This window comes from Populus nigra, chromosome 5 (assembly GCF_951802175.1).
Source record: "Populus nigra chromosome 5, ddPopNigr1.1, whole genome shotgun sequence".
Lineage (NCBI taxonomy): Eukaryota > Viridiplantae > Streptophyta > Magnoliopsida > Malpighiales > Salicaceae > Populus > Populus nigra.
The window spans coordinates 16,653,762-16,766,091 of NC_084856.1; the positions used below are offsets into that span (position 1 = coordinate 16,653,762).

The 112,330-nt window shown below is 33.7% G+C and overlaps 11 protein-coding genes, 1 long non-coding RNA gene and 1 other non-coding gene across 20 annotated transcripts; 7 read left to right on the top strand and 6 right to left on the bottom strand.

Annotated features, from left to right (window-relative positions):
• The first annotated feature begins 1,326 nt into the window (after positions 1 to 1,326).
• LOC133693546 (RING-H2 finger protein ATL8-like) lies at positions 1,327 to 2,353 on the top strand. The gene has a single exon (XM_062114778.1). It carries the CDS (start codon positions 1,595 to 1,597, stop codon positions 2,195 to 2,197), a length of 603 nt encoding a protein of 200 aa, XP_061970762.1. The 5' UTR covers positions 1,327 to 1,594; the 3' UTR covers positions 2,198 to 2,353.
• A 5,033-nt stretch (positions 2,354 to 7,386) lies between these two features.
• On the bottom strand, positions 7,387 to 12,135 carry LOC133694088 (monosaccharide-sensing protein 2-like). 5 transcript variants are annotated; one of them, XM_062115516.1, is made up of 7 exons: positions 11,997 to 12,131; positions 11,764 to 11,885; positions 10,788 to 10,994; positions 9,833 to 10,399; positions 8,838 to 9,736; positions 8,307 to 8,494; positions 7,387 to 8,195 (listed from the first exon to the last, which is right to left on the bottom strand). In XM_062115516.1, the coding sequence occupies exons 3-7, from the start codon at positions 10,864 to 10,866 to the stop codon at positions 7,769 to 7,771; spliced, it is 2,160 nt and encodes a 719-aa protein (XP_061971500.1). In that variant the 5' UTR covers positions 10,867 to 10,994; positions 11,764 to 11,885; positions 11,997 to 12,131; the 3' UTR covers positions 7,387 to 7,768. The 5 variants fall into 5 exon arrangements, with proteins under 5 accessions (XP_061971500.1, XP_061971499.1, XP_061971498.1 ...); XM_062115515.1 differs by lacking the exon at positions 11,764 to 11,885 and having other exon boundaries at positions 11,997 to 12,135; XM_062115514.1 differs by lacking the exons at positions 11,764 to 11,885; positions 11,997 to 12,131 and adding an exon at positions 11,233 to 11,395.
• Positions 12,136 to 15,837: 3,702 nt separating this feature from the next.
• LOC133694097 (mitochondrial phosphate carrier protein 1, mitochondrial-like) lies at positions 15,838 to 18,890 on the top strand. Its single transcript, XM_062115532.1, has 6 exons — positions 15,838 to 16,235; positions 16,443 to 16,792; positions 16,886 to 16,929; positions 17,152 to 17,366; positions 17,455 to 17,579; positions 18,620 to 18,890. Exons 1-6 carry the CDS (start codon positions 16,083 to 16,085, stop codon positions 18,687 to 18,689), a joined length of 957 nt encoding a protein of 318 aa, XP_061971516.1. The 5' UTR covers positions 15,838 to 16,082; the 3' UTR covers positions 18,690 to 18,890.
• A 932-nt stretch (positions 18,891 to 19,822) lies between these two features.
• Positions 19,823 to 21,674, bottom strand: LOC133695232 (eukaryotic translation initiation factor 6-2-like). The gene is made up of 7 exons (XM_062117125.1): positions 21,501 to 21,674; positions 21,264 to 21,360; positions 21,043 to 21,128; positions 20,904 to 20,948; positions 20,688 to 20,818; positions 20,363 to 20,473; positions 19,823 to 20,261 (listed from the first exon to the last, which is right to left on the bottom strand). The coding sequence occupies exons 1-7, from the start codon at positions 21,508 to 21,510 to the stop codon at positions 20,004 to 20,006; spliced, it is 738 nt and encodes a 245-aa protein (XP_061973109.1). The 5' UTR covers positions 21,511 to 21,674; the 3' UTR covers positions 19,823 to 20,003.
• A 2,947-nt stretch (positions 21,675 to 24,621) lies between these two features.
• LOC133695424 (uncharacterized) lies at positions 24,622 to 25,984 on the bottom strand. The gene is made up of 2 exons (XR_009842435.1): positions 25,310 to 25,984; positions 24,622 to 25,179 (listed from the first exon to the last, which is right to left on the bottom strand). It is a non-coding gene; the product is annotated as an uncharacterized LOC133695424 (long non-coding RNA).
• A 2,974-nt stretch (positions 25,985 to 28,958) lies between these two features.
• On the bottom strand, positions 28,959 to 32,066 carry LOC133695098 (plant intracellular Ras-group-related LRR protein 4-like). Of its 2 annotated transcripts, none has more exons than XM_062116904.1 (4): positions 31,043 to 32,065; positions 29,888 to 30,801; positions 29,599 to 29,790; positions 28,959 to 29,298 (listed from the first exon to the last, which is right to left on the bottom strand). In XM_062116904.1, exons 1-3 carry the CDS (start codon positions 31,710 to 31,712, stop codon positions 29,644 to 29,646), a joined length of 1,731 nt encoding a protein of 576 aa, XP_061972888.1. In that variant the 5' UTR covers positions 31,713 to 32,065; the 3' UTR covers positions 28,959 to 29,298; positions 29,599 to 29,643. The 2 variants fall into 2 exon arrangements, with proteins under 2 accessions (XP_061972888.1, XP_061972889.1); XM_062116905.1 differs by lacking the exon at positions 28,959 to 29,298 and adding an exon at positions 29,315 to 29,514 and having other exon boundaries at positions 31,043 to 32,066.
• A 10,605-nt stretch (positions 32,067 to 42,671) lies between these two features.
• Positions 42,672 to 49,175, top strand: LOC133694738 (uncharacterized). 2 transcript variants are annotated; one of them, XM_062116420.1, is made up of 16 exons: positions 42,672 to 42,870; positions 42,980 to 43,133; positions 44,118 to 44,201; positions 44,359 to 44,430; positions 44,514 to 44,585; positions 44,670 to 44,927; positions 45,176 to 45,283; positions 45,364 to 45,480; positions 46,261 to 46,383; positions 46,463 to 46,531; positions 46,782 to 46,888; positions 47,143 to 47,226; positions 47,377 to 47,464; positions 48,045 to 48,164; positions 48,278 to 48,462; positions 48,689 to 49,175. In XM_062116420.1, exons 2-16 carry the CDS (start codon positions 42,999 to 43,001, stop codon positions 48,978 to 48,980), a joined length of 1,914 nt encoding a protein of 637 aa, XP_061972404.1. In that variant the 5' UTR covers positions 42,672 to 42,870; positions 42,980 to 42,998; the 3' UTR covers positions 48,981 to 49,175. The 2 variants fall into 2 exon arrangements, with proteins under 2 accessions (XP_061972404.1, XP_061972405.1); XM_062116421.1 differs by lacking the exon at positions 42,672 to 42,870 and adding an exon at positions 43,773 to 43,942 and having other exon boundaries at positions 42,992 to 43,133.
• A 3,685-nt stretch (positions 49,176 to 52,860) lies between these two features.
• LOC133694181 (protein CHUP1, chloroplastic) lies at positions 52,861 to 54,760 on the top strand. The gene is made up of 3 exons (XM_062115644.1): positions 52,861 to 52,994; positions 53,074 to 53,945; positions 54,138 to 54,760. Exons 2-3 carry the CDS (start codon positions 53,085 to 53,087, stop codon positions 54,621 to 54,623), a joined length of 1,347 nt encoding a protein of 448 aa, XP_061971628.1. The 5' UTR covers positions 52,861 to 52,994; positions 53,074 to 53,084; the 3' UTR covers positions 54,624 to 54,760.
• A 1,666-nt stretch (positions 54,761 to 56,426) lies between these two features.
• Positions 56,427 to 58,465, top strand: LOC133693173 (uncharacterized). Its single transcript, XM_062114337.1, has one exon. It carries the CDS (start codon positions 56,730 to 56,732, stop codon positions 58,143 to 58,145), a length of 1,416 nt encoding a protein of 471 aa, XP_061970321.1. The 5' UTR covers positions 56,427 to 56,729; the 3' UTR covers positions 58,146 to 58,465.
• Positions 58,466 to 58,890: 425 nt separating this feature from the next.
• Positions 58,891 to 58,968, top strand: LOC133695496 (small nucleolar RNA Z122). The gene has a single exon (XR_009842449.1). It is a non-coding gene; the product is annotated as a small nucleolar RNA Z122 (small nucleolar RNA).
• A 20,670-nt stretch (positions 58,969 to 79,638) lies between these two features.
• On the top strand, positions 79,639 to 84,111 carry LOC133694024 (NAC domain-containing protein 21/22-like). Its single transcript, XM_062115441.1, has 3 exons — positions 79,639 to 80,252; positions 82,333 to 82,607; positions 83,382 to 84,111. The coding sequence occupies exons 1-3, from the start codon at positions 80,084 to 80,086 to the stop codon at positions 83,853 to 83,855; spliced, it is 918 nt and encodes a 305-aa protein (XP_061971425.1). The 5' UTR covers positions 79,639 to 80,083; the 3' UTR covers positions 83,856 to 84,111.
• A 602-nt stretch (positions 84,112 to 84,713) lies between these two features.
• LOC133694741 (elongation factor 2-like) lies at positions 84,714 to 88,776 on the bottom strand. 2 transcript variants are annotated; one of them, XM_062116423.1, is made up of 3 exons: positions 88,674 to 88,776; positions 88,253 to 88,385; positions 84,714 to 87,418 (listed from the first exon to the last, which is right to left on the bottom strand). In XM_062116423.1, the coding sequence occupies exons 2-3, from the start codon at positions 88,341 to 88,343 to the stop codon at positions 84,978 to 84,980; spliced, it is 2,532 nt and encodes an 843-aa protein (XP_061972407.1). In that variant the 5' UTR covers positions 88,344 to 88,385; positions 88,674 to 88,776; the 3' UTR covers positions 84,714 to 84,977. The 2 variants fall into 2 exon arrangements, with proteins under 2 accessions (XP_061972407.1, XP_061972408.1); XM_062116424.1 differs by having other exon boundaries at positions 88,554 to 88,683.
• A 3,996-nt stretch (positions 88,777 to 92,772) lies between these two features.
• Positions 92,773 to 95,495, bottom strand: LOC133693262 (transcription factor JUNGBRUNNEN 1-like). The gene is made up of 3 exons (XM_062114445.1): positions 95,218 to 95,495; positions 93,928 to 94,238; positions 92,773 to 93,282 (listed from the first exon to the last, which is right to left on the bottom strand). The coding sequence occupies exons 1-3, from the start codon at positions 95,441 to 95,443 to the stop codon at positions 92,893 to 92,895; spliced, it is 927 nt and encodes a 308-aa protein (XP_061970429.1). The 5' UTR covers positions 95,444 to 95,495; the 3' UTR covers positions 92,773 to 92,892.
• Between the last annotated feature and the right edge of the window lie 16,835 nt (positions 95,496 to 112,330).

A 112,330-nucleotide genomic window follows, 5' to 3' on the forward strand; every position in this document is an offset into this window, starting at 1 on the left:
TCCAAAAACAAAAATGAAAAAAATGATATATCTTAGTGCAACTGCCAGCACCAACTTAATGAGACAAATACAGTTAATGCTTGCCGCAATTTGTTTAGCCGGAATAAGTACGTGTGTGTGCCTCCGTCAGACAGTCAGTCCATTAGGAGTGATCATCCCCGACAAGGTTGCTGTTAAGCATAATTTTTTATTTAAAAATAAATTAAAATAATATATATATATATATATATATATATATATATATATATATATATATTATTTTTTCGTATCAGTATATTAAAAAAACGATTTAAAAATATAAAAAACAATTAATTTAAAATAAAAAAATCAATTTATTTAAAAGCTGCCAAATACCTTCAACTTAAACTAATTAAACAAGGATATATGGATTTCCTCTCAAGAGTAAATTGGCTGACAGATAAATTTGCTTTTTGGGATTAATGAGAATTCCTTCCCCAAAGTAATGTGAATGCAGAATTGCATTAGTAATCTTTAGGACTTTTCCCCCCCTTTTCTTTGAATAAGGATCATATGATTCACCGACAGCCTGTTAATGTGTTATAATTTCGATTAAATTATACCTTTTAACTTAAAATAGTAGAAGTCGGGGGTGTTTGGAGTGGCGTTTCAACTGGAATTTTTTAAAATAATTATTTTTTTTATGCATTTTAAATTATTTTGATGTTAAAAATGGATTTTAAAAAATTATTTTAATATATTTTCAAGAAAAAAAAACTTAAAAAAACAACTGTTATTATTATTTCAAATATCCAAAAGAAAAAAAAAGAAGAATAACAAAAAAAAAGGAACTTTTTACTCCTCAAACTTCATAATATATGAATTATCCTCTAATATTTCACTAAAAGCTTAAATGAGATTTTATTTTTGTGTTACAATCTATTTTTTTAAATAATTTTTTTAATATTAAATTAATATTTTAGATAATTTTGATGCGTTAAAGTTAAAAATATAAAAAATATTTTTAATTAAAAAATACTTTAAAAAATACTCTGCACTACAATAATAAACAAATACTACATTTAAACAAAAGATGAAATGAAAAATTTGAGATGTATCAATTCAATTCGAATTAAAGTTAGACCGAATAAGAAAGGATTTACACTCGAAATGGTCCAAATAATATTCCAACAATTAAAACAAAAAATAAAAGAAAATCTTTATAACTTAAATTATTATTATTATTATTATTATAAGGGTACCAAAACTCCAAAAGATATTATTGTCTCAACCAATTGACTATAATTGAAAATCAAACAAATTGGTCCCACCAAGAAATTGCCGGGTATCTTATCCATAATAATAATAATAAAAATAAAAATAATAGAGTAAGGAGGACCTGCCCCCTCCTTCCACTGGCACTGTAATTGCTCCCATCCCCCTTTCATTACATCCCCATGGGAACTGAAACTGCCTACCAATCTTTGAATCTCTGGAAAACCCCAACCCACCCCTCTCTTTGTTTATAAAAACAAGAACCTCCTCCAAGAATTCAATTCTTGGTATCTCCATTTACTTCATCAACATTCCAACAACTCAACATCCCGATCCTTGCTCTGCTCCACAGCAATCATTCATGCCTCGCTTTACCAGAATACTCAACACCAAGGCGGCTGAGCCACCAGCGGCGGTGAACCTGGAGTCCGACTTTGTCGTTATATTAGCAGCTCTTTTATGTGCATTGATATGTGTGGTGGGCCTCATAGCGGCGGCTCGCTGTGCCTGGCTCCGCCGTCTCACCGGTGGCGCCTCCAGTGGGCCACCTCCTCAGGCCAAAGCTAACAAGGGTGTGAAGAAGAAGAACCTCCAGCTTCTCCCCAGGTTCACTTACTCTGCTGGAGGTGGGGGCGCCACCACCAGTTTTGGAACAACAGAGTGTGCAATTTGCTTAGGTGAGTTTGTTGAAGGAGATGAAGTGAGGGTTTTGCCTCAGTGTGGACATGGATTCCATGTTGGATGCATTGACAAATGGCTCGGATCTCATTCCTCTTGTCCCTCTTGCCGTCAGATTTTGGTGGTGGCTAGGTGTCAGAAATGTGGTCAGTTTCCTGCTTCCACCTCCTCCTCCTCTTGTGGTGGTGGAAATGCCACTGAGGTTGAGTTGAGCACTAGAGAAGATGGCAATGCCAATAATGGTAATATAAATCGTGCCAGTGATGCAGGCGCTTTCTTGCCTTGACAAACAGAGAGAACAGCTTTGGGTTGTACTGTGAAGCTGCTTAGCATAACCAAATTACAGATCGTAAGCTGTGTCTGTGTGTGTGTGTTTATATCAGCGAATTTTAATGTGCTATATCATTTAGTACATTTTTGAATTTGAAGGCTAATTTATCTCTCTCCATGTCTCCATTTTGAGCATTGATATATAATGGGCTATGAAGTTTCCAGTTTGAACCTTCGGGCCAGTTGTTGCACAACAGGATTAAGCTCTCTTACCAGGTTAGATCTTAAGCATGGCTGGTTTTCGCACAATGAGATTAAATTATTTCAGGATTAGGTTCTGAGCATTGTCATCCGTACCTGAGCTGATGAGACACCGCTTTGATTCAAGTGTTATTATTGGACTAAACACTCGTTAGTTTTATAATCTGTCATTAGCTCTTTAATCACCCTTTTGATTGTCTTTGCGGCTGGATCTATCTAAACTTCCACTGGCAATGAAGGAGAGGCACTTTAAGTCAATTTTTTCACACTTCAGCTTTTGAAGATTCATTTTCTATCAAGAAAACTTCCAAGGGGTCATTGACATTTGATACCCACCTTCCACTTTTGCTTAAATTATAGCATAAATCAAGGTTCGAGCTCGTGCAATCATCCAGCATCTACATATTCCTTTTTGAATAATGTTCTCTTTGCGTTCTAATTTCTATACCTTGTAGTACTGCAATTTCTTTATAAATTATTTCCCTCTCGATCCATTACCTGTTTGCCATCTATTTCGAATTCCAGTTTCTTCAACTCCCAACTCGTTTTCTCTGCGTATGGCATCACATCACAAAAATAGTGAATTGGCACGCAAGAGAAATCAGGAGAAGAGAGAGAGCATAAAGTAGATGCCTTAGCCCTTATCTTATGCGTTTTATCCAATCTAATGAATCCAAGGTTGGAAAGTGGTGATATTCCAAAAGAGGCTCGAGAAGGGTGACTGTTCTTTATCCTACAGAAAGCACACCATCTACCACAAATCCGAGGTTATCCTTGTAGGAAAAAAGATTGTAAATATCTCATACATCAGGGTTGAAAGGGATAAGGGATGTCTTTTTTTCCCTCCCAGGCATAATTGCAAAGCACTAAAGGGACAAGCAACAACCGCCTAGACAATGAAGCGAACATGGAAGGATACAGAGAACTCACTTGCTTATGCCACCAGCCTTCCACATCTGTATAGTTTCCGCTTTATGGCTCGATTTAGAACGTGTATAGAATTGCCATAAATAATGTTTTTTAAAGTAATTTCTGTTTGTAAATATATTAAAATAATTTTTAAAATTTTTTTTTTATACTAGCACATAAAGATGATAAAAAAAAACATAAAAATTAATTTGAAGCTAATTTTTTTTAAAGTACAATTGAATCACAATGCAAAATAAAACCTTAGTAACAACATAAACTTCTCTTAACTTTCCCTAAAATCCAGATAAGAAAATGTCATCTCTTCATGCAACTTCTCACTCGCGTGCGTTCCTTATTGAGTGCAAATAAGCTTCTGACTTTTCAACGTCTCAACACAGATTCCAGCCTAACATGGGTATGGTATTCAAATGAAATTGAAGGCGTAGAAGTGAACTTGTTCCATGGTCAAAAAGTTGAGTCTCAATCAACAAAATAAAGGGTTCTATTCCTAGAATAACAAGACTTCTTGAACTTGCATCTTCTACAAAACAAACATGGAGAGATCATCTAACATTCAACATCTAATCCAAGGTTGTCAATTCTATTCTGATTAGTGTTTTGTTCTTTCTTATTTTAGTTCTAGAGCATTTCAATGTTTCATTATGGATCTTGTGTTTTGTGTGTGTGACATACACATACAATTCAAAATACTAATTCAACATACATAATTCTAATTCAAATCTAAAAATAAATTAACTTCAAATTGTACAATACAAATATAATGTGAAACATCTAAACATAATTTTTAATTTTAAAACATTTCTAAATAGTCAAAACTATAAAGAACTTTAACTTAAAGTAATTCAACATTAGCAAAATGCCAAAATATTGAGAGAGTAAAAGGTTTAACACAAAAGAAGTATAAATCAAACATTATCTCCATCATTAACATATAAATAAGGATCTTCATCTTGTGGTGGTATGGAAAATCATCAACTAGACATTCCAGCAGATGGTCATTTCCACTCAGTTCATCACACAATCAAAATGGATATGTTTATCATCTAAAGTCAAAATAGACAAAGGTGCTTTAATAGTCTCCTAACTTAAATCCTCGCCATCAAGAAGGTTAGGTTATCCACAAATTCACTCATTCAATAATTCAATGTTATCAAGGCTAATGAAATTTAAAACATCTTTTATTTTGCTCAAATTCCTACAAGAAAATAACATGAATATAACTATATATATTACTGATAAAGTCAATTTTTTTTAAATAATACCAATGCTAATGAAAATAGTAATGATCATGTTTAATCTTATTTATACGAATCAGTGACCATCCCCAAAGCATCCATTAAAAGGCACCAATTATGCATATTATAAGGTCTGAAACTACAAGGATTCAAGAGGGATTGATTGGACTGATTCTGGATATTTGGGCTAACAAGTTGGAAATTTGTTAGACTATACCTTTATGTACTGTTTGGATCATATCTGGAGCTACAAGTGAAATTTTTCTATAATTCTAGTTGAGTTGGAAACTAAACATCTCAAGCTTTCTATGCATATATGGCAGTCCCAGTAATTCATTCAAATAAGAGATAACGACATGTTTGAAGTTAGGTCAAAAGTTGTTGTATAAGTTTTTGCTATTTGTTTCCTTATGATTTGTGAACTTCTTTTTAGCAAGAATTCTTTTTCTATAAGAACAATATAGGTGGAGACAGTTGGAATTATTTTAGTAAAGGTTTCCATGTTAGCAACTTGTATTTTCTTTTGTTTTGTAGATTTCCTTATTGACAAGGTATATGTATCATTTAAGAACATTAAAAGCGGTTTTGGACTTATATTCTTCAATGCACAATTTTACTCTGCAAAGTATATTTTTCGATCCAACCATTGGATCAAGCTAAAAAAATTTCCGATAGTTTTAAAGGCTTGTTTTTATATAGAGTTAAAATTTCATAACAATCAAACATTAAGAAGGATTTATGATAAGGTCTAAAAGCTACTATGTGAGAGTTGTATTAGTATTTTAATTGATTTAGGATTTTTTTTCTATTTTATTTAGAACTCTTTTATTTTTTTTCAACATTATTTAGGGTGTTTTTACTTATTATAAATAGAGTTATTTATCTTGTATTTAGTTTTTTTTTTTATAGAATTTGATTTCAAAATAATTTATTGTGTAATTATGAGATGATTCTCTTAATTTAGTTCTTGATTGAGCTACTATGACTTATCAAAAAACAAACCAAGTTTCGTGGTATCTTTTATACTTCTCATTTGCGTCTCTTTATAGGCATTGTGTGGGGCCTTAGTTTCTATAGTTTTTGTGCCTCAATACAGGTAATCATTATATCAAACTCAATCACAAGCCTGAATGTAGCTTTCTTAGGAAAAAAAAAAGATTCGACTATAGGTTTTTTGATCTTTATATCCATGAGGTTCACATCAAATGGTATTAGAGTGAGGCTTTAAATCATGTTATATTCCTTTTATCTTTAAGTTTTTCACGTAGTTTATTGTTACCGAGTTCTTTATCTTCTCTAAAAACTAGTTGCAACATCAAGTTAAAAAAAGAAAGAAAGTATTTGTGATCTTGATTAAATAAAGTTTTATAAAAGAAAGAATAAAGAAAAATCACAAGAAAAATAAATTTTTAGGGTTTGTTGCAAATCTTGATTTAAGAAACATAGAATTCAACCACTTTTGATTTAAATCTAAAAACAATATTAATTGTTGGGGTTTCTTGGAGATAAATCTTGATTTGGGATATTTTAAGGTTATTTGATTGGTCTTTCTTGAATTTGTTTTTTTTTAAAATAGGTAGTTTTTGCGTATTTGTTTTTAGTTTTCGCCACCATATATAATGCTTTTGTTATTTTTAGTAGTTTAAATCTTATACCATTAGTTTCTTAATTTTCATAATATTGTTTTTTATGTCTTCGTATCATTTATATTTTGTATGAATTCATATTGATATTTGCGATTTCATATTCCTAGTTTTGTATTGATAGTTTTCAATCTTTATTGTTTACTAAGTCTTTATATTATTTGATTACGCCATTAAGATATTAATCTTTATTTTTTTTGTGAACTACTTCTTTAAATAACTGAAATCTTGAGAATTAAGTGGTAAAAGGCGAAGGTAAGTATATTAGAGTGAGAATTCAAAAATTTACATGAAACATGAGAGAAGTGAGATCTATTGAGCGTAAACACGTGATGGAGTGTGCGTATTGCTCTAACTTAATTTTCAACTCTTGACGATGTCAACTAAGAGTGGATCACCATCACTAAAGATAGGAATAATCCCAAATCAGGTTATTTGACCATGCAATAATAATTGGAGTTAATTCACCTCAGTGGGATGACTGGTTTGAAAACTTAAGTGGCTAGTCTTTAAAATGGGTCAGACTGTAGAGGTTTGGAAGGAAGAAGGTCTATGAGATGAGTTAATTTACCTTTAGAAGAACCTGCAGCAAAAAATACAGATAAAAAGACCAAGAATTTTGATGATAACTATGTTGGTAAGTTTCAACCATATAGAAACCAAAGTCCCGGGATAATTCAGTCACTTGAGCAATTCAACTATAGAAGAGCAGACATGGAGAATAGATTTTAGGATGGTTTTGATAGAGATTTGGGTTTACATTTGGATATTATTAAGATGAAGATTCCAACTTTCAAGGCGGAAAACTATCTAAAAGCTTATTTGGAGTGAGAAAAAAAGTGAAATTGATTTTTTATTATCGCCATTACTTTTGAATAAAAAAAGTAAAACTTGTTATTGAGTTTACTAACTATACTATTATTTGGTGGGATCGACTTGTATTGGAAAAAATAAATAATAGAAAGAGACCCATGAATACTTGGGATGAAATGAAAACAATCATGAGAAATTTTTTTTTTTCTAATTATTATTATAAGAAACTATATCAAATATTATAGAGTTTGTGTCAAGATCTAGGAGGTGTGATGGATTATCACAAGAAAATAAAGATTGTTATAATTATAGCTAATACCATGGATGATAAAGAAGCTACAATGCTAAGGTTATCATTGAATAGAAAGATTCTAATGGCATAAATTGTGAAGACACCAGCAAGTGCGAAAACCAACCTCAGCAAGTGATTTACGCAAATGTGAACCAAAATTGTTCTTTTTGCTGCAGTGCCTATGATAGAAATTTGATTGACTCTCCTCTCCTAAAACACTTTCTGTGCCAACGATTTATCTCTGCTAGACTGCCATACTAGCCACTGCGGATACAACATCAGCAAGTGTCCAACATTAAAAATGACAAAAAAAGAAAGAGGGGTAGGACATTGACAGGTCCAAAAAAAAATAGGGAATCATTCCAGTAGAACTATAACAACAGTGAAATTTGATCTCTAGTAGGATGCTCAGGTCAATCATTCTTGGAACCCACAGCAAAGAACTCGGTGATGACTTCAAGGGGCATGCCCTTTGTCTCAGGAACCTTCAAGAAAACAAAAATCCATGACACCGCGCATCCAATGGCATAGATTGTGAAGACACCAGAAAGGCCAAAGAAGTTTAGCATAACAGGAAGCGAGTACGTGATCGTGATGTTTCCAATCCAATATGTCAGAGAACATATTGTGATGCAAATGCCACGAACACGAGTCGGGAAAATTTCAGCACAGAGGATGTTTGGAATCACTCCGAAGCCCATGACGAAACAACTCAAATAGATCATAACACTGCCAGTAGAGATCACTGCTTTCAAAGACGTGTCCATGTTGACAATACTGCCAAGGACAAAAGCAACTAGCGATGCTACCAAGATAGGAATGGTGTACAGCAAAATAGACCTGAAGGAAGCAAAAGAGTCTGTTGGCAGAAGCGGCTCTCAGCTAGAAATATAAAGAACTCATAGTTTCTAAATGAACAAAACCAAAAATTCTTAACTAGAAGGAACTGACCTTCTGCCAGAGACATCCATTAGTCTCATGGCAAGAAATATGCAAGGAAGCATCAAGAATGTAGTGAGAATACTCATCAAGTAAGATGCAGAAGCTGAACTCAAGCCCAGACTTGATAGAAGAACTACCACCCCTGCTTGCTCAAGAATCTGGGGTGTGTAGTAGAGAACACCATTTATGCCAGCAACCTGTAGAAACAAGAAGATTACACATGAGGCATAAATAGGAAAAAAGATGGAATATTTAATAATCTACGTTTAATATTATAATCTATGATTGATAAAACAAGAATTAGTTCGTTGATGAACAACAAAATGTTATGCATCAGAGCAGGTGAAGGATTATTGTTGAATTGCGTTCTTCAGCCAAATGATAAAACCAAATAAAACCGATGTTTTCTCTCCAACAAAGCAGTCAGCTAGGAGAGTTATGAAATTCAAAGATTCGGTTGTTGAAATCCAGAAAGAGCAGAATTTGCTACAAGGAACAATCGCATATAAATAACTCGTGTTGCAAAATGTCCTGATATACCTGCTGGAGTATTTGAAGCCCTACTCCAACAATCAATGCACGCTTAACTCCTGGTTCAAAAAGGTCACCGCAGCTTGGACCTTTAGCAGCAATTTCTGATGGGTGAATAGCTGCTAGACCTTCTGATGCTTGACCCAGTATGTCCTTAGAACAAACAGCAGGTTGGCTAACCAGAGCAGCAGCTTGTACAAACTCATCTTCAGGAATGTCAATTCCAGCAGAGGAAGTAACTGAATGCTTCTGAGAACCAATCGTACCTTCCTGGTGCAAATATATCCTCTGAAGCCCTCCTTCCTTACTACCATCTTTACCTATCTTCTCAGACCATTTATATGCCAGCTGCCATCCGCCACCAATACCCATCGCACCTTCTTCCCCAGAATTTACGAGGCTGCTATTGCGCCAATGACTGATGCCCTTTTCCATGCTAGAATGTTGGTGTGATAGTAACGGGCTTCGCAAATTGTCATCAGAATCAGCTCTAGAAGCTTCTGGGTAAGAGTCCTCGCCATCCTTGTCGCCCTCTTCGTCCCACTGTTCATTTCTACCTTGATTTTCTCCAACACTCACCATGCTTGCAGTGTTTGGAAAAAGCAAGCTGCTTGTGCTTCCCGTTGTAGGCATGTTCTCATGGACACTTCCAAATAGAGTGACAAGTGGATCCATCAAAGGCACGGTTTGGTTTACCAAACTGCCGTTACGGGACAACATCCCTAAACTACTGAATCCAGCGGTGACGGGTTTGGCAATCCACGAGACACCTTCCTCGGGCCCATATAATGTAACATGTTCTTTCGCATCAGTTTCACCAGTGATCTCATTGGCTGGGCCAATAATGTACTCTTCTATTGTTGTTTCGGTCCCAACACCAAGACCTTCAAGTAGCAAAGCCAGCTCACCTGCAGATCATAGGAGCTTTAGATTTGCCACCAAAAATCTCAACCACATGGAAGAAATAGAAGAGTTCCACTGAGAATGCAAGCTTATAAACAAACCTGAAACGTCTTCCCTACCACGAAGTCTCTGCAAAACCTGTTTAGCTTCGATCATCTTTCCTTTACTCACAAGCCACCTTGGAGATTCAGGCAAGAAAAAAAGCGTCAATGCTAGATAAATGACAGCGGGGATTGACAGAGTCCCAAGCATCAGCCGCCAGCTTGGTGAATCCATCATTGACATGAAAAACACCATGCAATATGACAAAAACATTCCTCCTGAACCCATAAACTGTGGAAGTGTATTTAATTGCCCCCTCATCTCAGATGGAGCCGTTTCAGATATATATAAAGGAACAAGAGTGACAGCAAGACCAACTCCAAAACCATCAAGTAGTCTCGCCAAAAGTAGGACATAAACATTGGGAGCCCATAGTATAATTATGCTGCTTAGAAAATAAAGAATTGACGACATTATCAGCATCGGACGTCTTCCGAAGATATCTGATACTGTTCCAGAAAATGTTGTGATAGTAGTGCCACCGATAATTGACATGGCTACAATCAGCCCTTCTACTGCTGGTTGAGACTGCAAATTTAACTCCTCCTTGATGTAAGGAATGGATCCTGAAAACAGAAGGCCACAATATTTAGTTCCACAACGCAAATTGATACGAAGCCATGTTTTTTTTCCCTTCTTCCGAATCTTATATATAGACTTTACTTTCATTACTGTAAATCGAAAGCCTTTTGATGCACCTAAAGTTGAGATTTCCATTAACTCTATGGACTCAAAACTTCTATGTCCTTTAATATCTTCATATTCTCAGCAACCAAAGAAAGAGTTGAGGATAAGAAAAACCAAAAAATACCAGCTTGCTCATGAATCAAGAATCATGACAGCATGGAATGCAAACGACCAGAATGCAACTTTGACAATAAATAATGAAATGAACAAAAAAGATATTTGATTTCTATATTATATGAAAATAATTGTATACTGGCATGTAAATACCTGCAATGGTTGAATTATCCCATCCTTGTAACAGATTCCCCACCGTAGCAGCAAGTGCTACAAGAACAGCTCCCCTCATCTTTACAACCAATGAACAACCCTCCTTTCCCTGGAATAGAGTTTATATCAGAGGAGAAGGGATTGCTGTCAAGCTTTTCAGATCAAACACTTATATGGGCTGTCTCAAAAGTATAGGATTCACCAAGCCTGCATAAAAAAATGTCAAGAAATTAATACCAATACCAACTATATATATGTTGTGAAAAAAATCACTGCCAAATCGAAGACAAGAACTCACGATCCATTTGACGGCATTGAATCTATACTAATGCATGCTCATGAAAATAAGTTATGAAGCAATTAAATCTTGGGTTTGGTTTGCACATTTAGTAATTTTCCAAAAACATTGAATCTTTCTCTATAACTTTGGAGAGAGAGAAGGTACCTGCCAAGAATGTCCAAAAGACATGGTTGAAAAAATGTCTATGATCATATATTACCAGTTCAAAATCCAAACACAAAAAGAAACCAAACAGACAATGACATTAGGCCACGTCAGCATGTTAATGTTAGTAGAATAACTAATTTTTCATATCCAGGTTCTTCCTTTTTTAAGCAATTCAAATGATAGACATTGTCTGCTTAATTTAAGATGTTGTGTGGCACAAGGAATACAAATCATAGCTTCTTATTTCCCAAGTGGGAGACAGACAATCACCCTCTATTAATCTTAACCTATTTTCCACCTTCCCTCCTAGCAATCCTATTCATCACCAGTGAATTGTCTAAACAACACCAACCATTTAACGATTAGTGTCTGAAATTTATTGGTTAAGTCCACCGTCAATACTCTACAAATTAATTCGAAATGAATAGCCTTATTACTCTGAAATAGAAAGGAAAAAAAAAAAAACAAAGAAAGAAAGTCCCGATGATATGTCAATGAATTGGATAAATCACTTGTATAATCACATACTGCTAGCGAACATCCCCATCGATGAAATTAATTTTGCCACCTGCCAAAATGGATTGATACACTTCCATCTAAACTTCCCTTCACCATAAATATGCAATCCAACACGCAGTAATCAACAACCACTAACAAACACAAAAAGAAAACAACATAAACACAGAGCATCAGAGTTCAGAATTGAGGCCAGTCGAGCGGAATATTTCATAAATTCACTACTGTCAGCTTGGATGACATACCTTTAATTGAACGGAATGATGGACTTGAGTCTTCATATTTGCAAGTATCTATGAAATAACACGTAATGATTAAAAAAAGAAAAGAAAAAGAAAAGCATGATCAGTACTCCTACTTTGTTTTATTCTTCTGTTTTGAAAGGTGAATTTAAGTTAATGTTAGTGTTTCTACCGCATGTTTTGTCCCTTAATTGTCGCTTTGCATTCCTAAACAATGGCAAGGTTTCCATGTACATGACTATTTGAATGACAAGACACAATACCAAAATCAAATGATGTTGTCTACTGTGGCATCCTCGGTGAAGGTGTAGTGGCATGCACGTTCGTTTTTCTACAAAGCCTCATTGTTGAAAGCCCAAGATGGAAAGCAGCATGCCCAAGATCTAAGCTTAGGCATGTGTTCATCGAATTTGGGTCTCTTTGCTCGGTTGATTGATGTTCTTTTTACTCTTAGTTTGTTTTTCTTTCTTTCTCTTTTTTTTACCTAAAAGGTATTCTCAAGTTAATTTTTATACAATAGGTTCTTTTTTCCCCCCTTATCTTTAAGAATTTTGAAAGAAATACTAACAAATAATATTTTCAATCAATCTTGATATGATTGTGATTTTGCTTTTTGTATTATATTTATTTTCGATTTGAATTTAATAAAAAGTAGAAGAAGAAAATTTATGTGAATGTTATGATTTGATTATAAATAGTTTATTAAAAACCTAAAAAAAATATTTATTGTTGATATATGAAGAATAATAGATTATGCATGGGCACTAAAAAATATGTTACGCTACCTTTTTCAATTATTAGCTAATTGGCAAGAAATGATCTTGCAATAATAAATATATAATATGATAAATAACTCAATCAATTAGTATCATTGGATTGTTTAAAAAATATAAAAAAAGAGGATGAACGTTTAAGTTAGCTTTGGTTGTGAAAATCTTAAATAACAGTTAACGTGGCTCATCGGAATGTGTGTAGTTTTTTGGGTTGTGAGGGTTATATTTAGATAATTTTTTTTTAATTAGACAAGAAATTAAAACATAACAAGTTTGGTGATGCATATAAAGAAAATGCTTTTTATGTGGGTTGGCAACTCAAACAAGGAACAATCCATCACGGGACCAATCCTACATAATTTCCTAAAAATTCCACCTAAATGCAAATTAAGACTTCTAAGAAAAATTAGAATAGCACCATGTTATTTTGTGTTTATGCACGAACTATTAAAATAACATCTGCTTTTCTTAGCCATTATTTTCTCTCATTAACCTATTTTTTCAAAGGGAGTCTACCAATCTTGCTAATAGCTATCTCCCACCAACCTATCTCCTCAAGGGGCACCAGTCTTTCATGTCAATCACCTTTGAGTGTCAGCTTTCTCATCAATGACACAATAAGAAACAATAACAACTCATCTTTTTAGGTTACCCACAAGGAAAAAAAATTATTCTCTATCATTGCTTCACTCTTCATGAGGTAAGCTCACATGATCGAGATGTATAAATAAACAAACAAATTCATTTGCAAGTTTAATCAAGAAAAACAATAATACATATAGTTCATATACTCTTCATCATCCTTTTATTTCTTGTACATTTTTTTCCCTTTTATATTTGCTAACTTAAGCATCAAAGGGTCTCATATTCTAGTATGAAACTTGGTTTTTAGGAGAGTGTGGAACAACCAAGTTCAGTCACATTTAAACTCGTTAACTAGTGGCCAAGTCTAGTCACCCTGTCGGCCCATCAACCAGTGGCCAAGTCCAGTCATCCTAGTTAGCCCATCAAGCAAATGCATAAAGACCTATACCCAATTCAAAAAAAAGAAAAAATTGACTTCATTAATAGCATTGTCCGTGGAAACCCGAACAAAAACTAGTTTATTCTCATCTCACATCAAAAGTTCTTTTCATTGCTGATCACTTAGAAAATCCAAGGCACAAACGAATAATTGACCTCCTCACCATAATTACTCTAGCTTTTTCAGATCTTGAACAACTTTCTCGTCAAATGAAAGTGTTCACTAAAGTCATTCTAGCTACACAACAACAGGTTTGCACTTTTTCTTGACACTTGACACAATATCTAGCTTCACTACATGTATTGGTAACAGGGTCCAATCCTCACTTTTGAAGTACAAGGGTTGGATCCGGGAGGATGGTAAATGATAAATTAAGCTTTAGCTCGTCTTATTTGTTCATGTTCAAAATGAGCTCGAAAGCCACTACTCACACTCAATGAGCTTATGTGGTGAATTTTTGAATTTTGAATTCTTTTGAAAAAACATTTAAAATGTCGAAAATGACGCAAATAATCAAAAATATATTTTTTGGATTTTTGTTATTTTTCTTTTCTATTTTTGGATTTTGTGAAAAAGTTTTGAAAAAATAGGGTATAAAATAGGGTTATAGTAGTTATTTTGCTTTTGTGTGTGATGTTGAGCAACCATGGCTGGAAAAGAGCCCAACAATCCTTGGTGTTTATTTTGCTTTATTGTGTGTTGCAAAACAACCATGGTTGGAAGAAGTTATAGATTGTGCTTATATAAGAGGGGATGAAAAGGTTTCCCAATAGATAAAGACATCTAGAAAATAATGTGTTGTTTTTTCTACATCAATTATTGTCATCTGAAATCCTGGTGGTGAGACTTATGATGTGGCGGCCCACACAAAGGTATTGTATTAGGTATTTATGATGGGATGACCCATATAACTATATTATGTTAGGGGTCTATGGTGAGGTAGTCTGTATAAAGGTGTTACCCTCGATGAGGTGGCTCTTGCTCAAAATGATGTTCTTGATAAAAGATAATTTTTAACTGAAGCCTAAAGTTGATGATGAGTTCCTTTCAATCTAGAGAGATTGATGTAGGAGAATATTTACAAAAAAAAGATATTTTTCATAGTAATTTTTATCTATTTCTATTTTTATTTTTCTATTCTTTATTATGATACTTTTCTAGTTTTTTTTCATAATTGGATATAATTGTTTCTAGTTTATTTTTCTATTCAGTATAATTAGGGTTTTCTAGTTTTTTTTTTTATATATATATATAAAGGATTGTAATAGTTTTTTTGGCAAGTGGAAACATGAAGAAATAAAATTAAGTATTTTGATAATGTTCTTATATATATGGTGTTATTGGTCTTTTAAGGTTTTGACTTGTAACAAACCCTTTATCACTACTTTTGTCTGTATCAAGAGAATAAAATATAAAAAATTCTATTTTATCTTTAATATGCATTAATATCAAATTTACACCGATAAAAAAATATTTATATATTATTTTTTTACTTTAATTTGTAATCAATGTTGGAATTAATAATAATATAATAATTTTAGTTATAAAACATAGACCAGCCTAACAGACCAACTTGGAACCTAATTGGCTTAAGGACTTGACCAATTCATGAGAAAATATTGACCTGATCTGACCTAACCCAATCAAAAAATTAAATTGACTCGTGACTCGATGTAAACTCTAGAGCAAACATCCATTGAATTTTAAATAAAAAATTAGTCAAAATAATGTTATTTTGATCTTCTAAAAAAATAATTGATTTAAATCAACTTGAGTTGACAATCTAAATTTTTGCTCTAGGTTGTATTTTAAAATTATAATAATAATTATTTTTAGTCTTTTTATTTTTAATTGAATAATATTAAAATTAAAATTTTTTTACATTGATATTTTAAAAATAAAAAAAATATTATCTTCATAAATATGTTTTTATATCTCTATTTTAGAAATAAAAAAAATTTACTCCAAAATTATAAAAATAAATTCTTTAATAAACATGTATTTAGTGTTTTTGTACGGAGAGTATGAAACACTACCTTAGATTAAAAAAGAAAAAGAAAAAAGAAAAAAAAGAAGCAACTAACACATCATAAATTAGGCAAGACATAAACCCTTGTAAATTCTTGCAGAGTTGCTGTCAGATTCTCCATGAGATTAACAACATCTGTCCTGTAAAATCCGATACAACTTTCAGACAGCAATTTTGATTCTGTGACAGAGAAATGATAATAGGTTTTTGTTTTTGAATGTCTTAACAATTAAAGACAAGTAAAGAACAAGAGAGCTGCTGACATGGTTATGGAGAAAGATCAAAGGAGACTGAAAGCACAAGACTGCAGAGCAGAAACAGGATACTACGCTCTTTGTGCTGTTAGTGGAATGTTAAGTGCTGGAACCACCCATCTTGCAATTACGCCTCTTGATGTCTTAAAAGTAAACATGCAGGTGAATATCTTGCTTAGTTCTGTTGTGGAATCTATTATTTGTGTTTTTTTATAGAAGGTTGGATTTTTATCATAGAATGATGTTCTTCGGTGATCCCCATCAAGTGAATAAGATGTATTTAGGCCTTTTGTTTATTACTTAATTTAATTGTCTTTTGGAGGGCATCGAACAAATAATATTCATGTTTTTGTTAATTTTGATTTGTAGGTGAACCCCGTCAAGTATTATAGCATATACTCATGTTTTACTACTTTATTGAGAGAGCAAGGGCCTTCTGCTTTTTGGAGAGGGTGGGCAGGGAAGTTCTTTGGTTATGGTGCTCAAGGTGGTTGTCGATTTGGTTTATATGAATATTTCAAGACCCTTTACTCCAATGTGTTGGTTGATTGCAACAGGAGTTTTATTTTCTTTATGAGCAGTGCCTCTGCTGAAGTTTTTGCCAATTTGGCTCTCTGCCCTTTCGAAGCTGTTAAAGTTAGAGTTCAAGCACAGCCCCATTTTGCTAAAGGATTGGCTGATGGGTTTCCAAAGGTTTATAGAACAGAAGGTTTTCTTGGGTAAGGAATTCATAACCTATGCCTTCATTCTTTTGGGTCCTTTTGGTGTCATTATGTGTGTGCTTCAAGGTTAATTTTTTTTCTCTATTGCAGTTTTTACAGAGGGCTTGTTCCGCTATGGGGTCGAAACCTTCCATGTAATTGCACAAGCCTTAAACTTCAATTACTCTAAATTACAGTTCAACTAAATGTTCATCACACCATTTACTGCATCCAACTTTAAGTGTTCCCTTTTATGTATATTATCTCTTTCAAGATCACTTGAATTTGAAATATGAAGGACCCGATAGTCTGAAATATGTGACCTTGATAGTTTCTCAATGCATGAGTACTGACACTTGTGACAACTTTTTCCACAGTCTCTATGGTTATGTTCTCAACATTTGAGCATTCCGTAGACTTTCTTTACTGTAATGTTATTAAAAGAAGGAAAGAGGATTGCTCGAAAGCTCAACAGCTTGGGGTGACATGTTTAGCTGGATACACTGCTGGCTCTGTTGGTAGCTTTATTTCTAATCCAGCTGATAACATTGTTGCTTCTCTTTATAGCAAAAAGGCTGATAGCCTCATTCTGGTATTATCCGCTATTCAAATTGTGTTTTAGGATACTTCTCTTTACTGTTAAAGAACATGACCTAGACAACTTTCTTTCACATAAGCAGGCTGTGAGGAAAATTGGGTTTTCCAACTTATTTACAAGAAGCCTTCCTATAAGGATAATGCTTGTTGGACCTGTTGTGACTCTGCAATGGCTATTCTATGACACCATCAAAGTTTTAAGTGGACTGTAAGTGCACTTTTCCTGACCCTTTTCCTTTATTAAGAAATTATTGCTGTTTGTAAGTTTGTATTGACAATCAATTATAAATAACCTTCACAATAAAATAGCCAGGCTACAATTTGTCAAAGGCGAAAGGAACTTCTCTAGAAGGATAACTTCAGAATAAATGAACCTCACAGAGCAACCTTCTAATCTGGTTTAATGACCCTAATCTGATATATGAAATACCATTTGAGCCACCAAAATCTCATAGTGATCCACATTCTTTAATAGAATAAAATTGAGTTTGGAAAAACAATAGTCATGTTCTCGAAGGAAAAATGCCAAAGTTGAGAAGGGATGTAGAGTTTGACCCTTAAATGAATGAAATCATATGTTGTGTTCATTCATAGTCTCCAGGCTCTGAGTAATTAGATCCTTGAGACTGTTTACGAAATCCAAGTGTCCAACAATTTGCATTTTGTTGCTTCTGTACACTATGCACAGTGATAGCACATATCTGGATAGGTTTCTGGTCTAGGGTATCCTAGATATGACTTATTAGAGGAATGCTTATGGTATCAAACACTGCTGAGGCTTGGACTTGTGTTTTGCCAGGATAAGGTGTGTGCACAGATTGACCTAACAATGACGTATAACATGTGATCTCATGTGCTCTCTGTCTTTTACTTGAGGTGTCTATTTTCTCTTGAATCTATCTCCTATACATGAGCTGATGGCCTCTTCATTATAGATTGTTGGTCATTTAGGTACCCCCAAATCAACTCTCCAAGATGCGACAGCTAATCTGCAGATTTTTCATTTAGATAAGCACTCACACACTGTCATGCATTAGATAAATAGAGTATAAAAGTTTTTGGCTAAATGCACCTCGGGGTTGATGATACCAGAGTTAGAATTGTATTCCAATTCAAGTTGAAATCCAGTTGCTACCTAATCAGCCAAGTTGCTGAGACCATGTTTGGAAGCAAGCATGAAGAGTATGATATTATTCGAACTTTCTTTGTTTCTGGCCATTATTTGAATTTTGAACTGAAATCTTCCAGGCCTACCAGCGGAGAAGTTAGGACTGACGTAAAAGTAGATGGAGCAGATAAGGCTTATGAAGTGGGATGATGCAACTACCATATGTCTATTTAACTACAGTCTATAGATAGTTTCCCCATTCAAACAAACAGAGAAGCACCGAATCTGTTTTACCTTTGTGGTTGAACTCAAAACTTTTGGATGGCAGCATTTTGAAGACCTGCCATCGAATTTTTGGCTGCAGAAAATTATTTAATAATATAGCTTGAGCAACTGCATTTTTTGTTCTAAGGTTTTGCAAGCTTTAATTCAACTTCTGCTGGCAACCTAGCATCATAAAGTTACAATCTATAATGTATGCCAGTCCTGCCATTGTTTGTAGAAAGTTGACTGTATTTCTGCCATTGTATGCCGATACTGTGTTTCTTTTTGTCTAGTGACAGTATCTGCAAGAAAATGAAATAAATAGAAGAGCTTTGTGTTTCTATGTTTGGAGCCCTTGGAAGGGCTTTATTCAACCTAGCACCAGGTCTCTTTGTTTTTAGGCATCAAACATTGTTACAGTAGCTTCTTGATTTCTGATGAGTACTTTGGACCGAGTCCTTAATTCTATCTAGGCGATCTGTCTTTTTAAACTAGGTTTGTACCCGCATCGATGAATTTCACATCTTTGTCAGAAAATAAAGGAGAAATCAGGATGAATATCAAGGTGAAAAAAAAAAAAAAAAAACATCGGGCCAGTAGCCCACAAGGTTTGGCAGCCCAACTGCATGCATTTTTAGGCAAAGGAAACAACATATTTGAGTAAATGGAAATTCCATCAATCGAAATTTTTCTGCTGCTGTTGAAAAATAAATGCTATGTAGCTAATTTAACGCAACATGAAGAGCCAAAATTCTCATGCATCAACTAGCTAGACCAACTCAGAATCAGGCATCTTCCAAAATTAAATCATTGATCAGCTAAAATTGCCAGTCCTCAACTAATAAAACTACCATTCCAAAAGCTAGTGATACGCATGCTTCAGATCTGACCACAACCTTGCTACAGCATATAGCATACAAGGCAAAAATCTCAAATGGTCGGCATTCAGTTGGAAAACAAATTAATAGAGTTGAGGCATGTATCTTAGCAATCAAGCAATATTGATGATACAAAACCAGCAACAGCAAGCCAACTTTCAGTGTCCATTTTTTGTTCTCCATAGTTATGATGAACTCTAATGAAATAACAGAGCTTCTCCTTGTTTCATTAGTGAAAAATAGTATTTCAAACAATATCTTTCATAATAAAACATGTGATGTCGAGCATCAACATACTTTCAATAAGGACTATCAAGCGATTCAACCTTTTAGGGCAAGATAGCACCATTAATATTTTTGACAGTAGGCCCACATTAATGGCTCATACATAGCTGTCAATCAATGAGTTTCTCATCTCATTCACTATAGCATTTGGCTGAGCTTCCCTCAACTTGAAAACACTCTCAATGACAGAAAGTTCAGTAGCAGTAGTGTCTGACCCACAAAATGCAGTCCAGTCATTCACTGTCAGGCCTGCAGCTATCACTTCACTGCCACGGTTTATTGTTCCAGCCACTAAAGGCACCTGAAGGAGGGTTGAAAGTTCATCCAAGTCTTCAATGGATGTGTGGGGATGGACCTGCAAGACAAATTGATCGATTCAGAACATGATAAGCATACTTGGATATTTCACATCTAGTTGCCTGAATAAGCATCAGCCAAGTATATTAAACAGCTTACCAAGCCACCTTTGTTGGAGAAAGCACAGTAGCTGCCCACAAGAACATTACCAGCAATTGTCTGCCTAAAAACTTCTACTCCAAGAACATCGGCAATCATTTCCTCTGTTCCCTGATCAAAACAGTCAAGAAAAAGCATATCAACATCTAGAAAGTACTTGTAATTACAGAAAAATTACAAGAAGCTGAGAGCATGAACAAACCTCTAAAAGCATGCAATAATATATATAGAGTAGTCATATCAAATCAATAGTCAACAAGTATATAGTATCAAAAACACATAAATAGGGAATAAAGAATGAATTCAAAGGAAGAGCTCAAAATACCTTGTCAAGATCAGTGTGTGTTAGAGCAACATGGTCATTGCAAGCTACACAATTTCCCAAGGCAGATAATCTCTCATCAACTCTCTGAACCACAACTTGATCAGGTAGACTGTTTCTCAAGTGTTGAAGTTCTAAAACAACAATGATTTGTTAAACCATCAATTCGGCATCTTATACAACTACCCCAAACACCATTTTCACAACTGTATTCCTCACCTTGATCAGTAGTAGTATGCGGCACAAGGAGTCCATTTTTGTTTCCTACCATTAAAACCAAAACCAATAACACAAGTCATAATTTCTTTGTAACACATCATAAGGCTGCAAAATAACAAAGAAAATAAAAGGCCTTTACCTGCACAAAGTCTACCGATGATTCTAGTGCCTCCAATGGAAGTTTTAACAACAGGAATAGCGTCTGCTAACTCAGCTTCAAATGTGCTGCACACAACACAATATATAATAGAATCACATTACCAATCATAAAAACAAAGTCATTTTACTTATATTCTTTCCTTTAACCATCTTTAATCACCTAAATGCACATATATAAGAAAACCGTTTAAAAGAAATTACCTATAAAAGCTCTCAGAACCTCCAATGGCAACCAAACAATAAGCATTGGTGAGCTTTGAAAAGACACCAACTTCACATGAATTCTCAAACATGAGCCCTAACACACATCAAGAAATCACACGAAACACATGAATAAATAATCAATTCATTAAAACATTAAAGAAGAATTGATCAGGGTTCAAATATTAAAAGCTAAAAGGCATGAACTCTTTTGAGAAAATTAAGAGAGGAACTTACTTGTTGCCATGATTGCAATAAACTTGATATTGTTGTAGCTTTTTTTTTTTCAGTTGTAGAGAGGAAGACGAGGAAGAGGCTACTTGGTTAGAGAGAAATAAAAATATATCGTTAATTCGCTAAGAGAGAATTTTTGACATTTAGGGTTTTTATACTGAGTGTTTACTGTTCATCTTAATTTTAAGGTCGGTTTGAGTTATCTGTACTTCGGGGGTTTTTTTTTTTTTAGTTTAGAATTGTTCCAAAATAATTTTTGTTTGAAAATATATTAAGATAGTATTTTTTAAATTTATTTATAATATATTATATTAAAAAATTTAAAATTATAAAAAATAAAAATTCAAAATAAAAAATAAAAAATTTTAAAAATATTTTTTAAACACCAAGACTCCCGCAGGTCAACCCAATAAAATTTATATTCTTGGTGTGCAAGGGTCCAATGTTCCACCCAAGTCCCGTTCTGTTGTTTTTCTTGCCCAGGCAGGCTCCCTGGTCCTGGTGGGTTTATTTGACTTGTATTCTTGGTGCCCAAGTATCAAATCTTCCAACCAAGTACCTCCCTATCTTCTTCTTCTTCTTCTTCATTTTTTCAAAGCTGAAAGAGAGATTCAAGTCTCGCAATAAGCAAAGCAAACATCCATGAGCAATTTAGATGAAGAGTATATCATAAGTTTGTTCCATGTTTTTATTATTTTTAGTTAGGAAAGAGTGCGCACGGGCTGTGTTTTTTTTTTAAATTTAAATATTCATATTGTATTCATTAGGATACAGGTATATAATATATCGTATTGGATTTAGGATAAGTTTTAGATTGAGTTTCACAATATTCATACCTTATTCATTACCTATGAAATAAGATAACTATTAAAAAAAACTCACTCATTTAGAGCAGTATCCGTCTAGTTTGGATTAAATTATCATCCATTATTTTTAGTATTATTTATACTGAGTGAAATTGGAGAATTTAACTAGAAATAAAAAATATTTTTTTAAAAAAATAAATATCAAAAGAAATATCAGAAAAGAACTGAGCTAAATAAAATAATAGTTATTAAACTCGATATTTAATCCTGGCTGGGTTTCAGAAAAAGTTAACCCGGAGTTGACCTGATTTGACCTAGTCAACCTAGAGAGTCAACTCGCTACCCATTCGATTTGGTTAATACTCGATTTGATTTTTTAAAAAAATCAAACTGATTTTTTTTTAATTTTTTTTAAATCTTGAATGTCTTGGTTCTAGGTCAACCCGGGTTTATCTACTCAACTTGTAACCTAAATTGAGTTTAATAACTTTGAAAAAAAATATGAAAATACATATATTCAATAATGAGTTTTTTAATAGTAAATGTATTGACTGATTATTATTTTTCTAAAACACTGCATAAAAAATATTTTATCGACATTGGGATCGCTCCCTATTTGAATATAATTAGGTATTTGAGATTGAATTTCAACCTGTTTTTTTTTTCAAAATTATTTTGCTTTAAATTAATTCTTTTAATGTTTTTGGATTGATTTGATATGATGATATCAAAAATAAATAAATAAATATTATTTTAATATATTTCTAAGTAAAAAATACTTTAAACCATTATCGTATTCTCAAACACCTTTAAAACTAAAAATTAGAATTGCAATGGCCCATTGATGAAGTCTTGACTTAGAGCTTTTTCATTTTGAGAGCTAAAGGCCCAACAAGTTTCTTCCAACCCGATCTGAAGAGTGTGTTATCATCCTTTCCCATATTTGATGCCAATTATTGAGGAGATTTTGAGCATTGGACTATCCAATAAAAAGAAATTCCTTTTTATCCTCTTAATTGTTTTTCATTCCAAGTACGAGCAGGATTTAATTCAAATCGCTTGATACTTGAAGATGATTTAAGTAGTTAAATTAATTGAAGTCGCAAAATCAACAAAACTACTCAATGACAAGTTGTGCTATCAACTTGTTGCATCTCTATTTCCTAGGATTTTACACTAGACTAAATTTGTTGTCTGCATTCCTTTACGAGTATAAATTTGAGGTGTAACAAACAGGCTTGTGATCTTTTTTGTTTTAAACAAATGATGTAAATCCATAAGATTCATTTGATCAAAACCTGGTAAGAAGAAAAAACCATAAGTCGATAATAGTCGAACTCCATTTATTATGAAAAAAATCTAAGTTAAAAATAGACAAGTCATGGAGAACTCATTCACAATGTAAATAAGCTTGGGCAACAATTCAACCTGAAAAACTTTGACTTGATTGCTTGTCTGGATCAAAATTTAAATAAAACATGAGGGAGTTGCTATGATATGTAAACCAATTGATTGGAAAAGTCCAAGACCAACTTGGACAACTAGAAAAAAATATGGGTTGGTCTAAAAAAAATAATATTTTTCTATTGATTTAATATTGAAACGGCGACATATTAGATTACATATGGTTAATCAGGGTGAATATCAAATGTTCTACCTGAATAATGGATATGACCATAAGGAACTAACTTGGTCGGTTAGCTATCCCTTTCCTTTCCCTTTCCTTTTCCCTTTCCCTTTTCTATCATTGCTTAGGTGGGATGAAATTTAGGCTCTAATTAAAAAGTTATTATTGAATTAGAGATTTAATTAAATGAAAGTTGGACTCTAATTAAAGAGTTATTAGGGAGTTAGAGATTAGATTGAATGGGTTAAATGAGATTCAGAGCTTAATTGAAGAGCTATTATCAAATTAGGGATCAAAGTGAAAAAAAAAGATCGGCACATGCACTAGCTTATGAATAGGAGTCGCCGGCTTCAAGTGAAGCGTGTGGTCCCTTGCCACCCCTAAAGGTGATCTTCTTTGGTGTCCCTAGTAGCATCTCGACATTTTTATCCTTTCTAGGTGATGCATGTAGGGTATTTTTCCGCGATGTGGGGTCAATTATTTTACACCCTTTCTTTTTTCTCTCTTCTCCCTTGGGTTCTGCAATTTGATTTGTTTCTTCTTGCTTTATAGCTTTACACTTTTCTTTTATCAATTGTAGTCCCTCTTGTTCAGATTTCTTTGAAAATGAAAAATTCAACCAATTTTCCGCACAATTGAGCGCAAACTCAATGATTTGATGTTTTCTGACTATTTGAGAAGGGCACAACAATTGAGGAAATTAAAATGCCAAGGCCAATCATGAAACAAATCAATACAAAAGGATAAAAAAAAGTAACATGAAAAAAAATTGCACTGGGTGAATCCAGGCAGGCTACGTACAAGGACTTCCAATTACCCAACCGGAGAGGGAGTCGTCTCGAGGAGATTCGGCTTGCCTCGATATCTCATACTTTTGAAATGGTAGTATGGTCCCTTAACTTTTGTGATGTTTGAGTTGGTCCCTACCAGTTACCATTAAACTACCAACCATTCCACTTGTGAAAAAAAAAATCATTTGAATTCAAAGCCTTAGAATTAAAACTCGAAGTTTAAACTACAGGTGTTTCTTCTTAGGAATCATGTGCCACTATTTCATGCCACAGAGGTAGTAGTCTCTGGAACAGGAACCGCGCGACAAGCTAGGCCATAATTTCAAATGCAAGATTAGCACCATCATTCTACGTTGATCGCAGTCACATTAGTACGTGATCGACAAAGTAATCCATCTTTGCAAATGTTGTTGAATGGTGCCCAGACAAATAAAAAGGTGTTTGATCAAGGGATCGATCTGGGAAGAAAAAAGAACATAATGCAATATAAACTTAGAGATGCCAAAGTATAATAATATGCTAATCATACAAGACGAGAAAGGGAGTGTGCATCTGGATTACAAAGCCAAGCTGTTAGCTTGTCCATACCTAAAAGCAAAAGATCGAGTCCTATAATACTCAACCTCCTCCTGCTGCCACTTTCCATCATCGAAGTTCTTTGTATAACTGCACATATCATAGTTCAAAAACACATGCCTTTCGTTGCTGCTTCTGTTTTTTGCATTCAAGATCCTGCAAACCTTCCTCTTTAGCTTCACAACACAAGCCAAGACCGCCCTCCTCCCCATTCCCACCACTAACTTTATCTTTCTTCTCGTAAATCTTCTAGCCACCCTTTCAATGGGTTCCCATGCCCTCATTGTCACGCCGGCATGTTCCATACTCCTCTCTTCCCTGTAATGATCTACATCATTGGAAGACAACAACCTGCTGCAAGGAGAGTCTGTTATTACCATCTAACTTCCTCGCTTCTTTGATAAATGTCTCTACATGCCTTGTTTGTTAATGGAGGTACATTTATATTGACTAGGCGATTTGATTGTTTTTTGTTCAGAAGTCAGAATCAAGGACATGAACATTGTATTTAATTTTGTTGCAGCGTGAGAATGGCTGTTGCCTTAATACTATATACATGTAATTAGGGGAGATAGATTTGGCCACTTTGACCTAGCAAAGAGGCACCACTCGTGAAGAATCCAATGCTTTTCTTTTTAATCGTTGAGATTATTCTATAACCAAGCTTTCATGTATTTCGACTGGATCATTTCACATGAACTTGGTATATTATACAAATTTTCTTTTCAGCTGGTCTTCTATTATATTTAAATCTCAGATAATAACATTAACATGTATATATATCCACTTGGCAACCAAACCATCATTTCAAGCGTTGGAGAATATCCAATGTTTAGGGTCTTAAAAATTTGCTAATATATGGACCGTGGAGATCCCCCCTTTCAAGAACAATCTTTACGCCAGCCACTTTTCATTTTAAAAAATATTTATATTAATCAAAAGACCAAATGATCTCTATCAACTTTTTTATTATTTAAAAAAAAACAGTTTGAAAATATGAAAAATGCCTTTGAATATAAGTTTAATATTTTTTGCTTTTAAAAATAACATAATCTTTATATTATGTTTTTAAAACATATAAAGACTGAATTGTCTATGTTCATTTTTTTAAAAAAAAATATTTTTTAAAGTAATATAGTCATTATATATTTAAAAAATAAAAAGAATGAATTATTCTCGATAAATCACATACTAACTAATTGATCTAAGAAAAAAATCATTTTACTCCTAATAACAAATTGATTGATTTTTGTGTTGAAAGAGTAAAATAATAATTATACTATTGCAATGAAAAATAATTCATGTAGTATATGCATAATGAATTCACCGTGGCTTTCAGTTTTTTTATTAATTTAATTTTAATATTTTAATGGCCATGGCCGGGTCGTTGAATAGAGAGGTGGTTGCATTCCGAGATGCTATTGTCACTATCAGTTCTGGTTATAGAAACATCTGCATTGGCCCACGAAACTACCACCATTATTCATTTATGATCTATGCTCTCTACAAACCATGCTCTGCCCTTGTAGCATGTGAGCCACCGCATATTTGTCAACGAGGCCATAGTTGTAAGTTGTACCACTCTAATCCCTGTAATAAAAAAAAGTTTAAGAAGATCCTTGATTTGGAAAATTATTTTCATAAAACATAAATTTATAAAAATATCTAACAATTTCATGAAAAACTTATTAAGAAGTAGTTTAGTAGTATGTGGGATTATTTGGAGCATGTTGTTTATGTTTTTGAGGGTGTATGGTAATGGTTGTTTTTTACTCGTAAATATATTAAAATACTTGGAGTATTCTTTTTATGCTTTTGAGGGGGTGTGGTAGTGATTGCTTTTCAAAATGTTTTTTATTCAGAAATACATTAAAATAATATTTTTTTTATTTAAAAAAATTATTTTTGATATCAACATATCAAAATAATTTAAAAACACCCAAAAAATAATTTAAAGTAAAAAAAATAAAAAAATAAAATTTTTTAAAAAAATACTTTTAAAAAGTAAAAACTAACAAACGGGAATGACTGGCCAACTTTCAACACATCCAGTGATTGGAAGGAGCTGTGTTCAATTAATTGAGGATGTTACAATGCACCAACCAGATCTAACCTGATTTCTATTTTGGATCGTCCTGGATTTTAGCATTATCTTCTGGCTTTTTCTATCCCTATAGCTTTATATCATGAATGGCCAAATTAATAATCAATCATATTGTTTGTCCTTGTATGCATTCTGGGTGAGGCCTCCGAGTTTTTTTTTTATGCCTACAGCTGCTGGCTTCCCTTTTCTCCCTAAAAAGCTTCTTGTTTAAAGGAGAGGTCACTTCAATATAATAATAAGATTCCGTCACTACTTAGTGTGTATAATCCACCATCTTTTGTCTATGATTATGTACTGATGCATGTATGGCATTGCACAAGGCAAAATTAAGCAGCTAACAACAATTTCAAGCTGAGTGCAAATCTATATTAGTGAGAGCTGAATTCATATCGGGAACATCAAATTTTACATTAAGATCTTCATGTCACCACTTTGGTCAAGTTGTCAAGATTCAGGGGCTGTGTGGTATCAGAGGCTTGGATTCTGTACCAGTTTTCATAGCAATAGATTATTTACAGTTGGAAACAACAAAGTACTTGACAGATAACACACAGGATGGATTTCAAATCCAAGCTTGCCAGCTCTAATCTAGACTGCTCATGTTAAGTTGTAAAAGGCCCGGGAAATTATCAACTTCTTTGCCACAAAATCCTGCGATGCCTCCCAACTAACTGAACCTATCAGGCCACTGATGTTCCCCTTCCGAAGTGGGGATAGATAGGTGTCTCCCTCACAGATCACAGGTCATGAAAAGTGGTTTTCGAATGCACTCTCTTGGAGAATACACCTTCAACCCCTTTGATGAGCTGTAAAGGAGACAAACAGGGTAAAGATATGCTCAATTGGCTCACGGTATTCATGGGCATGGAGCTCAATAAGATGGTATTGTTAGCTCTGATTCTGGCATAATAGCCAGAGGTAATAATTAACTGCCGTTCATTGTTTTCTTCTCTTTCAGTGTTTTCACCATCTGTTGGTCGTTATTTCGAATGAATCCAAGTACAACTATAATATGACAAATACCAAGCAAGATAATGATTAACTAATGGCTAAAATGAACTTCAAACAATGTCGTTTCTGTGAAATTGATATGTAAATATGTATCCGTTGTAAGCATGCTAAAAATAAAGATGCGCATCTTCCAACTTGTTAATTTAATCAGTCATCATTCAACAATTAATTTCTAGATAATCGGAAACATGAGAGGCAGTGTACGTAAGCTCTTTTGTCTACGATCTTCTGTAAAGAGTCTAGCAAATACAAATAAACAACTATATCGAAGTAGACTGCCGTTGAAGAAACACATGCATGTGCGGCTAGGTCAACTACATATTAAGTAAAACAAAATCAAGGGAGCTAACAATAAGCAACTTATTGCGTGCATGATTTCGTTTGCACTCAAGAAATTACGGCATAGCATTAATTAATCAACTATACTCCCAGTAAGAAATCATCAGGCACGTGAAAAAATGGTCATATAGCTATAAAAATGTTGGTTTATTAAATGTTTGGCAAGAACGGCAGATGTTAATGTTTACTAGAAATGCAACAAAAGCATTAGACAAAAGAAATTTTAAATTCTATTGAATCTAAAATAGAGAAACATATTCTATTACATGTGGTAGAGGTAAGGTTAAACTTCTTCGTAGAATTAAGAATACACAGCATAGTATTTTCCTCGCCCTCCTATCTGCCGGCTGAATTGTACACCTCATTACGGTTCAAGGACAACAGATACAGATGGAATAAAATGAAAAGAGCCAACTATAAAAACAAAACAATAATGAAAATCTCCAATTTGATGATCAAGAGTGAGAACCGTTTTATGAACTGAGTCCCCTGTTTGATGTGTGGATTTGTTGCACTGCCATTTCTGCTTTCCAAACTGCTAAAACCTCTGCAAGATGAGAAACAAAACCTTGAATCAGTCATGCTGTAAGCATGCCACTTAATTAAAATCTGCAGCTTTATAAGTGCCACCATCAATTCAAAATGAAACAACAAAGGCACAATCTGCAGCGTGAATTTATCAAAATCTGCCTTAGAAGAAGTAACTCTTCATTTTTATTGCATGCCAACCCCCTCCTCTTTGAAGTTTAAGCGAGCACACGCACTGGCAGTGATCAGAAAAGGTCTCAGCCATGGTTTCAGTCCACTGATAGAAGTACATGATGCTGAAGATGATTCAAAAACTTACCCGACATAAAGATCGTGTTGTTTTTCATGTTACAATTGTTTTGATTCAGGCTTTCACATAGTCTAGGCCATTGCGCTTCCTTTTGTTAGACTTTGAAAAGAAGCAAATTTGAGCCCAACTCTTTTTCTGCTTTACAGGTTGTACTTTGACATCCCGCTTTTCAACAAGTTCAACCATGTATTGAACAGCAGCCTGAGAAAACAAAGAAGCAAAAAGAAGTAAGCGAATTAAGCCTTACAATAGAGATCAGATCCTACGTAAACATCAAATGCAAGAGAATATAAATTACCTGAGCACCCTTTTCAGCTATATGTCTTGGTGGTACTTCCAAAGGATTTTCTTCTGCACGTAAGATACGTAGTCGTGTTAGCATCCTAAAAGAGTCTGGAAGGGCGTGTATCTGGTTATTGCTAATATCCAGCTCTTCAAGATTCTCAAGGTTCCCAATAGACCTTGGTAAGGATTGCATATCAGCAAAATTATTTCCTATATTCATCTTGACAAGCGAGGTAGCAAAACACAAGCTCTCAGGCACTGACTCAAGCTCGTTGAAACTTACATCGAGCTCCTTCAAGCTTAATAGAGATGACATTGTTGTAGGCAACTGTTTGATGTTATTGTACCGAACAGATAGAACCTCCAAAGTCTCTATCTTTCCAACAGCTTCGGGGAGTGCCTTGAGCCTGTTATAGTCTGCACGAAGCTCCTTTAGTGAGGAACACTTTCCGATAGTATGTGGGATTTCTTCAATATCATTTGTCTCCACATTTAATTTCTTCAGACTAACAAGTGATCCTATTGTATCAGGGAGTGAAGAGAGCCTATTTGAGCTCAGATCAAGATCCTGAAGTCGTGCCAATCTGCCAAATGTGGCAGGCAGAAAGGATAACTGGTTACCCCTCACATCCAGAGCAACCAAACTAAGAAGATCCCCAATAGATCCTGGGAGTTCGCCAATTCTATTGGAATGCAAATCCAACTTCGTCAATGATGAAAGACCTCCAATAGTTTCTGGCAACGCCACAATCCTGTTCTCAGACAAGTCCAGTGTAACCAAACTCGATAGCTTGCCTATCGAATCCGGTAGCCAATCAACTTGATCCATCAACTTATTTTGTAGATTAAGCTCTTGAGTTCCTTTTTTCGAAGACACTTCAATCAAACTCGCAAGCTTAATTAGACTCAACTTCTCCCCATCTTGACCTACACAATTCACAAAACAAAACCAACCTCAACATCACAAACACTATACACTTGGAAATTATCAAAAAAACTAAAAAAATGCCCATAATTTATCAAAATCGTATAAATTCATTCAGCAACACAAAGCATAACTACCATTAAAAATTACAGGTAACACGTTATCATTGAGATAAATCTGGGAGATTAAGACAAGCAAAACCCGTTAAAGAAGTAACACAAAAAACAAGGAATTGAAGCTTACTTGAACTGATTGAACTAGCTTTTAAAGTAGAATCCACAATCTGCGGCGTAGAAGAAATACCAATCCCATCAGAATATAACGAAGATTTCGCCTTCTTCACATAACTATCATCTCTGGTAAACAATTCAGCACTCCTCGTCGGCTCTTTCTCTGCATAATACAATCCGGACGTGGTAGCCATAGATGATCTATCAATCGAAGAAGAACCCGCCGCAGCAGCAGCAGCAGCGCTCCCCTTAAACGAACTACTGCCCCCATTAGCATAATTGGAAGAAGAACCAAACCCAGAAACAGAAGTAGGAGAAGAAGAAGTAGAAGGAGGAGGCCAAGAGAGGCATTTGGAAGCTCTTTGAATGAATTCATCGAACAGGTTATGAACATTTTCAAGATCAAGCAATTTTACAGCCTCCAACTTTTGTTCTTTGGTTTGAAAAAAGCTCAACTGTTTTTGCATTTCTTGCAGGATCATGAACAACTCTTGAGGAACATCTGGGGTCTTTGTCTGCTTCGAAATCGCTTCCATTCTCGCTTGCTCTTCCTTCTCGACATTCCGAATCAATGTCTTTGCTGCTTCTACTTCCTCGATCCCTGGTCTTGTCGGTAAAGATCTATGAATCCTCATAATTTCCTCCACCGCCTGATCAACAGATTTCACATTCGTTATTTCCATGGTTGCTGTCTCAAGCCAAAAGGATAAAAAAAATTTGATGTATTTCAAGAAATTGGAGGGGAAAGAATGGAGGATTTTGGAGGGAAGGAGAAGGGTAGTATAGGTAATTCGAAGAAGGTGGAGCTTTTTAGCGTCGTGTTGTTAGAAATCCAGCTATTTCCTTCCATGCTCTGCGTGTTCTCTGCTGGTATTTCTGGGCGGATTCTGTGGTTTTTATTAATATTTGTTGGGATATTTAAAAATTATTAACAAGATTTTATTTATTGATTGATTGAATATGGATGATAATGTGATAGAAATTGATTAATGAGTAGAGAGTTTGATCGGTTATCAAAGAGGATAATTGATCTGCTGCTGCTAATTGTTTGTTAGTTGCCTTTTTTATTTGTCTTATTCCACTTTTCTTTATTTGTTTTCCATTTTTGCCCCTCGGTTCATCATCATGTTGTCTGTCCAAAATGAGGCGTCGTGTGGGAAAGCTGCCAAACTGTGTTTTATAAAATTTTAATTTTTTTTATATATTTTTAGATAATTTTAATATATTAATATTAAAAAATAAATTTTAAAAAATTTATCATTTTAATATATTTTTAAATAAAAAATATTTTTTTAAAAAAAACAACAACTATCACCGACCAACCGCTTAATTAGTTATGTACTGTATTTTCCTCCTCGGTGGTATAAAGACAAGGTGCTGCAAAAAAAGAGCTCCCCATGACAAGGGCAGGATGGATGTTAGGGACGAAAAACTGTAAAGGGGAGGGCAGAAGGGTAAATAGGCGGGGGCGTCATTTTCTAAAAACAGTTGGGGTATGCCAAAAACAATTAAAAAAAAAAGAGGCAAAAATAGTGAAGGGGAAGAGAACTGACAGCAGGGAGGAAGAAGAAGCAGCTGTGGGGGTGGAGTGAATGCAGTGTCCACTTGTCCGCCAAGTAATTGTGGACACGTGTGCTGTTCTTGAATTATTATAAAGTTAAGAAAAAAAAAAAAGGAAAAAGTGTCTCTCTCTGTCATTAATTTCACTATACAACTGTTACCAGCTGGCATAGCTCCAAAGCAAAGCTACTCAAGCCATGAACGTGTTTTTTTTCTTTGGTCTTCACTTTTCTATAATCTTTCTTACTTTCTTTTTCAGATTTCAGTAATTTTATGAAATGAAACGACAACATCAAGTAATTGACATGAGTGTAATGGAGCCAAGTATCTTAATTAATCTTTAAAATTTTGTCGAATGAGTAATTTTGTTGAATGAGTAAAGGAAATCTATATCATCTATCTATTATTCTCTTAACCGATGTGGGATAATGATCTCTTCAGAGCTCCTAGACGAGAGGTTTGGGTAGAGCACATGACTCGTTCCTACAAACGGCACCAACAAAAGAGGTGTGTCCATATCCACAGCATGAGAGGCCCACCAATAGATATTGTCTCACATGGTTTCCAGTGGGTTTTGTTCCTTAAAAGACGTCTCGTAATGAGAAAGGTGTCCTTGGTGCCATGTAAGAGATCAAGGCCCTCGTCTCTTAACCGATGTGGGATAATGGCCTCATTAGAGCCCCTCAGACGAGGGGCTTGGGTAGAGCACATGACTCGTTCCCATAGATGGCGCCAACTAATGAGATGTGTCCATATCTGCAGCATGGTAGGCCCACCATGAGATATTGTCCTACATGGCTTCCAGTGAATTTTGTTCCTTAAAAGGCGCCTCGCAATAAGAGAGATACTATCTTTCGTGTCATATAAGCAATCAGGACTCTCGTCTCCTAACCGATGTGGGATAATGGCCTCATTAGAGCCCCCCAGACGAGGGGCTTGGATAGAGCACATAATTCGTTCTCACATACGGTGTCAATTGATGAGGTGTGTCCATATCTACAGCATAATAGGCCCACCACAAGGTATTGTCTCACATGACTTCCAGTGAGTTTTGTTTCTTAAAAGGCATCTCGTAATGAGAGAGGTACTGTCTTTATTGTCATATAAACAACCAGGGCTCTCGTCTCCTAACCGATGTGAGATAATGGTCTCATCACTTAGTAAACTTTATGATTTCTTCAATGAATCAATATGTACTAGTATAGATATTATTTGTTTATGAGCCAGTTCAAACTTCATGATTTACAGACCATTTATATACGTACTCCAATCTTACCTATAAAAAATAAGAATTATATATCAGTGCAGAGCTGATTTAAGCTGAGAGCTATATACATTATTCTTCAAGACTACTATTTAATAAAAAAGTCTCGAGAATATCCATTATGTTTTATAAAATGAATATTACTCTTAACAAAATATCCTAAATACAAAATAAAAATTATTCAAGACATCACTTATCGGACATATATAAAAAATATAAATATATATTTCTTTAATATTTTAAAATACTTTATTTATAGTTTTCTTCAAGACCCCATTCACTGTAAATCGATTTTATACCAGTGAACCTCAAAATAAATTGTTTTTTTTTCGGGTTTAATAATAAATATACTTTCTGTTTCGGGTCAGTACTCTTGAATCGGATGGTTAGAGAATCAAATTTCAAAAATAATCACTCAAGCTTGAATCAACACATTTATGGCAGCATTTGTTTCTGGGCAACTTCCCTTCTTGTATTTGTATCCAAGATAATGATATAGCATGAGCAAACATGCATGTGCATTGCATCAACTACGCAACTTAAACAAGTAATTACCTATTTATCACCCTTTTTTTATAATTTGTGAAACCTAGTGATAGATAAATTATGAGACAGACAGCCTCACGTTCTATGCTTCGTACCTGTCTGTGTGAAGTCTTACAGCTTTTATGATGAGAGTCTTTTCAGATTGATGTTGATGAGGACTGCTGCATCATATGATTCTTGAGTATGCTTCCTCTTACGATGTCGCCATGCAACTTTGTTTTCTTAAAAAATCAATCTTGTTCTTATCCTTTTTCATATCACCCTACCTAATTATTCTCAAGTGCCTAGATGATTTTATATCCAGAGAACTGTAAAACTTCTGAAGTTATTTCTCACTGCAGAAAGCAATGTTATTAGCTCGAGTTCTGAATTCCGATGGGCGGGATATAGCTTATCTCTCACCAATCCTCCTCCTCCTGTTGATCTAACCTTCATTTCTATTTTTATTTTGCAGATATGTAAGTTGTAATGGAGAGATTTTTCATTAATTTTTAGTTTTGATATCAATATACTGCCTTTAATTGGATGCCAAAACTGAGGATTTCGGATAAAATAGTATCTGAAATTTAACAAGACTGATGCTGCATTAACAAGGCACGAAAATAATATGGTTTAACAGGATGAGAAAATGAGGCATAATGCTATACTGATATATATATATATATATATATATATATATATATATATAGCGTTTGGTGAATTCCCTTAAATAATAATTAAAAAAAAAATTAAGATCCATAGATTATGGAAATATTAATTGTGAGCTTGCCATATTCAAATTTGATAAACGATATAGTTATATATGAATACGTGATAAAATATTTGCTTAAACGATTTTTTTTTTTAATGTGTAAATGATTTGATTAAGAATTTAACCTTAGCATAGAAAATCTAAACCGAGAAAATCTTTCCAATTTTGTTTTTGTTTTTTAAATGTTAATATAAATTAATTGGAGAAACTGTAACATGGGCCACGTTAATTCCACCCGAAGATGTTGGAGGACTTGCTATTTTAATATATATTTTTAATAAATAAAAGGTTTAAACTTGAGGCTTCTTATCATAAGAAAAAAAAATAATGCATACTAAACAATAAAATTTCGACACTTGATATTCAAGTTAGGAGATTTAAAAAAAAAAAAACTAAAAGAAAAGGGAGTTTTACTGTACCCTTACTTACCAAATGAAAATATTATTCATTATAATAGTGATTTTTTCTCCATTTTTTAGCTTCTTTCTTTTTATATATAATTAATGATTTTTTTAATTTAAATTTCATCATTTAATATTAAATTTTTTTAAAGATTGGACTTCATAATTTTTTTATAAGATTATTCTCGTCTTATGACCCGGACTGCAAGTTTAACGGGTTAACTTTATTGAATCGAGTTTTTTCTTTTCATTTTCTAATTGATTTTTTTTAAAAAAATTATCCTTCAACATTGGATTTATTGAGAATTAGCCTTTATGATTTTTTTTGTTTTCTTTTTATGAGGCTACCCCCATCTTATAACTCAAACCACGAGTTTCACAAATTCACTCAGGTTGACTTGAGTCAATTTTGTTTTGTCTTTTTTCAATTTCATCTTTCAAATATTGATTGATTGGAAATTGAACTTCATAATTTATTTTAATTTTCTTTCTTTTGGGTTATCTTGGTCTCATGATCCGGGATGCGAGGTTGACAAGTTAACTTGAGTCATTTTTTATTATTTTTTTTCAATTTCATCCTTCAACATTGATTTTATTGGAAATTGGGCTTTATAACTTGTTTTTTATTTACTTTTCATGGGGTTATCATAGTCTCATAATGTGATATGCAGATTGACAGGTTAATCCAGATTGACCCGAATCGACTCAATATGTTATTGTCTCAATATTTATAAAAAAAATATCATCTTCAATATTTATTTTGAGTTAAACTATGTTTTTATGGGTCATCTAGATTGACTTTAGACCTTCTAAGTTGACTAACTCACATCGGATCAATCCCACATTAGCAATGCCTAGATTTTTTTTATGATAAAAATATTTTGATTTGATCTACTACATAGTGCGAGCCAATGAATACTATTCAATGGAATAATTTTTTGACAAATTTACCCCTGACTAAAAAACCACCAGGCTAGGATTTGGGAGCAAGATAATCTTTTTATCATGATTCAATGTTATTTTTAAATTATTTGGAGGTAAATTAGTCTTTTAATTATTTAGAACAATTAAATTACTTCAATACCACAAGAACAAGAAAAGGATAGCTTAAGCCTAGGGGCTTTTATGTTTTTTTTTAATTAAAGTTAAATTGCTTAATTATTCCTGGGTTCAAAATTAACAAAATTATCATCTAAGAGTGTTTAGGTCTTTTCAACATGGTTCTTATATTAGAACAACAAAATTACTTAAATACCATGGGAACAAAAAACGGATGACTTAAGCCTAGAGGCTTTTATGTTTTTTTATTTATTAAAGTTAAATTACTTAATTACCCCTAGGTTTAAAACTAACAAAACTATCCTTTAGTGTTGTTCAGGTCTCTTCAACATGGTTTTTATGCATTTTGAGAGGCTCATGCGGTGCTATTCGGTCACCAAACAATGCCATTTTCTAGTAACGTTTGAAATGCCTTGACACCCCCTCTGTGATGGGTCAGTGTGCGTGTCAAACTTACCTTCGGTTTGACGCAAACGACCATTCAATTTTTTTCCTTTTCTTTCTTCTATCCATTGCGAATTTCATGCCAGCCTCTTCAATTTCCCCCCTTGATAACATTTGATCCTTATCTTTTTTATTACTATTTTTTTATTTTGAATAATCTATAAAATTAGAATTCTTTTTTTAATTTCACCCTTTTTTCTTTTTTTATCTTTCAAATTTGGTTTTCATTCTTTTGATTGATATTTTTTTGGAATCATTTTTAATTTATTTTTTTACAATTTCATCCTCCTTAGGTTTTTGTTCTCATCAATTTTAATCCTCGTTTTTTTTATTATTTTTTTTAATACTGTGATAAATTTATTAAATTGATTGTTTTCACAATTTAATCCTTAAATATTAAGTTAATTAAGAGTTAAGCTTCTTGATTGAATCTAGATCTAGAATTTCACGGGTTTCAAGTTTTAAATATTAAACCAAGTTCAGGATGTTCTCACTAGCTAGTTTTCTTGGTTTTTGTTTTCCTTTATTTAATCTTTTTTTTTTTGTTTTTCATTCTTTAGGCACATTTATTCAATTGGAGACTAAATTATGTTCTTTTTATTTATTTGCTTTATGTATAATTTCTTGTTGATCTTGAAAATGACCTTGATTTTTTTGGCTAATTTCTTAAATTGATATTTTTTTATTTTATCCTTCAGTATTTGAAATAATTTCTTAAAACAATTTATAAAATTAAAATTATTTTTCAATTTTATTCCCCTTTAATTTTTTAATCTTTAAAATTTAGTTTTCATTCTTTTGGTTGCAAATTTGAGACCTTAACTCAGGTATAGAAAGTTTACCAGTGTTTGCTTGGTTTATTTTTTTTAAAGTTTTTTTAATTTCATCATTTAATATTTATATCATTAGCGATTCGGTTTTGTTCCTTCTATATAATTTTTTATACCCGAGTTGTTGTTTGTGTATTTTACAGGTTTCTCTTCTTTTTTTTTTTTTTTTTTCTCTTGATGACGTTTATAACTCATGTCTTGTTTTTTTAAAATGTTTTTAAAATACTTTTGCATCACCTAACCATCTTTTCTTTAACCGATAAAAAATATATTTAGCTGCAGGTCCACAAATCTAATAACTTACTATATTTGTTGGGTGTGAAAATTGTTTCCAAAATATCACTATATATTCTACATAGGGATTTATAAGTGATATCTTAATTTCGCAATTTCCTTCCAAATTATGAAATCAGCTAACAAATCTAGTTAATGAGCACTAGTCTGGGCAGTATCAATTACAGATTTTATCAATTTCTTGTTTTGTTTTTTTATCCACTTTCTTAATAACTAGTTCCGCAGTCTGCACATCCCAAGTTATTAGACAACTTGAAACAGCCTGTTTCATGCATATCGGTAGAATTGGTTGAGTTGGGGCCCGATAAGGGATGACATAACATAACTTCTAGGGTTTTCTTGCTGCCCATCCACAGCCAATATAGCTAGCTCAATTTTTGTCTGCAGATGCCTTGGCAGAAGCAGCTGCTTCTGCTCTTTAATTCATATATCCTCATTGAAAACATAGAAATGAAATCGGAAATTGAAATATATATTATTTTTTCTTTTTGGATATATCGGCCTGATAAACCTTTTAATTTTTAACAAGTCTTGTAAAGTTCAAAATACATGCATACATATTTTGTTTTCTTCTTTTTTATGAAAATGCAAGAACTAAAGTTTTATTAAAAGCTAAGATACGCAAGAAAATATTTTTTGACTTTTCTTTTCTTTTTGAAATGCTAATAAAAGCACAAGTAGAAGAAAATATATTTTTTTGGAATTTTTTTTTTGCAGGTCGTGGTTACGGAGATCATCAAGAAAAAAATAGTGAAAAACCTCATTGATTATTTTGTGCTTTTGAGACCAGTGGGCAATTTGAAAGTTCCATGAAAACAAGACCAAACATATGCACCCTAATTTAGAATGCTTATAAAAAAGCAACAAGAGCAAAGGCATGCATATGGAAGAAACCATAGGTAGGCACACCTATTCCTTTAATGTCCATGTACCCAAGATTACCATGAAAGAAATCTTACTTACCCTAAGGTTTAGCTCATTTTATTATAATTTTTTTTTTGTTAATCGTGAGTGTTCGGGCTAATTTACATGTATCTCGACTATTCTTTTGAGATCCTGAAATTAATGATCATGTAAATATTCAATAACTTTGAAATTTATAATTCTTAAATTGATAATTTCTAAAAACAAACCCGATTGCTCTTAAATTATTTTCAAAACATATCAACAATAATTCCATGACAATGAACAAGCTTTGCCATTCCTTGGTCTTGAAACAACTAATGTACTCGACGAAGATCCACACACCACATGCCAAGACCACAGGAATTATATAAACATCAAGCATCCTTTTTTATTTTTATTTTTTGCAAAAAGAAATGAACCATGAATATTAACTCCCATTCACTTAGGACTGTCATTTATTACCCAGAAGAAAAAAACATGGCGATTCCTAGGTTTCTCTAATGAAATGTTACTCTTTCTTCCCAAGGCCAAACATTTTTATGCCCGTAAAAGGCAAGAACCCAGATACTTCGCAAATCAAATAATATTCGAACAGCAACCAACCCTTGTTATAGCTCAACCTACAAACTCGGCAAGAAACACGTAATTCCAGGGGCATTATGAGTTATTCACATTCATGCTCTTGCAAATCTGGGTTTGAAAACACCACCAGTAAAATCACATACACTAAAAAGAAATTATGTCCTCTTCTTTTAGTTTTACTGCGTTAAGCGAAAGATGCATTAACACATAAGTCATGAAAATTGGAGCTGAGGACATAGATAGAAAAAGATCCTTAAGGATTGACCTCCTATATACAAGGAAGACAAGCCTTTATACCTATTATGGAGATGGCAGATGCTCCTTGCTTCCCAAAAAGCTGAGTTTCCGGCTCCCAAACGGTGAATGCAGCTTTGGTGATTCAGCCCCCCGCCCCCCTAAAAATGTTTGAATTACTTCTTTTTCAAATTAATTTCTTTATATAATGCATATCTACATAATACATAACATATAATATCAAGTATTTGTTAATAGTTTGACTCCGCCACTAGAAACAACAAGTCAAATTGTTTGGTTTCTTTTTAGCATACTCCCCATTTTTTACAATTTTTTTTTGTGTTTTTAGGTTTTTACTATGATCTCTTGTTTTCTTTTTCTCCTTCTCTCTTCTCTTTTTGTTTCTCCTTTTTCTCTTTCTCTCTTCTCTTTTTGTTTCTCCTGAAATGTGTATGTTAAATTCAAATTCCAAATGAACACATACTCTATCTTTTTTTAATTTAAATTTTAAAATTAAATTTGAAAATAGATTTATATAGTTTAAACATAAAACACACTATATTCCTTAATTCTTCTATACATTATCAAATTGCACTCTCAATAAATAAATCCATCCCTAATCTGTTAATTATAAATTTTAAACCCTTTTAAAAAATTAAATAAAAAAAAGTAGGTTAAAATTGGATTATAACAAAGTTTAAGGTTAAAATATAAAATCCAAAATATAAAAGACAAAATAATTTTATATATTGAAACTAGAGACCAAGCTAAAGTTTTTTGTGCCTAATAGTAAACATGAAAAATGATCTATTTTATTAATTTTAATCATTGTTCTTTCAATTTTATTTTTAACTACATTATAAATTTCTATTTTATAATATTGATATTTAATTTAGAATCAAAGTTTTCTCAAGCACTTCACATTGAATGAGAATGCATAATGAAACAAATTTCAACAATAAAATGATATCAATGTACCTTACAATGATAAAAATGCAAATAAAAAAGTTGAATAAAAGAAACATTTGAATAGTGTTTGCCACTAAAAAAAGTAGACAATTGTACTAGTTATTATTATAATTATAAATGAAATTAAAAAGTATGGGGAAAATATTATTTTTTCACATTTATTAACACGATGAATTACAATAATAATCTATAATGATGATTTTTTAAAAAGATAAAAAAAATATGAGGAAAACATTGTTTCTCTACATCAATTAGCACTATGGATTATAATTATAATAATCTAATTATAATAATCAACAGTAGTGATTTTTTTTGTGCATTTGACTCTTTTTTTTATTTGGTTATTGATTTTTTTTTAATTTAGTTCTTGTATGATGTGTTTATGGGAATTTAGAGTAGATAATTTATTTTAATTTGTTTTTATATGGTTATTGCAGTATAAAAAAATCTCAGCATCGAATTGATATCAGAAAAATATTTCAACACTGTGTTATAGTCTATTTTAAAAAAACTTTAGTTAAATAAAAAATAATTTTGAAAAAAAAACTAGATTATTAAACTATGGAGTCTATAACCTGGTTTGCGAATTTGGTGAAATAACCCTAGTTGCCCCTATCTGCAAGTTTAGTGGGTGATTTTTTTTTTAATTGAACTCAATTATGTGATCGTCTATACATGTTATTAAACTTTAGAAAGTCTATAGGCTTATTGACGTGTATGCTAGTTGACCCTTTTTTTTTTTTTTATAAATTCATTCTTTTCAATTTTATATTTTAATATTAGACTGATTGAGAATTGAGTTTTATAATTTGTTTTATTTTATTTTCTATGAGATATCACAGTCTTAAAAAAAATCTCAGTATTAGTTTCACGCTCGATTTTACGATCATTTATTTTTGTTATATTTAAATAAATAATAATTTAGAAAAAAAGTTATTAATCCCAATAGAATCCATTACCTGGTTTGCAAGTTTGACATGTTGACTCGAGTTACCTAATTCACGGGTTTAATGGGCTTACCCATCAAACCTGATATGTTTTTTTTAGTTTCCGGTCCTTTAATTTTTCTAATTGTTTAGTTTTATTTCTATTTCACTCTCATTTAATATTGGATTGGTTGAGAAATGAAATTCATGGTTTATTTTTTTCTATTTTCTATAGGGTTATAACGATTCCAAATAAATGTTTTTTAGAGTTAATGCTTGATTTTTAAAAGCATTTAATGTTATCATAAAATTAAATAAAAATAATTTATAAAAATAACAAAGTTATTAAACCTATTAAAGTCCATGATCCAGATTGCAAGGTGACCGAGGTCGATCCAATCTGGCATCGTCTCAATATAAAAAAAAATTAACATCTTAAAGTTTTTTCTTTTTTAAGTTAAGCCATATTTTTACCAGTCATCCAAATTATTTTTTAATCTATTAAATTAAATAATTCATTTTGAATCAGTTCTCATGTGATTTAATTCAAAACTTGAGTAAAGAAAAGAGTTGAGTTAATAGATTTTAAAATCGAACCATTTAATTAGATTTAATAATACTACCAAAAAAAAATTATATTTCATATATGTTTATATTTTTAAAAAATAATTTTTATATGTAATATATTTTTACAGTCGGTGCTAATTGCTGAAGTGTTAATAGTCCTCCCTTGTAAAAGTTATATGCACTCTGACCTTATTTACAAAGATGGTGTGAATCTGTAAATAACCAAAAACATGTTACTAAATTACAAAAACAAAGAGTTTTGGAGGTCAATATAAAAATACAAGAAACACCACATAAAATCCCTTGTAGCAAAACCCTGAATTTTGCTACTCTTCTTTTCTTTGCAGCCGAAACGCAAAACACAAACTCGCATACAAAGAAGAGCCAGCCGCCCCCTTCATAAATTCACAGCCACAGCTCCACCGTCGGCTCGTCACTGCTCCACACTACTAATCCAAACACAAAGAGAAGAGAAAGCTATACACCAAGTTAAAAAAAGCCGCCTTCTGTAAGTTCTTTTTTTTGTTGCTTTTTTATAGATGGTTTTTTGCTTGTGCTTCTTGGTTTCGAAATATGATGCCTTTTGTTGTTTTTACTGATGGGTATTGTTTTTTCAGGTTAAGTGGGGATTAACAGATGGGTGTTGAGTTAACCCATCAATATACAGAATATAGAGCAATGGAGGATCAAGAGGAGGTGGAGGAAGGTGTTAGTATTACTGATTGGGATTTAGTTTATCATGTTAGAGATGCCCTTTTATCTGTCAAAACGGTAAGCTGTTTTCTGTTTTTGAATTTTATTGTTGATAGTTAGTGATAAGTAGTTTAAGGAGAAATTGTTTAAATTGGTTTTGCTTTAAACTTTGATCCCTTTTCTGGTAAGAAACAGTAGAGTTGAATTCACATTGCTATAGGAATTGCATATAGGCGGGGATGTTGAGTGGCTTGGTTTGATTGATTAAACCAAGCTAACTTGGTGACCCTGTGGTTATGAACTGTTTCAGGGTTATGGTGGGTTTGGGATTCACACTGTACTTCATCTTTTGTATTCTCAGTCTAGGAGAGGTGCTTCATCGTTTGAAAGAACTGGGATTCGTTGTTTAAATAATTTAGGATTCGAATAGGAATGGAAGTTAGATTGAGAGAGAAGTGTTGTGTTTGTAATTGGTTGTGGAGTTGCAGAGACAAAGGCTTGTCTACATTTATGGTGCATGCTGCACCATTTTTGTATTTCACTTGATTATGCACCTGCCTCCCTACTTTCTTGGGCTGATCATTTAATTTTTTTTTACATTTTCTTGAAGGTTCATTTTTTACTTTTTGCTTGAAATTATTCTTTTGAATACTAAAAAAAATTGAGCGAACTAGAAGCTCTCGGGTTGACCGGTCCATTTGTTCACTCTTTGAGCAGGAGTCCTCAACCCTAATACAAAAACAAACTAAACTGATATTTTTCAGTTTGGTTTTCATTTTGGTCTTTCTTGAAGAACAGTCCGGTTCCAGTCCTCAAAGTTATTTGGTTTTGGGTTCGACTCTGACCTTACTCAAAACCAACCAGTGAACACTAGTAAGGGTCAGAAGGTAGTTTTTCTAGCTAGTTGTTTCCAAAATAATAATAATAATGATAATTTTCTCACACAGGCTTGCTTGAATTCTTATTCAATTCATCTGTTCATTCAAGCATGTTGTTTTCCAATTCTTTGTTGCATTTTTTTAAGCAAGTAATAGAATGCTGATTTATTTTGGGTGTGCTCAGGGTGACAGGAGCAGTTACCACCAGCTTGTTGGGGTTTTGCATCACAGAGATCGTTCTGCTCCTGATAAAGTAGCTTTGCTTTTGGTGGGTTTTTTCTCTGAATCAAACTATATTTAGTTTCGCATTGCTTATTTGAAAGTTAGGATTCATGGAATTGTCAATTCAGCATTTGCATGTCAAGCCAACTATAGTCAACTAACTATTCCCTGATTTGATAATATTGTTTGTGCTCACTTTGCAGACGAGTCTAAAGGCACTATCTGGGGCAGTTTCTTACATAAACGACGTTGACCATGTCGCTCTTCTTCAATCTGTAAGTTGGTCTTGTTTGGATTTGTTATTTTCTAATTCCTGTGTCATTGGATTTTTCTTTCTAATAAGTAGTTTTCTTGCCAGATTTTTGGAATGAGCATGTGGAACTGTGTGCCTGATGTGATGGATGCATTGCTTGAACTTATAATATGCTTGGTATGTAGTCTTAAAATTGCTTGCAACTGTATTTCTAGAGTGTGAGGCAACCATCATTTATTTATTTATTTTTGGTCTCTACAGGCTGCTTCAAATGGAAAATATGTTGATTTATGTCTTGATATGCTTGTAAACAATTTTATGCCACCGATGGAATCAGATATGCTCCGGCATCCACGTGGTCAGGCAAAAAAGGACCAAGTTCTTCCTCGTGTGCATACTGGTCTAGAAGTTATTGTTGATTTGGTGCCTTTGGCAGCCTTGAAATTGTCTACAAATGTTGTACAAAAGAGGCCTATGTTCTTCAGGAAGGATTTCAACATGGATCGTCTAAAATGTCGCGTGAGTTCATTTTCTGTTATGTTTTGGATTTTTTTGTCTCGTTGGACATGCTTGAGCTATCTTGGAATATATGTTAGTTGGGTTGGGGAAATTTATATTAAAGTTCTTATTTGTAGTTGCTGTTAACCTGGCCAGCAATGTCCTATAGATAATCTATCCTGAAATAGGGTCCTTTAAATTCTGCCTGACAGCTTTTGCCTAGTATTGTTGTTTAGAGTTTGTTCCTATTATTAATTTGCTTTTTACAGATGGAGATATATTTGAAGAATATGCTAATGTTGGAGGGTGGTGCTATTAGAGAATTTGTTGGGCACAGTATGCTCGTGGAAGTGGTGAATATGATGCTAGAATTGGACGTAAGTGGTTGTAATAAGTTGCGTCCTGGAATGTTTCTTATTTTTGCATCACCTTTAATGTTCAGTGGTTTTCCCTACAGGTTGCAATTGGTTGGGATGAATTGTTAAGGGATGATCCTAGTAAAGGCATCTTTACAATGGAGTTAGAAGATGAGGAAGAGGAAGCTGATGACGATGGTCAGGCAAATGATGGTGAGGTATGATTGTGATGCAGATTCCACGAATGATGATTATAGAGTTTTATTGATTTCTGGAACAGACAAAAATAGGTGGAGGGTACCCATTCCCTATCCCCTTCAGTCCGTGTGCATGTTGATGATAGTCCAGTGAACTAATTACTTGACCATTTCATTTCTGAGAGCTCTTTGAATGTTTCACCATCTTCAAATTTTGTGCATAGTTGATTGTTGTCCTGTAAACTAAATACATGTCTTCATTACAAGTACTTCAAAGCGTGGGAATTTCTTGACACCAATGCTAGTGCTTGGGTGTATTTTACACTCGTGTAAAACAATTTACCTTACTATGAATCTACTGATAAGCTTGTAGAAGATCACCAGTCATTAGTTGTTTGCACATACATGCTATTGATCCTGTCTGCACACTTGTAATTCTGATGTGTTTTATGTGGAGGTAGAAGAGTTACAAAAAAACTTGAAAACTCTGCACCATCAAGCTGTTTGGTGACAGCTTCAATGTAATTGTTTATAAAAATCATGTTGTCAGCCTCTACTTCTTTGTTTTAATTCTTGATGGTGCTCTTATGCTCCTTAATTGTGAGGTAAAATATCACCATCTGCATCGATATTCAAGATACAGTCTCAACAAGTGAATGTGTTAAACAATTCTCATTCGTTGATGGTTTTAATGTGTTGTATTTTTAAGTGTATTGGTCAGCACATGATAGTTCCAAATTGTATTTCTACCTTCTTGTTTTACTTTTCTAAGGGAAACTAATATTCTTGTTATTTGCCCAGCTTCCAAGCACGTTAACTCTCAGGAATTTAGGTAAAAATGTCACTGCTGACTTGCTGGATAGCTTGATGATACAATTTCTCGAGCATCTTGAAGCCTGTGCGGACAAGAAGCGTTTGAGTGAGGTATTATCTGAAGTTATATTCATCATGTCTGTATTTCATTAGGTTGCTTCATAAATAATTTTTTCCCTTGATGCTATAGGTATTTGAAACTCTTTTATCTTCATTCATGGCAACTATTTTGAACACGTACAAGTCAAAGTTTTCTCAGGTAAGCCCTTGTTCTTGCATTCTTGCTTATGTAAATGGTTGGGGTATGGTAAGACTGCAGCGATGTTCATTAGATGCATGGCTGTTCCCTAGATCAACTAGTAGGGTCCTGAAGGAAGACTGAAAAAAAGAGAGGGGGGTGGGGGAGTGTAGAAAGAGGGCTGTCTGTCTGCATTTTTAATAGTGGGCTATATGTTTTGCATTTCAGGAAGAGTGCTGTTCTTACTTGTTTTTTTTGTTTGTGCTTACAGTTCACGATTTTCTATGCCTGTGCACTTGATCCTGAAAATTGTGGTGTGAAATTTGCTCAAACACTCGTGGATTTGTTCATATCTACTTGCAACCCACCGGTTACGAGGTAATGTGGTATTGGAAGACATGGAGATTAGGTGGCCAATATTTTTATGCTTTAATTTTGACAGGGTTGTTCACTCCTGAGTGATAAGGCACTTGGTGTGTCTCCAAACCTTTTTCCCTTGTGCAATGCAGTCCATGCTTTCTTTTATCTTCGACATTAAGTTTTAAAATAATGTTAATTTTTGCATGGGACACAATTGCGATGTTGACTACTGATTTTTAGTTTTAAATGAATATTTTGCATGTTTGATACAGGATGAGTGCTGTGGCTTATCTTTCTAGCTATTTGGCTCGTGGGAAGTTTCTATCTGCTGCCTTCGTCATGAACATGTTGAAAAGGTTAAGAGACATGCTTAAAATTCTGTTTTTGAACTACAAATATCAAGTCAATATTTTTGTTAGTGGTATTTTTTAAACAACTCTATAATATAAAGGAAAATAATTGAAGATAATTTATTTAATCTGCTGCTTGAGTTTATGGTGTTTCAGGCTGGTGGATTGGTGTTTGAGATATTGTGAAGAGCAGGATGGTGACATGAATCCAAAAGCACATCAAGTTTTCTATTCTGCATGCCAGGTATATGGAGCTTTGACAATAAGTTCAAAAGTTGTCTTGACATGGCTGATGTATTTTTTTGATATGATCTATTTTCCTTTTTGGAAATATAAGCATGGACTATGTTAATTTTAAAATGTGGGTTCATGATATCATGTAATAGATAGTCTAATTTTTTGTACTTCTATTATACGAGGACATTCCATCCTATAGACATTTTATTACATGTCTATCATCACCATCACTACTTCAGCTACCAAAAGGGAAGGTGTTAACACTGAAACTGAACTGCTTCCTTTGCCTTAAGGCAGCTTCACACGAACCACCACATTTTCCACTTTATAGTGCTTATCTCTCTGTAGTTCATTGCTACTTGGTAGCCCTGCTGCGCCCACAACTACTCATTTGTTGCTCCATTATTGTTGCAACGTTTATTTTATTTGAAATTGCACATGTTGGAGTCCTGAACCTTTTCTTTCTATCATTGCAAAATCTATTCTGCATATTCTAATAGGAGGTTCTTAATTTATGATATGATAGATTCTTCCCGGTGGATGCAGTTGTAAAGCTGATTTATTGATGTTTTTTTTTCTTACCGCAGGGAATTATGTATGTGCTCTGCTTTCATATGAAATCAATAATGAATGTTCCTACCCTCAAATCACAGCTCCTCCTCATGCCTATAGAGCCAATATTGAAGCACAAATTGGGGCCATTGGAGGTGAGTGATGTTGCCTTAAAAATAACTACCACGTCATCCCCCAACTACATTTTGGGAAAAAAAAAACCTTGTTAGCAGGTTCTAAGCTTGTATTGGTTTTGTTGGATTAATAGGTCTGCTTGCCATCAATTGTAAATGAGTTTCTCAAACAAGCTAAAGCAGCCCATCTGTTCACCATCTCCAAAGCATTCATCTTCGAAGATTTGCTGGAATCAGATCTTTCTAGGGATTTTGGTGGGCTGGAGAGGCTGGACATGTTCTTCCCATTTGACCCATGTTTGCTGAAGAAATGTGACAGGTTTGAATTTTACCTCTTACATGGACTTTTGTTGCAAGTCTTTGTGACATGTTCTTCCCATTATTCAACAGATTTGTAAGTCAAGTCACCATTACAAAGTAAATTATGACAAGTAAAATATTCAGGAGTATGAAGGAAGCGATTTTTGGCATAAAAAATAGATATCGTCATCCCTTTAACATAATTTGTTGAGAAGTTTCATTGTTTGTCCTTGGAATTATGTCAGAGGTTTCATCCGGCCAAACTTTATATACTGGAACCATGTCAAAACTACCTATGATGATGATGAGGAAGACAGCAGTGATGAAGACATTGCTGATGATTTTGGGGTTCTGAATGAAGAGAATTTCATGGAAGAAGGGATGGCAAGGAGTTTTGATCAAGATATCGATCTTGATGAATTTGACTACGTCATGAACAAGATGTCCATCACACCTAAGAATACGTCAGGTTTCCACTTTGGTGGTGAACGAATGCCTTCAAAGATAAGACCCTCAACAAGTCCAGAGTCCTTGTGATTCGCCTGAAAACATAGAAAAGGAAAACTGCATCGCACAAGTTAATGAAAAGATTATTTTGCTTAGTTGCTCGGCACACCATGTTTGGGGTTGGGTCAGTAGTTTTGAATTTTGATGGTGCTGTGATCTATTCTTTGTCCAACTTTCTCGAACATTTTGTAAACTTATCGTATGAGGTTACAAATTTTGTGTCAATTCTCTCGTATGTGCATTGATTTTCAGTCTGAACATAAAAAGAATAGGGAAGAATGTTGTTGCCAAGAAAAATTAGAGAACGAACGAGGTACTATTTTAAGCTTCGCAGGGAAACGGCTTATGATGTTCAATATGTAAACGCTGCAGTGATCTATTCATCTTAATTCCTGTTCTAAAGACTGGCATAGGAAACATAATTCAAATGATGAGCGGAAATAAACAAAATTTAATTGGATTATAAAGCTGGCTACAATTAGCTATCAAATTCACAAGGTAAAGCAAATTTTTAAAGAATGTGGGGACTTGGGAAAATAATGTAGACAAGGTGTGTTTTGACGTTGATTGAAACAGTAAAGTGATGCTTTTGCTCTCATCAAAAAAACCTAATGGCCTTTCATTAGAGGTTATTTATTCTTTTTATATGGTCCATTTAAGCATTATAAAATTGACAGACAGCTCAAATTTTTTTTTTTTTAAAATATAGTATACTTACTTAAATACTCTTAAAAAAATATTTAACTTGGGTATAGGGTTTTTATAATATTTCACTCACTACACAATGAAATGACTTTATTTTTCTTAAAATCAAAATTTCTTTACCTCGCCTTAGGTTTATTTGTACATTTTTTTTTATGATTATTAAGTGGTCTTACGAACAATTTGATATTTTTATAAATATATAAAAGAAATTGATTAGCATGTCCATTGAATGCGTCAACGAGTAAGTAACACTATCGTATTTAAGCAATGCATGCAGAGGCTAATTGTGGCCAAAAACCAGCTTCAACCATGTCATTAGAATTGCCGCGAAATCCTCTTTCTTTTGAGACGACGCATCACGATGTTGGAGTGGCAGTGCGACGCCAGTGGCCTTTTTTCTTCTTCTCCCTGCAAAAAATACATCGGCCATTTGAAATTTTAGAATTGTCTTGTTATTTATTCAGATGTCAACTCCAATCCTTCTTTTAATTTTAATTTTTGTTCTTGATCATTTTGTAAAATTTCAATTTGTTTTCAATTTCATCATTCAATTCTAATTTATAATATGTTATTTTTTCTAATTTGATCCTCATTCATTGATTTTTTTGGTCCTTTTGTTAATTGATTTTTATTTTTGATACCCTTCAATCAAAAATTACTTTTATTTTTTATTTTAATTTTGATCTTCATTCTTTTTATTATCTTTTTATCCTTTTGTTAAATTGACTTTTTTTTTAATTTCACCATTCAATCCAAAATAAAATATATTTTTTATTTTAACTTTGATCCTCATTTTTTTCATTGCTATTTTTATTTTGCTTTAAATCCTTATGTATAATTGAAAATCTTTTTTAATTTTATCTTTCAACATTTGATTAATTGTGAATTGAGTTGTGAGTTTTTTTCAAAGAGAGTATTTTCAGTCTAATGACCCGGGTTATAAATTTGAAAAGTTAACGTGGGTTGCCATCGCCCCCTTTTTTTTTCAACTTTCATCATTCAACATTGTTATTATATATATATATATATATATATATATATATATATATATATATATATATATATAATGAGCTTTGTGATTTTCTTTTCTATTGGGTATCTTAATCTCATGACTTGGATCGCGAATTTGACAGATCAACCTTAGTTGGTTCGACCCTTATTACTCGGGTTGCAAGTTTTTCATGCTAATTAGGGTTGACCCAAACTTTTTTTTTAATCCAATTTCATCATTCCCTATTTAATAGGTCAATTATTGAGCTACATTGTTTTTTCTCTTTTGAAAAAAAAGATTTGTTTTCCATATTATCATGATCATTTTTTTTTTCTAATTTGATCCATGACATGTGTTGTTATTGTCTTTTTTATTATATAATTAAAATAAAATTAATTTATTTGATTCAGTCAAGTTTATAGTACAAGTTGTGAATTTCTTTTTTTTTTTAAATATGTTTGAGGCATTTAAACATTATTTTTATATAAAAAGTAATTCGGTCTCATGATATAGCGCGCGTCCATGGCTAGTTAAAAACTATTATTTGTAAACATGTTTAGAATAAAAATTCAACGGTAATATTAAAATATATCCGAAGTAAAAACAGTCACATCCAAAAGGCCCAATCAAGATACAAATTTATGTTAATCTCTTTGATAAACTAAAGTTCCAGATGAAGCGAAGCAGAGTAATAAATTCCTAATATATATGCAGACATCTTCTGGGTCTAGTTTATCTCCAAGGCATATTTGATATGTCCTATTAATTGTTGTTGGTACTTGGTAGTGAAGGGTCCAATGCTTTGGTTAAGAGGGAATCTAGGCAGACCAAATGATTGATTAAGAGTTTCATGGGATGGCGAGCTTCCAACTGCCGATGATCCTGGAACAAGCTTTGGTGAAGTAGACAAATTTTGAAGTTTATTCCTTAGCTTGGAATCTTTCTCATCTCTGAATCTGCAGTAAAACTAGCAACAATAACCTCCAAACACAGCCAAATCTTAATGTCTCAGGAATAGAATGCTTTGAGAGTTATGGCAATAACAAAATATATATATATATTGATTGGTATTAAGATGAGATATTCTGAAACTTTTTTTTCTTTTTCTTTTTTTATTTATTTGAAGGTAGCATTCTTTTGAGCTAGCTTGCATGGATCGAGGCAGACCATTCGTGTTGAGACCTGAGATTGGAGCATCCAATAACTTTTAAGTAAAAGACTTTTACTCTCTATCTGTCAAGAGGGAAAAAACGTAGTTGGATGCCTTGTTGGGTTCCTTGATGAGGCAGAGAACAAGCTTGCAATTCTAAGTCCAGTACAACTGGATCTAGGAAAAAGAATACAATTAAATGCACCATGAATGGAACAATTTTGCATGGATTTCTTACTGGGTAGAAAAGATAAGAACAACAGTTTGACCTAAATTGGAGAGGCAGCTCTTAGAAACCACCAGCTGACCTAGCTAATGCAACACGTAAACCACCAGTTCTGTGGTGCTGACCATTGATCTCTGAAAGGAAAGAGGATCCAGAAAGTGACTAGATTTCGAAAAATCCTAGCAGCACAGCCAATAAAAGGAAAGTTATAGGATGCTTAAGAGCAAAACTCTTGCATGAATCAAAATTCAGAATCACAAGTGTTGACTTGTAGTAAAAAGGTTGATTTTCTTTTTTCTTTTTTAAAATTAAATAGGTGAGTGATGAGGTTCGCATAAAACCCCACATGATCAAGTTCTTTTCCCGACCGATAGGTGAATTAAGAGATTGGAACTTTTTACTACAAAACAAGTCCTCTTTGTAGATTGTGGAGGCCTTCTAATGATTAAGCCCGTAAGCAGACAGCTAGAGCTTTTAAGGAATTAAGCTATCCCTCCCCAGTTCAAGGATCACATGGGCCCAAAAGAAAATGACACGTGTCTGGGTTTAATGACGCATTAGGGTTTTGATCTTGTATGTTTTATGGGTGTTTTATGTATAGTTCGGAGGAGTAAATCCCGAGCCCATCAGCACGATTATTCTCTCTTTGGTCAAGGGTAATGGGGAATCGAAAGAAGGAAAAACGAAAGGAAACCTCGAGGCAATGAACAAGCATCGGCTTGTAGTAAAGGCTAATTAACGGGCCTGCACTAAGGCCTATATAGTGACCTGTTTACTCCATGGAAGCATCATGAATAGCATTGAAGGCAGGGAACCATCTTTATACGAGGAGAAGATTATTTAACCAAAAAAGAATTTGATTCCAAACAACACGAGGAAAGTATAATGAAAGTGGCATATGGTGTTATAGAGTAGTCAAAAAGTAACAGCCCACCATCCCTTCAAACAAAGGGAAGCTAATGAACACAAAAGGTAAAGAATCTCAACATAGCTTTGAAAAACTGCGATCACGTTTGATTATAAACAATCTGATTTTGTGTTGATTATCAAGCACTCTAAACAATGTTCAAGATGGGGAGCACATCATCAAAGACAGAGGTCATGAAGCCATTATTCCTAAAAGCTGGCATACCTCTGGTTCTTTCTGCTGCTGGTTTTGTTTATGCCAGGATTGTTCTAAGAAGAAGTACAATAGCTAAACCTTTTCCATTGCAAACCACAGTAAGTCCTGTATTAGATACCATTGATTCTAACGATGATTTTATAGATGAAGCAAGCATTCATAGTCTCCAGTCTACATCTTCACCCATCAAAGATGATGACCAGGAGCACATGATCACAAGCTCCCAGGTTTGTAGTTCCACAGTAGCTTCACATATTCATTTTGAAGAGGAGATATTAGGTCTAAAAAATGAAATTGAAGAGCTCCAAAAGAGAGAACGCAGCTTGGCGATGCAGTTTCTTCGCTATCGTGTTATGAAAGAGCAGGATTCTGTGCTTGAGGAGCTTAAGAACATGTTGTTATTGGAGACTGCTCGCGTCAAGTTCTTGGATAGGGAGATTTCATTAATAGAAGCTCAGACACAAGGGTTTGAGATTTTCATGGTGGAGTGTCGTAGAGTTCTTGAACAGATTGAATTTGCTAAAAAGGAAAATCGGTTGCTTGAAAGAAAGGTAAAGAAGCTTTCGAGAAGAACACGAGAGCAATCACGCGTTATAGGTGAAAAGAACGCAAGGATTAATGGTTTAGAAGCAGAAATAATGAGATTCTGTGATGCGCTAGAGATGAGGACCGATGTTATCAAGAAATTGGATGATGAAGTTAGGGAATTTGAAGCTGTTGTCAATCGACTACAGGAGGAGAAGAATGATCTTCTGGTGAAGCTTGACGCAGCAGAAAGTCCAGCTTCGTTGATCTCAAAGGTCGATTTTTATCCTTTCCTTGTAATAAGTAGAACTAATATACAACTAATAGTCTAGATTTCTACGACTTATGTGACTGATTACTATATGAATGCCATTGGATTAGACTGAAATTTGATGTAAAGTAGGTGTCTTTTGCTGATTTTTCTTGGTTATCGTAGTCTCAGATTTTTCAGTTCTCTCAATCTGCAGATTGAAGCAGAAGGAATAGGAATGGAAGATTATAATAGGCTTGTAAATGAGCTAGAACAACTACACAAGGACAGAGCAGCTGAAACTACAGAGCTTATTTACTTAAGATGGTCAAATGCATGCTTAAGGCACGAGTTGATGAGAAGTCATGGACATCAACAACAGCTACAGCTACAGATCGAGGACAAGAAAAACTACTTGGAATTAGAGCTAGTAGGTCGAGAAATTGCAGACTGTGACTTGGAGCAGCAGCAACAGCATGAGGAACCTTGCTCAGGTGTGGCCAGCAGTAGTAAGACGTATTCAAAGAGGAAAAGGTTGCTAAAAAAGCTTAAGAAATGGGTGGAAGGGGATGATGAAGGCATGCAATCAAACATTGATGAAAAAGGAAAGCATGAAATCAATTGCTTTGGAAGGCATTCTGTTTCAGAAGGGGCCGAGGAAGACCACCAGATTTATTCAAGGAGGTCTTGTTCTAGTGCATGAAAACTACTTCCATAACAAGCTGTCTTGCTTGGAGAATGTTGTTCTAACCATATGGAAATAACTCATCATGTTTAATGAATTAAGCAGACACAATGTGGGTGGTGTTCTTTATATTATATTACATTATCTTGCTTTAATGTGGCTGGTGTTCTAACTTTTTTGGGGGAGGATTTAATATTGGACAAAAAGAAAACAGAAACGGGAAAATGGAAATTTTCTCCAATTATATTATTACATGGGATTTCAAGAATTGAGAAAATATGAGAAAAAAAAATAATGAAAAACAAGGTGGGAGCTGTTTTCAATGAAGAAAATTATTGTAAGATTAGGGATTTTGAATTTTTATATTTTAAAATCTTAATTCCTTTATTGTTTTTGTTTACACGAGGCTCCGTTCTTGTGGGCTTCTATGGCCTCAATATTTATAGTTATGAGGAAATTAAATTAGCTTCCGTTCCTCGACAATTATCAGGGTAAGAAAAAAAAAAGGTTTGTCATTTCATTGGACTGCCCGAAGGCTTGAGTTTGGGCTGATCATCAATTTAAAAATATAATAGATATTATTTTTTAAAATATTTTTATTTAAAAATATATATAAATAATATTTTTTATTTTTTAAATTTAATTTTCACATCAAACAATCTAAAAAACATGATAAAAAATTAATTTAAAATATAAAATATAAAAATATTTAAAAACATAATTTGACTCTAATAGAAAGTTCTTAGATTGTCTTTGTTTTTTTTGGGCTTTTGTGTTTGCGGTGAAACAAATGCAGGAAGGTGTTTGGTAACAAATCAAACTGTGTTTTGTACTGCGGGACCCACACTTCCACCAAAATATTATAAAAATATTATATTTATGTATTTTTAAGTAAAAAGTACTTTGAAAAGCAATTACAACCACATTTCTACCAAATATTTTATACATGTTTTTTGTTACTCATAAATTTCAACAATAATTTTTACCAAACACGTATCTAAATCCAACTAATCACAGCTAACCGTAATTTTTTTTTAATTTTAAAATCATAACCATGAAAACTATCTCAAAAACAAACACACTCTAGGATATTTGGGTTTTGTTTTGCTTATTACTTTCTCTGTTTTTTTTTTAGCTCATTTGAATGAATGGGCTAACATTTCAAAAAGCACATTTAATTGTTAATAGGAATCTCTTAACAAAATCCAAATTTCAAAAATCTAAAAAATACAAAGCACATGTTGCTGAAGAAGAAGAAAATAAAAACAAATAAGGAATCAAACCCCAAGTCCTCGTAAGAAGTGGTATGGCATATAATTATTGATATCCAAAGGAAACATATACGAATTCTGTGCTGCCCTTTCCATGAAATAATTTGCTCCATCGTTGGGTGGTGCTGCCGGCAATGCATTAACATAGCAATTTATTAGTATAAAAACGTTTTTGTAAGAAAATAAACACATACTAAATAAATGACTCAATTATAATTTCTTTCCTTGTTATTTTTCAGAGCAGATTAATTAATCCATGGAGTATAAAAAACAATTAAATAGTATTTTGACCGGATTATTTAAAGTAATAATATTTTGTTTAAAAAATGCTTTTTTTTGTCAATCCTTCTACACCATCTACTTGTTTTTTTACCTTTTATATTTTTAAAATAAAAAAAAGGGAAAAAAGGGGAAATGAATGAAGAAAATTAAGTTATAATAAGAGAATATAAAAATTATACATGTAGTTTTCTGAAACTATGGGGATTGATTAAATAGTTTTGCTAAAATACAGTCACTCCTAGATAATCATTTATCTCTTTCATGTGATCACAGCAAGGCAGAGGCTGCTCACAAGAACAAAGAAAGACCCAACGGCCACCACCCAAGAACACATCCCCTGGCTCTTGGGAGATGGGACTAAACTTTTAAGTAGTAAATAAACTCGCATCATTTCCCACTTCCAAACCCTAAAAGCTCCCTCCTTCCATCTCCATCAAAACCTCTCTCTCTCTACCTCTACCTCTAGATCTCAATCAACTCACAAAACCCAACTCACCTTTCATTTCCTTCAAATGTAACACATCCGAGAAAACACACAAGAAAAGGGTGTCTTTTTAAGATTTACTACACCATGGCCTCAGCTTGTGTTAACAACATGGGCATGTCCCCTGAAAATTTCCCACCCAAAACTTACCAATCTTATGGCTGGTTGAGCCCGAGAATCTCTTTTAGCCGTGAAGAGGATAGTAATAACACAACCACCTCTAAAACCACCTACGCCAAATCATCATCATCATCAGCAGCAGCTGCTGCTGCTGCTGCAGCCTCCTCAGCTCCTCTACCCCCACCTCATCCACAGCAACTAGATCCACCGGAGACCATGGATTCTGTCGACTTTGAGTTCCGATTAGACAACTCCTTCACCATGCTCCCTGCAGATGAGCTTTTTTCTGATGGGAAATTAATGCCATTACAAATCAATACTGGTAACGCCAAACCATCTTTGCCACCATCTACTTCTACCTCGGTCAACGAGTTGACCGAGGCGGTAAGGCAGCCGGAGCCCGGGAGGGAGCCGGTGAAGTCTTGCCGGAGATTGGAGATGGAGATTTCTGGGACCGATCCATACTTGTTTTCCCCCAAAGCTCCCAGATGTTCGAGCCGGTGGAAGGAGCTTCTGGGGTTAAAGAAATTACCCCAAAACCCTAAGCCTGAAACTCAAAAACCATCAACCAGGACGGCATTGTTTTCTTCGTCCTCGTCGAATCCCAAGTCCCTTAAACATATCTTGCACAGGAACTCAAAATCCTGCAATTGCAACACATCGTCCTCAAGCTCCTCTTACTCCTACACCTTATTAGATAATTCATTGAGCCTCCCACTGCTAAGAGATTTGGATTGCGAATCGCTCTCCATATCTTCTTCTCGCTTATCGCTGTCATCTTCATCTTCATCCCACGAGCACGAAGATCTCCCAAGATTATCCCTCGACTCTGATAAACCAAGCACCAACCTCAACTTAATGCAAAACGCAGGTCCGAATCCATTCATTCTCAACCGAAATCAAAACCAAAACCCACCAAGAATGAGAATGGTGAAGCCATTATCAGAGAATGGAAACAACAATAGCGGCACCTCTTCAACTACAAGGGTAGGGAGGAGCCCAATGCGGAGGGCAGCAGGGGAGTCGAGTGAGGTTTCAATAAGTAGTGGGGTTTCAGTGGATAGCCCAAGAATGAATTCATCAGGGAAAATAGTATTTCAAAGCTTGGAAAGAAGTTCAAGTAGTCCAAGTAGTTTTAATGGAGGGCCAAGATTTAAACATAGAGGAATGGAGAGATCTTATTCGGCTAATGTTAGAGTGACTCCAGTTCTAAACGTTCCTGTTTGTTCTCTTAGAGGGAGTTCAAGGTCAGGTTTTGGGTTCGGTCAGTTGTTTTCTTCTTCACCGCAAAAAAGAGATGGCTTTAGCAAAGGGTATCAGCAGCAGCAGCAGCAGAATATTACTAGCAGCAGCAACAACAAGTACAGGTCTGAGAGAGGTTAACAGAGAAGAGAAGAGAGGCATAGAGAGAAGGGTAACAACAACAACAACATTTTAGTGTTTTTTTTTTTTTTGAATTTATGTTATTATGGGTTTTGTTTTAAGAAAAAAAAATACCACATGACATTGATGCTTTAGGTGTTTTGTATATACGAGGGAAGGGGTTTCTCTTTGCTTCTGTTATTGTTGTTTCTTGTTAATGTTTGTTCGTAGGAAGTATCAAAAGTGTAACTGCTCTTGTTCTATTGAGGTAAAGCTAACCAACCCAGATGCTCAAAATGCAGAACCAAATCAATTTATGTGTTGAGATTGTTGAAGGTCTATTTTCTCGATCTTTTTTTGTTCTTCCCTCTCCTTTGTCTCCTCGAGAATCGGCAAGATGTCAATATCCCCCGTTAAACCACAAATCGAATGGGGGGTTGCTCTGTTATTTTGATCCGATCAAATATTGCTCCAGCCATCAATCTACCCTGTGTCAAATATTGTGGGCTCTTCGTTTTCTTGATTGAAAGATATGGAATCTATGACCCTGTCTCTGCAGATGTTTCTTTTGAGAGACATTTGAGGGATGGGACTTGGAATTGGGAATTGGGAATTGTGCGTTTGAAATGCACTCTCTCTAGGGCAAGTGAGAGACTTCTTTTGAATCTCCTTCTGAGCTTAGGAGATTTTTCAAGCTTATCTAATCTTTCTCTGTCCGAGAAATATTTTTTAATATATTTCAGTCGCTTGTTGTTTTGTGGGAGAGTTTGGGAAATGATGCGAAGATTCAAACAGAGGCGCCAGCTCTGCTGATTAATCTGTTGCACGTCAGTCTGATCCCAAAACCTCTCGCCTAATTGGGGTGTCATGCACGGGATTTTGCCATTCCAGCACCATTTATTTGTTACAAATTTTAGAAAAATAATTAGATTAAAAAGATATTTAAAAAATAACATAATTTTAACTCAATATTATTTTGTAACTATCACTATTTTTTAAAAAGCGGGATGTTTAGTCAGGAGGTAAAAACATATCTCATGTACAAAAGTTAATAAAAAATTTAATAAAATTTTTATGAATATTAAATAGTCAAAAAATAAGAAGGATTTATTTAACTTAATTACAAATAAAATTTCTAATAATTTACTATCTTGTTTAGTGTCATTTATTAGAAATTTAGAATGATTAGAATTGTGAATTGTCTAGATTTGTCATAAACAGCTTTCTAGTGTGCTTCGTACTCAATTTTTTTTCCTCATCACATTAGCTTATCAGTTTTTATGTGGGGTGTTCTTTGGCCTTATTAATTTTTATTTTTTTTGAGAAAGTAGATTTGGGTTTTAGAATTTTTTGGATTCTAGTTTATTCTTAGCTTTTTAACTGACTTTTTGGTAACTTGAAGCCATAAATGAGTTTATTTAGATTTTTGTGGTATTTCTATATATTTTAGGAGAAGAAATGGTATGAAATGGATTTTATGGTCCAAAAATCACCTCCCTTGATTTTATTTTTTAGGCATTTCTATGGTGGTTAGATTTTATATTGTAGAAGAAGCCTTGTCTACACCTTTTTTTTTTAAAAAAAAAAAGGGTAGATGACAAGTTTTTCATCTAATTTAATAAAGAAAAAAAATAAAAAAACTTAGGCGCATAAGCCTGGGTTGGCTAGCCCATACATCCAATTTTTTTAAAAAAAATTATAGCATGCTAGGCCACCTAGATAGGCCAGCCCGACTTTTTTCTTTGATATATTTTTTTAAAAAAATTATATCATTCAACATTGAATTTTCATGAGTTATTTTATGGAATTTTTTTTTCAATTTTATTTTGTAACATTTGGTTGATTTTGAATTGTTATTTGCAATATATTTCAATTTTTATTTTGTAGGATTATCACAATCTTGCATGAATATCTGGTTATTTGGTTGGTGTCTAATTTTACGAGTATATCTTTGTTTTCGTATGATTAAATAAAAAAATAATTTACAAAAAAAAAATATTAAACCTGGTGAAGTTCATGACCCAATTTACGAGTTTAAGAGGTTAACTTAAGTTCAATCGGGTCTTTTTTATTCCTTTTTAATTGAATATCTTATATTGCAGATTTAGAAGGTTAATTCAGACCAATTCAATATGCAATTGATCTCCATACTTAAAAAAATAAGTTTGTCCAACTTATCATTATGTTAATATTTTTTAAAGAAATAATATATAATATGCATCAAGTTCTGAATTTATATCTAATAGAAAACACGTTAATAAAATCTAAATTTATATTTTAAAAAAAATCCAACCAGTGATCCGGACCACTTATCCGGTTCGAGCTAGCTAGTGGTGGAGGAACAAGGCATGTGGTAGCCGGGATTGCATTAAGATCCAATCTGGAGGTAAGATTTGGGAGGAGGGGGAAATATATGTGGCTAGAATGTTTCCGAGAGGGTATTAAAAGAGAGAACCCGAAGAGGCAGGCAGTGGAGGGGGCAACAGGCACTCACGGTAGTGTCCGGGGTGGCCTACAAGATTTGCCTGATTTTTAAAACGACGGAGTCCCATGTGCTAAATTTCCGTAGTGGTGAGAGTGACGGAGAAAACATATAAAGAACAGAGGCATCTCTGGTTTTACCAGATTTCACGTTGTCGTTGTCCAGTGGGGCCCATCATCATGTCCACTTCTGCCAAGATAACAATTAACAAGACTCTGCCTGCTCCTTGCTTTGTCCAATACAGGTACTTCTTTTATTTTATGTTTTTACGACGACGCTACTGTGCACTCCAATAATTAAGTTAAAATTATAGGTACATAAACAAATGCAACGAGGATTTTTCTAGGACTCTTTTTCATTTTTCTGAGATTTTTTTTTAACTTTCTTTCATCCTCTAGGTTTATTAAGTATAGAAGTTTATAAATTATTTTTTATTTATTTTTTTATCCTAATCTTATTATCTAAATTATGAGTTTTACGGGTTAATTGTGTTAACTTAAGTTATTTATTTATTTATTTTTTTAATTTTTTTCAATTCATCATTCAACATTAAATTAATTGAAAATCGAACTTCATAATTTTTTTTATTCATTTTCTATGAAGTTATCCTAATTTTTTTGATCTAGATTTGACAAGTTAACAAGCATTGATTCGGGTTATTTTTTTGTCTCTTTTTATCCCTTTTTCAATTTAATTCTTTAAAATTGGTTTGATTGAGAATCATGGTTTATACATATATATTTTTTTTCTATGGAGTTATTATGATCTAAGTCGCGAGTTAGGCTTCTTGACTCTGGGTTTTTTTTTGTCCTTCTTAGTTGATTTTTTTTAAAAAAATTATTTTTTAATATTAGATTGATTGAGAATTAGGGTTTATAATTTGTTTTGGTTTGCATTATGTGAAGTTATTACAGTCTCTTAACCCGGGTCATGGGTTTGATCAATTAACTAGAGTTGACTCGGGTGGTTCTTTGTGTCCCTTTTTTAATTGATTTTTTTTAATCTCACCCTTTAACATTGAGTTTATTGAGATTTAAGTTTCATAATTTGCTTTATATATTATTATCCTGGTTTTATGACCTATATTTGACAGATTAGCCTAAGTTGGCTTGATTCTTTTTTATAGTTGAATTTTATTTTCAATTACATCGTTTAACATTGAGTTGATTGAAAAGTGAGTTTAATAATTTTTTATTTGCTTTCTATCAGGTTTGTTTTGGGGACTAAAATCCATCTAATTAATATGACACTGTCGCAATAGTTTTTATAAAAAAATTATCATCTTAAAGTTTTATTAAAAACATAGCCATGATTTTTTTACCAATTATCAATATTGCATTAATTTTTATAAATAAAATCAATCAAATTAATTTGATTTAACTCCAATAAAATTTAGTTTGAAATTCAAGTTAGGTGAAAAGTTAGATTACAAGATTTCAGAATTGATCTAGTAAAAAAATTCTTTATATTTTTAATATTTTTTTTATATTTCAAAAAATTTATCCAAGATATGGCAAAATGGGGATCAATAGACTAGTTGTTCTTTAGTATTATATTCATTTCTTATCGTCTCTTATAATGATGTGGTGTTTGACCAGTCTTCTAAGGCCAACCAATTTTTGTCCATTGGTGTTTTGGTCTGTGACAACATGAAAGCAAGAAGCAGTCCACTTGTTTCTAGTTTATACTTTAAAGCATGTCTAACCACCATGTTCTCCTTTTGTTATACATGAAGGATTTTTGGGGTGAAATTCCGTACTATAATTGTGTTCGTTCAAATATCACTTTATATATATATATATATGTTCTTGTTAGTTATAATGGTTAAAAGAGGGATTGCCAGTTTGAAATTGTATTAACTTTTTTTAAAAATATTTTTTTCGGATTGTATATGATATGTAAAAAATAATTTTTTAAAACTAAAAAAAAAATACGTACTTCAAAAATAACCGCTGCACTCTTAGAAAGCAGGATTATCATGGAGCAAACTCTATGAGCATAATGATGACGATAAAAATGCACATAAATCGACGAGGTGCGATGAAAACTAGAAAACTCCGATCAGAAAGGGACTTTCTGAAGCCGGAAAGATCAGCTAATCTCATCCATGCAAGGATTAGAGGCTTAATTTGAATTCTAATGATCAGGTGCTGAGATGATACATGGTTTTATCACTTATGAACGACAAGACGCGGGGTGTCCTTCCAATCCTTAATTATCACACATTTCATCAAAGCTATCAAGACATTTCCAGTCAGTTCGAAGAGGTCAAATGTCTGTGATGTAAGAAACCAGAGCTCTCACCAATTTGGTGTTGCCAAACGACTTAACAGGCAGGGAGGAAGAGCGGTAGATGGTAACGCTATTCTACGTGAATGCTTATATTATGATGTCACAATAAAGTTTCTTGTTTGTCGCTCCTGGTGTTCAGCAGCAGAGAAATGGGGTGGGAAATTCCTACCTGTAAATGCTACGAGGCACACTATTCAGCACAGAGGGTTTATTGTATGTATATGCTGATAGTAATTAATTAAGAGTATTTCTGAGACACCTAATGTTAGGCCATCAATTTCTATGGCTGTTGGATCGGTGAGATCTCTCTCTCTCTCTCTCTCTCTCTGGGTGTGTGTGTGAGTAAGTAGGCGCCTGAAAAGGCTGGAAACGAGGGCATCAATGAATGAAAGAACGTGCTCATCTTCTGAAGAGATTCCCTGTTCTCCAATCTCTTTACCTTTCTATCATGCGCTTCTCTTTCAATTCATGCCGTAGATTTTGGTTTTTTTTTTTTTTATTATTTGAATCTTTTTCTCTTTTCCCTTTTTTTATGTCGTTACTTGAAGAGGAAATACAAGAATGATGAATTATTTGGAATTGAGTGCGATGAAGTTATGTGATTAAAATTATCTTGATCAATTATTTAAAGTGAAATTAATTTCTTTTGCAATTCATCATATTCGATTTCATTATGCGCTGAATTAGTTAAACATATAAGCCAAGTCTAAGAACATTTACATTTTAGTTGCTAGCAATCCTCAATGTATCTCGCACTAGTTATTTCTGGAAACTTTTAATTAATTTTACATCAAAATATTTTTATACTAGGTTTTGCATAATATCAGAATCGAGCTCTCTATTTATTCCTAAACTAATATATTTCTATAAACTTTTTCTCGCAGGTTTTTTTACTCAAATCTAATATAATCATACAAGTAACAAACCTAACCATCACTTCAATGGTTTGGTTTTTCTTGAAGGTGATGAATATCCGTCACATTGAGTTTCGAATCTCCCTTCACAACTACGTAATCTGGTGTTTTTGGATTGGACTTCTTCTGGGATCTGGGGCGAATGAATGGTTAAAAAAAACCCTAAAAACTTCAAATTAATTAACAAAGATTAAAATTAATATGCAGCCATGGAAGTGGCGAGGTGACGCTCGGCAAATATTCCTGAACCTCCTTATCGTCAATCAAAATTTCCTCAGAATATATCTGCCCATCTCAATGTATATTGGTGGTACAGTGTGGTGGCATGTGAGCAACTTGAGTCCCATCATGGTATCTGGATGGTAGTATGCTATTTCATGAAAATTATCTGCTGCCATTAGCAATTTTGTCAGTTCCATCCCTACATCTCTGATTTACAACCCAGTTTTCTGTTCCAATGCCCCCCCTCTTCTTTTCCCGCCATGATCTGAGTCACAGAGGGGTCATGGACATGTGTCATTATTACCAGTTTGAAGAAGGTTAACATTGTATGCTGTAATTTCCCTTTTCCTTTTTTTTTTTTTTTACATCCTTGTATGAAATAGATCATGCCCGTCGTGAGTGTCATTCACTTCTCTCTTTGCCAATATTAGTCTTTATTTTGTAATGATTTGGTTCAAGCGCAGGCTCCCTACAAATCTCATGCATTATGCAGGCATGGCTGATCAAAATTTACAGCTGAAGTCAGAAATTGAAGATCATTAAACTTAGATGATGACTAACGATAACTAATGAATTATACCTCAGCTGACATTCATCTACTCCTCTTCCAAGAGATTTGAGATTCACCTACCCTTTCTAGAGATTTGAGATTCACCTACCCTTTCTAGAGATTTCAGATTCCATCTCTTCTCCTTGAACCCTTTTTTTTCTGTTCAATATTATGTACAAAAGAATGATATACAAAAACTTAGGAACTCAATCTAGATAAAAAATAATGTTTCTGTTCACCTGTTCTTGTTGACATACTTGTAAGAAAACAACAAAGCAAAAGAAGCGAAACAAATCCTACTACAATATCAAAATTTCAAGAAGATGATCATCAACACGCATGCTGCTTGAAAATTAGTTCTACCAATCAAAACAATCATAATTTTAATAATTAGTCATTGATGAACAATTGGTACCAATCCATATGACAAGTTACCACATTGCTTGTGCAGTATCCATATGACAAGCCTCCACGTTGCACCAATTCCGCTCCTGAATTTCAGCTATAATTGAAATTTCACATCAAGCTACTTGGAAGCATGCACGGATATCATTCAGAAAATGCGAAGTGTGATAATAATATTTCTGATAAACCAATGTTTTTTCAAAAGTATGCCACAACATAGATAAAGAGGAATATGCAAATTGAAAATTTTAAGTTGTATACTTTAATTGATTAGACATTAAATTTATTTTAAAATTATCAGTTTGAATGTTATAAATTTTAAAGTTTTTAAATATTAATCAAGATGAACGTAAATTAACTCTTTCACTCACCAATGAGTAAAAAGATTTCAAGGAAAGTAGTTAAGAAAAAGGATATCGACACAATCATCTCTGCTATAGCATAAATAAATTACCAAGTCATTCAGCACACAAATCCAGAACAAACAAGAAACATCTTCATTTATGCATTAAGAGCTCCCAGAGAAAGATTATACCACCACCATCACCAACAATCACAAGCCTGAAGTTTGGATAATAAACAGTTTGCTGATCAGCAAAGCTTACACAAATTACCAAAAAAAAAGAAACCCCATAAAAAAAGAAAATAAAAAAACTTCAAGTATCAAAGAGATTTTTTTTTCAATGGCTCTCTCTCATCTCTTAGAACCTAAAGACTAAAACTTGATAAAAATAAAATTTTAGGACTAAAATGTAAAAATATAAAATTCAGGAGACCAAATTGAAAATAAAAATAAAAACTTCAAGTATCAAAGAGAATTTTTTGGCATTGTTATCTTACATTACAGTCGATTGTGTCTCTGGGTGCAGAACTTAATAAAAATAGGTTGAAAATCACTACCACGTGTTTTTATCAAAACAAAAAATAAAATGCGTTTATAATTAAGAAATGAAATTTAAACTTAAGAAAACATATTCTTATCTATAATCTAAATTATTAATATACTTTTATTCCGATTGTAATTTAATAAAAATAGGTTTTGAGAATCTGCAACGCTGGCATAAAGCTAGGCGGTTCTAACGATAACTAGAAAAGTGATTTTTTTTTTGTTTTTTTGTTTTTTTATTACCTTATTTGACTGTGTTCATGCATGATGATGCCTCCTGATGTGATAATTTGAGCAACAAACATTGCTGATGCATTATTTATACTACTTTATAAGCTAGCTGGGCCCTAGCTCCAAGCTTCCTTGCTAAAAATCAAAGTATCCATGCTACATGATTGAACCGAACCGATTACGTGGAGTCATGCCAAACCCTATTATAGAGCTTTACTATAAATCACTTTATAATCCTTTCACGTGCCTAATGAACAGTGGCATTTGTGACCTGTAGCCTGGAAGGAAAGCCTACATATTTAGGCTCAGGCTGGAGATTAAAAGCTAGTTGGGGGAGGCTAAGACCTAGAGGACAAGAGGGCTAAGTCTTCAAGTTTTTTAAATAGTTGCAGAAGATAATCCAATTCGTACCTCTCGTTACGTTTTTGGAATCCGGGAAAACCCCAAGACAACACAGTTCATAGCCCTGTTCCTTCAATTTTCTTGCCCACTTGGATCTTCCACAGTACCTTTTGTATTCAAGAGTTTTATGGCCTCTTGACCTTTCAATTCTACTCCTCATGGCAGATGGATGCTCTATCAAACAATATATTACACAGCTGGGATCGTCATTTATCCATACATTTGCGTCATGAACCAGTGATGATTTTAACTGGTTTTTTCTATGTTCTTACAAGATTTGAACCATATGTAATTTTCACCCGTAAGAAGTTAGTGGATTGAGAATTTGAAAACTAGTTATATCTAAATCATTGGCGATTCACATGAGGAACAACACGAACCGAATAATCATTCAATCACTCCCATCGTTTGAAAACAAAGGTCCAGAATAGTCTTGCCAAGTTCTGCTGTTGCGCTACCACTTTGATTTGATTATTAAGAATCTTTGTCTTTTAAAGATAAAAAATGATAATGTCACTAAACACAATTACTCTGATTATTGCAGGACAGGGTGACAGGCGTGGATAGATACGGTGGTAGAGAAATGTCACTATATATTTATGTTTTGGAATTTTCTGGTTTTTTCTTCTCTCAGTTCACAGTCTCACCCTAACTCTCTGTTGAGTGGGGAAAGCTGCAGTGATTGTTTTGACCTCATTTAGGGAAATGCGTAAGGGTTTCGATCATACTCTTTTTTTTTTTTTGGTTTGTTTTTAGGCCAAATCTTGACAGTTTTGCAAATTGAAAAACAAAGTAGAGAAAACAGTACGTTATGTCCTTTTTTTTTCCTCAAGTTTCTTTAATTTGTCACGTTTAAAAAAAGAAAAAAGAAAAAAAAGGGGCAAATCTATTTGCTGTGCACTGTGAGGAGAGATTCTATGGATTTAGATGATGTATTGGCCGTTTTGTTCTTCATTTCACTTAATAATTGCAGCAAGGGTAAAGTCATCTTTGTCAGAGAATCCAAATATCATTTATTAATTGATGGGGACAATTTAATCATTCAATTTTTTTGAAGAACAGTAAAAATATTTGTTGCTCTAACAAGCTAAAATAACTGGCCTTTCATACAGGGGATTTTGTGCCTTTTCCTATTTATTTGCACAGTAAAATAATATTAGTACCCTTCAATGCTTAAAAAAATTGACCTTGCAAGGAAAGTTTTTGTTTATTTTTACATATTTTTTTTTGTTAAATAAAATGACATATTTAACATTTGACTAAAAAATTCTAAGGCTAACTTAAAAGGGTGTTTTCATCTTTACAGCATGGTTTTTCTATCATATTCATATACTCTTGGGGCTCGTTTAGTTTTTTACATTATTAAAATTTTAATAAATCAACTAAAAAGGCTAATGATTGTTATACATGCGTTAGCTCATCAATGTCCCATGCACCATTCTAGAGGTGCATGGGGAGTATTCTAGTGGTAAAAAATTATCGATTGTTGTCTCATTTGACATGTAATGTGACAACGAAGCTGGGGTGACACATGTGGTCAGGATGGTGATGGTTCGATAGTTATGAAATTTTTTTCTCCTTCCCTTCTCTTCTCTCTTCTAGACCTTTGTATTCATGTCGAGCCTTTAAAAATTCAGTTGTGCTCTTAAGTCTGTATTTGTTTTAAATTTGGTTTTTATTCTTTTGATTTCTATTTTTTGTATTTAAATGCTTCTTGAAGGGTTTTTTTTTAATTTCATCCCTTATTATTTAATTTCATTTGATTTTTGTATCTAATTTGGTTCTTATTCTTTTGATTGCTATTGTTTATCCTTTGCATTAATTTTTTTTATTTTGTCTTTCAAAATTTTATTTTATTTTGTTTTGTTTCCAATTTTGATCCTTATTTTTTTGTTGCTTTTTTTTTAATCATTTTTCTTCATTTATTTTGTCCTTTAATTTAATCCCTATTTAGTTTCTTTCAATTCTTTTTTTTTTGTGCAAGGTTTAGTCCTCATTGTTTTAATTTTAATTTTTTTATGATTTAGATTTTTTTTATAATTTTTTAATGTTTGTCTTTTACATGGTAATCTTAGTCTCATGAGTCGGTCCACCAATTTTGATAATTAACCCAGTTTAAGTTTGGAGCGTTGTAATTTTTTTTTCACTTTCTTTTATGTAGGGTTATCAAGGGTGCTGGGTGGTCAAGTTAACATATGTTACCTCGCTTTTTTATCTTTTTTTTTTATTTCAGTCTTTTTTCTAGGATTTTTTTTAAAATTTTTTTTAGATCCTGATTTCATATCACATTTGGCAGGTTTGTAAAGTTAACCCGACTTGACTCAAATATTTTTTTCAATGTATTTTTTTTTACTTTGTCGAGATTGATTTTTCTTTTTACTTTCATTCTTTGACATTAGATTATTGGACCTTGAGTTTTATAGTTTTTTTTTTTCACAGGGTTATCCTGATCTTATAGCTCGGGTTATGTGCTGGTTAAATTAACTTGGATTGACTTTATCATTATCTAGACATCTTTATTTATTTTTAAAAAAATTAATTTGGTTCGCAGTGTAGCGCAGGTCACCATGCTAGTATTATCTGAAATGTACTCATACTTTATCGTAAAACATTACCAATATTAGTTAAAAGATATAGGGTCATTTTAACTATTCACATGAACAATAAATCATGTTAATATATATTTTTAGTTGATTTATAATAAATTTGCTTTATAATTGAGTTAGTTGACACGTGCTAAGTGAGCTTAAGCTCTTTTTTTTTATTTTTTTTTTCTAGATTTTTTTTTATCTCTAACTCGGGTCCTTTTATATTTTGCTGATGAAGGTTTTGGAACCATTGGTGGTATGATCATAGTCATTGGTACATTTAGATTATTCTCCATCTTCCATCGTAGTTTTACTCTTTGGCTGATATGCTTGATTTTCCCTTTTCACATAAGTTTTTGCAGTGTTTTAGAGGGTTGGAGCTGAATTTCTTGGGCTGAGCATGTAGTAAACATGCGTGTGAGGAGAGTGGTGTGTTTCTTAGGCTAAGTGGGAGGAGTGAGAGAGATAAACGAGAGGCCAAAACTATGAGAAAAAGGAAAACAAACAAAGATGCACAAAAGCCATGGGGGAAGAAGAAAGCGTTGTTGGAGCCATGTATCGATACAATATTATTTTGGTTTTTTTTTTTTTTGTATAAAAATTAATAGCTCACCATTTTATTAACCCTTCTTCTTTTTGTTTTTTTATTTAAAATTCTAAACAATGTCATTTAAGTTTGGCTTATTTTCAAGATTGCTTCTTGGATCTTTAATTGTTTCATTTTTCTTTGGCAAATCTCAATGCTTTTATCTATATTTCTTTTAATTTCAACCTTGATTTCATTAAAAGTAGTCTGCCCCTTTTCCAATTTTTCCTTAATTTCACACATGATTGTAGTAAAAATGCCCCTTAACGTCTCCATCTTTTCCAATTAGTCCATTTCAACCCTTCTCAATATTTCTTTTCAATTTCATCCCCTGATTTTATTTTATTTTTCAAATATTTTTAACTCCCTCCTTTTTTGTTTCTTTTTAAATATATTTTTTTTAACTTTTTTTTTCTAATTGGAATATTTTTATGGGGTAAAAAATTGTGTTACGGCAATGCTATCCTCTCTTGATTTAATGGGTGTTCTTCAATTCTTATTGCATGAGAAATCCTTTCCATTTCAAATTAGCATTTTCTTTTTAAATTATGTTAGGAAAATAGTTTGATCTTCATGTATCATAATGAACTTTTACATAATGATTTGTACACATAAGCCAATTTTTTTTCATAATTGTTTTTTAATAATTGAATAAATATTATTCATTGATTGAAATAGAAATATATATGTAGGGTAGCAGCTTGTTATATATAATACAAATGTGGCAAATAAATTATTGATATCTTTAAAAAAGAATGCTCAGTTTTGATTGATATATGGACTTATTTGACAAAGAGACGAAACCATTGCGGTAAATGGTTTTACTGATTCGTTCCTTCCTCCCTTGTTTTGTTTGCACCATCCATTCTCTTGTTATTTCCTGAACTACATAAAACGACACCATTCTCTCCATTTTATTACTCATCCCAAACAAAGCGCGAGCCCAATTCTCTTCATGGGCTTGGGTCATGCCTCTTTCGGCCCACCTGATTTTCACTTATTGATTTAAAAAAAACAATCACAAGCCCGATGCTCACAAATAGAAAAAACAACTTAGACCCAATCATCGGCCTGGGCCTACCTTTTAGATGGTCTTGGTAGGTGCTGCTCTCGACAATGTCATTAAGCATTCACATTTTGTAACAAATTTCTTGGTTCATGTTTAATAAAGTATATGTTTTCAAAATAAAGTAAAATATATAATTATCCAATGGGAAAACATGAGTAAGCAATGCATTCATTCTGTTATCTCCTGCAATTTCTTTCTACTTAAGGGAGCATTTAGTGTATTTTACAAAACCATGAAGAAATTGCTCAAATGGTATTTTTTCTTAGTTGAGGTTAGTTATTAATATGTTATTTTATTATTTGTTTTTTATTATGTTATTTTAGCTTCATGATTGAGGAATAGTGTTTAAGAGGTTAACTTGAACTACTTGAATTTTTTTTTTGTTATTTTTTTAATTGATTTTTTTTATTTCATCATTCAACGTTGGGTTAGTTAGAAATTAAACTTAATAATTTTTTATTATTTTTTTATGAGGATATCTTGGTCTTACTATCAAATTTGCGGGTTTTGGTATTTTAACCATGGTTAAGTCGGGTTTTTTTTTCTTCTAAGAGGTTATCTTGATCTCATGACTCGGGTCATGAATCCTTCAACATTGTGTTTGCTTTTTATTGGGTTGTCCCCATCTCATGATCCAGGTCGCAGGTTTGACGGATTAACCCAATTGACTAAGTTTTTTTTTTAACGGACCCCCCTAATTTTATGATTTAATATTATGTTTGATTGAAAATTAGACTTCAGATTTGTTCCAGTTTGCTTTTATTTATGTTATCCCAACCTCATGATCCAATAATAATGCTTAATGAGTTTACTCAAGTTAACTTGGCTCACTTTATGTGTCATTTTTTAATTAGAATTTTTACAAATTTCATCGTTCAATATTAAGTCCGATAAAGGCGATTGAAAATGGAGTTTTAAAATTTGTTTTGATTTGCTCTCTATAGAGTTATCTTAGTCTCATAATCAAAATTGCAGTTTTATCGGGTTAACATGAGTTAAATCGAGTTTTTTTTTAAATTTTTTATGTGAGATTATCTCAGTCTAATAACTCGGGTTATGGGTTTGACAGATTAACTCGAGTTATTTTTTATGTTTTTTTTTGTTCTCTATAGGGTTATCCAGTCTTAAGATTAAAGTTGTGAATTTGATAGGTTAACTTTTGGGTTAAATTAAGTCTTTTTTTTTTTTATATATTATCTCAGTCTAATGACCCGATTTATGAGCTTAGCAGATTGACTCATGTCGTTTTTTTTTAATTTTATCCTTAAATATTGGGCTAATTAGGGAATGTAATTCATAATTTGTTTTGATTTGCTTTTCATATTGTTATTTCAGTTTTATGACTCGGGTCGTGGTTTTGAAAGGTTAACTCATGTTACTTTTTAGGTTCTTTTTTAATTAATTTTTTTCTTTTTAATTTCATCATTTCAACATGGGTTTGATTGAAAATTATGCTTTATTATTTATTTTGATTTGTTTTCTATGAGGTTATCATAGTTTTATAAACCAGGTCACAAATTTGACATGTTAACCCGAGTTGACCAAAATCCATCCAATATATTATTATCTTAATATTAAAAAAAATATCATCATGAAATTGTTTTAGTTAAATTATATTTTTATGGGTTGTATGAGTTGTTTTTAGATTAACAAAGTCAATTAGGTTATATTAAATCAACTCTCGTATAATTACAAATTTATTTTCACTAAAAAAAATATTAGTAAAATCTAAATATTTTTTTTATGTTAAAAAAAAAATTTAAACCGACAACCCTCAGTGTAGCGGGGGTCTATGATACAGTGAAATAGCTAAATTAGATGCATAAGGCCACTTGAAATTGTTCATCACGAATTCACGACAAAGTAACGTGCCTAATTGCACAGAAGAAGCTAGTGTATAAATGATGACAATTATTTGGCCATTAATGGATAATATTGGAGAAATAAATTGAGGAGGAAACTGAGACATCAAAGGAAGCGTACGGCGGGCGTTTCTGACAGACAAGACGGCAACGATTATCATAAGTTGACACCAGATGAGAGAGATGGAGAGGTTTCTTGGGCCTGGCTGTTTTCAATGCAAACCTCCTCCTCCTCCTCCTCCTTCTTCTTGTTTCTTTTTGACCTTTCCAGTGCAAGACAATTACTAGAAAAATAAATATCCTATGAGTTGTCCCTTTTCTACTCACTGCCCTCTAGGCTGTTTCCAACGGGATTTTTCTCGTGAATTACAAGTTACTCTGAGATGGAAATGGTATTTTACTGTATTCTCAATTTTTTTTAATTGCATAGGTTGATAATTTTTTAAAAAAACAAGTTTTTTTTATAATTTTTTTATATTTAATATTTTTATCATTTTATAGTTATCTATTTATTATTATTTTTTTATCTTTAATTTTTTATAATATTTTTAAATATTATATTTTCAGTATTTATCACTCTACATTTCATCATTTATGTCATTCTTGTTGTTCTTATCTTTATTTTTTGTAATTTTTTTTATTTTCCTTTTCTTACACCTTTTCTTCTGAAAATTTATTATACAGAGACCAAGGAAATGGTATTTAAAAAAGAAAACATTTTATATTTATATTTTTTTGCTAAAGAATTTTCCTGAGATGAAATGCTAAAATAAGTTGATAAAAATTTTGAGCTCAATCCGAGAAATGGTGATAAAAACTGTAACGCCAATCATGCACCTGTTTGTGTCCGAAGTCAATTATTTATGCGATGAGGACTTTTCTACTCGCTGCGATTGCGAAACAAGATTATTTCTAGTTCTTATGAGATGAGGAATATGGAGCAATTATAGGTCTCCCCCTTGAGTGGGACCATAATTGGGATTATCCTTTAGGGAAAAGTTAAAATCTTTTGTTTTTTAGCTGAGGCATTGAGGTTGATTTCCATGAAATTGATGTTTGTTCTTCATACAATTATGCGCCTATAAGTTTGATGCATATTCCCATATCATAAAATAAAATAAAATAAAAATGATGCATGTTTATGGAGAGAAAGTGATCGTATTTATAATGCTAGCATATTCATGGCGGCCATATTCATAACAGTGCCCATCGTTAATTCAATGCTATGTGAATTGGGTTATGTTGGAATATATTTTGTTTCAAAAACTAATTTTTATTTAATTAAATGATAAAAAAATAAGTAATAGCAAAATAAAATACTAACTTAATACTGAGATGTTGTAAAAAAATAAGTTATAAATGAAAATTAAAATATTTAACAATGTAACATGTATAATTTACCTTATTGTGTTCAATGAATCTTTTTTATCAAAATAAATTTGTAATGGAAAAACACATAAAATTTATAATAGAAACTGATACACACATAAATTTATTGAATAAAAACAAAAGAAAATAAAAGGCTGCAAAAATAAAAAATCTTATAAAAAAAATTTTTAAACAACAAATTTAATATATAAAATTAAAAAAAAATCACAGATGAATTATATTTATTTTTTAAAAAACTAAACACACTCAATATAATTAAAAAATTTACCACAAACTAATTAAAACATAAACCCAAGATTTATTTTAAAAATATATCAACTAATACGTTATTGTTTTAAAAAATAAAAAATAATAATAATTAGGATATGCGTTGTTGGGCTAGGTGTTCCAATCAAGTAACAGCCCACGCACCGGCCTATATTTTTTAAAAAGTTTAATGGGACGGACAACAAGTTGTTAGCCCCGTAAACTAGGAAAAAAAATTGACGAGTTGCCTGCATCAGTAGACGACGCATCGTTTATTTATCTCTAGAATCCTCCCATTGTAATAGCTGGAAAAATGGAGTTCTTTGTTTTTTTCCCTAAAAATCCATTGTCGGCCTCAAATACGTAAAAAAACATACATTATTAAACCAATTCATGGCTACGAAAAGCATAAAAAACCACCTTAAAACCCGAAAAAAACTTTCCAAACTTAAGATATGATTTTTTAGTGTTTTCAAGGTAACAAAAATACCTAGTCTTGGGGATGTTTTGCTCTTTTTTTTTTCTAATATGCTTTTAAATTTTTTTTCTTGAAAAAATATTAAAATAAACTTTTTAAGGGTTTTTAGATTATTTTAATATTCTGATATAATGTTTTTTAAAAATATCATTTTAATATATTTTTTTATTGAAAAACAAAAAAAATCATTTTAAGATATTTTGAATTGAAATATAATGTAAAACACCAATTTATTTGACACTTGTAGTCCATTCATTGCAAAAGAACGCATCATGCTCCGTGAGAGTTTAAAACATAGGTCAGAAACCTTCTCTTCGAACTTCTGTTTGTGATGTGCTCTGAAAGACCTTTGGATTCTATTTTCACTGGTCCTGTTCATCCCTTGCACGTCCAGGTATGCCCAATTATGGGACCCAATCCATCGTTTTATAAATGTAAAAGTACAACGTCTTATAAGCATCACCAATCCCATGGAAATAGTGAAAAGATTATTTGTCTACCTAAGAAAATATGCACACACTAGACCTATATGCAGGTTCTTGACCACAAGCAGTGGCTATGATCGATGATGGCTTCTGCTACACTTGTTGCTCGATCTGTTTATATGGAAATCATATATTGATCTCATGAGTTTCTTTTCTAAACTAGGTATATATCCATGAAATGGTGCCCGTCGTATTTAAAGTCTGGGAACTTACATGCAGGCTGTTGTACCTAATTTGATCAATTAGCTTCATTGAATTCCTGCATTCCTCAAGTCACTGTTCTTTTTCCCTTGATTTCTGGGTGCAGAGTGGAGAAGAAAGTCACTGAAAGAGAAGATATATATTACTTTAAGGAACTTCTAAATGATACTTCTTGCTGAGTTTGCTTGTTGACTTTAGGTTTGGTACAGAAACGTTTCATCGTGTTGGCATTCGTCCCTAAGCCGTGAAATCAGTCACAGGGATCAGTTGATTGGAGGGCTGAAAGGTCCTTAGAAAGACCACTAAATTATTCACTAGCGATTTGGATGTTCTTCCCTTTAGATGTCTCTGTTAACTGGCTGGAATGAAAGCGAAATTTGCTTGCATTCAATTTTATACTGTGCTTATCTTGGCCTTCCCCAGGAATTTTCTTCATCTAATAAATCCAAGAGATTGAAAAACTTTCTAAATGCCAATCTGGCATCTTTAGATAGTATTTTGTTTAGCAACTAGATTATTATTTCACATAATTATACGATCATATTGATGTAATCTTTAGATAGATGCTGGCGATTCATAGCTTGTAAAGTCAATTATTATCATTCCAATTAGCTAGTATGATAAAAATTTGCTCAGGTTTAAATTAAGTTGGAAGATTGCAAATCTTAGAGACTTGTTTTAAACATTTACGATGGATATTGTGACTATGTAATTGTTTCCGTCTTACATTATAATGTTCCCTAGAACAATGCAATATATATATATATATATATATATATATATATATATTAATTTATTTTTCATTTTAGTAATTTTCATTTTGGTCGCTATTTTTTCCCGTACAAATTCAATTAAATAAGATTTCAGCTTACAATTTGTTTTTATTATCTTTCTGTACGTTCTCTAGAAGTCAAAAAATATCTTGATGTTAATTAAATTGGTGTCCAATTTGGCAAGATAAAATTCAATTTATTGATTAAAAAATTTAAACTTCAAGGACTGAAATTGACAATAGAAAAATGGCCTATTTTTCTTCTTAACTATTCTTGAGGCGGCTTTTTACACTTTGATTCTCAAAGTTTTTTATTTTTCAAGTTTGATAACCTTTTGAGTTTTTTTTTATTCAATATTTTTTTTATTCATGTTTTAATCCTAAGTTTGGAAAAGGAGAGAGAGTCGTCGAAAAACAGTAGAAGAGAGAAAATATTAATGATTGTCCACATTCCAACAATAAAAGACTCATTCTTGATGTTAATGAATTTCATTTGATAAGGAGAGTTTTATTAAGGTGTTTTTCACCTTTTATTTTGCTAGGTTCTAAGAGTGTTTTATTAGGTCTTTTAAGATAAAATGAGTTTTTAGATAAAAAAAAAACCTATCTTGACTTTCTAGCAATCTCTTAGTCACTAGATTCTGCACCATTAGACAGTGGGTCTCAACTAGACAAATAATATGTCATCTGTATTGTCCTTTTATAAGAAAAAAATATAAGATTGGACGATATGTCATCCATCCTTTAACATAAATAAAAAAGAAGGTTTGACCTTATTATTTATGGGCCAAGTACTCGGGCCCATAAAAAGTTAATTGGAGTTGACTGATTCAATCTAAAGAGTTGTCATCTAAATGTATAAAATGAAAGGGTTAAAACATCGTCTTATTGGGTCACATTAGATTAGCTTTCACCTTATTAAATTTAAAATCCAAGCCAGGAAAAAGCCTATCTCTGAGTTAGCAAAATAATGTAAAGATTATTTTTTACACGAGTTATGTTTTTTTATTGAAAAAAAATCAAGAAAAAAATATATATTAGCAAATCATTTTGTTTAAATGAAATTTTAATAATTCTCCTTTTGTTTTGAAAAAGTAAAATTCAATTGTTATATAATTAAAAAAATTTAAAAAACTTTCTGCTGTTAAATATTTGAATCTATATTTATTTTTTGGTTTCCCACATTAACAACTCTTCTAAATATTTTATGATGCCTTGATCCTCTACATATTTGATTAAGTGAGTGTATTAAATTTTAAATCCACAATAAAAACGGTTTTTTTTATGGTAAAAAGCACACACTTGACAATAAAAATATATATATTTTTTTACATTGAAAGAACTATTAATCAAATCAACAGCGCACCGACTACTTTAGATTCTATTTAGGTATATGTATACATATACATGGATGAACATGATCGAATAGGCATGCTACTGGACGAGAGTGACCCTAACATTCCTTGCAGATTCTGCATAGAAATGCGTGGTGGGTGACGATAAGATTTGTCGAGTAGTTGAAAAACACTATGATTGAACGAGGCGAAGAATGAAATCGTCACATCAGATATCGTTGTTCGAGCATCAAATTGTGATCCCCACTCGTGTTGGAATTAGCCATGCTGAGGGTTGAATATTTTTTTGTCATTTTAGACACCTGGTTTGTTCTTACTTGTCTCCATTCTTTGGTGGTTCGTAGTGACACAGAGCAATTGAATTTAAAAGATAATATACCTTACTGTTCATCGGCAAAGGACAAGAAACATTGCCATCACCGAATACTCGAATCATTCAAACGTGTATGGATAAGGATTTAGCAATTAGCAGTCATTCTTTTGTCCCTCTTACTGTTGTCGTCTATCGCAAAAATTATTGAAAGGTGCGGTTACTTGAACGAGCGTTGAACAGTGCGGTAATTTTTGTTCTTGAATTTGGTTTAAAAACGTGTTAAGATTTTAATTATCTTTTCTATTTATTTTAAGATGCTCTTTTGTTAGGTAAGATTTTGCCTCTATATAAGCAATTAATATGTTATTTTAATATATTTTTAAATAAAAAATACTTAAAATATTTTGTGAAATCACTGTTCACACATAAATATTTTTTATTCTCATTAATTTCATCTTTTAGAAAAAGATGTCTTGGAATATGGCATTGATTTTTTTATGATTTTTTTTAACTAGAAAACATATTAACAACCCTTTTATATTTTTTTTATGTTTATTTTAATTAATATGATTCGCTGCGTAAAATGAGCCAAATGCAGTTTGAAACTATATATAATCCCCAGTCAATCCCTTGCTCCATAACAAAGAGATAGCTCCAGCAGGGTTACGTCAATTAATATCATTTTCCAAACCTCTCATCTACTTACCTACTCTATATATCTGCCATGTATTGGTAGTGACACTAAAGGAGGAGCCCCGTGGCTACTAGAAAAGCAAATCTGATTCTCCAACAAGAAGTCATGGAGAAGCAAGGAAAGTTAAGTTCCTTTGTGGAAGTTGCGTGCCATCTAATTATCAAGGTGATAATAAACTATGAAGAAGAAATCTGCTTTTCTAATGCCATAAGAATCCTCCAACATTGCTTTGCAAACGCTCCATCGAAAGTCAAAGCACTTTCATAGTTGCTAGATATTGAGAATTGAAGACAACACTCGCACATATATAGTATATGTACGTATAGGACAGGCTTGGCCATGGTTTGAGAATATTTATATGTTTACCCATGTTGGGGCCAAATGATTTTTTCATTATCCACAAAACAAATATTTGTGAAGATCATGGATGAATTACTTGACATCATGTGCCAAGTTAGTACGCTTCACTTCACAAAAATAAAACTACAGTTACGTGCTTGGGTGGCTGTATTTAATACTCTTTTATGTATTTCTTTATGTGGTCATATACTATTTGAAGATCTATGCTTATATGATATGCTCTGATTTTTCATAATATGGAGGTCTAATAACCTTTAGGGTTTGGCTCATATATATAGTAAGTAGATTACTCCCATCATTTCCAAGCCCTATCGCTTGGGAATAAATGCTTCCCTAGCTGCTTGCCGGAGAAAAACGAAGCCTTAAAAACTTGAAATTCATCCCTCCAAGCGGATAAAGGCTTAAACCTATTCATCTATCCCTCCATACGGAATTGGCTAATGCCATAGAGAATTGAAGAGTGCAATTTGATTCTCACGTCTGTCCATATAGTTCATTTTTCCGTGAATGTATTAATTTAGATCGGAAAGGGATTTAGTTTTCAGTGGTAAAGGTTGGTATATGAGAATATCAGGGGGGGAGGGAGAGGGAGGGAGGAATTGTAGGTTGATGAATCATCAACGTTCTTTTCATCTCCTTAATTTTGAACTGGCAAAAAGGAGAGGTATTGAATTTTTCCCATGGACAATCTGTTTGGTCAATCTCCAATAATTACAAGCAAGATGAACTCAACACTCTTGCAGAATTGTGGAACATGGATTAGTACAAGAGGAGTCTGATGCCACGTGGAACAGGAGACCCCTTGAATAAGGAATTGTGGTGTTGTCATCAGTCATCATAATCTTTTTGGCTGATTTCTGAGCTAGGACTGAGCACCATCAATTCCAAATAGTTGGAAATCAAAGACCGTCCATTATGGGGTGCTCTCATCGGCAGATAGGCAGTGATTGGCCCATCTTATGTCATACATAAGCAAACATCCTAACCTTCCTTTTTTATGCGGAACTACAAAGTTGACTTTACCTGGTTAATTTTGCCTTATATACACCACCACTTGGCCTTGTTGCTAGAGGGGATATTATATTATCTCTTCTTCCTCTGTTCACTTTGTTGTTGGCAGTATAAATACTGTGTTTCTGTTAATTAGCTTGCCTTGTCCGTTGAAAGGGAGAGGAAAATGAGCAACATAAGCTTTGTGGAGGCAAAGTTGCCACCAGGGTTCAGGTTTCATCCAAGAGATGAAGAACTTGTATGCGATTACTTGATGAACAAGGCTTCTCAGTGCTGTGATTCCCTTCTTATGATAGAAGTTGACCTCAACAAGTGTGAGCCTTGGGATATCCCTGGTGAGTTTTAAATCCTCGTTATAATCATGATTCCATACTTACAATCATCACTTTCACCGTGAGTTTCATGTCAATTGTACTCATTATATGATTTGTTCACAACTCCACTCCCATTGAATCATTTGTGATTGTATTGTTTATGATTTTCTATTCACTAAGCGCTTCCATGCACACACTAGAAAAGTGCTTCTTTCTTTGTTTTGTTGTTCTGGTAACTTGTAAAGGGAGGGAAGAATACTGGTGATATGATGATCTTAATCACTAGATGACTATGCTCTAGTTCTTCCCACGAGTTATTGTCTACGTCTATAAACCCCATTGACTCAGCTCTTAATGTTTGAGCAAGGGACATGGGTTTTTTTCTCTTTCACTTTCTCGGGATAAGGATGATAGCAACCTATTTCATTTATGTATTTGATAATTCTGGTGATGCATGTTCCTATATATGCTGTTCATCACATAATGCATGCCACTGGATATAACATATCTCTACATCAGATTGAATCATTTAATTAAGCTGTGCTGAAATAAAAGGATAAATGGTTTCGTCATAGCATAAAAAATATAAAAGTTGCTTTGGGTTTTGTAGGCAAACTGCATCTTACTGGGTACACCATAACAGTACGAACCCACTAATTTGTTTCTCAACCAGCTGACTATGGTGTTTTTTTTTTTTTTTTTTAAATCTAACTAGAAATGAATGTATACAATAACCCTTAAAATAAAAATAAATTAGGAAACCCGTATGGTGAGGGGTTGATATTTGGTGAGTTCTTGAGAACTTGAAATAATATATTTTGTGGTTTTTTCCGCCGTATCCTATATGGAAATGCTCAACCACCTTCTTGTAATTGCCAATTAAATTAGGCTTCTACATATGCTAGGAATTAAATAAAATATCTCCCCAGCTAAATACTTTTCATAAAGTAAAATGAAATAAAAATATCTCATATATATTCAGTGTTTATTTTTTTTTGAAGATATTGACATTCTTGGCACCATCCCAAATCACCTAAAATAAAATATCATGAAAGTGATTGAAATAGCTAAGCAGAAACCTAAAGTCATATGCCTTATTGTCCATTCCTCGTGGCCGCCACTCTCTTATGATCACACACAGCTCAAAGTAATTGGATTTTAACCTTCTAATTCTTACCAAATCCAGTATGGCTTGTCATCACTCGCCTTCATTGAATATTAAAGTCCTCCATGTCGTTTTTCCTCCTATTTATTTACCACAACATTCAACTCGAATTTGTAGATCACACGTGTCACAGTCGTAAGCAAGAAACCTTCGTTTTTGTCACCTTGTATATTTCACCACTGTTACCTTGAATAATTTCTCATTAATACATGGACATTGACCTCTTAACAGCATTACAATTATTTGATTACAGTCATCTATATATTTTACGCGCATGATGAGTCCCTTTTGGTGCCATCATGTGCTTATCCATGGCGAGTCATATGAAACACCTTTGATATTGACCTCATTAGTGATTTTTTTTAATTATTTCACTGTAGACTGAATATCACCACACCGGGTCACATTCATCATAAAAGGAAAAAAAATCTCCAAACATTGTCTGCTTGCAATTGGGCTTCCATATCATATCATATCATTGAAAACAAAACTCCAAGTCCAAGATAATCTTGCCTCGCAAATCCCACTCAAGGCATTAAAAAGGCACAGTTTCGATGTTGAAGTGAGTTGAACCGTGTGTTTTTACGATCAAGTCATGAGATAAGAGAATTAATGCCTTAAAATCCATGGCCTCAGGCTGTCGGACCGGACGTTTCACCGTCCAATTATTCGATGTTAAATCAGTGCCTTAATTTGGATGTCTTCAAAGACATTCGGTGTTGACCTAACCGGTAACCAAAGTCTTGCACTTTATGTCTGACTCTTGAATGGTAAAGCCATATATCGAAGTCTTTGGTTTAATACCTTATTCTTATTTATTTTTTCCCTTTTGCTTTGAGTTTACCTTATTTCACAGATGTACAGTCTTGCAGTTCAATTCAATTAGTTGAAAGACGTGTGAATTTCTTATAATATTTACGTGTGGGAATATGGCAGAAGCGGCACGCGTAGGTGGCAAGGAATGGTATTTTTATAGCCAAAGGGATCGCAAGTATGCAACTGGATTGAGAACTAATCGTGCAACAGCTTCTGGATATTGGAAAGCCACAGGGAAGGACAGGCATGTCCTTCGCAAGGGCACTCTTGTTGGCATGAGAAAGACCTTGGTGTTCTACCAAGGTAGGGCACCCAAAGGGAAAAGAACTGACTGGGTCATGCATGAGTTTCGCCTTGAAGGACCTCTTGGTCCCCCGAAAATTTCTTCAGATAAGGTGGGTTTATCACATTCACACTATATGAATAAGTCAATGATTTGAAATTTACTTTTGGCCCAGCTTTGACTTTTGACGAAGTTCCATGCTCAAGGTTTTCCTACGCATATGCATCTTTTCCTCAAGTTTTGCAAGAATCATGGTACCTCTTGTCTTCTACTAACATATTTTTCATTCCGTATGTTGAATCCTTTGACTTCATGTAATATATATTTGATGGGTTTTTTTTTGAAAGATTTTTTGTCTTCATATATGAAGTTAAATCCCCCCCCCTTTTTTATTTTTAGAAAAAAAAAATTTATAATAGGTAATTTATCCTATAGTCTAATGGCACCTTTCTCTCTTTTTGTAGAAAAAATAATATATTTTTTTAGAATTTTTTCATTGTTGACTTAGCACATTAAGATTTAAAAATATTAATTTAATAAGTTTTTAAAACATTTTTTTTTCAAAAATACTTTTAAAAAATAATCTATCACAATCAAATACCTACAACAAATCACGTCAACGTTTAAATCAACAATAATTTATTTGGAAATAGTTTAATTAAACTTGTGGAAATCTCTCGGAGCCAAAAAAAAAAAGAAGTCAAAATTAATTTGTTCAACTAGACACGGCAAGTGTGCTAATATAAAATCACTTTAGTAGCTGACCTAAGATGTGTATTTTATAATCATCTTACGTAAGCCTAATTATATATTTATTATTCTTAGCTTGTAAGGCATAATATCATGACCGCCATTTCTCACCTTTTTTTTTTCTTGGTGCATACAGGAAGACTGGGTTTTATGCCGAGTGTTCTATAAAAGTAACAGAGAAGTTGTGGCCAAACCTAGCATGGGAAGCTGCAATGATGACACAGGTTCTTCATCTTTGCCTGCATTATTGGATTCATACATCACTTATGAGCAAACTCAACCCAATTTAGATGAGCACGAGCAAGTGCCCTGCTTCTCCATTTTCTCACAAAACCAAACCAGCCAAAATCTCCTGGCTCCGTACACCACCCAGATGGAAGCCCCGAACGCACCCGCTAAGTGTACGAGCCCATTTGGAAAAGTACCTATGGATATTACCACTCCTTTAGACTCTTTTTCTTGTGACACAAAGGTACTAAAAGCTGTTTTGAATAACCTTACCAAGATGGAAAGCTATGGCAACCTTAAAGGCTCACCAAGCTTAGGAGAAGGTAGTTCAGAGAGCTACATATCTGAAGTGGGCATGTCCAGCTTATGGAATCATTATTGATTTTTAGGTCTTAAATATAGGATTTAATTAGCGAAGTTCTTCTTCTCTCACTGTCGAAAAAGAGGTAAAAAAAACTAAGAAAGAAAGAAACTTCAACACCCTTGCAAGACCATATCTGTTGCAAAGCAATTTCTAGTGATCAGTAAGTCACTTGTCTTCCCACATTATATATGTTTTCATTTCTTGTATTGGAAGGCATTTTACTTGCGAGATGTGATCAGTACATTTTCTCTGCAATATTCCATTCCATTTTCTAGTTCCTTGCCATGCCAATTTTCAATTCTTGGTTATTGACATTTATTTGCAATATGGATTAATATTTTGGGGTTTATGTTACTTTTTTTTCTTCCCTTTTTCAAACAAATTACCCATAAAATAACTAACATAAGACACAACTAATTACTCCTGAACAACATAAAATTACACCGGCAGGCACAACAATTTTGCTCATTTCATTAAAAATTCCCATTCTAGAAGAGAGAAAAAAAGAAATGGTTGCTGAGAAAATTACAAACAAATCTGCACCGACTCCAGTTACATCTTTTACACAATCCAAACATATATTCAACAAATCTCAAGAAAGCAAGATAAGAGCGCAATGAAAGGCTTCGCTGCCAACATTGAGACATGAAAAAAACAATCAGCTCTCTAAGTTACAAAGCTAAGAAAAAAACAATCAACTCTCTAAGTTACATGGTTGAAAAAAACAATGCCACGAGTCACAGATCACAAACACAAAGTCTAGACTATTTATCAAACATGAAAAAAAGGGACCGAATATGATCTTCTAAATAGCATATTGACTGCAGAAATAATCACCACAAACACATACATAATAGCATTAAGGAATACACCATCTGAAAATTAAATATAGCATGTTGATAATGTAAAAGTTTAAAGCATACCAACTTCATCACAACACAACCTGCGGAGTTCTTATAAGAGAAGACGGATAAAATGACCCACTGTTCCAATAGGACATCTACTAATCCACGGCAACAAAATTTCAAAACATCACAAATGAGGAGGCTGCAAAGAACCAAGCAGCAAAAATGGTCCTTCTGCTTCATCATCTCTCAAGGACAAGGTAACCAAGTTGCTTTAACAAGAACGGGAAAATGCTTATAGCTTGTCCTCAAAGTCAGATAGAGGTGTCATCTGCTCCTTCAAACCCTTCCGCTTCCTGATATCAGTAACAAGCTGAGCTGCTTGTGTGCCAGCCTCCAAAGGATCAGAAGACATCATGTCCCAGTGATCGAAAACACATTGTGGGAAAGCCTGTCCTGATGTTGCAGCCCTCAAAGTCCCTGAAAATCCAAAAGACTCTATGACAGGAAGGTATGCCTTGATGTTGTATAGGGGAGTCCCAGGCCTCTGCATTTCTTCAAACACGTGACCACGTTTCTGGTTAAGAACGCTGTAGATACCACCAAGAGCCTGCTCTGGAGCTTGGATCTCCACCAAGTAAACAGGCTCAAGAAGCCTGGGCTTGGCAGTGATCTGGGAAGCATAGATAACCCTCCTGGCAGTTGGAATAACCTGACCACCACCTCTGTGAATGGCATCAGCATGGAGAACCACGTCACAGACTTCAAAGCAGATACCTCTCATGTTTTCTTCAGCCAAAGCACCTTCCTTTGAAGCCCATTGGAACCCAGCAACAACAGAATCCTTGATTTCATTAAGGTACTGAACTCCCTTGCACATATCCACAACCATGTTGGGTCCCGTAGTCTCAGGACCAAAACACCAGATTTTCTTAGCAAGATCCTTGTCCCAACCAAACTCCTCCGACAAGATCTTGGCACGATTCTTAGGATCGTCTCTTGGACCAATACGGCCGTCATCAATAGCCTCAGCAAGCCCTTCTTCCATGGGTCGTGCCTCCATGTAGAGACGGTTGTGCTTGTTAGGAGATTTGCTCATCACCACACGGCAGGACTTCTCCAGGACAGTCTCACGGAAAGAGACAACAGGATCAGACTTGATGATCTCAGCCCCACCCATAAAGTCTTCCTGCAAATCCTTCAAACAGATCTCAAGGTGGAGTTCTCCTGCACCAGCAATTATATGCTCTCCAGATTCCTCGATGGAACAGACAACCATGGGATCAGACTTGGCCAACCGCTTCAGACCTTCAACGAGCTTTGGGAGGTCAGATGCCACCTTACATTGAACAGCCACACGCACAACTGGAGACACGGAGAACTTCATAGCACGAATAGGGTGGGCATCAACTTCCTTCTCGTTTGTTAAAGTGGCATTCTTGGTGATGAACTGATCCAAACCAACCATGGCAACAGTGTTACCACAAGGCACATCCTCAACTGTTTCTTGCCTCTTTCCCATCCAAATGACGGTTCTCTGCACACTCTTCACATACAGGTCCTTCTTCTCACCAGGGACAAAGTTTGGTCCCATGATCCTAACCTTCAGACCAGTGGATACCTTTCCAGAAAAAACACGCCCAAAGGCAAAGAACCTACCCTTGTCAGATGCAGGAATCATCTTAGATACATAAAGCATGAGGGGGCCTTCAGGGTCGCAATTCCTGATAGCATTGGCGTAAACATCATCAAGTGGACCCTCGTACAAGTTCTCCACACGGTATTTTTGAGCCTTGGCAGGAGAGGGGAGGTGAAAGATCATCATTTCAAGCAGAGCAGTACTTGCTGGCAGCCATGTCTGCATCACACGCTTCATCAAAGCCTTTCCCATCAAGTCCTTCTCCTCAGACTTCATAACAACACCAAGCTTTTGGAGCATGGGCCACAATTTATCCTTTTGGTCATTCATGCAAGTGTTAATAATCTGCTTGATTGGCTCATAACAAAATTGCACAAAACCACGCTTGCATGTAGGAGAACCGGTGTTCTTGCTGCTCCACTTCTTGGTAGCAGGATCGAAGAAGTTCTCACCCCACAGCCTCTCCATCATCTTACCCTCATCCACTTTAAACTTTGAGGCGTACATGTTGGCAAAGTTGGTCAAAGTGAAAGCCCAACCATGCAAACCAGCAGAGAAAGCAACAGTACCCTTTTCAGGGTAGACCTGGCAGTCACCAAGGAGGGGATCTTCATATGTTGCCATAATGACATTGGCATTCTCAATAACCCTAGAGAATGTCTGATAAGCCTCCTCCCCATCAACCTGGAGCTCCAGGAAACACCTGTCCATCTTGTTGACAGTCAAGACAGGCCTGATCCTCTCACCCAAAGCCTGTCGAAGCACGGTTTCAGTTTGAACACACACACCCTCGATACAGTCCACCACCACGAGGGCACCATCAGTAATTCGAAGAGCAGCTGTGACCTCAGATGAAAAGTCGACGTGTCCAGGGGAGTCAATAAGATTGATGAGATACTCGTTCCCTTGTCTCTCTCCCTTGAAGTTCTTGAGGGCTTCATCAGTCATCTCATAATATAGAGAGATACCAGTAGATTTTATAGTGATACCGCGCTCTGCCTCATCAGCACGGGTATCTGTCATTCGGACATCACCAGCAACCTCTTGGGCAATGATACCAGCAGCGGCAACAAGAGAATCTGTAAGTGTTGATTTTCCTGTGGGATATAAATTGCAAAGTTTAAATGCAGCAACAAAGAATTTTAAGCATAAGATACTAATATAAGAACTTGATAGTAGCATAAATACTAGGGGTGAGCAAAAAAATCGAAAAACTAATTAAACCGAAAAAAAAAATTAAAAAAACTGAATCGTGAAAAAAAAACCGATTAAAATTTTAAAAAAATCGACTGGTTCGGTTTTGGTTTTATAAGCTTGAAACAAAAAAAATGAACCGAACTGAACCCAAACCGGAAAAAAACTGAGCCAAACCGGAAAAAACCGAGTCAAACCGAGCCAAACTGGTTTGAACCAGTTTTTGTCCTAAAAAAGCTGAACCGAACCAAAACCAGTCGGTTTGAACCAGTTTCGGGTTTTTTTAAAAAAATTTCAATTTGATTACTTTTTTCTTGGATAAAAACCAAATAGAACCGAAAATAATCACCACTAATAAATATTTTTTTTAAAAAAGTAAAATAAGAATTTAAACGCCAATAGAAATGTCAAAAAAGGGGACAGCATAAAGTACTTGAAACACTTCCAACAAACAAAGGGATAACGATTCAGGAACTTTATCCATGTAACCACCTAACCTCCTACATTGGAGAACATAGAAAGATAAGGACTGCCCTAAAAAGAAAACAACTAATGGATGCACTTCTGAGTCGAATATATACATTCAATTCAAACGAATATATACATTCAAGAACAACAAATCTTCCAGTGAAAAACAGAAAGTATATAAATTCAATTCAAACGGATATATACATTCAATTCAAACGGATGTATCCAATTGGCAGATAACTCACTTAAGTGAAAAAGAAATCTCTTACCATGATCAACATGAGCAATAACGGACATGTTACGGATGTTATGCTTGTAGTCCATAATACGCCGAAGCTCCTCTGCTGTAAACTTCACCATCTTGACTAGTTTCTAAAAATCCAATGACAATATCAATACCACCTGCATAAACACACAAGAACAGCAACAGGGTTTCATCAACCCCATCAAAATATTGAGCAAAAAAACATACAAATCAATCATGTTTGATACACTCAACGAAAACAAAGTCCATTAAAAACCCAATTGGTAATAAGACCAAAAGAACCATCAATAGAGTTATAATCATACTTAACGCTAATAATGACTAGGAGCTCCCAAAAAACTATGATATATTTTTTACAGTTTGTTTGTTTACTAACATATCTAGATAGAGAGGACATTAAGAATCGAAGAGGAGAGAGAGCTTACGGAGAGAAGGATGCGGCGAGAGAGGGAGGGTCGCTCACTCTCTCAAATATATGTATGAGACGAGGGAGTGGTGCAGGTGGCTAGCTTTAGGGTATTTATGTGAGTAGGGTTTTTCATTTTTGGTGGGTTACGGCTTCGATTTTTTCCTATTGAGTTTTAGTGGGCTGGATCTATGTTCCAAAGTTGTAATTATAAGTATTTATAGTAAAGTAGAAAACTAAATATAAAAAAAGATTTAATTATAAATTGAAAAGTTGATGTTTATATCTAATAAAATAAATAGAAAATCATATGTGCCAATAACTATTATCATGCTAACTAAAAATTAAATTGGAAAGTTAAGAAACATATACAAATTAAAATGCTAACTAAAGTCTTGCTCTTCCTTTTTTATTTTTGTGAAATCATGAAATAAAACTTATTTAGAATAATTTGTTAAAATGCTTAGGAGTTTGTTTACTGATGATAATAAACATGTTTTTATGTTTGCATTAGGTATTTCTAGGGTTAGGGTTTCTTTTATTATAGTGTTTCCAGCTTTTATTTTGGTTTATGTTGTTGGTTTTCCATTCAGTTTATAAAGGGGGAGTTTTAATGAGTTTAAAGTGAATGCAAATTAAGAGAAAAGCTAAAAAGGAGTTTTTAAGGGTTTATAGTGAAGTTTAGGGGGTTTAGTGGGTTTTTATTTATTTATTTATGGTTTTGATGTTAAAAATAGTGAATTGAAGAATGATATACAAAGAGTTATTGATTCTAAAAAAATTAAATTAAGTGATTTGTAGAATTATATTAAGGTGATTATTGATAAAGGTTTCAGCTTTGAATGCGAGAAATGTTGTCAAGGCAAATATTATTAGTGTAAGAAATGTTAATGGTGTGAGGTAAATGATCAAGCTGGAAGATGATTTTTGATAAATTGTAACTTTCAGTGTTCTTGTAACTTTTAGTTTTTTTAGTGTTCCTGTAACTTTGATAAAAAAAATATAATTAAAATTGAAAATACAGTTTTTTTAGTCTTCTTATAACTTTCAAGCATAAAAATCCATTATCTTATAAATGAAAACTAATATAAAGACATGATTATAAGTGAAACATAATTTAGAATGATCAAATCTTAAAATCAAAAGTTGAAAGGATAATTCTCCAAGCTATAATAGATTTACATGTTGGAAAAGAGTATTTTAATTTGTATGTTTGAAATAATTTGTCTTGAATTGTAATTGAATGACATTGTTGCTTTATGTTCTGGTGGTATTATATTTTAGGAAATAAATCATGAATTTTATGTTTTGAATTTTGGTCTAGGTAAGAAAGGGAAATGGTGGTAAAATAGGTTTTGTTGCTAAATTTATATAAATGTGTTTGAAAAAGTTAAAATTGGTGAATAGTAGTTATAAATAAATCCGAATTGGTTTGTGGCTTTATTTGTTGATGCATATTTGCAGGTAATAAAATTTTAGGTAATCTCTCATATAGGAAAGATGCTGCCAATTTCTTTTTAAAAATAGAATATAATGAGAATTTTATTACCTTTTTTATGTTTTAATTTGTTTAGATGATGAAGAGAAGGTCATTAATAGGTGATATAAATGAATAACAATATAGTTGATTCTTTTAGCAACACTTATAAGGACTATGAGTAGCTAAATACCAACCATGACCAGATATATGAGGCATATACATCCTTTCTCAATGCAGGCTTGTCAAGTGCGATGTCGCCTCGTAGAGGGGTTGTGCTTTCTAAGCATGATCTATATACTAAGAAGTACATTGCTCAGTGGAAGCTTAACCATAACATGTAAGTTTGTTTTCCTTTCCTGCATGATTAAAAAATAAACAAAAATGAATAATTTTTAAATAATTAATTTCAATGGATGAATGGAATTTCAGGTTTATATATATGGAGGAGGCTCGAACAATAACATCGATGATGAAATCATCGATTAAAGTGCCTTTGTTTAAATGAAGTCAGGTTTTTAAAAATCCTGAAAGGAAACCTATGATTGATAGGTTTGGAAAGTTCAAAGTTAGTATATACATAAACATTTCTTTTTTATTATTTTAAATCGGTTAATTTTTTAATTTTAACAAACTAATTATTTAATGAAATTGACGTTCACGGAAAAATTTTACTAGGAGAAGGCTGACAATGCTATTGTTAGGAGGGTGTGGGAGAATCACAACGCTATTAGATAAGATTGAATTTAAAATGTTATATTTTTTATTTAAATCTTCAAATTTTATTTTTTATTATCTTAACAAATAAATTATTTCTACAATATAAGTTGCATGATTTTTAGTATGAGACGCAAAAAAGAAGCAAGAAAGAGGTCTTTCAGGCTAAGAAGATGTGGTCGTACATCTCGGAGGCTATTTAGGAAGCTTATATCCAACATGTGACGTCTAAGCATTTTGTGCAGCGATCATGGTCTGGTATGGAAAATTGAAATAAGGAGATTAATGATTCAATTACAACACATACTGACAGATCTATTCTGTTTGTTCTGCATGCAAAATGGATGGTAATATTTTGTTTTATTATATATACTTTTTTAAATTGTTGTTTTATATGAAAATATTTAACTAACAATGACATCATTTTGTAGTCTATGGTTCTTCTTGCAATCCAAGATCAATGGAGTTTTTTTGGTAGAAACTCACATGCGAAATAAGGACCGTCGGAAAGGGGTGCAACATTTCATGGATAGCTGAGCTCAGAAGTTCATGATAAGTTGGATTTCAGCAATTTTTTCTTAAGTTATCTTTTTTAAACTTTGCCAACTTTTTTTTTCTAGGAAACATATAACACTCTATGAGGACGATACTTCAATCCCTCTGAAACTCAATTTGGATTTGTGGTTGGAGGTTGATTGTCCGGTGGACTTGATAGAAATTAGGTTTATGGTATCTCAAACACTACAGCCAAGGATATACAGAAGAGCTGTAATGTATCGACCGTTGGTTCCTCGTGATTAGGTTTGAGCTCCTAATCTCCGACCATCCAGACAATTGTATAGAAACAAGTCAAAACTTAGATGACTTGACGAGGAATGATTATTCAAGGAGTTGTTGTCAAACTTCGGTTGTACATGTGGTCACCACGTCACCCACCTAGTCTCGATGAAGATCCATATCTGCCTCTTCTTGCTCTTTTAACTTCTATCCTTTAGATAAATTATATTCAAATTGATATATATTTTTAATTTATAATAAATATTTGATTTTTTATTTTAGTTTTATTTCTTTTATTTTTTTTTTGTTTTGTTTATTTTATTTTTTTTAAAAAATATTAGATACAATACTTCCAAAATGACTAATGAAATAAGCCCCTCAAAAAATTCTAAAGAGTTGGAAAAAATTACAGGACTTTACTAGTGACAATTACAAATGAAATTATTGACGAACTAAATCCTTCAGAAAGTTCTAGAGATTTAAAAAAAGTTACAGGAATTTCCTCAAAACAATATATAAATCACCGACGAGTTAATTTTGTTAGTAATATATATGAATTTAATCACCAATGGAATTATAAATGCTTTTTTTTTATTATTAATGATGTGTCATATTTACTGATAAAATTACAGATAAAATGATAAAATTACAGATAAAATGATATTGATAAATTTATTTTGCTTGACATATTTTTTTTGTCTATAAATTTATCGATGATTATATATTGACATAATGACCTCATAATAAAAATCGTGGATGATAAATTTTTCTACTATCAGTTACTGTAAATATTTTTATGAAAGAAGCAATGTTTAAATGCCTACTGAGCATTCCGTCGATATATATCATGTAAAATTGATTGTGAAAGAGGAAGGAAAGATAAGGATGAAGCAGAGAACAGGAAAAGGAGAGATTTTGAGGCTAATTCCAGTGATAGCAGCCGGCGACAGCTCAATGGTTTAAAGGCTGGGAAAGTTTTTTGAGAGAGAGTCACAGGGTGTCTAATCTTAAGGTGTGTTTTTCAGAGAAGCGGCTGATTTGCTTATTGGCTGATCAATGTCATGAATTCAAATCCATCTACTCAATTTCCATGCAACATCCAGTAAAGAAGTAGAAAAGCATGAGTACCTTTCGAAACAGAAAAAGTTAAGTCCATGGGAAAACAAATATTGTGTATCAGGGCTATGTATATATATTACAAACCAACTAGTAAAGCTAATTTAGTCCCAATTAACTATTTATCATTAATATATAATTACACAAATATTCAAACAAGAAAGGGATCAAAAGCACAATCTACAACTGATGTAAGCTCATCCCAATCCCCATGCGTAAGAATCTGATTTCCATATGGGCTGGAAATGTTTAAAGATGAAGCCATAGATGGTGGTTGAGCTACGTAGCTCAACTGATCCACATGCAGTGGTTTCCATTCCTTGACATGATGAACTGGAGGCTTATTATCGTAATGTTGAATGAGTGGAGCACCAAAATTGACGTAGCTTTCTTGAGTGTAATTAGATTCCACTTGACAGCATATCTTGGAGCTTGTGTCGATTGGTGGTTGTTGAGGTGTAGTTGATAATTGCTTCAAATCTGGTGTGTATTTTCTGCATGACACATTTCTTTTGAAAATTCTACACAGTGTCCATACCTCCTGTAATCCATCAAAAATCAATCGCCAAAGAAAAGATGAATGAGTATTTCAATTACCATGATCTTTTCAATTCCATAATGAGAAGCTATATAATAGTGCACGAGGCCATTCCATCGGTCCATCATATATTTATACCAAGACCACCAATATGATGGAGGAACGACATCTCTTCGCACATGCCTGGAACTGCGAAAGATTTTCTTTTTTCCATATACAAAAAACATAATATCATGTATACTTAGTCTATATGAACGTAACCAATCATATTTCAGGGACGTCTCACTGCAGCAGACGAAGACTCTAATACGTACCATGTTAAAGAATTACTAAATCTAAAAATTTAAATTATTATTAAACGAATTCCCAAGTAAAAGTTTATTATATTCTCTGATACATATGAACCTATTTCATGTATAATTATCATTGTGTAAAATCTGTTGCTTTATGATTTACAACAACACTAGAGAGTAGAGATGCAAGAGTTTATTTTCCTAGCTATACCTCTCACTGACAAAATTATAACGATGATAGAATCATTGATTTAGCAAAGATCAGTATATATTTGGTAAAAGAATTTGTTGAAAAAATCATAATATCTCTAGCATCTATAATTTATAATGTATTGTAGTTAGTTTATCTTCTTACAGCTTCCTGGTCAGAGATTTTAGCTTTGACAGTGGCCGTGGAGGTGCTGTTGTCTTTCGTGGGAAGGCGAAACTCGTGCATCATCCAATCGGTTTTTGTACCTTTTCCTGCACTTCCGCGGTAGTAAACAAGTGTTTTCTTGAGTCCGATGCTGTCACGGCCTTCTCCTCCAAGTGAATACACTGGCTTATCAATGCCAGTTGCTTTCCAAAATCCAGACCCTGTCACCCTGTTAGGTCTTATGCTATTCCTATACTTTCTTCCTCGTTTGCAAAAGAAGTACCCTTCCTTATCTCCCACACAGCTTGACTCTACATGAATATGCACCAAAGAAATTAGAGAGAGATTTGCAGCAAAATATGTAAGAAGTTGGCATGCTGGCTGAAACAAGTGGTTTATACAAAAATAGTTTTGCCAGCTATTATTTTTCTTCAAGATCAGGAAATGAAATTATTCTCTCTCGTTATTTCTTAGTTTTTTTCATTCGTAAAAGGCCCTGGTATTTTACCATTTTTCTTATGGAAGAAGAAGTTTTTATTAAGCAACTGATTTAGGTATTGAAAATATGGCATGGCTAAACACGAGAAGAAAATTATCGAAGATGAAGTAAAAAAATGTATAATTTAAACATGAATCAAACAAATTGAACTAACTTTCCTATTAACTTACTAAAATAAGACAAATTAAGCAAAATATAAATTTATAAAAGAGAAATATAATCAAGAAACCAAATTAACTTCTTAATTAATTAATGAACTCTGTGTGTGGCCGAATGATTTGTTATATAGTTTCTTTCTCTATAAATCTATGTAAAATTCACATGAAAAAAATGCATAAAACAAGTGTTGAACATATCCTTTATAACCACCACCACTCTGTTACATTGCTTTCTTGCAAAGACAGTGATAAACACCTTTTGTTTTGTTGTTTCATTTTTCTCGAGTGATCTCCTCTCTCTCTCTTACAAGTGTGCGTGTTATATTTAGCCATGGATATGGCTAGAAATCCCAACCGATCATTTATATCTCTTCATATCAACATATGCCAAGAAATTAAAAGTATATATATATTAGCTACCCAGAGATCAGTCATGCACTATAACTTCATTAAAATTAATGAAAATGATTACTTACAATATATATTATATCAATAAATCCATGCACAAAATTCTTATGGATTTGTTTTCTCAAACCCTAATATTTCCTTTTATTTTGATTAAAAAAACTCATGTGTAAAAGAAAAAGAGATATTTTATGAAAAAAAATTTAAGAGCTGAAACAAATAACTTACTTGGTAGATCCCAAGGGTCATATTTGTAGATCTCGACTTGTTTGATGAGTTCAATTCTGAGAGGCTTCTGGTCAACCATTCTACGAAGATAGAACCCAACAAGTTCTTCATCTGTTGGGTGAAATCGAAACCCTGGAAGTTGAACTTCTTCTTCATCATCATCATCTTTATAATTAGTACTCCTCAGATGATCTTGACTGTTCATATTGATGATCTTCTCCACCATTCGCTACAACCCCCTTTTCTGACTGCTGCTGTGGTAGAGAGAAAATGGTGATCATAACAGTTTGAAGTTAATTTTGGACATGAAAGAACGTTATTTAATAATGTCTTGAGGGGCTAAGGTCAAGTCTGAATTTTGACTCCACTAGGTAAAAAGGACCCACCAAGATCTAAGAAGGTAGAAATAGTCTTTGCGTTTGTTCTTTAGTTGCCATCCATGACTTGATAAAATCAGGCACTTGATCCTAGAATCACAACTTTGTATTATACTTTTCTTAGACTCAAATCTTTCAGTATATATATATGAAATCAAACAAAAGTGTAAAACAAGAAGACTTAATGACCAAGACTAGCCTCCCCCAAATTAATTTTGTTGATCATGTTTTCTCTAATATTTTTAACATTATTTTAGCCTATTCAAGTCAAAACATATAAAAAGTGCCGTGTATTTATGTTGAATTGATCTGCTATTTGAATTGATACTTATTTTAAAAGATTAGTTTATGATGGGTAGCCTATCCATCTCTTGTAAACAAACGCGAAATAACCTATTACATGCATGCATGCATACATATTCTCTTACTATATATGGACTGAGTATTCAATTAACTTTGTACTTTTTCACACTTATTTTACTTTATAAAATCTACAATAATATTACTTATTTTATGCAAGTAAATACTAATTTCCCATGACCCATAAGAATTGCTCTTCTCTAGAATTTACCTGCTTGTTGCATGATTTTCTAGAATTTACCCACTCCTCATTTAAAGGATTGGGGTGAGATTTCTGGTCATTAACAGCAGCACAACTACTAATACTACTATATTTGGGGTTTCAGGAGCACATGTAATTTACTTCTTATTACAGAAAATAAATAACACCCTTTTTTTTCTCTTACATGTACTAACCTTAATTTCTGTGATAGACAGTAAAATGGTTTTCTTTAAACAGTTATACTGTATATATATATATATATATATATATATATGGTTTTCTTTAAACAGTTATAGTGAATATATATATATATATATATATATTGATGCCCCTATTTAGCTATATATGAACTGTAAAGGAGGTGTTCAAGTAAAAAAAACAGGACAATTATACAAAACTGTCTCAATTTTTTTTGTCGTACAAGAATATCTTTCTTGTTGTAGATGTCGTGTAAGAGATTACTATTGTGAAAACTACTAGAATAAATAAATTACTTAATTGCGTGGGCATTGAAAACAAAAGGACAGCTCTATTATATTCCTTTTCTTCTTTCAATGATGTTTTGAATCAATGAATATTCATCTTTTGCATACATATTGAAATGGAAGTATTTCTAGAAGTTCTCATACGCGCAAATCTTGACTATGAAACTGATTCATGGTGAACTCATGCAAACATTAATTTATGAATTACAAGGAGATAAATATTTTGTCTTTCACATTACTTTTTTTCTTCCTTTTAAAATGTAACGGGTAATATTGTTAGCGCCACTTATTTAAAAGAAAAAAAAAAAACCAAAATCATATGCCAAGGTATGCGAATCGGTTTTGATATTAGACCCATGACTTTTTTTAGTGGCATTTTGGTTTTTTTGGCTCTTTTTTATTTTTTATTTTTATCATTTCATGCTAGGTTTTTTTAATTGAATTTTATTAATAATATTGAGTTGATTGAAATTAGTTTTTGTATTTTTTATTATATAATAAAAAAAAAATTAACCTAGCAAAATCCATAACTCGGGTTTTAATTTTAACAGTTTGACCAGGTTGATCTTTTTCTTTGTTTTTTTAATTTTTTTTCTTTAAACCTATATAGTTCACAATGTTATGTTGGAACTTGCTCCCACATGATTGAATTAAAAACTTGGGCTAATCAAAGAAAGGGTCGCGATTTTTCAAATTTAAAATATTATGCCATGTTTATTTATGATATTGTTGAATAATTTTTTTAACAATCTAGATATTATTTTTCGTCAAACCCCTAGCGTGGATAATAGACTAGTGATTAACTAATTTATTAATTAAGTAGTTTGACGATTAACGAGATATATCAAGAACTAATTAATGAGAGCAAAATCCATTCAAAATTAGACGGATTATTAATTACAGGTCCGGAGAGATAGAAAAGACCATTCATTTATTTTATTAATTGTCTCCATTCATGGTGCTAACTAAATATATTATATCATATTCCTCCATTGCCGTGCATTCTCTCTGTTTTGTTTTGTTTTTTGTTTTTTTTCATAAGCCATGAATATCATTCCAATTGTTATGAAAAATTAAAATAAGAAATAAGAAATAATTTATGAAGAACAATTTACGGACTCATACGCAATAACATATTTCTCTTTATTAACAGTAACAAAACAACTCTGCAGCAGCAGTAGGAGACAGCAGCAGCCGCACCACAGGATCCTCACCCTCGTCAGCAATCATTATGAATTAACACCTCCAACGGCTACTATTCAGAATGGTAATTAACCATACATGAAAATCATAGAAATCAACAGCTACCTCAACCAACGACTACTTCTCAAAGAAGGAAACTACAGCCATAACAGATCTCTCATAGAAGGAAACTACAACTACCTCATATCAGAAACAAATCAATATATATCATAGAAGGAAACTACAGCTACCTCATATCAGAAACAAATCAATATATATAAATAAGGAATATTGTATTCATAGAAAGAAATAAGTGATGAAAAGGAAATAGTTAATTACTACTCTATATATAAAGAGTATCCTGTACAAATTAGGATTAGTGCTCACGTTTGTATTCTGGACAGTAAATGCAGTAAATTCATAATCTTCATCTACTGCGTTCCCTTGTTCAGCTTTCTTCTCTTGGTATCAGAGCTTGAGTGAGCACACACATATCAAACACAATTACATATTTCACAATAACTTCGTTGTCTCTCAATGTTGGCAACTTTATTACCCTCAAACTTAACCAAACAAACTACCCATTATGGAGAGAACAAGCTCTGGCTCTTGCAGAAAGTCAGGAGCTAGTTGAGCATCTCACCAATGAAAATCCTGCACCAGCAAAATACAACACACAAGATTCAATCAACAATCTGCAAACAGAAAATACAGTACCAATCCTAACAGAAGCCTTCATCACTTGGAGAAAATCTGACCGACTATTTCGAGGTTGGATTATTGGAACCTTGTCTGAAGAAGCACTTAGTCTTGTTGTTAGACTAGAAACAACATCTGCTGTTTGGGAAGCACTGAAGAATGCATATGCTAAGGATTCACAACGTTAATTTACACTTCGTTAGCAGGTTACCTACTTCTGTAAACATGAAAATCAATCCATGGAAGAGCATATCCGCACCTTTAAAAGCTTGTGTGACAGCCTTGCAGCAATTGAAAAACCAGTTTCAGATAATGAAAAGGTTTTTTGTCTTCTCACCAGCCTTGGTCCACAATATGAAAACTTCACAACAACCATGTTGAAGCCTCCAAGACCATCCTATTCAGAGCTGGTTTCACAGCTTTAAAATTTTGATCAACGCCGAAATTGGTTCTCCTCTCATACAGATATATCAAACACACAGTTTCCACAATAACTTGCGTTTTATGGACAACAACAGCAACACCATCAGCAGAGAACACAACAGCCTTCCTCAGCATGCAGCACATATCAGTTCACATCTAGTGGAAGAGGATTTCAAGCCCAGCAATCCAGAGATCAAAACAGAAGGTATTTTAATCCCACTCAACAACGCCGTCCTCCACCACCAGGAGAACGCCGCATGACTCAAACAGAACGAGATTTGTATCGTGAAGACAAATGCCAATATTGTGGCACAACGGGTCACATTGCTAAAATATACTGGTGGATACCTAAACAAAATACTACTCAGGACACTGAAATCCCACAAGCACTAGCAGCCCTTACGCTAGACAACACCGTGGTTGACACAGAATGGACATCAGACACTAGTGCATCGAATCACATGACAAGTAAGCCAGGTATGTTAACTGATGTTCGTAAGTATTTTGGAACTGATTCTGTTGTTATTGGAAATGGATCATCTCTACCGATTGTTGGTATTGGAGATTCATTTATTAAACAAAACAATACTAAATTACCTATTAATGATGTTCTTCTTGTTCCTGAATTAACTAAAAATTTACTTTCAGTAAGTTAGCTTACCAAACAATTTCCTGTGAACTGTGAGTTTTCTGATGTCGATTTTTGTGTTAAGTAACGGAAAACAGGACAACCTTTGATCACAAGTAGACGTAAGGGTGATCTTTATGTCTTGCACAACTAGCCAGAATTACATTTTTCTTATCGTTTTAAAACTGGATCAGCAGCAGTTTGGCATCAACACCTAGGACATCCTCAAGCTTCTGCAGTGCAGCTATTAAAAAATAAAGGATTGATTGACGTCACAGGAGCTATGAAGACTGAGCACCTTTGTGATAGTTGTCAGTTAGGAAAACTTAGCAAATTACCTTTTTCGCATTTTGAACATTCAAGTACTGATTTTTTTAAAAAATACATTGTGATTTATAGGGACCTGCCCCTGTTTTATCTATTGGAAAATTCAAATATTATGCTTGCCTAGTAGATGATTTCTCTAAATATACATGGATAATTCCTCTTCATAACAAATCTGATTTTCTAACAGTGTTTATATCATTTGAAAAGTATGTTAGTAGGCAATTCAATAAACAGATCAAAGTCTTTCACTCAGATGGAGGAGGAGAATTTATTAACTCAAAATTATCAAGTCATTTTCGCTCCACAGGAATTGTTCACCAGGTATCTTGTCCTTACACTCTTGAACAAACAGGTATGGTTGAAAGGCGACACAGAATTATAAGAGAACTAGGTATGACAATGTTATTCCATAGTGGTAGTCCTTTATTTTTATGGGTTGAAGCTTTCACAACTGCCATTTATCTCATTAATAGATTGCCCTCTTCTGCTCTTAACTCTAACACTTCATACTTCTAATTACATGGTAACCACCCTATTTATCCATCTCTTCGTATTTTTGGCTCATGATGTTTCCCTTACACTTGGGACACAAGACGAAATAAATTTGATTCAAAAAGTGTTCCATGTATTTTTGTAGGATATAGTGATCAACATAAGGGATATAAATGCTTTCATCCAACAAGCAAAATTTTTTTTATCTCACGACATGTGGTTTTTAGTGAATCTATCTTTCCATATAAACAAACTAATACCACCATAAATATTGATCGCTCTAATCATGTCATTAGCATATTTGACTCTTGGCTAACTATCCCTGCTTCACGTTCTCCTGCAGATATCTCTGAAACACCAGCAGCGCCACCATGCTTCAGCTCACTGTCCATACCCCTGCTCCCTACCATGACCTTAGATACACCAGTGTGTTTTACAAATATTTCTCCAGCTTCTGTTGCTCTGCAATTCCATGGTGACAGTACTCCAGCCCGCCAGCAGCTTCAGCAACAGTATGACACTTCAATTACTCAGCCAGACACATTCCAGCAGGAGACAGCAGCAGCTTCTTGCCCCGATATCTCTAACTCTACGGCTGTACAATCCCTTCATGATCTCTCTAATTCTGGTTCTCCCACTGATCCATATATAGAACCCTCTTCCTCACTACAACATCATAGTCCGGAGAATGATATTCAGCAGGTGGCAGCTCCCACTCAGCTGGAGATTGCCCACAATGTCTGCCCTGATATTTCCCAGCAACCACTCTCTGAGAACTTAACTACTCTGCAGCAGGAGGACCACCCAAATTCAGCTCCTCACTCTATGGTTACTCGTTCACAACGTGCACTACAACAAGCTGCACAACCTCCCTGTAGTGATGCCTCTACAGACGAGTTTGTTCCCAATTCCTCTACTTCAGCTCTTCGCACCATGATCACTCGATCCCAGCATGACATCATAAAACCAAATCCCAATTATGATTTAACATCTGTCATCTTTGCTGGGATACCGCATGAACCGCGATCTGTGCGAGCTGCACTAGCTCATCCAGGATGGAAAGCAGTAATGGAGGATGAACTTACATCCTTACACCAAAATTAGACACGGAAATTGGTACCTCGTACCACCGATATGCATATCATAGGTTCCACATGGGTGTTTAAAACCAAACTCAAATCTGATGGCAGCTTGGAGCGTCTCAAAGCCCGTGTTGTTGCCAAAGGATATCACCAGATTGATGGCCTAGACTACACTGAAACATTCTCTCAAATTGTAAAGCCCGACATCATTTGGCTAATTATCACTATAACTCTTGTTCATCATTGGCCCCTACGGCAGCTTGATGTAAAAAATGCATTTCTGCATGGTTTGATTTCTGAAAACCTCTACATGGAACAGCCACCAGGACTATCAGATCCTCAACGTCCACAGCATGTCTGCAAGCTCTAACGTGCCCTCTATGGCCTTAAACAAGCACCTCGTGCTTGGTTTGATTGTTTTAGTTCCTTTCTCCTCAAATATGGTTTCCTTTGCACCTTAGCAGATCCTTCTCTATTTACTTTTCATTCTGATCATGGTTCTCTTATTCTCCTACTTTACGTTGATGATATACTTCTTACAGGAACTATAGATACACTTGTTGCAGACTTCATTACTTTACTCAATCAAGAATTTGCCATGAAGGACTTAGGCCCTGCTCATCATTTTCTTGGCATAGAAATTTCGCCCACGCCAAATGGACTTCACTTATCACAACCACATTATGCCTTTACAATTCTAGAATGTGTTGATATGGTTGACTGTAAACCCATGACTACACCACTTAAAGCACGAACCAAAGCTTCCTCAAATGCTCCTCTTTTAGCGGATGTCAGTTTCTTCCGGGGGCTTGTTGGCTCCCTCCAGTATCTCACCCTTACTCGACCAGATCTCTCTTTTAGTGTTAATTATGTCTCTCAATTCATGCATGCTCCTACAACTGTTCACTTAAAAATGGTCCGTCGTACCTTACGATATATCAAAGGTACTATTAATAATGGTCTGCACTTCACTTCTAATACTAATCTTAATTTCTCTGCTTTTTCAGATGCTGATTGGGCTGGCTGTCTTACTACACGACGTTCTACCACTAGCTACTGTGTCTTCCTTGGATGTAATCTCATCTCCTGGTGTGCTAAGAAACAACATACTATTTCACGCTCTAGCACTGAAGTTGAATATCGTGCTATGGCCAACACAGCTGTAGAACTTACTTGGTTGACATACATCCTTCATGATTTACACATTCCCTTGATATCTCCACCAGTGCTCTATTGTGATAATCTCAGTGCGCTCCATATGACGGTCAATCCTGTTTTCCATGCTCGCAGCAAGCATATTGAACTTGATTATCATTTTATACGCGAACGCGTAGCTCTTGGGAAACTTATTACACATCATATTCCCACTACACATCAGATTGCTGATCTGTTTACTAAGCCGGTGTCCAAAGCTACTCTTCTTCGTTTTCAGCGCAAACTTTGCCTCCAACCTCGGCAATGTTTGAGGGAGAGTATTAACAGTAACAAAACAACTTTGCAGCAGCAGTAGGAGACAGCAACAGCAGCACCACAAGATCCTCACCCTCGTCAGCAACCATTATGAATTAACACCTCCAACGACTACTATTTAGAATGGTAATTAACCATACATGGAAATCATAGGAATCAACAACTACCTCAACCAACGGCTACTTCTCAAAAAAGGAAACTACAACCATGACAGATCTCTCATAGAAGGAAACTACAGCTACCTCATATCAGAAACAAATCAATATATATAAATAAGGAATATTGTATTTATAGAAAGAAATAAGTGATGAAAAGGCAATAGTTAATTACTACTCTATATATAAAGAGTATCCTGTACAAATTAGGATTAGTGCTCACGTTTGTATTCTGGACAGTAAATGCAGTAAATTCATATTCTTCATCTACTGCGTTCCCTTGTTCAGCTTTCTTCTCTCTCTTAAACTAGTTAGAACAACGCATTTCAACTTAATGTCGCAAATGTGAGCTCAAATAATGTTAAGTTGCACCCTAAGTCTCTTCCTCAAGCTAGAAGCTCGATATAATGGTATTAGAGACCATCCTAGTCGGTATGAAAACTTAAATACCATGCAAGATAAAGTGTTTTACTTTTTAGAAAGGATGAGAGACAACTTCAAGATTCTGCACTGCCTATGGCTCGATTTTAGGTTGTTATCATGGTGTTAAAGAGATGTTACACATTTAAAAGAAATAGTTTATGAACTCATTAAGAAATTTCTTTTGGATAGCATTAATTGGGTGTATATAGATTCAGAAAATGTTCAGTTATGTACCAATTAAGTCCCTTCTCCAACTTGGGGAGTGAAACATTTTTGTAGCAGTTTGGTGAAAGGGTTTTATTAATCATTCGAACAAAGACATCCATGCTCTAGGCAGTAAATTCCTCTGTACCAGTAGATGCCATTTTTCTGTTTTTCTTTTTTTATATATGGAATATTTTTGGTTTTGTATAGGTGTGCGACGTCGCGGCGACCGTCCACCCTCAAATGTATGGATATATATTTGGTAAATATAGGGAGACAAGGAATTCTTTGTCTCTTAGCAGTGAAAAATGGAATGGGAGTCGCCACCTAGTATTTTGGTCACTAGGAACCCTAACTAGTCTCAGAGATCGGGCACGGGGACTGGTTGCGTAAAGGGAAGGTATTAGCACCCCAAATACGCCTTACCTAAGGTAAGCTGCATTGTTTGATTGTCTGATAAAAAAGCTAAGGTGTTATTGTATTTCTAGTTGTTGGTCCGTTTATGGTTCAAGAAAAGTCCTCCTCAATAAGGAGGTCCTTATCTTATCGGGTAAAACCTAACCGTTCTAACGTCTATGTAAAAAAACATATTTTTAATATCAGGAATACGTTTTACGTATAAATTCGTAATCCCATATACTAAAAGAAGACAAAAAGATTTTTTTAGAATTTTTGAAATATTGGCCTAGTTCTCATGGCTTGAATAAACTGGTTATTAAAGCCAAAATGCATGCTAATACATATATTGTTTTTGAAATTTTCTTTTGTTGTGTGAAAATATGATGTTATAATATTTATATATATATGTTGGAGAGACTAGGCCGTATGCATGAAAACAAAACATTTTTTGAAAACTTGACAAAAACCAGGTATTTTAATACCGAATTTGTATCTTTACAGTATAAAAATACAAATCGATATTGATCAAAATATAGTAATAAAATTACAGAAAATCACATATTTTTTGAAATAATTTTTGAAGAATTTTTGTTTGAACGGGCCAGACCTGGCCCAAAAGGAAACTGGGCCGAAATCAGCCCAACATAAATTGGGCCTACTTCCTACAGGGCTGGACTCAGCCCAGCCCAAAACCACATGACTGGTACTGTTCACTGTACAGGTGAACAGTAACCCGTTAATTAATTAGCCGGTTACTGTGCACATGCACAGTAACCGGGTAATTAAATTTGCAAAAGTGGAAAGAATGCAGAAGCTTACTTGATAGCTGACGGGCGAAGATGATGATGCTGCAGTCCTCCCGCACAAACGATTATCACTGATTCTGGAGACAATGGCGAACGCTAGTAACACTGGTGTTGGTCTCTGTCTTTCTCTTCTTGCCGATGCTCTCTCTGGGGACGACGAAGACGATGATACATGTGTGATGTGCTGGTGTACTGGATGTTCTTCCCTCTGTATTCTCTTGCTCCTTCTCTGTTTTCCTGTGGGCTGCTGCTTCGCCTAATACCCTCTCCTGGTCTGCTGGCGAAACCGGTTTCTTCAGTCCTCACTGTCTATGCTTGCCTTCTGCTCTCTTGCGTCTCTGTTCTTTCCGGTTGGTTTTGCTTCCGTTTCTCTTCTCTCCCTCTCCTCCGTTATATTTTCCTTTCTTACAGTAACGAAAAGGATGAAGGAAAGAAACTCCCTCTGTTCTCGTGTTGCTGGAAAGGAAGGATGGCTTCTGCTGATTCTACTACTACGACCGAGGAAAGGTGCAGCTTCTGCTGGTTCCCTCACTGTGGCTGAGGAAGGATATGGCTGCGGAGGAGGCTACAGCTGGGCGAGTGGCTTGGCTCGTTCTTGGTTACTGTTGGTGCTGGCCATGGTTCAGCAGAGGTGGTGCTGCTAGCTGCTCTTCCTCCTGGCGTTGTTGCGGCTGCTCTTCCTCCTGGTGTGGCTGCGGGATGAAGGAGATGATGAGCTGACGATGGCGCTGCGACTGCTCTTCCTCCCCTCTGCCGTTTTAGCGTTACTTGACCTCTTTGTTTCCTTTGTTTCTTTCCTGTTCCCCTCTCTTTCATTCAAAAAAGACTTTCCTCCTCTTTTAGTTTTCCAGCCCTCTTTTTAGTTCTAAAAACTCTACCTCTCGTCCTTCCCCATCCAAAAAAAACCTCCCCTTGTTGCAGCTGCTAAGGGAAGTATTTATAGGCGAAGGGGGAGCGGGCTGCTGTTGTGTATGGGAGCAGGGCAATCGGCGGTTGGTCGGCCAGACAAGGGGCGTGGGGCTTTAGGTTCGGCCACTGTTCCATGTTTTAAGGGGCGTGGGGCTTTAGGCAGTGTGTGGAGAGAGAGAGAGATGAACAGTGTTCCTTTTTTATTTTATTTTATTTTTATTTTATTTTATTTGTGGGGACCCAAAAATGAGTTACAACATTATATATGGAATATTTTTTGTTTTGTATAGCGTTGTCGGTTTGATGATTTCAGATCTGAAGGGCCCTGCAGCTCAGTGTCTCTACCATTTGCAATTAATTAAACTATGACAGTAACAATGATTATCTTGCAGTAGATTTCGCTACCATTACATTCTTGATTAAAAAATAATATAAATAATATTTAAAAATTTTATTTAATAATTTAAATTTTTAATTGAATTGATTGATATAAACTTTGATAATCAAGCGATAATAAATTTAAATTTTATTATTTTTATTAAAATTAAATATAAAAAATGATGAACTTGTATAAATTTTAAATTTAAAAAATTTTTATTTAAAAAAATATGTTAAAAAATAATATAAATATTATTTTAAAATTTTATTTAATAATTTAAAATTTTAATTTGATTTGATTTTTCTGACACCTTTCACGCTTAATTTTCTCAATCCGTTTCATGGTGAGCTGGGTTTTGCGTGCATTTTCCCGTCTCTAACTAGTCCTCATAGTCTTGATGATATAAATCAAATTTTATTTGTAGCCACACGGTGGAAAAAAGTCAAAGAAAAAAAAGGCTCTCTCTCTCTCTCTCTCTCTCTCTCTCTATATATGTATATATATATATATATATATATATATATATATATATATATATATATATATATATATGTCATTTAGCTGGAAAAGTTAGGAATTATCAATGGTGGAGGAGCCAGAGTTTTTTTAATGAGGCGGCAAATTATTAACAAATATTATATTATATAAATATGCATTAGAAATCAATTCAAAATATATATACTAATTCATATCAAGTAAAATTAATTTAAAAATACTTTTAAAATGAAAAAACTTACATTATAATTATTCTCTTCGAGTTTTTATATTTTAAAACCGTTTTATAATAGTTTCATTATCAATCATATCAAAGATATCTTTCTCAATGTATACAACCAAACTATCATTCATCCACTTATCTCTTATCCTTTATAATAAGAAAAGAAATATTTAATTGATTAAATTAGTAGATTTAAACATTTATTTTGAACATATTTATATCAAAACCCATAAATTATCATAAACCCTAATATTTTTAATAATTAATTATAAAAGAATAAAATTAAAATTAAACAATGAAATAAATAGAAAAAATAAAAAAAAATAAAGAAAATTTACCTAAAATATAAAGCAAAAGGAAAAAAAGATTAATTGCTTACCTATACTTGATAAGAAATTTGCATACGAGAGAGGCAGAGAACAACAACTCATGAAAAAAATAAAGCAGCACAACAACTCATGAAAAGAATAAGCGGTAAAGGTAAGGAACAAAAAATACTCTTTGTTAGTTAGGGGATTCTATATTTTAAAACTGGTACCATCAATTTGATATAGAAACAAAAGAGAAAAAAGAAAAAAAATTGTGGATTAACTGTGTATATATATTATATTACATTATAATTCAACAATTATAAACAATGACAGTTTTTTTTTTTCCTTTTCTGCAGTAATAATTTTTTAAATTAATATATTAATATTTTTTTTAAAAAAAAGTTGAGGGACAATTATCCTTTTGTCCCCACGTGGCTCCGTCACTGCTTATCAATCTAGAGCATTTGGACCAGGAGAATATTTGACTTTTGAGACTTCGGTTCTGCATCGAAAGTTCATCGTGATTACGCGGGGCCTCACAAATTGAGCTCAATAACACAGCATTGACTTTCAGACTTTGTTTCCGCCATTGGCTTCAAATTCTTGGATTCCCTATATATATAATAATTAATATTTGAAAATGATTTATTTTTATATGAATTTTATACAAACTAACGTATTGATTATTAAGCGGTAAAGTACTGTGAATCTCATGTCATGATGAGTACTAAATGATTATTCTTACATTGAAGATGGTTTTGTCATGTGATTCAAATCTTAATCAGTTTTTTTTTTTTTTTTGTTAGGAAAGTGCTTTAATATTTAAGGATTGGCAATGATTCTAAGATTGTGTTTTATTTTATTCACTCAGGGCTTACTTAGGGCTACCGATTTTTCTATTTAAACCGACCATGTTATTGTCTTTCTCCATCAGTACTTTGATCATAAAAATTCAGAATTCCTCATGACTACATATATGTAAATCTTCATAAGTTCAGAGGTGTAAGAAATCATACTATCCTTTCACTGCAAACAGCGTCAATACGGCTCTAACTATTGAGATTGCAGACAAGTAGTTAGTTATTTTTTTTTAGATTTTCCTGAGAAATGGTGATTTGCACAAGCTTTTCGATATCAAGATTAACAAGTTTATAAATTATTTCATTATATCAAAGGTATAATCACACCAAGCATAATTACCACATTGAAACTTGAAGATTTTTTGTGAAAACTTAATCCTGTTATGAAATGAGAATACTTGGGTTTGGTGAAAAATAATCATATAAGCAAATATATAGTTATATATTGTAATGTGATTCTCAAATTATAAAACAAAATCTGTATTGCCTTGTGAATGAGGACGCAAAAATTGGCTATGGGAGCGGAAAAACGAGAGTATTCAGGTCAATGCCTTGAGAAGATGGCCACCGTCACTCTTTTATTAGTTCTATCTTCTTCTTCTTTTTCTTGTGAAGTCAAATATATTAAAGAAGACACTGGCCATCAAGGAAATAGAAACTAGCAAAATACAAGGAAAGAAACAACATAAAACATAAGGAACAAACACCTAGAACTTGCAAAAAGAATCAACTCACTACCTCTCAATCAAGAATACACTCATGAGGGAGCTATAGAAGGATCAAATCCAACTTGTAACATGATGGAAAATGAGATGGCGCACATATTATTTCTATATATCTAGTTTAATAACTGTTTAAAAGTTAAAATTCGAAGGTATTGATTTTTCAAATTTGTTATAACGTAAAAATCTATGATGGTGATTGTCTCTAGAAGACTATGAAAACACAGAAAAACTGATTTAAATTCAACCAGTGTCATAAAAGTCTCAAATTGTTTGAAAATTAAACTTGACAAATTGTAGTAAATTAACAATTGATTGACTTGACTATTCCCAAGTCAAGAAGGATTTAATTTGCTGAACAAGCAAAGGGACAATTCAGCTCTAGTCAAGAAACAACCTTAGCTGTAATTAAGATATATCAAGACATGTTAAATATTTTATTTTCTTTCGGTTATACGTACGTTTCTCTAATAATAATAAAATTCTTTTATTCCTATCAAATTTTCATTTTTCCACTTTCATTCTAATAATTAATCTTTTAGTTGCAATGCCAAGCGAATGAAAGTACTCTGCTATACAAATGACAAACATATGGATGTTTTTGGCATTGCATTTTAAAAATATTTTTGAAAAAAATTGATTTTTTATTTACTTCAAATTAATATTTTTCTTATATTTTCAAATCATCTTGATATGCTGATATCAAAAATAATTTTTTAAAAATAACAAAATATTTTTTTGATGTGTTTTGGAATAAAAAACATTTTGAAAAGCAACCGCTACTACACTTTCAAACACACTATATATGTCAAAGAATCATCTCAATCCAATAGTTTAAACTATTTGTTAAGGTTTCAAGATATGATTTATATTATTCTTTAACATACTTTCTCAAGTGAAAGCCCTTTGAGCTTAAAACTTGCACAGACCGACACTATCTTATACTTAATTTTTATTATAAATAGGGATGGTAAGATTCAAATTCTTGACTGCTTGGTCATTAAGGCTTTAATACCATGTTAAAGAACCATCTCAACCTAATAGCTTAAACTGTTAGGTGAGGTCACAAGATATGTTTATATTATTCTTTAACACTATATAGGTTTGTGAGATTTAAACTCCAAAGAGTTGAGAATAATAGAATGTGTTAGGTTGTGCCTTAGCCAACCTTCCTATTTATATATATGTAGCAGAACACTACAGTAACTATAGGGATTGCAATATTGGAATAATCCTATATTAATTTCCTATTCTAATATATACAAGCTGTACATTCTATAATATGCCCCCATAAGCTGAGGGTGAGGGATCAACCCGAAACTTGAACCGAAAAGCCGTAAAGGATGCAACAAGAAGCGGTTTAGTGAAGACATTGACAAGTTGATCTCGAGAGGGAACAAACAAATCTGAATCTCTTTCTTGGCAACGCGGTCACGGACAAAGTGATAATCCACTTCAACATGCTTAGTATGAGCATGAAAGATAGGATTAGCTGAGAGATAGGTAGCACCAAGATTATCACACCAAATGGTAGGAGTAGAGACTGAGGGAACCTGCAAATCGGTTAACAAGTATTGAAGCCAAATGACTTCAGCAGTACCATCAGCAAGGGCTTTATACTCAGCCTCAGTAGAGGAGCGAGCAACCATGCGTTGCTTGCTGGATTTCCAAGAAATCGACGTCTAACCAAAAAAGACAAGATAGCCACCCGTAGACTTGTGATCATCAATACTACCAGCCCAATCTGCATCTGTAAATCCATGTAGAGTAAAAGAGGAGCCTCGAGTGATATGAAAACCATAAGATATCGTACCTTTAAGATAGCATAGAATACACTTAACAACGGCCCAATGAGAACCTGTAGGAGCATGCATAAACTGACAGACTCTGTTAACAGCAAAACATATATCTGGACGGGTGAAGGTAAGATATTGAAGAGCACCCACGATTTGACAAAATCATGTAGGATCAGAGAATGAGTGATCCGGTAATAAAGTGACTTTTGAAGGGGAGACTGGAGTATCAACGGGTTTGCAGGAAGTCATACCAGCTCAGGTGAGGATGTTAAGAATATATTTATGTTGACGCAGCATTAAACCCATACCAGTAGACTGAACTTCAATACCCAGAAAGTAGTGAACAACACCTAAGTCACGAAGCTTGAACTCAGAGCTGAGTAACTGTATAAGGTGATGAAGCATATCATAGTTGCTACTCGTAAGCAGAATATCATCAACATACACCAGGAGATAAAAGATATTAGTACCATCATATAAGATAAACAGGGAGGTGTCAACCTTAGAAGCTCAAAAACCGATGGAGAGCAAAAAATCACTTAGACAAGTGTACCATGCTCTCGGTGCATGTTTCAAACCATACAATGATTTGTGCAATTTGCACACATGAGATAGAAGAGAAGAGTCAACAAAACCTGGAGGTTGTTTCATGTAGACCTCTTCAGTAAGAACACCATTGAGGAAGGCATTATGAATATCAAGCTGATGTATCTTTCAATTTCGCGAAACCGCGATAGAGAAAACCAATCGGACAGTGGCCTACTTAATAACTAGACTGAAGGTTTCAGAGTAATCAATACCTGCCTACTGGGTAAAACCTCTAGCAACAAGGCACGCTTTATAGCGCTCAATACTACCATCAACACGACGTTTGATCTGATATACCCATCTATTGCCAACAACATAAGCAACCAGATTTGCTGTCTTCGACTGCCGCGGTTTGAGAGTCATAGGATGTCGGCTACATGCTGGTGGAGACGCAGGAGAAGATGGTGGCAGTGAGGAGATCTGAGGCAGCTGATAAGAAGATAAATCAACCATAAGTTGCAGACCAGCGGGAGAGGATGATGAAAAAGCCACCTCAAGCACTGGATTGTCAGCAGAGGAGGGGCTATAAACAGAGACCGAATCTGCAGGAATGCTGGGCAGGGAGGGCGAAGCAGAGGAGGGACTAGAGAGTGCCCCAAGACCATGAGAAGATGAGACCAATTGACGAACTGAACCTGCATCATAAGGGTTAGATAAACAAACATGGGATGATGGCCAAAGGATGGGTGGAGGCTGTGGTCGGGTGGTTGTTTGGAGTGGTAAAGCTGAGTGATGTGGGTTGTTTGGGTGGCTGGTGGAAGTGGGTGGTTTAGCAAATTTAGAAGGGTGACAGTAACGGGTGGGGTGAGGGTTGTGGTGGAGTTCTTTGCAATCTTTTCAGAATTATCAAATGGAAACACATGTTCATGGAAGCGGACATGACGAGAAATATAAATACGGTGAGATGCAATGTCAAGACATCGATAACCAAGATACGAGGAACTATTTCCAAAGAACACACATGGAGAGGAACAAAAATCCAATTTATGATTATTATATGGACGTAGAAAAGGAAAACAGAGACACCCAAAAGTACGTAAAAAATGATAATCAGGAGACCGTTGAAATAAACAATCAAACGGAGAGCGATGGGCAAGAACAGGAGTAGGCATGCGA

What these genes read in the sequence shown, in the direction of transcription:
- LOC133693262 (XM_062114445.1), bottom strand. Translation starts at nt 95,443, where the DNA reads ATGGTGGAGAAGATCATCAATATGAACAGTCAAGATCATCTGAGGAGT. An exon ending in TGACCCTTGGGATCTACCAA is followed by an intron (nt 94,239 to 95,217) that starts GTAAGTTATTTG and finishes ATATTCATGTAG; the next exon opens with AGTCAAGCTGTGTGGGAGAT. An exon ending in AAATCTCTGACCAGGAAGCT is followed by an intron (nt 93,283 to 93,927) that starts GTAAGAAGATAA and finishes GATGGATTACAG; the next exon opens with GAGGTATGGACACTGTGTAG.
- LOC133695232 (XM_062117125.1), bottom strand. An exon ending in CATCGGTAGACTTTGTGCAG is followed by an intron (nt 20,949 to 21,042) that starts GTAAAGGCCTTT and finishes TTTTAATGGTAG; the next exon opens with GAAACAAAAATGGACTCCTT. An exon ending in GCATACTACTACTGATCAAG is followed by an intron (nt 20,819 to 20,903) that starts GTGAGGAATACA and finishes TTGTTGTTTTAG; the next exon opens with AACTTCAACACTTGAGAAAC.
- LOC133694088 (XM_062115515.1), bottom strand. Translation starts at nt 10,866, where the DNA reads ATGAGGGGAGCTGTTCTTGTAGCACTTGCTGCTACGGTGGGGAATCTG. An exon ending in GGATAATTCAACCATTGCAG is followed by an intron (nt 10,400 to 10,787) that starts GTATTTACATGC and finishes TTCTGTTTTCAG; the next exon opens with GATCCATTCCTTACATCAAG. An exon ending in ATGGATGTCTCTGGCAGAAG is followed by an intron (nt 8,196 to 8,306) that starts GTCAGTTCCTTC and finishes TGCTTCCTTCAG; the next exon opens with GTCTATTTTGCTGTACACCA.
- LOC133694097 (XM_062115532.1), top strand. Translation starts at nt 16,083, where the DNA reads ATGGTTATGGAGAAAGATCAAAGGAGACTGAAAGCACAAGACTGCAGA. An exon ending in AGAACAGAAGGTTTTCTTGG is followed by an intron (nt 16,793 to 16,885) that starts GTAAGGAATTCA and finishes TCTCTATTGCAG; the next exon opens with TTTTTACAGAGGGCTTGTTC. An exon ending in AGGCTGATAGCCTCATTCTG is followed by an intron (nt 17,367 to 17,454) that starts GTATTATCCGCT and finishes TCACATAAGCAG; the next exon opens with GCTGTGAGGAAAATTGGGTT.
- LOC133694738 (XM_062116420.1), top strand. Translation starts at nt 42,999, where the DNA reads ATGGGTGTTGAGTTAACCCATCAATATACAGAATATAGAGCAATGGAG. An exon ending in ATATGATGCTAGAATTGGAC is followed by an intron (nt 45,284 to 45,363) that starts GTAAGTGGTTGT and finishes TTTTCCCTACAG; the next exon opens with GTTGCAATTGGTTGGGATGA. An exon ending in TTTTCTATTCTGCATGCCAG is followed by an intron (nt 47,465 to 48,044) that starts GTATATGGAGCT and finishes TTCTTACCGCAG; the next exon opens with GGAATTATGTATGTGCTCTG.
- LOC133693546 (XM_062114778.1), top strand. Translation starts at nt 1,595, where the DNA reads ATGCCTCGCTTTACCAGAATACTCAACACCAAGGCGGCTGAGCCACCA.
- LOC133695098 (XM_062116904.1), bottom strand. Translation starts at nt 31,712, where the DNA reads ATGGAAATAACGAATGTGAAATCTGTTGATCAGGCGGTGGAGGAAATT. An exon ending in AGCTAGTTCAATCAGTTCAA is followed by an intron (nt 30,802 to 31,042) that starts GTAAGCTTCAAT and finishes TGAATTGTGTAG; the next exon opens with GTCAAGATGGGGAGAAGTTG. An exon ending in TAGCTGAAAAGGGTGCTCAG is followed by an intron (nt 29,791 to 29,887) that starts GTAATTTATATT and finishes TTGTTTTCTCAG; the next exon opens with GCTGCTGTTCAATACATGGT.
- LOC133694181 (XM_062115644.1), top strand. Translation starts at nt 53,085, where the DNA reads ATGTTCAAGATGGGGAGCACATCATCAAAGACAGAGGTCATGAAGCCA. An exon ending in CAGCTTCGTTGATCTCAAAG is followed by an intron (nt 53,946 to 54,137) that starts GTCGATTTTTAT and finishes CTCAATCTGCAG; the next exon opens with ATTGAAGCAGAAGGAATAGG.
- LOC133694741 (XM_062116423.1), bottom strand. Translation starts at nt 88,343, where the DNA reads ATGGTGAAGTTTACAGCAGAGGAGCTTCGGCGTATTATGGACTACAAG. An exon ending in TATTGCTCATGTTGATCATG is followed by an intron (nt 87,419 to 88,252) that starts GTAAGAGATTTC and finishes TATATCCCACAG; the next exon opens with GAAAATCAACACTTACAGAT.
- LOC133694024 (XM_062115441.1), top strand. Translation starts at nt 80,084, where the DNA reads ATGAGCAACATAAGCTTTGTGGAGGCAAAGTTGCCACCAGGGTTCAGG. An exon ending in TGAGCCTTGGGATATCCCTG is followed by an intron (nt 80,253 to 82,332) that starts GTGAGTTTTAAA and finishes GGAATATGGCAG; the next exon opens with AAGCGGCACGCGTAGGTGGC. An exon ending in CGAAAATTTCTTCAGATAAG is followed by an intron (nt 82,608 to 83,381) that starts GTGGGTTTATCA and finishes TGGTGCATACAG; the next exon opens with GAAGACTGGGTTTTATGCCG.
- LOC133693173 (XM_062114337.1), top strand. Translation starts at nt 56,730, where the DNA reads ATGGCCTCAGCTTGTGTTAACAACATGGGCATGTCCCCTGAAAATTTC.